Genomic DNA, 144,179 nt, shown 5'->3' with positions numbered 1-144,179 from the left:
TAGGCATAATAACAATCTCCCAGCTCGGAACAGGTAGGCATAATAACAATCTCCCAGCGCTCGGAACAGGTAGGCATAATAACAATCTCCCAGCGCTCGGAACAGGTAGGCATAATAACAATCTCCCAGCGCTCGGAACAGGTAGGCATAATAACAATCTCCCAGCGCTCGGAACAGGTAGGCATAATAACAATCTCCCAGCGCTCGGAACAGGTAGGCATAATAACAATCTCCCAGCGCTCGGAACAGGTAGGCATAATAACAATCTCCCAGCGCTCGGAACAGGTAGGCATAATAACAATCTCCCAGCGCTCGGAACAGGTAGGCATAATAACAATCTCCCAGCGCTCGGAACAGGTAGGCATAATAACAATCTCCCAGCGCTCGGAACAGGTAGGCATAATAACAATCTCCCAGCGCTCGGAACAGGTAGGCATAATAACAATCTCCCAGCGCTCGGAACAGGTAGGCATAATAACAATCTCCCAGCGCTCGGAACAGGTAGGCATAATAACAATCTCCGGAACAGGTAGGCATAATAACAATCTCCCAGCGCCTCGGAACAGGTAGGCATAATAACAATCTCCCAGCGCTCGGAACAGGTAGGCATAATAACAATCTCCCAGCGCTCGGAACAGGTAGGCATAATAACAATCTCCCAGCGCTCGGAACAGGTAGGCATAATAACAATCTCCCAGCGCTCGGAACAGGTAGGCATAATAACAATCTCCCAGCGCTCGGAACAGGTAGGCATAATAACAATCTAGTATTATTGTTGCATACCTTACAGTGATGTGTATTATTTGCTGTCCATGTACTGTATGAAGATATAACAAATAAATACACTGGACACTAAAGACACAAGTGTCTGTTCTAACAGATGTGGTATTGTTTGTGCCCTTGTACAGGTGCTGGTAACTTGGGAGCAGTGCAGGTCGGGAATGCAATGATAGCCGCAATAGCTGATTTACTGATAAGCGTCAGAACTCCGTCAGTTACAACGATTCACATTGTTATATTCCAAAACAAGATGATAAAGGACTTTGAGGAGGTTATGAAAAAGTTCAAGAAGGTGGTCCCCAAGGCTGCAGGTAGGTGACAGGGTTTTAAGACCAGAGTTGAAGCTGCAACCTTTAACTTAAAGTCCCACAGTAAAGTAAACACACTTAAGTGCACAAAAATATGTGCCTTTTGTTAAGTCAATCCGGTGGATAAATGAGGTTCTAAGGAGGTGGGAGTGGGACTTTAATCATCAATATGCCTTTAAGAATTTGGCTGTATACAGAATTAGATCATGTTTTTTTCTGCCTCATTAATACAAAACCAAAGCATACAATGTTGTTTTTGAAAGTCTTGTAAGGCTCCTCACAGCACTCTTTGTTTTTTAATTCATTCCCATAGCCAAAAAGTCATCAAAAACTGCCAAAACAACCAGACCAACCCATCCCATCCCTACCAAACCAGCCCTGTTTTTGGCCAGTGCCACAGCAGCCGTGGTCTTCCCCAGTATGGAGGCTGTGGTGTATGGGCCCTCCCCTGCCAGCCTGACCAAGGTGAAGAAACTCCTGGACGAGCTGATCTCTGAGGAGTGCATTAGCCAGGACCTTCTCTCCAGCCACCTGCCCTTGCTCCTGGAGGCCCAGAAGGAGGCCATCGTGGCCCTGAGCCAGAAGAACCAGGTCCATGTGCTGGTGGCGTCCCCAGACAAGATGATCATCTCTGGGAAGAAAGACGACGTTCTGTCCGCCGTCCTCCAGATTAAGGACTATCTGCAGGGGGCAAGGGACAGGGAGACCCGGGAGGGAGAGGAGAATAGGCTGAGGGAGACAGTGCGCTGGGAGGCGGGGGAGGGAGAGACCTGGGGAGAGCTGGACTGTAGTCTAAGCTATGATCTGGAGCTGGCCTTCCACAAGAAAGAGAAGCTTTTTAAATATAACCACCAGGGGGAGACATTCACTGTGGATCTGAAGGACATGCAGCAGACTGACAGCAAAGGGACCATCACCAGGGTCAAAAGGAGCCTTGTGGCAGACTCTGAAACAGGTAATGCCTCGGTTTTAATGTTTAGGAAAATGTTTTATATGAAAGTATAGTTTTTAGTTTATACAAATGTATAGTTTTATACAGTGTCCAATACAGAATATTAAGAGAATATTCCTGTCAAACTTCAGTGATAACGCTCATGGTCGTGTTTTTACATTGATTGATCTGTTCAATTATTCCCACTGAGCGTCTGTTTTTCAGCCGTCATTCAGTTCCCACAGAGCTGGACTAGAATGGAGGGCAAGGATCTGGAGATCGTCACACTGGCTTCCAATTCAGCAGAGTACCAGAGAATTGAGAAGGAGTTCATTGCAACCAGCAAGGACCCAAATACTAATACGCAGCCAACCATTCAAATTATTCAGGTAAATCAAATCAAATTTTATTTGCCGCATACACATGGTTAGCAGATGTTAATGCGAGTGTAGTAAAATTATTGTGCTTCTAGTTCCGACCACGCAGTAATATCTAACAAGTAATCTAACAATTTCACATCAATTACCTCATCAACTACCACAAGTGTAAAGGAATGAATAAGAATATGTACATATAAATATATGGATGAGCGATGGCCGAACGGCATAGATGCAGTAGATGGTATAGAGTACAGTGAATAGTGGGGAGAACAAGTATTTGATACAGTGCCGATTTTGCAGATTTTCCTACTTACAAAGTATGTAGAGGTCTGTCTCTCTGTGAGAGACGGAATCTAAAACAAAAATACAGAAAATCACGTTGTATGATTAAGTAATTCATTAGCATTTTATTGCATGACATAAGTATTTGATACATCAGAAAAGCAGAACTTAATATTTGGTACACAAAACTTTTGTTTGCAATTACAGAGATCATATGTTTCCTGTAGTTCTTGACCAGGTTTGCACACATTGCAGCAGGGATTTTGGCCCACTCCCCAATACAGACCTTCTCCAGATCCTTCAGGTTTCGGGGCTGTCGTTGGAAAATACGAACTTTCAGCTCCCTCAAAAAAAATTCTATTGACTTCAGGTCTGGAGACTGGCTAGGCCACTCCAGGATCTTGAGATGCTTCTTACGGAGCCACTCCTTAGTTGCCCTGGCTGTGTGTTTCGGGTCGTTGTCATGCTGGAAGACCCAGCCACGACCCATCTTCAATGCTCTTATTGAGGGAAGGAGGTTGTTGGCCAAGATCTCACGATACATGGCCCCATCCATCCTCCCCTCAATACAGTGCAGTCGTCTTGTCCCCTTTGCAGAAAAGCATCCCCAAAGAATGATGTTTCCACCTCCGTGCTTCACGGTTGGGATGGTGTTCTTGGGGTTGTACTCATCCTTCTTCTTCCTCCAAACATGGTGAGTGGAGTTTAGACCAAAAAGCTATAATTTTGTCTCATCAGACCACATGACCTTCTCCCATTCCTCCTCTGGATCATCCAGATGGTCATTGGCAAACTTCAGACGGACCTGGACATGCACTGGCTTGAGCAGGGGGACCTTGTGTGCGCTGCAGGATTTTAATCCATGACGGCATAGTGTGTTACTAATGGTTTTCTTTGAGACTGTGGTCCCAGCTCTCTTCAGGTCATTGACCAGGTCCTGCCGTGTAGTTCTGGGCTGATCCCTCACCTTCCTCATGATCATTGATGCCCCACGAGGTGAGATCTTGCATGGAGCCCCAGAACGAGGGTGATTGACCGTCATCTTGATCTTCTTCCATTTTCTAATAATTGCGCCAGTTGTTGCCTTCTCACCAAGCTGCTTGACTATTGTCCTGTAGCCCATCCCAGCCTTGTGCAGGTCTACAATTTTACCCCTGATGTCCTTGCACAGCTCTCTGGTCTTGGCCATTGTGGAGAGGTTGGAGTCTGTTTGATTGAGTGTGTGGACAGGTGTATTTTATACAGGTAATGAGTTCAAATAGGTGCAGTTAATACTGGTAATGAGTGGAGAACAGGAGGGCTTCTTAAAGAAAAACTAACAGGTCTGTGAGAGCCGGAATTCTTACTGGTTGGTAGGTGATCAAATACTTATGTCATGCAATAAAATGCAAATTATTTACTTAAAAATCATACAACGTGATTTTCGTTTTAGATTCCGTCTCTCACAGTTGAAGTGTACCTATGATAAAAATGACAGACCTCTACATGCTTTGTAAGTAGGAAAACCTGCAAAATCGGCAGTGTATCAAATACTTGTTCTCCCCACTGTACATATGAGATGAGTAGTGTAGGGTATGTAAGCATTTTATAAAGTGGCATAGTTTAAAGTGACTAGTGATACATTTATTAAATCCAATGTTTTATTATTAAAGTGGCTGGACATTTGAGTCAGTATGTTGGCAGCTGCCCCTTAATGTTAGTGATGGCTGTTTAACAGTCTGATGGCCTTGAGATAGAAGCTGTTTTTCAATCTCTCGGGCCCAGCTTTGATGCACCTGTACCGACCTCGCCTTCTGGATGATAGCAGGGTGAACAGGCAGTGGCTCGGGTGGTTGATGTCCTTGATGATCTTTTTGGCCTTCCTCTGACATCGGGTGGTGTAGTTGTCCTGGAGGGCAGGTAGTTTGCCCCCGGTGATGCGTTGTGCAGACCTCACTACCCTCTGGAGAGCCACACTCCGAGGGCCCTCGCCTCCTCCCAGCATCTCATCGTTGTTGGTAATCAAGCCTACCACTGTAGTGTCCTCTGAAAACATGATGATTGAGTTGGAGGCGTGCATGGCCGCGCAGTCATGGGTGACCAGGGACTACAGGAGAGGGCTGAGAACGCACCCTTATGGGGCCCCAGTGATGAGGACCAGCGGGGTGGGGATGTTGTTACCCACCCTCGCCACCTGGGGGCGGCCCATCAGGAAGTCCAGGGCCCAGTTGCGCAAGGCGAGGTCGAGACCCAGGGTCTCGAGCTTAATGATGAGTTTGGAGGGTACTATGGTGTTGAATGCTGAGCTGTTATCGATGAACAGCATTCTTATATAGGTATTCCTCTTGTCCAGATGGGATAGGGCAGTGTGATTGTGATTGCATCGTCTGTGGACCTATTGGGGCGTAAGCAAATTGGAGTGGGTCTAGGGTTTCAGGTAGGGTGGAGGTGATATGATCCTTGTCTAGTCTCTCAAAGCACTTCATGATGACGGAGGTGAGTGCTACTGGGCGATAGTCATTTCGCACAGTTACCTTAGCTTTCTTGGGAACTGGAACAATGGTGGCCCTCTTGAAGCATGTGGGCACAGCAGACTGGGATAAGGATAGATTGAATATGTCCGTAAACACACCAGCCAGCTGGTCTGCGCATGCTCTGAGGACGCAGCTAGGGATGCCGTCTGGGCCGGCAGCCTTGGGAGGGTTAACACATTTAAATGCTCTACTCACGTTGGCTGCGGTGAAGGAGAGCCCGCAGGTTTTGGTAGCGGGCCGTGTCGTTGGCACTGTATTGTCCTCAAAACGAGCAAAGATGTTGTTTAGTTTGTCTGGGAGCAGGACATCGTGGTCCGCAACGGGGCTGGTTTTCTTTTTGTAGTCCGTGATTGACTGTAGACCCTGCCACATACCTTTTGTGTCTGAGCCGTTGCATTGCGACTCTACTTTGTCTCTATACTGACGCTTAGCTTGTATGATTGCCTTGCGGAGGGAATAGCTACACTGTTTGTATTCGGTCATGTTTCCGGTCGCCTTGCCCTGATTAAAAGCAGTGGTTTGCGCTTTCAGTGAGGTGTTACTGCTGTGATATGTAGATTACATATATAACCAGAAGAAAAATGTTTGGTTTTCTCTTATCACTGACCACTGACAGATCCAGAGGATTCAGAGCAAAGACCAGTGGCAGAGGTACGCAGTGAAAAAACAGGCGATGGATAAGAAGTATCCCAAAAACAAGAACGAGTTGAACCTTTACCACGGAACAACCAAAGACATCTGTCAGAAAATCAACACCTGTGGTTTCAACAGGAGCTTCTGTGGGAGAAACGGTACGGAACAATCTATAGTCTCGTTACTGCTGGATGATAGATCTTCAGGTAGATACTGACAGTGCTCTTAGCCTCGTTACTGCTGGATGATAGATCTTCAGGTAGATACTGACAGTGCTCTTAGGAGGAGCTTAATCAAAGATTTAGCAAACAATTTAAAGTTCTTATCACAGCAAAAACAGTCTTGTGGTTTGACTAGATTCCTGAAGATGAAGCCCTCCATTTTCATTGTGTTTAATTAACCTTGAGTCTGTTTTCCTTTTAGCTACTGCATACGGCGACGGGACTTACTTTGCCAAAGAGATGTGGTACTCGTGCCACGATGCATACTCCAAACCAGATGCCAGTGGGCTGAAGTATATGTACCGTGCCAGGGCACTGGTGGGTTCACCCTGCCTGGGGGTGCATGGCATGAAGGAGCCGAACCCCCTGAACCCCGTTGACCTCCGCCAGGGGCTACATGACTGTGCCGTCAATGATCTGCAGAATCCATTTATCTATGTGGTGTTCTGTGATGCAGGTGCCTATCCAGACTACCTCATCAGCTTCAAGACCATCTGAGAGATGGGAATATTAATTTAAGGGCTGCACTGAAACAACAATTCAAAACTTGTCAAGTACTTAGGAGGCAAGTAGACCTAATGCCTTAAAGTGGAGTATTGATATTTTCTTAGGTATGAGGCTCTTTAACCAGGTCGAAGCTGTGACATGTTTAGTTTATTAGAATCCCTATTAGCTACTGCACATGCAGCAGCTACTCTACCTGGGATGCACATAACACGTACAAATACATGACAAAGTACAGATAAGAACATAAGATATTAAAATAAGTTATAGTTGAAGTTGCTAGTTTACATACACCTTAGCCAAATACATTTAAACTCAGTTTTTCACCATTCCTGACATTTAATCCTAGTACAATTGTGTCTTAGGACAGTTAGGATCACCCCTTTATTTTAAGAATGTGAAATGTCAGAATAATAGTAGAGATTTATTTCAGCTTTTATTTCTTTCATCATATTCCCAGTGGGTCAGAAGTTTACATACACTCAATTAGTATTCGGTAGCATAGCCTTTCAATTGCTTAACTTGGGTCAAACGTTTTGGGTAACCTTCCACAAGCTTCCCACAATAAGTTGGGTGAATTTTGGCCCATTCCTCCTGACAGAGCTGGTGTAACTGAGTCAGGTTTGTAGGCCTCCCTGCTTTCTATGGGATTGAGGTCAAGGCTTTGTGATGGCCACTCCAATACCTTGACTTTGTTGTTCTAAAGCCATTTTGCACAACTTCGGAAGTATGTTTGGGGTCATTGTCCATTTGGAAGACCCATTTGCGACCAAACTTTAACTTCCAGACTGTCTTGAGATGTTGCTTCAATATAACTACATGATTTTGGGATGGTGTTCTTCAGCTTGCAAGCCTCCCCCTTTTTCCTCCAAACATAGCGATGGTCATTATGGCCAAACAGTTCTATTTTTATTTCATTAAACCAGAGGACATTTCTCCAAAAAGTACGATCTTTTTCCCCATGTGTAGTTGCAAACCATAGTCTGGCTTTTATGGCAGTTTTGAAGCAGTGGCTTCTTCCTTGCTGAGTAGCCTTTCAGGTTATGTCGATATAGGACTCGTTTTACTGTGGATAGAGATACTTTTGTACCTGTTTCCTCCAGCATCTTCACAAGGTCCTTTGCTGTTGTTCTGGGATTGATTTGCACTTTTCGCACCAAAGTACTTTCATCTCTAGGAGACAGAACTTGAGCAGTATGACGGCTGCGTGGTCCCATGGTGTTGATACAGATGAACGTGGTACCTTCAGGTGTTTGGAAATTGTTCCCAAGGATGAACCAGACCTGTGGAGGTCTAAAAAACAAAAAACAATTTGGAGGTCTTGGTGGATTTCTGATTTTCCCGTGATGTCAAGCAAAGAGGCACTAAGTTTGAAGGTAGGCCTTGAAATACATCCACAGGTACACCTCCAATTGACTAATTATGTCAATTAGCCCATGAGAAGCTTCTTAAGCCATGACTGAATTTTCCAAGCTGTTTAAAGGCACAGTCAATTTAGTGTATGTAAACTTCTGACCCACTGGAAATTGTGAAATAATCTGTAAACAATTGTTGGGACAATTGTGTCATAAAAAGTAGATGTCCTAACCGTTTTGCCAAAACTATAGTTTAACAAGAAATGTGGAGTGGTTGAAAAATGAGTTTAAGACTCCAACTGTATATATAGAAAAGACAGACAAAAATACTTCTTATATACAGTTGTATACAGCCTCAATGGTTGTTTGTTTTTTAAATTATCATGACAATGTTAGCTGGGTCGTTCCAACAATTCAGTGCCTTTTGAGAAGTGTAACTTCACCTAATTTGAACATGATCATAAGAGCACATGCATGTTCAAGAAAAGTTGTTTTCCCCATTTCAAGGGGTTAAATAAAATACTATAGTAATCTTAAAATCAGCCATGAAAATAGAAGTTTGTTGTGTGCAAGGAGGTGCAATTGAATGCAAGCATACATTTTGTATAACATTTCTAGCCAGTCTATGGGGAACAGGGTTGACGTGCATTGCTCGACCTACTCAGTTTTCTACCACAAAACACTAGCAAATGAACAGTAGAACCAGCTCACCTGGTTTTACACTGATTTGAATGTTTGTTTCTTTTCTAAAGAAAGTTTGACCATATTAAAACGAGAGTTCACTAAACAGTGTGACATTAAAATTAGGGACAGATGTAAATTAATCAGTATCCTGTGCTATAAATATACACACACAACTGTAGGTTATAATTACCATTTTATAAAGCACTGCTGCGAAAGCAAGAATCTCAAATCAATTGTATTTTGCACATCTGTAACCAATAAAGATCTGATTGAGTCACTGTTATTCACAGCTCATTAGATGACATTGCAAACAAACCAACAAAAAGTATTATGGTAAGGCTTGATTTAACAGAATTATAGAGCAAGCCAAATGATTGTTTATTGGAAAACATTTTTATTCCCATAGTTAAATGAGAGCAGTACAGTGGTTTCCCATGTTCAACTAGTAGTAGAAGCACATTCTACTGCCGAGGGAGGTAGTCTATACCAAGGGGTCACAGCCTTGATTAAATACTGCTACACACACAGGCCTCATATCATACAGCATTAAACACCATTTTATCTGGTTATTGAATGTTAAATGTTAAATTAAACACAAAAGTTCTCATTTAGACAAGGCCATCAATCAACACCTGTCTCAGCCCTTCATCATACAGTAGACATGTCAGGATACTGACGGTCCCCCCGGCTGGTTGTATTCTGTAAGGAGGCTGAATGAATCAAGTAACAGTTTCAACACAAAGGGGGTCTTCTCTGTTCAAGCCCAACGGTCGGGAGGTAAAACTTGATTACATCTACCCATGCAGGGGAGGAGCAGAGTACAGGCTTAGACAAGATAAACATAAAACATACAGCCCTATTATTAGCAGGAGGGAAGGAAGAGGGGGGGGAGAGAGAGTACAGGCTTAGACAAGATAAACATAAAACAAACAGCCCTATTAGCAGGAGGGAAGGAAGAGGGGGGGGGAGACAGTACAGGCTTAGACTAGATAAACATAAAACAAACAGCCCTATTAGCAGGAGGGAAGGAAGGGGGGGGGGGGAACAGTGTTATTGCACTACATCTGCTGGGTAGAGTTGCCGTTCCAAGTGTTATTCTCATCCTCACTGTCCTGGTGATTCCGTAGCCTGTGGATTTTACCGTCTCGTTTGAAGTCTACTGGTTGCTTCTCCAGTGTGCGTTTGCGAAGGGTTTCTCTGAAAAAGTGAAAATGGATGTGAAACAAACCAATTAGGCTTTAGAACACCCAATCTTACACAACCACACTATTCAATCAAACCCCTAGATTCATTCTCAGAATTATTATTATTCCCTCTGGCTACAACAACAACAACAATGTTTCTGTTATGAAACCTGATAATGATTAACCTGGACGAGTCTAACCATTCAATTTCAATGTAATTGTACATTGTAACAATCGGGCAAAGTCTTGTCAACTGAACTCCTAACCATAATGTACCATCACAACAATCTCAGCTACTCCTAAACATAGGAGTGTATATCGAAGAGCCTGCTGGATGGGACCTCACCTCTTCGGTTCAGCAGATGAGGAGGAACCAGAGCCTGAGTTAGTGTTGGGCTGCTGGGCTGGGCCTCTGGGGCCTGCTGCTCTGGGGGTGGCGGGGCTGGTGAAGAGGAAGCCACTCAGGAACCTCCACACAGCCAGCAGGGGGTAGAGGATGGTACCCAACACAGCCCAGATACCCCCTCCAGACTGCACCACCGTGTTATTGGGCCGTCCTGTTTGCTGGAAGCAGTTGTGAATAATATAAAACACATTATACTCAGTGTTGTCATTTTACCAGGGAAAACAAGCAAAAAGTCCCGAAAACAAACATGGGAAACAAGACCAATGCAGTTCAGATTCAGTCCCTCTCCTCGCCCCTACCTGGGCTTGGACCAGGGACCCACTGCACACATCGACAACTGACACCCACGAAGCATCGTTACCCATCGCTCCACAAAAGCCACGGCCCTTGCAGAGCAAGGGGAACAACTACTTCAGGTCTCAGAGCAAGTGACGTCACCTGATTGAAACGCTATTAGCGCGCACCACCGCTAACTAGCTAGCCATTTCACATCGGTTACACATGCATGTACAAGGACTAAATCTAACTGTGCAGTGATATGACACTGTCTTGTTGTCAATTCACAAATGACAAAGTGGAAAATGGGAGTTGTATTTGGTTTCCAGTCACTCACAGGCAGCAGGACTATGGAGGCACCGGGAGCCAGCTCCAACTCCAGTAGAGTCTTACCCAGGTCGTCAGCCGTAAACTCCCTGCGAGGGAACATAGTCGCCAGGGAGAAGTTGCCATAGCGATTTCCCACTTCCTGAAAGGAGAAATACAAACTCTTTAGTGACAACCGGCATTATGATATTTAATATCATATTCCACCAGAGAGAATGAACATGTTCTTAATGTTCACTTGTCTAATTTGAGTTGGAAAAAGTCTTACATTGACAGCAAACTGCCGAGCCTCATTCAGTTTGGCCTCTGAGGAGAACTGCCTGGTGAAGAAAGAACCATCTGGGAGACGGAACTGTATTCTTGCTATGGCGCTGGAGGAAAATAACATTTAAAAAAAATGTTATTCTATTACTACATTAGTGGTGACATAGAACTTCTTGGGTGTAAAAATTTTTTTTTAAATAAAATAAAAACTGTTTAAAGTGAATCTACATTTTCTCCTGTGACTAAAGTAACTCCATACCTCCTCTCCCTGTGTACGATCTCCTTCTTGGCTTCCGCCTCTGCTTGTCTGGCCTGCAGTGCTGCCAGCCGCGCTACCTCCACCTCCTCCTGGTTATTGGCATAGCGGGCAGCTCTGTCAGCACGGTCCTGTGGGACAAACTTGCATCAGCCAGCCTCTATACTCATTCCACACCACCACAACAACAAACATTGTCTATTTCATCACCAAACCCTGTAGTGTTCACTCAGGCCACTAGAGGGAGTTATGAGTAAAAGTTTAATCAGAGAAGCCCAACAAGGGATTATTATTTTTAGTTCAGTCTTTTGGGTTTTGAAGCAGAGGGGTGAGAGCTTGATGCATTTGTTTACCAGGGCGATCTGTGCTTTGACACGCTCCCTGGCAGCCTTCTCTTCTGCCTTCTCTCTGCTCCTCTCATCCATAATGCGCTTGGTCTTCTCATCCTCGTTCTTCCTCTTGAAGTCCAGCATCTCCTTCCCCATCTTCCTTCTCTCCATCTCCTTTATTTCACCCTGACCATCATCACACAGAAATAGATACAGGCGCACACAAGTATCAATAGGCCATCCATTCTATGTATACACATATAGATTAGTCAAAATGTACATTATATAGTATTAAAAGAGCAGTATTGGCCACCGGTGAGGTGTCAGTATGGGAGGTGTCAGTATGGGTGGTGTCAGTAGGGGACACCGGCGAGGTGTCAGTATGGGAGGTGTCAGTATGGGCGGTGTCAGTACTGGACACCGGCGAGGTGTCAGTATGGGAGGTGTTAGTATGGGAGGTGTCAGAAGGGGCTACCGGCGAGGTGTCGTCAGTAGGGGAGGTGTCAGTAGGGGACACCAGCGGAGGGTCAGCAGGGGAGGTGTCAGTAGGGGACACCAGTGAGGTGTCAGTAGGGGAGGTGTCAGCAGGGGACACCAGCGGAGGGTCAGTAGGGGAGGTGACAGTAGGGGTGGTGTCAGTACGGGACACCAGCGGAGGTGTCAGCTGGGGAGGTGTCAGTAGGGGAGGTGTCAGTAGGGGAGGTGTCAGTAGGGGAGGTGTCAGTACGGGACACCAGCGGAGGTGTCAGTAGGGGAGGTGTCAGTACGGGACACCAGCGGAGGTGTCAGTAGGGGAGGTGTCAGTAGGGGAGATGTCAATACGGGACACCAGCGGAGGTGTCAGCTGGGGAGGTGTCAGTACGGGACACCAGCGGAGGGTCAGTAGGGGAGGTGTCAGTAGGGGACACCAGCGAGGTGTCAGTAGGGGAGGTGTCAGTAGGGGACACCAGCGAGGTGTCAGTAGGGGACACCAGCGGAGGGTCAGTAGGGGAGGGTCAGTAGGGGACACCAGTGAGGTGTCAATAGGGGACACCAGTGAGGTGTCAGTAGGGGAGGTGTCAGTAGGGGACACCAGTGAGGTGCAAGTAGGGGAGGTGTCAGTAGGGGACACCAGCGAGGTGCAAGTAGGGGAGGTGTCAGTAGGGGAGGTGTCGTCAGTAGGGGACAGTAGGGGAGGTGTCAGTAGGGGAGGTGTCAGTAGGGGACACCACCAAGGTGTCAGTAGGGGGAGGTGTCAGTAGGGGACACCAGTGAGGTGTCAGTAGGGGGAGGTGTCAGTAGGGGACACCAGTGAGGTGTCAGTAGGTGAGGTGTCAGTAGGGGACACCAGTGAGGTGTCAGTAGGGGACACCAGTGAGGTGTCAGTAGGGGAGGTGTCAGTACGGGACACCAGCGGAGGTGTCAGCTGGGGAGGTGTCAGTAGGGGAGGTGTCAGTAGGGGACACCAGCGGAGGGTCAGCAGGGGAGGTGTCAGCAGGGGAGGTGTCAGCAGGGGAGGTGTCAGCAGGGGAGGTGTCAGCAGGGGAGGTGTCAGCAGGGGAGGTGTCAGCAGGGAGGTGTCAGCAGGGGAGGGGTCAGCAGGGGAGGGGTCAGCAGGGGAGGGGTCAGCAGGGGAGGGGTCAGCAGGGGGAGGGGTCAGCAGGGGAGGGGTCAGCAGGGGAGGGGTCAGCAGGGGAGGGGTCAGCAGGGGAGGTGTCAGCAGGGGAGGGGTCAGCAGGGGAGGGGTCAGCAGGGGAGGTGTCAGTACGGGACACCAGCGGAGGGTCAGCAGGGGAGGTGTCAGCAGGGGAGGTGTCAGCAGGGGAGGTGTCAGCAGGGGAGGTGTCAGCAGGGGAGGTGTCAGCAGGGGACACCAGCGGAGGGTCAGTAGGGGAGGTGTCAGTAGGGGAGGTGTCAGTAGGGGACACCAGCGAGGTGTCAGTAGGGGACACCAGCGAGGTGTCAGTAGGGGACACCAGCGAGGTGTCAGTAGGGGACACCAGCGGAGGTGTCAGTAGGGGACACCAGGGAGGTGTCAGTAGGGGACACCAGCGAGGTGTCAGTAGGGGACACCAGCGAGGGTCAGTAGGGGTCAGTAGGGGACACCAGCGAGGTGTCAGTAGGGGACACCAGCGAGGTGTCAGTAGGGGACACCAGCGAGGTGTCAGTAGGGGACACCAGCGAGGTGTCAGTAGGGGACACCAGCGAGGTGTCAGTAGGGGACACCAGCGAGGTGTCAGTAGGGGACACCAGCGGAGGGTCAGTAGGGGAGGTGTCAGTAGGGGACACCAGTGAGGTGTCAGTAGGGGAGGTGTCGTCAGTAGGGGACAGTAGGGGAGGTGTCAGTAGGGGAGGTGTCAGTAGGGGACACCAGTGAGGTGCAAGTAGGGGAGGTGTCAGTAGGGGACACCAGTGAGGTGTCAGTAGGGGACACCAGTGAGGTGTCAGTAGGGGAGGTGTCAGTAGGGGACACCAGTGAGGTGCAAGTAGGGGAGGTGTCAGTAGGGGACACCAGCGAGAGGCAAGTAGGGGAGGTGTCAGTAGGGGAGGTGTCGTCAGTAGGGGACAGTAGGGGAGGTGTCAGTAGGGGAGGTGTCAGTAGGGGACCCCACCAAGGTGTCAGTAGGGGGAGGTGTCAGTAGGGGACACCAGTGAGGTGTCAGTAGGGGACACCAGTGAGGTGTCAGTAGGGGACACCAGTGAGGTGTCAGTAGGGGACACCAGTGAGGTGTCAGTAGGGGAGGTGTCAGTAGGGGCACCAGTGAGGTGTAAGTAGGGGACACCAGCAAGGTGTCAGTAGGGGAAGTGTCAGTATTCTTTACCTCCTCCTCTTTCTTTTTCTGATCCCGTCTCTCCTCCAGTTTCTTTGTTAACCTACAGAAGGGAAAGTTTCAGAAGACAAAGCATATTTCAACCCTCCATCCCTGTTCCTCCGTTGTGTGTCGTTCCTACCTCTCCACCTTAGCATCAAGGACCCTGTCAGGCTGAGAGCTGGTTGATGCGTCGTCTGACGATGAGCTCCCGTCTTCCCCGGGGGTGACGACCACTGAGGCTGATGCTCCGCCTTCCTCTGCTGGCCTGGACAGGGATTCTGAGCAGAACCACAAGCGGATTACAGAAATCATTATCAGTGCGTGTTTCTCAATATGCATACTGCCGTTCTCTCGAGTATGGTTCTTGTGAGGACGAGTGTGGAGAAATATATATATATATATATTTTTTTACATGGTTGTTTCATATTTCTGTGCATACTTTCAGTTGAAGCTTGCATTGATGCATACTTCAAAATATGGACAACCGGAGTATGCATTCAAGAAGTGCCCCCCGTGCTCCGTTTTGCATACTTTGATTTGGATCCATACATTTTGAGAAACACTAAGTGTATCAATTAACAGCAATCATGTCGGTGTCTATTTAAGTCTACACATTGTTGTTCATATCAACAGGACACTATATACAAAGGTATGGGGACACCCCTTCAAATGAGTGGATTCAGCTATTTCAGCCACACCCCATGCTGACAGGTGTATAGAATCGAGCACACAGCCATGCCATCTCCATAGACAAACATTGGCAGTAGAATGGTCTTACTGAAGAGCTCAGTGACTTTCAACATGGCACGGTCATAGGAGGCCACCTTCCAACAAGTCAGTTCATCAAATTTCTGTCCTGCTAGAGCTGCCCCGGTCAACTCTAAGTGGTGTTATTATGAAGTAGAAACGTCTAGGAGCAACAACGGCTCAGACGCGAAGTGGTAGGCCACACAAGCTCACAGAACGGGACCGCCGATTGCTGAAGCGCGTAGCATGTAAAAATCATCTGTCCTCAGTTGCAACACTCACTACCAAGTTCCAACTGCCTCTGGAAGCAACGTCAGCACAAGTCTTCCTCAGGAGCTTCATGAAATGGGTTTCCATGGCCAAGCAGCTGAACACAAGCCTAAGATCATCATGTGCAATGCCAAGCCTCAGCTGGAGTGGTGTAAAACTCACCGCCATTGGACTCTGGAGCAGTGAAAACGCTTTCTCTTGAGTGATGAATCACGTTTCATCATCTGGCAGTCCGACAGAAAAATCTGGGTTTGTCGGATGCCAGGAGAACGCTACCTTCCCCAATGCATAGTGCCAACTGTAAAGTTTGGTGGAGAAGGAATAATGGTCTGCGGCTGACTTTCGTGGTTCGGGCCACGCCCCTTAGTTCCAGTGAAGTGGGATCATAGGCTACAGCATACTATGATATTCTAGACAATTCTGTGCTTCCAACTTTTGGCAAGAGTTTGGGGGAAGGCCCTTTCCTGTTTCAGCATGACAATGTCCCCTACATAAAGCGAGGTGCATACAGCAATGGTTTGTCGAGATCGGTGTGGAAGAACTTGATGGCCTGCAGAGGCATGACCTCAATCCCATGAAAAACCGTCTGTATGAATTGTTACGCCGACTGCGAGGCAGTCTTAATCGCCCAACATCAGTGCCCGACCTCACGAATACTTGTGGCTGAATGGAAGCAAGTCCCTGCAGCAATGTTCCATCATATAGTGGAAGAGTGGAGGCTGTTAGAGCAGGGGGGCCCAACTCCATATTAATGCCCATGATTTTGGAATGAGATGTTCGACGAGCAGCTGTCCTCATAATTTTAGTAATGTAGCATATCTAGTAACACACACAGAATGACATTTCTGTATAGCGCAACTGCTCGTATTTTGTTGCATTGTTATGCAGCAAAACTCCTGTGGTGAGCCATCATTAATCAGCATCGTCCACGGTGGTCTGACACACAAACACACCTTTAGATGTGGCTGGCGCTGCAGGTGGTGCGTGGCTGGGCTGGAGCTCCAGTGGGGGTGAGGGGGGCTGTGCCGGGGCTGGCTCTGAGGCTACCACGGCTGGTGGGCAAGCCTCCACGGGAGTCCCTGCTTCCACACCCTCGCTTGCTATCTGCTGGGCGTGCATCTGTAAGGCACAAGAGATGCATGTTCAGTGTGACACCCTCAGTGCTCTTGAAAACAAGTTACTGTTACTATATTGTTTGTCTTTTCCATTTAATTCTTACCTGTTTGACTTTGTCGATTCTTTTCGTGAGTTCCTCTGCAGAGACACTCCCGGCAACAACTTCCAGGGGGATTCCATTCTCTCCAATAAAGAAACTGGACGGGATGCACACCACCGGGTCTTCAAGGGGAAGTTAAGGGCAAACCAAAGTGCACAACATAATAATAATAACAACAACAACAAAAGGGATTGGACTTGATTACATAGTCTAGAATATGTCTGAAAGAATATGGTTGGTGAATAATCACAGGTATTAGAAGAGATGGAACATCTTCTACGCAAAATTATGACTGAGGGATTAGAAACAATAGTCCAAATATAGGGGTAATAAAAACCCTTTGGAGGAGAAGGATACAGATTTGAGAAAACTGAGAGCATGTCTCGCTGGAAGAAAAAAAGCATTAAACACAAGACATAACATTTGTTAGTAATACTGACGTCATTTGAAAAATAAGGTAAGGAAGCAGTGTGTATCATATCCACACAAGTGTAGGATTGCATTATAGGCTACCTCTTGGCATCCACCTTGATTGCGACACAGCAGTTATGGGAGACCTCGGCCACTCCGTCGTCCTCCCAACTGGACATCATTTGTGCTGACACCTCATCGTCGCCTGGTAGAAGACAAGAAGATCAGAAGTGGTGAATTATTGGCATCACACGCACTGCCCACAAGACAAGTATGTTGGTGGTGACAGTCGCTGGTTCTACTGAAATTAGGCAAGGAACAAACGGTGAATAATGACAAACGCCATCTATGTTTCTGTTGTATGTAACGTCAAAATAAATAAAAAAGCTAGCCAGACATATTGGTTGTCATTAGCGGCTAGAACTAACCAGTTAGCTAACAATTAACTAAACTAGGTAAATCGTATTATTTAACGTGAGCTGATATTTGACAGCTGTCATTCCTCTCCGTTTCGACCCGTTCGCTAACGTTTTGTCATGTTGTTAATATTCCTTGCTAGTTTACTGACAATGACAGAGCTCGTTTGGTCTCAGTGTTTTAGCTACATTAGCGAATCATTCAACTCAACTGGTTGGCTAGCAAATCTGCGCTGGCTAGCTACCGTAATCTACCTAACAATACCTGTTATTACGACGACGAAGATGGAGCTCTGTTCTTTGGCTGAGATGATGGCTGCTGGAATAGAGCCTTCAAACCAAAGCATTTTAATAAAAATGTGTTGGCTTTTTCTGTTTTGTAATGCTGTCCAGTCGTTTCTATTCTGAAAGTATTAGAAACTGTGCTAGAACGTTCAATCTCATCGCTGAACTAAATTGGCATGATGGGTGTAGTAGTCCGTAGGCACTAACGCTTCCTTATGGGACTTGTAGTCCACACAATTATGTCAACCGATTAACAGCAGATAGCGCTGTGGTACTGATTAAATATTTGTTGCCGATAACTAGAAAGAGTTGTGAATGTGATTAACGAGGCCCTTTGAAAAATCAACGGGTGTGGTAACTAAGCATAATACATATGATGTGATGAGTTATGAGAACTAGAACATTGCATTTGATTAACGTGCTAATACATCAGCCTCCACTACATTACTTTGTAATGCAAATTGAAAATATAATCTGTAGCCTCAAGGGTTGAAATACTTTTTGTATTCTAGCCCTTGATGGAAGTAGTTTTATTTCACAAGGCAAATAACCACGTCTATTTTAGCATGTCAAACATCCCAGTGCTTTTTATATAGATCATTTCCCCTCACTCTAATAGTACTCCTAACTAGAGCCCCGATAGCGATACAATGCAGTCGGAAAGTATTTAGACCCCTCGACTTTTTCCATTTATTTACTTTACAGCCCTATTCTAAAATCCTCATCAATCTCCACACGATACCCCTTCATGACAACACGAAAACAGTTTTTGTAGAGCGGCCAGACGGAAGCCACTCCTCAGTAAAAGGCACGGCAGCCGGCTTGGAGTGACTCAGACCATGAGAAACAAGATTCTCTGGTCTGATGAAACCAAGACTGAACTTTTTGGCCTGAATGCCAAACATCACGTCTGGAAGAAACCTGGCACCATCCCTAGGGTGAAGCATGGTGCTGGCAGCATTATGCTCTGGGAATGTTTTTCAGCTGCATGAAATGGGAAACTAGTTATGATCGATGGAAAGATGAGAGGAAAAAGAGATCCTTGATGAAAACCTGTTCCAGAGTGCTCAGGACCTCAGACTGGGGGCAAAGGTTCACCTTCAAACAGGACAATGACCCTAAGCACACAGCCAAGACAACACAAGAGTGGCTTCGGGACAAGTCTCTGAATGTCCTTGAGTGGACCAGGCCAAGCCTGGACTTGAACCCGATCGAACATCTCTGTATTGACCTGAAAATAGCTCTGCAGTGAAGAATGGGAGAAAATCCCCAAATACAGGCTGTAATCGCTGCCTAAGGTGCTTCAACAAAGTATTGAGTAAAGGGTCTGAATATGTAAATGTGATATTACAGTTGAAGTCGGAAGTTTACATACACTTCGATTGGAGTCATTAAAACTTGTTTTTCAACCACTCCACAAATTCCTTGTTAACAAACTATAGTTTTGGCAAGTCAGTTAGGACACTACTTTGTGCATGACACAAGTAATTTAATTTAATTTATTATTATTATTATTATTATTATTAATTGTTCTAACAATTGTTTAGACAGATTATTTCACTTAATCACAATTCCAATGGGTCAGAAGTTTACATACTTTTAAAAATATATATATATTTCACCTTTATTTAACCAGGTAGGCCAGTTGAGACCAATCTTGCAAACTTACAGTTAACTAGTCCAACGCAATAACAACCGTTGCACTCCACAAGGATGCAGTAAGCCAAGGTAAGTTGCTAACAAGCATTAAACTTACTTTATAAAAAACAATCAATAAATAATCACTAGTTAACTACACATGGTTGATGATATTACTAGATATTATCTAGCGTGTCCTGTGTTGCGTATAATCTGACTGAGCATACAAGTATTTGACTGAGCGGTGTTAGGCCGAAGCAGGCGCATAAACATTCATTCAAACAGAACTTTCGTGCGCTGTTTATGACTTCAAGCCTATCAACTCCCGAGATGAGGCTGGTGTAACCGAAGTGAAATGGCTGGCTAGTTAGCGCACGCTAATAGCGTTTCAAATGTCACTTGCTCTGAGCCTTGGGCTGGTTGTTTCCCGTGCTCTGCATGGTTAACGCTGCTTCGAGGGTGGCTTTTGTCGTTGTGTTCCTGGTTCGAGCCCAGGGAAGAGCAAGGAGAGGGACGGAAGCTGTACTGTTACACTGGCAATACTAAAGTGCCTATAAGAACATCCAATAGTCAAAGGTTAATGAAATACAAAATGGTAGAGGGAAATATTCCTATAATTCCTATAATAACTGCAACCTAAAACTTCTTACCTGGGAATATTGAAGACTCATGTTAAAAGGAACCACCAGCTTTCATATGTTCTCATGTTCTGAGCAAGGAACTTAAACGTTAGCTTTCTTACATGGCACATATTGCACTTTTACTTTCTTCTCCAACACTTTGTTTCATTATTTATTTGAAGCTAAATTGATTTTATTGTGGTATTATATTAAGTTAAAATAAGTGTTCATTCAGTATTGTTGTAATTGTCATTATTACAAATAAATAAAATAAAAAAATAATTTTGCCGATTATTCGGTATAGGCTTTTTTGGTCCTCCAATAATCGGTATTGGTATTGAAAAAAATCATAATCGGTTGACCTCTAGTATGTTTGGGAGCGTGAGGAGAGTTTACAGTCTTGCCAGACACCTAGCTATTTGAAGTGGTCCACATATTCTATGTCAGAACCGTCCAGACTAGTATGGTCAGGCTGGGTGGGTGCGGGCAGCGAGCGTTTGAAGAGCATGCATTTCGTTTCACTAGCATTTAAGAGCAGTTGGAGGCCACGGAAGGAGTGTTGTATGGCATTGAAGCTCGTTTGGAGGTTTGTTAACACACTGTCCAAAGAAGGGCCAGATGTATACAGAATGGTGTCGTCTGCATGGAGGTGAATCAAGGAATCACCTGCAGCAAGAGGACATCATTGATATATACAGAGAAAAGAGTCAGCCCAAGAATTGAACCCTGTGGTACCCCCATAGAGACTGCCAGAGGTCCGGACAACAGGCCCTCCAATTTGACACACTGAACTCTGAGAAGTAGTTTATGAACCCGGCGAGGCAGTCATTTGAGAAACCAAGTCTGAGTCTGCCGGTAAGAATACGGTGATTGACAGAGTCGAAAGCCTTGGCCAGGTAGATGAAGACGGCTGCACAGTACTGTCTTTTATTGATGGCGGTTATGATATTGTTTAGGACCTTGAGCATGGCTGAGGTGCACCCGTGACCAGCTCAGAAACCAGATTGCACAGCGGAGAAGGTACGTGGGATTCGAAATGGTCAGTGATCTGTTTGTTAACTTGGCTTTCGAAGACTTTAGAAAGGCAGGGCAGGATGGATATAGGTCTGTAACAGTTTTGGTCGAGAGTGTCTCCCCCTTTGAGGGCGGGATGACCGCGGCAGCTTTCCAATCTTTAGGAATCTTGGACGATAAGAAAGAGAGGTTGAACAGACAAGTAATAGGGGTTGCAACAATCATGGCGAATAATTTTAGAAAGCGAGGGTCCAGATTGTCTAGCCCAGACTGTTCTGCAACTCTTTCAGAACTTCTGCTATCTGAATTTGGGTGAAGGAAAAGCTGGGAGGCTTGGGCAAGTAGCTGTGGGGGGTGTGGAGCTGTTAGCCAGGAGGAAAGCATGGCCAGCCATAGAGAAATGCTTCTTGAAATTCTCGATCATTGTGGATTTATCGGTGGTGACAGTGTTCCCTAGCCTCAGTGCAGTGGGCAGCTGGGAGGAGGTGCTCTTATTCTCCGTGGACTTTACAGTATCCCAGAACGTTTTGGATTTAGAGCTACAGGAGGCAAATTTCTGTTTTAAAAAGCTAGCCTTTGCTTTCCTAACTGACTGTGTGTGTATTGGTTCCTGACTTCCCTGAAAAGTTGCATATCGCAGCGATTATTCGATGCTAGTGCAGTCCGCCACAGGATGTTTTTGTGCTGGTCGAGGGCAGTCAGGGCTGGAGTGAACCAAGGGCTATATATGTTCTTAGTTCTACATTTTTTGAAAAGGGCATGCTTATTTAAGATGGTGAGGAAATTACTTTTTAAGAACAACCAGGCATCTTCAACTGACTGGATGAGGTCAATATCCTTCCAGGATACCCGGGCCAGGTAGATTAGAAAGGCCTGCTCGCAGAAGTGTTTTAGGGAGCTTTTGACAGTGATGAGGGGTGGTTGTTTGACCGCAGACCCATAAAGGATGCAGGCAATGAGGCAGTGATCGCTGAGATCCTGATTGAAAACAGCATAGGTGTATTTGCGGGGCAAGTTGGTCAGGATAATATCTATGAGGGTGCCCATGTTTACAGATTTAGGGTGGTACCTGGTGGGTTCCTTGATGATTTGTGTGAGATTGAGGGCATCTAGCTTAGATTGTAGGACAGCCGGGGTGTTAAGCATATCCCAGTTTAGGTCATCACATTAAGTTGAATGTGCCTTTAAACAACTTGGAAAATTCCAGAAAATGATGTCATGGCTTTAGAAGCTTCTGATAGACTAATTGACATAATTTGAGTCAATTTGAGGTGTACCTGTGACTTCAAACTCGGTGCCTCTTTGCTTGACATGGGAAAATCAAAAGAAATCAGCCAAGACCTCAAAACCAATAATTGTAGACCTCCACAAGTGTGGTTCATCCTTGGGAGCAATTTCCAAACGCCTGAAGGTACCATGTTCATCTGTACAAACAATATTACACAAGTATCAACACCATGGGACCACGCAGCCATCATACTTCTCAGGAAGGAGACTCGTTCTGTCTCTTAGAAATGAATGTACTTTGGTGTAAAAAGTGCAAATCAATCCCAGAACAAAAGCAAAGGACCTTGTGAAGATGCTGGAGGACACGGGTACAAAAGTGTCTATATTCACAGTAAAATGAGTCCTATATCGACATAACCTGAAAAGCTGCTCAGCAAGGAAGAAGCCACTGCTCCAAAACCGCCATAAAAAAGCCAGACTGTGGTTTGCAACTGCACATGGGGACAAAGAACTTACTTTTTGGAGAAATGTCCTCTGGTCTGATGAAACAAAAATATAACTGTTTGGCCATAATGACCATTGTTATGTTTGGAGGAAAAAGGGGGAGGCTTGCAAGCCGAAGAACACCATACCAACCGTGAAGCACGGGGGTAGCAGCATCATGTTGTGGGGATGCTTTGCTGCAGGAGGAACTGGTGCACTTCACAAAATAGATGGCCTCATGAGGGAGGGTAATTATGTGGATATATTGAAGCAACATCTCATGACATCCGTCAGGAAGTTAAACCTTGGTTGCAAATGGGTCTTCCAAACGGACAATGACCCCAAGCATACTTCCCAATTTCTGCCAAAATGGCTTAAGGACAGCAACGTCAAGGTATTGGAGTGGCCATCATAAAGCCCTGACCTCAAATCCCATAGAAAATGTGTGGGCAGAACTGAAAAAGTGTGTGTGAGCAAGGAGGCCTACAAACCTGACTCAGTTACACCAGCTCCGTCAGGAGAAATGGGCCAAAATTCACCCAAATTATTGTGGGAAGCTTGTGGAAGGCTACCCAAAATGTTTGACCCAAGTTAAACAATTTAAAGGCAATGCTACCAAATACTAATTGAGTTTATGTAAACTTCTGACCCACTGGGAATGTGATGAAAGAAATAAAAGCTGAAATATATAATTCTCTACTATTATTCTGACATTTCACATTCTTAAAATAAAGTGGTGATCCTAATTGACCTAAGACAGTGAATTTTTACTAGGATTAAATGTCAGGAATTGTGAAAACCTGAGTTTAAATGTATTTGGCTAAGGTGTATGTAATCTTCCGACTTCAACTGTATATATTTGCAAAAATAAAAAATAAACCGTTTTTGCTTTGTCATTATGGGGTATTGTGTGTAGATTGTTGTTATGTGTGTTTTGTTCTACATTTTTTAATCCCAGCCCCCGTCCCCACAGGAGGCCTTTTGCCTTTTGGTAGGCTGTCATTGTAAATAACAATTTGTTCTTAACTGACTTGCCTAGTTAAATAAAGGTAAACATTTTTTAAATTGATAAGAGGATTTAATTATTTTTTGATTAAGGATATAATTATTCTAAAATTAATAATTAGAATACAGGAGATCTATCACCTTATGGTGAGGATAACCAAATCTTTAGGCAAGGGCAATTTAAGTGTATGAAAAGATTATACAGCGTCTGTTCCACCAGGTGGTGAGGGTAGGCAACAACATCTCCTCCCCGCTGATCATCAACACGGGGGCCCCACAAGGGTGCGTTCTGAGCCCTCTCCTGTACTCCCTGTTCACCCACGACTGCGTGGCCACGCACGCCTCCAACTCAATCATCAAGTTTGCGGACGACACAACAGTGGTAGGCTTGATTACCAACAACGACGAGACGGCCTACAGGGAGGAGGTGAGGGCCCTTGGAGTGTGGTGTCAGGAAAATAACCTCACACTCAACGTCAACAAAACTAAGGAGATGATTGTGGACTTCAGGAAACAGCAGAGGGTACACCCCCCTATCCACATCGATGGAACAGTAGTGGAGAGGGTAGCTAGTTTTAAGTTCCTCGGCATACACATCACAGACAAACTGAATTGGTCCACTCACACTGACAGCGTCGTGAAGAAGGCGCAGCAGCGCCTATTCAACCTCAGGAGGCTGAAGAAATTCGGCTTGTCACCAAAAGCACTCACAAACTTCTACAGATGCACAATCGAGAGCATCCTGGCGGGCTGTATCACCGCCTGGTACGGCAACTGCTCCGCCCTCAACCGTAAGGCTCTCCAGAGGGTAGTGAGGACTGCACAACGCATCACCGGGGGCAAACTACCTGCCCTCCAGGACACCTACACCACCCGTTGTTACAGGAAGGCCATAAAGATCATCAAGGACATCAACCACCCGAACCACTGCCTGTTCACCCCGCTATCATCCAGAAGGCGAGGTCAGTACAGGTGCATCAAAGCTGGGACCGAGAGACTGAAAAACAGCTTCTATCTCAAGGCCATCAGACTGTTAAATAGCCACCACTAACATTGAGTGGCTGCTGCCAACACACTGTCATTGACACTGACCCAACTCCAGCCATTTTAATAATGGGAATTGATGGGAAAGATGTAAATATATCACTAGCCACTTTAAACAATGCTACCTTATATAATGTTACTTACCCTACATTATTCATCTCATATGCATATGTATATACTGTACTCTACAACATCGACTGCATCCTTATGTAACACATGTATCACTAGCCACTTTAACTATGCCACTTTGTTTACTTTGTCTACACACTCATCTCATATGTATATACTGTACTCGATACCATCTACTGTATGCTGCTCTGTACCATCACTCATTCATATATCCTTATGTACATGTTCCTTATCCCCTTACACTGTGTATAAGACAGTAGTTTTGGAATTGTTAGTTAGATTACTTGTTGGTTATCACTGCATTGTCGGAACTAGAAGCACAAGCATTTCGCTACACTCGCATTAACATCTGCTAACCATGTGTATGTGACAAATAAAATTGGATTTGATTTGATTTGATTTAGTAGTGTTAATCCCCCTGCACAGTTGCCGCAGATGTTCTCCTAGTTTCTGGGGGAAAAAATGCGTTCAGCATCCTCAACCGGTGTCTCTCATTGAGCCGATAGAAATGTTTAACCGGTTCTCCCCACTAAGAAACGAGTCACAGTCAGAGCCCAAGCATTCTCTGGTCTTCTCCTCCACCCATTACGGGGTCTAAGCCGTCAAAGCCTCCCACCATTAGCTCTGACAAATTGGAAACCCTAGTAATTCACGACTCCATTACCCGGGTTATTAGATTTAAAATGAATTATCCAGCGGTCATACATTGTTTACAAGGAGACAGAGCTACTGACATAAAGGCTAATCTGAAGATGGTGCTGGCTGAGACTAAAATTGGCGAGTGTAGATGGTATAGCACCAACGATGTGAGGATGAAACAGTCAGAGGTCACCAAGAGCAACATACCATCAGTGTGTAATTTAGCTAGAAAGATGTGTTGGCATCGAATAATTGTCTCTGGCCTACTCCCAGTTAGGGGGAGTGATAGCTCTACAGCAGTCTCACAACTCAATTGCTGGTGGAAAACTGTTTTCTGGCCCTCCCAAAAGATAGAATTTGAAGATAACTGACCCGCTTTCTGGGACTCCACACACAAAGGACCAAGCCTGGCCTGCTGAGGAGTGGCGGACTCCATCCAAACTGGAGGGGTGCTGTCATTTTATCTATCAACACAGAACCCTGTCTATCTCCTCTAGCTCCACAATGAGATAGGGTGCAGGCCAGGCAGCAGGCTGTGAAGCCAGCCTGCCATCTTAATGGAGGCTGCCACTAGCAGTCAGTGTGGTCAGCTCAGCTATCCCCATTGAGACGTGTCCGTGCCTCAATCTAGGTCAGGAAAAACTAAACATGTTAGCGTTAGCAATCTCACTGGAATAAAGACCTCCTCCATTCCTGTCATTATTGACAGAGATTGGGAAAATATCGCACATCTCAAAATAGGACAAGTTAATGTTAGATCCCTCACTTCCAGGCAGTTATGGTCAATGAACTAATCACTGATCATAAACTTGATGAGATTGGCCTGACAAACGTGTGTTAAATGAGGCCTCTCCTCGTGGTTACTCTAGTGACCTTGCCCCCCAGCGCATCCTGCAAAGGCAGAGTTGTTGCTAACATTTACGACAGAAATGTTGTATTTACCCCCTCAAAATGACTGTGTTTTCATCTTTTGAGCTTCTAGTCATGAAATTTCTAATCGGACCTTGTAGTCATGACAGATAAATGTTTTTGGTGACTTCAATACTCACATGGAAAAATCCACAGACCCACTCCAAAAGGCTTTCGGAGCCATCCAACAGGTCTCCTGACCTACGCATTGCCACAGCCAAATATTGTGGATATAAATATTTTTCCTCATAATCCTGGACTATCGGACCACCATTTTATTACGTTTCCAATCGCAACAAATAATCTGCTCAGACTCCAACCAAGGGTTATCAAAAGCCGCTCTATAAATTTTAGGACAACACAAAGATTCCTAGATGCCTTCCAGATTTCCTCCACCTATCCAAGGACGTTAGAGTACAAAATTCAGTTAGCCACCTAAATGTTTGTCTGAGTGATACTTACCTTTTATGTTGAAATTGTAATGTTTAAAATGTTGAAATGAACAGAGTGAAAACTGCTACCGATCTTGACGGAGATGACTGGGTTTGCGGCCAAGCTAGGCTAGGCCACAGAATAACACAAGACAAAATGGAGCCGACTAATATTCTGGTTTGGACTTATTTATTTATAGCTCCTCTGAGGTAATATTGTAGTTTATTTTCTACTTCGTTTACATGGCATAGGTTCTGACATCTTCCCGCTCAATTGTTATATATTACAGAGTTGTACTTTGTTTTGAAAAACTATACTCTAACTGTCCTACCACCAGCCTGTCAAACCTATAGTGTTGCTATTAGCTTAGCGGCTACCGTTAGCTGGCTCAATATTGAGATGGCTGTACTGGTTTATGGTTCATTTAGCTATTTAAAGGTTAAGACAGGTTCTGTTATATATGTGTATACATTTGTATAGAAACATAGTACATGAGGTTATGATACATACTGAGAAGGTACATTGTTTAAATCAAGTCAATGTATTTACTAGTATGACTATTTAAAATACAGAGGGTATATTATGTTACTTACAGTACTTCCTAGTCTTTTACAGCATCTGACTGAATTATTCATGTTTTGTAGATCGAAATTCACCCAGGCTCGAACGTTACAATCCCAAAGAACGTCTGGAGGGTGGCCATGCAACCAGGCAAGAAGTTCCACTGTGATGGCAAGAGCGCTGTTGGGTGCTTCAGATGTTGACATGTTGCAGAAAAGCAACCTGAGAGGTATGTACAGTATGTACAGAGGTTGTATTGACCGTAGAATTAGAATCAAAAAGAAGCCAATCACATTGGGTAATTTTTTGGGGAATCTCCCTCTCAGAATGCACATACTGTATGAGGATAGCTAGGGTTGCAAAGGGTCAGAAACTTTCCGATAAATTTACAGCATTTTTCCAGATATTTTCCATGGGAAGTTAAGCCCTGGAATTTGGGGAATTTTGCTTAAATTCATTAAAAAAAGTTAGCTTATAACAATGAATCTTTTTTTGTGGGATACACAAGGCAATTCTAGGTCTTGTGGCGTATTTTGATTAAACTATCCCCAGTTCAATGGAATTGCAACCCTCTGCATGCACAGTGCATTCTTCCATCAAATGTACAGCTGATCTCTCAAGGTCTTGCACACCAATGAGATGCTATTGATCCCACACTACTACACTGTCTGAGCCAAGGACTACATGCTTTCTGGTAAGTTTTGATTACAACACTGGGTTGGGTGAATATATTTTATGACATAATTTATTGTTAACTAGTAAATAGTAGTCTACAGCAAAGTGTGTTTAAATAGTTTTTAACTTAACAATTTCTGCTAGTTAGTTCTTGCTACCATGTGGGTTTTAGCTTGCTTGAGCGTGCTAACTGAGGAGTGTTAATTCACCTGTTTCCATACATGTTTCATTTTAAAACATTTATCTTACAAAGGAGTTGTTTAATCTAACTGCTTAACTATTTTTCTTTACATGGAATTGTATTTGTTTTTTAAACTCATTTTTTCCTAATCTTTACAGGAAAATACCACGAGCACTATCTGATGAGTAGATACATTTCACTTCAGCTAATGTAGAAGGACAAGGTGTATACATTTGTAAATACGGTGCTAAATCATATGTGAAGAATGCAACAAAGCTGCAGAATCATCTGGCCATGTGCATAAAGTTCCCTCAGCGCTCACAACAAGCAACCTCTGACACAAGTCCCTCTACTTCTATTTGAGGTGAAAATTATGAATCAGAGACCTTATCGATAGCAACAGCTCATGGTCCTCCTGGAAACAGATGTTTTTCTGACTCAATGGAGGAACGTAGTCAGAGAAATGCTGATGAATGTCTTGCTCGAGCTGTTTATGCAACTGGTTCACCTCTGATGCTCACAGGGAATGTGTATTGGAAGAGATTTCTGAATGTTCTCTGCCCAGCATACACTCCTCCAACCAGACATGCTTTATCTACTCATTTGCTGGATGCAGAGTTCAACAGGGTTCAAGTGAAGGTCAAGCAAATCATAGACAAAGCAGACTGTATTGCAATCATCTCTGATGGGTGGGATCGAATGTTCGTGGGCCAGGAATAATTAACCACATCTCCACCCCTCAACCAGTATTATACAAGAGCACAGACACAAGGGACAACAGACACACCGGTCTCTACATTGCATATTAGCTGAAGGCAGCCATCAATGACCATGGACCACAGAAAGTATTTGCACTGGTGACAGACAATTCTGTGAACATGAAGGCTGCTTGGTCTAAAGGGGAGGAGTCCTACCCTCACATCACACCCATTGTCTGTGCTGCTCGTGCATTGAATCTGCTCCTCAGGGACATAGCACTGAAAACAATGGATACACTCTACAAGAAAATGGTTAGGTGGGTGAAGCGTTATCAAGTTATAGCAGCAATCTACCTCACCGAGCAAAGTGAGAAGAATAAGAGCACCACATTGAAGCTGCCCAGCAACACCCGGGGTGGTGTTGTCATCACGTTTGACAGTCTCCTGGAGGGGAACGAGTCTCTCCAAGAAATGGCCATATCACTTGATGGCCAGCCCCATCAAGAGGAACCTCCTGGATTATGTATTTTGAGTGGTAAGCAGCCTGAAACTCCTGAAACCTATAGCAGTAGCCATTGCACGGATTGAGGGAGACAATGCCATCCTGTCTGATGTTCAAACTGCTTGCAGATGTAAGAGAAGAAATCCGTACTGCCCTGCCCACTTCACTGTTGCCCCAAGCAGAGGAAACTACAGTTCTGAAATACATCAAAAAGCATGAAGACTTCTGCCTGAAGCTCATACATGTTGGACCCCAAGTATGCTGGCAAGAACATCCTGTCTGGTGCAGAGGTGAACAAGGCCTATGGTGTCATCACTACCGTGTCTCACCACCTTGGCCTGGATGAGGGCAAGGTTCTTGGCAGTCTGGTGAAGTACACTTCCAAGCAAGGGCTTTGGGATGGAGATGCAATACGGCAGTCGTGCCAACATATCTCATCAGCCACCTGGTGGAAGGGACTTTGTGGATCTGAGGCTCTTTCCCCTGTTGCCTCCATCATCCTCCAAATCCCACCAACATCAGCTGCCTCAGAGCGCAAGTGGTCCTTGTTTGGGAACACACACACACACCAAAGCATGCAACAGGCTGACCAATACAAGAGTTGAAAAAATGGTGGCCATCTGGGCAAATTTGAGGCTTTTTGAGCCTGACAACAAGCCATCCTCAACAAGGTTGGAAAGTGACAGTGAAGATGAGGCCTCAGAGTCTGATGTTCAAGAGGTGGACATTGAGGAGATCCAGGGAGAAGACATGGAAGACAACCAAAGCTTTAGTTTCTAGACAATCATGTATGTTGAAAACATTTTTGGGAGATGCGATGGATCATTGGGGATCATTCAATATTCCCTTTCTTTTGTTGTTCCGAGAAATCATAACTACATCGTAAATATATAGTTTAAAAAAAATTATATTGGAAGGATTATGATAAATATATCCAATGCAAAAAACCTTACACTTAAATGGTATTAATATTAATTTGCATATATTCCTGTTAATTCCCACAGAAAGTTTCCACCTCTGAATATTCCCCAAAATGTGCAACTCTAAGGATAACAGATGTTGTATCAGAGGCTGCTTGCTGTCCATTCTACCCATTCTAATTCTATGGGACAATGGCTATGGTACAGTGGCGATTTTAACATGTACATTTTTATTGAACCTTTACTTAACTACGCAAGTCAGGTAAGAACAAATGTTTATTTACAATGACTGCCTACCCCAGCCAAACCCTGGGCCAATTGTGCACCGCCCTATGGGACTCCCAAACACGGCCGGTTGTGATACAGCATGGAATCGAACCAGGGTCTGTAGTGACACCTCTTGCACTGAGATGCAGTGCCTTAGACCACTACGCCACTCAGGAGCCCATAAATCTTGGTGAAAAAATGAAACATAAAAAAAAAAGTTTAAAGTGGGATGCATGCTTGCAAAGCCACTATACAACACTAAACAATACATTAATTGCACTATAACGGTGACAAACGGTGCCCACAAACTGTTAGGGCCTACATAAAGCTGTCCCAACATCTTACCACTGCTACACCTGGCTATCAACAGAGCCTTGTCTGGCAGCGAAACAGTTCATTTAGCCTCATTTACTGCCTTTAAAAGAATACATAGCTGATATGGCTGACTTGCTTAAACAAATGTGGTTTCTAATGAAAATTGAGATGTACAAAATATGGCATGGGGATACGACAAGCGGATAAGAGGCAATCCGTAATTTCAATTAAGACAATGAGCGAGCTAGGACGTACATAGTCAATATAACTATTTGATCAGCACTTTGAAAAGTACAGTGACAGAATTCAGAACATGGGCCGTTCTTAGTGTTCTCCCTGTACACCAAGTCAGAACCATATGATAAATAAAGGGGGCATATAGGCAGACAACAAAAGCTCTTACAATATTCAATGATTACATTTCTCTAAAACTGGTTATAGGCTACATGTGCACCACCAACTCAGAACAGTAGGCAAAACTAAGAGGGGTAAATAGACCACATTATTAGGTTGCTTTTGGTTAACTTACCCTAACGATGTAACTATAAAACGCTTATTGGATTCTCTCTGTCCGGGTACTACTACTTTTACTTAACTTCAGTCTGACTATTCTATCCATTTGGCGCATATGAGAATCTCGCCAGAGAAACGCTTGGTCCTTTAATTAGGGCAATTTTTTGGGGTAATTGTGTCGTTATTATGTGCCTGATTTTACGACTACAGACCAATTGTAAATTGTGTTATTTACGGGGTTTCTTCGTCATTTCAATAACATTGGGTCTATGGTATTGACTAAAATCTGTGTTTCTGGTTGTAATTCAACTATTGGTATGTTTTGCTTGGACAGATACGGCCGCGAGTGTTTGCTTAAGATATCAACTGAATGTTTATGAACTCCTTATGGTATAGGGGACGCTTGCGTCCCACTTGGCCAAAAGCCAGGAAAAATGCAGCGTGGCAAATTCAAAGAAAATGATGTAAAAATCTAACTTTCATAAAATCACACATGTAACATACTAAATTAAAGCTACACTCGTTGTGAATCTAGCCAACATGTCAGATTTCTAAAAGGCTTTTCGGCGAAAGCATAAGAAGCTATTATCTGATGATGGCACAACAGTAAACAAAGAGGGTAGCATATTTCAACCCTGCAGGCGCTACACAAAACGCAGAAATAAAATATAAAACATGCCTTACCTTTGACAAGCTTCTTTTGTTGGCACTCCAATATGTCCCATAAACATCACAATTGGTCCTTTTGTTTGATTAATTCCGTCCATATGTATCCAAAATGTCCATTTATTTGGCGTGTTTGATCCAGAAAAAAACCAGCTTCCAAATTGCGCAACGTCACTACAAAATATCTCAAAAGTTGCCTGTAAACTTTGACAAAATATTTCAAACTACTTTTGTAATACAACTTTAGGTATTTTTAAACATTAATAATTGATCAAATTTAACACGGGTCTATCTGTGTTCAATACAGGAAGACAACAAACCAAGCTACTTTTCAAGTCTTGCGCAACTCAACAGTGTTACGCAGTTCCTAGATGGCCGTACTTCTTCATTGCACAAAGGAATAACCTCAACCAAATTCCAAAGACTGGTGACATCCAGTGGATGCAGTAGGAGCTGAAAACAAATTCCTAAGAAATATCGTTTGCCAACGAGACCTCACTGAACAGACAGAGACCTAAAACAAAAAAACATTCTGAACGGTTAGTCCTCGGGGTTTTTCCTGCTACATGAGTTCTGTTATACACACAGACATGATTCAAACGGTTTTAGAAACTTCAGAGTGTTTTCTATCCAAATCTACTAATACTATGCATATCTTATATTCTTGGCATGAGTAGCAGGAAGTTGAAATTGGGCCTGCTATTTATCCAAAAGTGAAAATGCTGCCCCCTATACCTTAAGTTAACAGCTTTCTTAATTAAAATTGAAAGACTAAATTTATTCAACACAAATAGCGAGGTTTTGGATTGAAGTTTACACACCTTGAGTGATGTGTAGGAGTGTATTGTTTGTTCTGTTCTGTTCTGTTCCCGATGGGTTATAGATCTAACTTCCTGATCCTGTGGCTCTGCGATGAAGCTGACAGTGTGATGGTAAGTATAAGCCAATGTGAAAGAATAGTTTCAATAGAATGTGTTGTTATTCTCTTTGATATATGTTTAGACATTTGTATTAAGAATAATTGTTAACAGTAATAATTTATCATATAGTTAATGAACTGAACTAAACTGTTGTTCTGATCTGTCCTATCGAGGTTATCATGAAGAGTAACATCAGATGGTATCTTAATGCATGGAAGAGATAATTGGACCGAACAGTGTGTGTACCTCTAACCCCCCTCTAACTGTCTGAAGAAGAGCGTCAAAGGTGATCAATATGGCCTTGTCCTCACCACTTCTACTGGGTGAAATGAGTCGGTGCCAGCAACCAGTGTACAGCATCCGATCTAAGCTATCAACTGCTTTTCTCATGTCTTTTCTCACTCCACGCGGAGTGAGCTTGGAGAGAAATCTGTTCTAAACTTCTCTTATGTTGCTGGTATACTGATTGACGAATGGACAAGACATTGTGGTAAAGGTGATGGCGGCTCAGGTGAGACATTGAAATTGGGACATTATCATGGGCCATCCACTTTGAACTGCAAAGCTATCTGAAGAAGACGATAGGGATGCTAGAAGAATCAGTGCCTGGGGGTTGATTGTAGAGGTCTACACACTACATAGAATTATAGTAATTTAAATTAAGAATGCATTGAGATACTGATCAGTATTATAATCGTGATAACAAAAGTTAATAGTAGAATTACGGGATAATTATACTGGATGTTAAAAATAACATCTGCCAATGTTGATGTGTGTTAAATTGAGGGATTTTGACTTTGAGTAATAGGACCAATTTGAATCACTGAGCAATGTCATTCTAAATTTTGGTTGGATAATTAATTGGGTTTTTAATTATGATTTGGAAACGGAATGATTTTTAAAACTGAAGGATTGATTTTAGTTTAGTATGTTAATAACTATATGAGTGAAGCAATTCATGTATTAGGGATTGATTGTTTTGAACTAAAGATGTTGACACTATTCTCAGCATGCCATTGTGAATGGAGAGGGTGAACTCTGATCCCGGAGAGTGAAACTAATCCTAATCTATTTGATCTATAGGCATTGCCTTATGAATAGAGGAATCATGATGCTTGACTTGGGTCATGTTCATTAGGCACCAATGGAATACATTTTACTTTAGCCAGGAGTCACTACCTAGATTTGTCCAACAAGATATGCTAATGTTAGTTTCTGGGATGGAAATAGTTATTTCCACCATGCTGATCCATTGGAGTGTGACAGATAACTAAAATTATTTTTATTTAAACTCCATTGTTGCATGCACTGCATTATGCATTACATATGTGCTTTTCCCTGTCTAGGAAGATATAGCTTTGAATCTCAAACTGTATGCATCTTTTGTATTTCTTCATGGGTTCGTGCAGGTGACTGTGTATCATAACCTCCCCAGGAAAATTGCTAGAGGGCTTATAATATGTGTTGGTGGTTGAAATGGAAGACCGTGCTAAGTTCCTTGGAAGGAGGCTGAGGCAGTGCTATAGCAGCCGGTTACATGCAGGAACCCATGTAATGAATTATTGCTTTTATGCTTCTTGGTTCATGTAGAATGTATGCATTTTCTACATGTGAATGAATGTTCTTAAATGTTTTCATTTTATTTTTAAAATTGAGACGATTCTCAAAAGGGGGATTATGGTGAAACATTTTAGTTTTATTGCATCAAATGGTTGTTTTATTCAACAGAATAGAGTACTCATAACTATTGTGTGTGTGTTCTGAGGATGGGCCTCTGGGAGATAACACTGACAGGAGATTTACGAAGTCTTTTGGGTGATAAAACCTAAAGAGACCGCATTCCAGAGCATGAGTTAATGTTTCTGTTCTATATTGTACCAGAGATGACCCCCAGCACCAGGCCCCTGGTCTGTACACAAAGATGACTGTTGTTACAGCAGATACCGTCTGCTATGAATTATAGGTATCTTTCATACAAATCTTAACCTTGTGACCCATTCTATATATCGGTTGTTCATGTACTGTAGGTTGAAAGGGCTGTATCTTGGCTATAAAAGACCTTTGTACTTTTGTCTCAGGGCTCTCAACAAATCATCTGAGAGTGATTCGTCGACCAGCCATCGCTATTGCAAAGCTCTCACTAATAAAGATTTAGCTTAAGTATAACTCTGACGTGTGTGATAAGTTTGTCTCTCCTCATTTGATAGTAAAGAAATTAACCCCCACAACCTTTGCCCCCAGTCTGAGGTCTTGTGCACTCTGAAGCAGGTTTTTAAATCAAGGATCTGTCTGTACTTGTCTCCGTTCATCTTTCCCTCGATCCTGACTAGTCGCCCAGTCTCTCTGAAAAACAGCTTAATGCCACATCCATGCTTCACCGTAGGAATGCTGTCAGGTTTCCTCAAGACGTGACGCTTGACATTCAGGCCAAAATGTTCAATCTTGGTTTCATCAGACCAGAGAATCTGGTTTCTCATGGTCGGAGAGTCTTTAGGTGCCTTTTGGCAAACTCCAAAAGAGGCAACAAAGAGACCAAAGATTAACCTGAAGGAGCTGCAAAGCTTCACAGCAGATTGGAGTATCTGTCCATAGGACCATTTTAAGCCGTACACTCCACGGAAGGAAAATAAACCATTGCTTAAAGAAAAAAAATAAGCAAACATGTTTCGTGTTCGGCAAAAGGAGATTCCTCAAACATATGGAAGAAGGTACTCTGGTCAGGATTAGCATTTTTAAAATTATTTTATTTTAACCCCCATTTTCGTGGTATCCAATTGTTAGTAGTTACGATCTTGTCTCATCGCTACAACTCCCGTACAGGCTCGGGAGAGACAAAGGTCGAAAGCAATGTATCCTCCGAAACACAACCCAACCAAGCCGCACTGCTTTTCAACAGCGCGCATCCAACCCGGAAGCCAGCCGCACCAATGTGTCGGAGGAAACACTGTGCACCCGGCGACCTGGTTAGCATGCACTGCGCCCGGCCCGCCACAGGAGTCGCTAGTGCGCGATGAGACAAGGATATCCCTACCGGCCAAACCCTCCCTATCCCGGATGACGCTAGGCCAATGGACCTCCCGGTCGCAGCCGGCTGCGACAGAGCCTGGGCTCGAACCCAGAGTCTATGGTGGCACAGCTAGCTAACAGCTGCCACCCGGGAGGCCCCTAAAATGTAGCTTTTTGGCCATCAAGGATAACGCTATGTCTGGGGCAAACCCAACACCTCTCATCACCCCGAGAACACCATCCCCACAGTAAAGAATGGTAGCAGGACAATGACCCTAAGCGTACTGCTAAAGCAACACTTGAGTGGTTTAAGTCCTGTGTAGCTCAGTTGGTAGAGCATGGCGCTTGTAACGCCAGGGTAGTGGGTTCGATCCCCGGGACCACCCATACGTAGAATGTATGCACACATGACTGTAAGTCGCTTTGGATAAAAGCGTCTGCTAAATGGCATATATTATTATTATTATTATTAAGGGGAAACATTTAAATGACTTGGAATGGCCTAGTCAAAGCCCAGACCTCAATCCAATTGAGAATCTGTGGTATGATTTAAATATTGCTGAACACCAGCGGAACCCATCCAACTTGAAGGAGCTGGAGCAGTTTTGCCTTGAAGAATGGGCAACACTCCCAGTGGCTAGATGTGCCAAGCTTATAGTGACATACCCCAAGATACTAATTGCTGCAAAAGGTGCCTCTACAAAGTATTGATTTTGGGGGGGGGTGAATAGTTATGCACGCTCAAGTTCAGTTTTTTTGGTCTTATTTCTTGTCTGTTTCACAATGAAAAATATTTTGCCTCTTCAAAGTGGTAGGCATGTTGTGTAAATTAAGTGATACAAACCCCTCAACAATCCATTTTAATTCCAGGTTGTAAAGGCAACAAAATAGGAAAAAAAGCCAAGGGGGTGAATACTGTCCCAAGGAAGCCACCATACACAGAGCCTTCAGAAAGTATTCACACCCATTTACTTTTTTTTCACATTTTGTGTCACAGCCTGAATTTAAAATAGATTAATTTGAGATTGTGTCACTGATTTACACACAATACCCCATAATGTCAAAGTGGAATTTTGTTTGTAGAGAAATGTAGAAATTAATAAAATCAATGAAAGCTGAAATGTCTTGAGTCAATGAACCCCTTTGTTATGGCAAGCCTAAAGTTAAAGAGTAGAAATGTGCTTAAGAAATATTTTTGCATAATAACTTGAATGGGCTCATTCCATGTTTAATAATAGCGGTTAACATGATTTTTGAACTACCTCATCTCCGTAATCCACACATACAATTATCTGTTAGGTTGGTAGTGTAAAAATACATTAAAAAAGATGCAAAATATCCCTTTGAGCTTGATGAAGTTATTAATTAGGCTTTGGATGGTGTATCAATACACCCAATCACTACAAACATACAGGCCTCATTCCTAACTCAGTTGCTGGAGAGGAAGGAAACTGCTCAGCGATTTCACCATGAGGCCAATGGTGATTTTAAACCAGTTACAGAGTTTAATGGTTGTCATATAAGAAAATTGATGGATCAACAACTTTGTAGTTTCTCTACAATACTAACCTAAATGACAGAGTGAATAGAAGGAAGCCTGGCACTAAAGTAATACTGCAAAAATAAATTGCAAAGAAATTCATATTTTTGTCCTGAATACAAAGTGTTATGTTTGGGGTAAATGCGACTCAACACGTCAGTACCACTCTTCATATTTTCAAGCATGTTATGGGTACGCTTGTCAATGGCAAGGACTAGGGAGTTTTTTAGGATAAACATTTACAGAATAGAGCTCAGCACAGTCAAAATCCTAAAGGAAAACCTGGTTCAGTCTTATTTCCAACGGACACTAGGAGACAAATGTACCTTTCAGCAGGACAATAATTTAAAACCAGGCCAAATCTACACCAGAGTTGCTTACCAAGATGACATTGAATGTTCCCGAGTGGCCTAGTTACAGCTTTGACTTAAATTGGCTTGGAAATCTATGGCAAGACTTGAAAATGGCTGTCTAGCAATGATCAACAATCAACTTGACAGAGCTTGACACATTTTTTAATATTGTACAATCCAGGTGTGCATAGCGCTTAGAGACTTATCCAAAAAGACTCACAGCTGTAATCGCTGTTGAAGGTGATTCTAACATGTATTGACTCAGGGGTGTGAATACTTACAGTACAAGTCAAAAGTTTAGACACACCTACTCATTAAAGGGTTTTTCTTTATTTTTACTATTTTATACATTGTAGAATAATCACAACTATGGAATCATCTACTGTAGTAAGCAACAACAACAAAAAGTGTTAAATGCAAATAGATGTTATATTTGAGATTCTTCAAAGTAGCCAATTTTTGCCTTGATGACAGCTTTTCACACTCTTGGCATTCCCTCAACCAGCTTCATCTGAAAGGCTTTTCCAACAGTCTTGAAGGAGTTCCCACATATGCTGAGCACTTGTTGGCTGCTTTTCCTTCACTCTGCGGTCCAACTCATCCCAAACCATCTCAATTGGGTTGAGGTCAGGTGATTGGGAATGACACGTTATCTAATGAAGCACATCACTCCTTCCTGGTCAAATTGCCCTTACACAGCCTGGAGGTGTGTTGGGTCATTGTCCTGTTCAAAAACAAATGACAGTCCCATTAAGCGCAAACCAGATGGGATGGAGTATCGCTGCAGAATGCTGTGGTAGCCATGCTGGTTAAGTGTGCCTTGAGTTCAATATAAATCACTAACAGAGTCACCAGCAAAGCACCCCCAACACCACCTCCTCCATGCTTGATGGTGGGAACCACACATGCGGAGATCATCCGTTCACCTACTCTGCGTCTCACAGACAGCGATTGGAATGAAAAATCACACATTTGGACTCATCAGACCAAAGCACAGATTTCCACCGGTCTAATGTCAATCAATCAACCAATAAAATGTATTAATAAAGCCCTTCTTACATCAGCTGATGTCACAAAGTGATGTACAGAAACCCAACCTAAAACCACAAATAGCAAGCAATGCAGGTGTAGAAGCACGGTGGCTAGGCTAGGAAAAACTCCCTAGAAAGGCCAAAACCTAGGAAGAAACCTAGAGAGGAACCAGGCTGTGAGGGGTGGCCAAGTCCTCTTCTGACTGTGCCAGGTGGAGATTATAACAGAACATGGCCAAGATGTTCAAATTTTCATAGATGACCAGCAGGGTCAAATAATAATAATCACAGTGGTTGTAGAGGGTGCAACAGGTCAGCACCTCAGGAGTGGTGAGTTGTCAGTTGGCTTTTCATAGCTGATCATTCAGAGTACCTCGACCGCTCCTGCTGCCTCTAGAGAGTTGAAAACAGCAGGTCTGGGACAGGTCGGACGTCTGGTGAACAGGTCAGGGTTCCATAGCCACACGCAGAAGTTGAAACTGGAGCAGCAGCACGACCAGGTGGACTGGGGACAGCAAGGTAGTCATCAGGCCAAGTAGTCCTGAGGCATGGTCCTAGGGCTCAGATCCTCAGAGAATTAGAGAGAGCATACTTAAATTCACACAGGACATCGGATAAGACAGGAGAAATACTCCAGATTTAACAGACTGACCCTAGCCCGACAAACAAACTATCGCTGCATAAATACTGAAGGCTGAGACAGGAGGGGTCGGGAGACACTATGGCCCTGTCCGATGATACCCCCAGACAGGGCCAAACAGCCATTGCTTGTGTTCCTTGGCCCAAGCGTCTTCTTATCGGTGTCCTTTAGGAGTAGTTTCTTTGCAGCAATTTGACCATGAAGGCCTGATTCACGCAGTCTCCTCTGAACAGTTGATGTTGAGATATGTCTGTTACTTGGAACTCAGTGAAGCATTTATTTGGGCTGCAATTTCTGAGGCTGGTTACGCTAATGGACTTATCATCCTCTGCAGAAAAGGTAACTCTGGGTCTTCCTTCCTGTGGCGGTCCTCATGAAAGCCAGTTTCATCATAGCGCTTGGTCTTTGCAAGTGCACATGAAGAACCTTTCAAAATTCTTGAAATGTTCCGTATTGACTGACCATGTCTTATAGTAATGATGGACGGTCCTTACCATTTGCTTTTTTGAGCCGTTCTTGATATAATATGGACTTGGTCTTTTACCAAATAGGGCTATATTCTGTATACCACCCCTACCTGGTCACAACAGAACGGCTTGGCTCAAACGCATTAAGGAAGAAATTCCAAAAATTAACTTAACCAAGCACACCTGTTAATTGAAATGCATTCCAGGTGACTACCTCATGAAGCTGGTTGAGAGAATGCCAAGAATGTGCAAAACTGTCAAAGCAAAGGGTTGCTACTTTGAAGACTCAAAATATATTTTGATTTGTTTAATACTTTTTTGGTGACTACATGTTCCCATGTGTGTTATTTCATAGTGTTGATGTCTTTACTATTAAACTACAATGTAGAAAATAGTACAAAATAAAGAAAATCCATGGCGTGGTGTCCGAACTTTTGACTGGTACTGTATGTAATGAGATATTTCTGTATTTCATTTTCAATAAATTCACAAAAATGTCAGGCTGCAACACAAAATGGGGGTATAAAAACATTTAAGGCACATTGCCATAACTAACTTTTCTGTATGGGTCTCCCTTGTGTGGCAACTTTCGTTCAATGATTTATGCACGTCTAGGATTATACTGGGGGTGATAGTGAGTACAACTTTATTATTATTTTTTTCAATTGGTTTAGTACTTACCATCAACCCTCCATGGTCTTCGGTGTCTATAAATTATAGAGCAAGATGAATGAAAAATATTACATTTGCTGCTTTAAACCTGACAATGCATAAATATGCAGAATACCACCCCCGTGTGCTAGACAGGAATCATTGGGGTGGGTATACAAGAAGAGGGGAAAAAACAGTGTAAATGATAATCATAACAGGGTCATTTATTGCTGAGAAAATTTCCTCAATTATAAAAACGCCATTTCACCAACCTTGGCTGCAACACAGAGCTAAGTACTCTAGATGTTGTTTTAATTATCCGTTAATAATCTCAGAATCAGAATGGAGAACCTTAATGCCACGACGAAACAGACTTCACATGACAGATAAGACAGAACGATGAATGGTGTGTTCAAGACAACTGGAAAGTTCGAGCTCCAGAAAGAGACCCAAGTTTCTGAGTTGGATGACCGTTCAATTTTTTTTCTCCTCAGTCCAAATGTTTCTTTTTTCCCCAGTTGTCTTGAACACAGCAGAAGCCATCCATTCTAAACTGTTTCTGGCAACTATGACAGTGGAAGAGGGAACTGTGAGGCATTGGAAGAGATGAGGTTGGTGGAAGGTTAATGTAGCAGACAAATGACCCTATAAAACCTGGATTGAGATGAACAGCACCAAGCAAAGACCAAATTAGATAAGACAAGTATAAAACCCACATGCCCACCTTCCACCCATAGCAAAACAAACCACTCTCTTACACTGACATCTGAGGTAGGACTATACCTAGTGTTTTTAAATCATCAGTTTAAACATCATGAAAGATGACACCCAAAGCCTTTTGGTTATTCTGGACAGATTGAAATGGGTGGGTACTCCGGCTTTCAAAGGACTTCCTGTGATCTGAAAAATCACACATATTTTGGTGTAAACATTTATTGGTTTCAAAATGAAATAAAAATGACTTGCACCAGCATTGAACAGCCTTTCAGAATCCACACATTTGTTTTTTTTTTATCTTTGAGAGAAATTAAAGGAAAAATAGATCATTTTTATATATTCAGTTGTATAAATGTGCAAACTGTTGTTTCTTCCAGTGACCCAGTAAGTATATCATTTAAAAAGACCTAATGAAAGATTTGACACTGTAGGCCTTGTAGAAGAGGAGGGAGGACAGTGTGGTGGAGAGAGAGAGAGAGAGCGAGAGAGCGGGCGAGAGAGCGAGAGAGAGAGCGGGCGAGAGAGCGAGAGAGAGAGCGGGCGAGAGAGAGAGCGGGCGAGAGAGAGAGCGGGCGAGAGAGAGAGAGCGGGCGAGAGAGAGAGAGCGGGCGAGAGAGAGAGCGGGCGAGAGAGAGAGCGGGCGAGAGAGAGAGCGGGCGAGAGAGAGAGCGGGCGAGAGAGAGCGAGAGAGGCCATCCAAGCAGATGATTGCTAAAATATGCCGTTGCGGTGGAGGAGTGTCATTTTAAATGAAGTTAAAAACCAGGGGTTTCAAACGAGCCTTTTTTCCCGTTGCTCTCATCTGTGCCTGCCTGTGAACAACACACATACAGAACGTTCACTGTGTAATAGAGAACTGATTGAATTATTTAGCTACTATATAAATTATTTACAAGGTGCAGGTCTTTTCATTTAACAATAGACTCTGACAGGGGGTGACTTCATGTTGCGTTTCTTGGAGAATAAAGCAGTAGACTTTGGCGAGAAAGGCACAACTAGAGACCCATTGTGTAGCCGAGGCCAACTTCATCATGTACCGGCCACAATATGGGGCAAGTGGCTGGTGGCAGGCTGGCCGATAGTCAGCTACCCTGGGGATGTGGGGAAGCTTTGGTTGAGTTAAACTGAACCAGGCCAGACACGGCAACTGGGCTGGGTGAGTAATAATGAGAGAGCTGAGCTTTGGGCCTGACTCAAGATTTCAACAACTATAAAACAAATGAACAAATAAAATGAAACAAAAATACAGGCTTTTGATGTGTTCCGGCCTGTTCTCAAAACAGAGAGCAGACAGGTTATTAATATTTGGAACTTCAATAATCGTGGTTTTTGGATATTCGTTCACGTCAGTTCAGTTACATTTTGTTCTTTTTCGTCAAACCGCTAGTAAGAACATTACGAAGTACAACACATTTCCCCCCAACCAAGTCTCTACAAATCAAGTGGAAAAACAACCCTTTACATCAAGCCAACGTAGTGAGTGAAGAGGGAGGAGGGAAAGGAGGGGCGGCCGGGGGGAGTGATGGCAACAGGAAGTGACTGGCGGTGCTGGTGAGGGGTCAGGGTTTAAAAGGCGAGCCAGGGGTCCTTAACGCCCTCTACTGGGAGCTGGCCCTATCGGGGAGTGTCTGTTGCCGTAACCTCGGCCATGGCACCTGCTCGTGGTAAGTCTGATGGAGGATCAGGGGCCGTTGTGGTTCAGGAGGGCATCCTGCACAGCGTACCTGGAGGGGAACGTGACCAGGAGGGATTAGGTGGAGGCTGGGTTGACAGGGGTTTGACCGTGGGGGTTTATCGTGGTGGTGGTCACCGTTAGCCATTGACTGCCAGACAACGCGGCTGTGATGGTAGTGGTGCTCTCTGAGCCATCAGACCACGGCCCTGACTCTGGAGAGCTCACCTAGCAGAGAGTCCGCCTCGGTCCGGCTGATCCCCTCCGGCAGCTCAGTCACCTCCAGGACCCGCCCACTCACTGCCTCCGAGAGAGGAGAGAGAGAACTGTCAGACCCAACTTGGAGACAGCCTTTAGCCTATGACCTCTTTAGTTAAAGCAGTACAGACTAACCCGATGCTTCCTTTGTCATAAGACTACTAAATAACTACCCGGACTATCTGCATTTAACCTCTTTGCACAAACTCTTTTGACTCATCACATGCTGATACTGTCTATTATCTATCCTGTTGTCTAGTCACTTTACCCCTACCTACAGTATACTGCTGTTACTGTCTATTATCTATCCTGTTGCCTTGTCACTTTACCCCTATCTATATGCACATATCCACCTCAAATACCTCGTACCCCTGCACAGGCTTGGTACCAGTACCCCATAGCCAAGTTATCGTTAGTCATTGTGGATTTATATATCGTGTTATAATTGTTTCTACATTTTTTATTTCTGAATTATTAGGAAGGTTCCATAAGTAAGTGTTTCACTGTTGTTTACAAAGCATGTGGAAATGATATATATATATATATATATATTTTTTAGATCAAATATCAATATCATGGATAAATGTTGTATTTAAGATATATCTAAGAGTAAGATATTTATTGATTAGAGGTCCACATCTCTGTCCTCTTAACAGACGGAGGTGTTCTCTACCATTACCTGGTTGACCTACACTGAGATCTGTAGACAGAGCTTTCCTCGGCTGCTTCCTCCCTCTGCCTCCTCCACCGCTGTGCCGTATCCCTGTAGGTACCTGGGAGCGGAAAGGAGGACGAGAGAACATTCAGTTGACCTGCTGTTGCACTTTATGTGGACTCTATCTCAAGGTATCCCAAATGCTTGATATTGATTACATTGGAAGAGAAAATGAGGGAGAAAAGAAGAAGCGGGGACCATTGTTTGACTTTGAGCTTTTGTTTTATTTGCACAGTACTAAAGAGAAGATGTCGCTAAGCATTTCTAAAATGGTACGAAGATATCCACACAGATATTTCCTCCTCTGTCTTGTGTAGACTCACCTGATGGTTGGGGGCCATGGGGGGAAAGTGGAGGAGAGGAGGACGGCTCTGGGGGTTGTACTGGAGGGGTTGCCCTAGCAATGGGTACCGAGCATCTCCTGGGAAACACAAATGACGACACACTAAATTGGGCTACATTTCTTTAGGGTTACCATTTGCCATAAAGCTGGAGCAGCTGAGTGGCCTCAGGGACCCTCAGCATTCCACATTTGTTTGAATGTAGTATTAGCACACCTAATTCAACTAATCAGCAAGCCATTGGAATATCATATTCCCATATAATTGGAATAGATTAAGTATGTGAAATGGCTGGTTAAAGTTCCCCCAGGACTGGGTAAAGGAACACTGGGTGTCTCCCCCACCTTGCCCTGGCATGAAGGGTCTGGAGAACTGTGGCATCATGGGTATGGGGGTGAGGCCAGGACGGATGCTCTTCACATTGGTCAGGTGGGAGGGGGTTGGCGACTGGGCGGGGGAGGTAGAGGGACTGCCCAGCTGGGGACTGCTCTGTATGGATAGATAGAGGACAGGGTTAGATGGAGGACAGGGGAGGGTTATTGGGTGAACACACCCGACACCAGGAAAACCACTGGTTCAAAATCAAAATCAAAAGTATTCAAGGCTATTCTCTTACAACATTACAGACTACAACACCAAACCCAATTACTATATTTACACCAAGAGTGTGATACTGAAGAAATACTTGCAAAACATTTTTTCCTCAAATCTGCATGTTCTCTTTAGGCTCTATGGGGGAGCGGACCAAGGGACTCTCACCTGTGAGGTGTCTATGACTGAGAGCTCTGTGGACTTCTGTCCTCTGGTGTGATCCAGACTGTAGTACTTGCTGTGTTTCCACTGCGAGGGCGTGTGAGGCCTCGGCTGCTGGCCAGGGGACAACATCAGCTGCATCATCACCATTCCACCACCTGGAGGAGGGGCACAGAGGCAACAAGGACATACATTACAATATTACATCAAATTCAATGAGAGTTTATATGCATCTCTTTGGGGGCAATGAAAGATGTGTAAAGATTTAGTCTTACATTTCAGATGCTAGAACCTGTTCCACTTAAGAATCACAGTACGTTTATTTTGTGTGTGTGTGTGTGTGTGTGTGTGTGTGTGTGTGTGTGTGTGTGTGTGTGTGTGTGTGTGTGTGTGTGTGTGTGTGTGTGTGTGTGTGTGTGTGTGTGTGTGTGTGTGTGTGTGTGTGTGACATTTGCCTTTTAGAAATATATGAATCACGTTTAATAGGATAAGTATGTCAGTTTGACTGTTTTGTATTTCATTAGTGTATTATGTATGAAAACTAAATCATATTCACTGACTTGCCGTTAAAATCCTTTGTCATCTAATTACATGTGATGTTAACCTCCACTTATTTGATATGTAATATGTTATTAGAAATGTAACTATGTTTGAACAATGTTTGTTGACATGCATTTTATTCTAGTTGGGACCTTCTTTCCAAGACCGCTCAGATCATTGATACTTTTAATTGCATCATCTCAAATGTTTTGCCGTCAAACATCCAATTAAATGCGTTTGCCTAACAAAGGGTTCGAGAACTTTCTGACCTGCACTTTTCTGACCTGCACTTGACCTTATTAAAAGAAGACTTCTGACTGCCCTTAGCCTGTCTAATTATTTCTGCTGAGGAAGACTTCTGACTGCCCTTAGCCTGTCTAATTATTTCTGCTGAGGAAGACTTCTGACTGCCCTTAGCCTGTCTAATTATTTCTGCTGAGGAAGACTTCTGACTGCCCTTAGCCTGTCTAATTATTTCTGCTGAGGAAGACTTCTGACTGCCCTTAGCCTGTCTAATTATTTCTGCTGAGGAAGACTTCTGACTGCCCTTAGCCTGTCTAATTATTTCTGCTGAGGAAGACTTCTGACTGCCCTTAGCCTGTCTAATTATTTCTGCTGAGGAAGACTTCTGCCTGCCCTTAGCCTGTCTAATTATTTCTGCTGAGGAAGACTTCTGACTGCCCTTAGCCTGTCTAATTATTTCTGCTGAGGAAGACTTCTGACTGCCCTTAGCCTGTCTAATTATTTCTGCTGAGGAAGACTTCTGACTGCCCTTAGCCTGTCTAATTATTTCTGCTGAGGAAGACTTCTGACTGCCCTTAGCCTGTCTAATTATTTCTGCTGAGGAAGACTTCTGCCTGCCCTTAGCCTGTCTAATTATTTCTGCTGAGGAAGACTTCTGACTGCCCTTAGCCTGTCTAATTATTTCTGCTGAGGAAGACTTCTGACTGCCCTTAGCCTGTCTAATTATTTCTGCTGAGGAAGACTTCTGACTGCCCTTAGCCTGTCTAATTATTTCTGCTGAGGAAGACTTCTGACTGCCCTTAGCCTGTCTAATTATTTCTGCTGAGGAAGACTTCTGCCTGCCCTTAGCCTGTCTAATTATTTCTGCTGAGGAAGACTTCTGCCTGCCCTTAGCCTGTCTAATTATTTCTGCTGAGGAAGACTTCTGCCTGCCCTTAGCCTGTCTAATTATTTCTGCTGAGGAAGACTTCTGCCTGTCTAATTATTTCTGCTGAGGAAGACTTCTGACTGCCCTTAGCCTGTCTAATTATTTCTGCTGAGGAAGACTTCTGCCTGTCTAATTATTTCTGCTGAGGAAGACTTCTGCCTGTCTAATTATTTCTGCTGAGGAAGTCTTCTGACTGCCCTTAGCCTGTCTAATTATTTCTGATGAGGAAGAATTCTGACTGCCCTTAGCCTGTCTAATTATTTCTGATGAGGAAGACTTATGACTGCCCTTAGCCTGTCTAATTATTTCTGATGAGGAAGACTTATGACTGCCCTTAGCCTGTCTAATTATTTCTGATGAGGAAGACTTCTGCCTGTCTAATTATTTCTGCTGAGGAAGACTTCTGACTGCCCTTAGCCTGTCTAATTATTTCTGATGAGGAAGACTTATGACTGCCCTTAGCCTGTCTGTAATTTTTTCTGATGGGGGATAAAAGTAACGAGCATCTATAACACTCTTATCCTGACAGCCACATAATTCCCCACCCTATCTCAAGGATGAAAACCTCCATTTATATTTTGTTTTCCATCTATTTTATTGTGACAAAAAGGGAGGTCCACAAACAAGAGAACCTGGACTCTATAGTACTACCAACCTTGGATTTAATCCATCACTAGCACTGTCTTGGTGTAATACGCAGCAGTCTATTTGTATTTCTTTGTGAATAAAAAGGGGATCACACAGAAAGGACCCATAGAACTGCATAATAACCAAAACACATTTACACATTGAAAAAAAAAAAGATTTACATTTGCCACAAGAGGTTTAAAATGAAGGGAATGTATTTTTTACGTGGTAATCCTGGCATGAAATGAAAACATTTCAACGATCTCAGGTCTGAAGAGAGAGATCTAATTTCAGGATTTGAAATAAGATTACCCTTTCCTCTAATGAGTTATTTAAGGAGAAAATAAAAGATGACAGAGCGCAAGACAGAGCGACAGAGAGACAAAGAACTTCTGTGAGTGTAATGTTTACTGTTAATTTTTTGTTTCACTTTTGCTTATTATCTACTTCACTTGTTATCATATGATTCCCATGCCAATACAGCCCTTAAGTTGAAATGTAATTGTAAATTGAGAGACCGACCGAGACACGGGGAGACCGACGGTGGCTATACTGATCAAAGGAGCTTCGCCACAGAGGAAAATCACATTAAGGCCTCCTAAAACGTTTCAAATTAGAATTAGATTGCCCATTAAGGGACTTTTTTAATAAGATGACCATAACTGGGAACAAAGCAGAGGAATTACTTCTTAATTACCAGTCCATATCTGTTCAATAATTACATCGTTAAGACTTGGAGTGTAATTTCAATTAGCACCTTAAAGCCTCAAAGCTAACTGAATAGGAGGAGAAGGAGATGGGGGGGGGGGGTCAGGAGAAAGACGTTAAGGCGTCTAGATCACATTTATTCTGTTGTTGCCACGTTGTATTGTTATAGCATTACCTGGGAGATCGGGAGATGAGAATGCTGCCTGTCTGCGCCCCCTCCCCAAGAGGACCCTTTAGAATCGATTCAATCCATTTTGATTTGGTTGCAAGTCATTTCTCCTGATGACGCCTTTGTTTAGTTGGGCTCTAATTAAAATGTTCTTAGAGGGCTCTTCCACGCCATTGTTCAGAACAGAGGGGATTGGGCTGTCTACATTGTGACGGTTGGATTGGACAGCGTGTTAAAGAACTAAAAGAGGTAGGAGAAAGGTTTTTTTTAATTATTTTTTTAAAAAGGTGGTACAGCGAAGTTAACGTCTGTGGGTTTTGTTCCAGAGACAACCCATACAGCAGCTCATTTCAACAACTAACTCATTAGGAGCAACATTTTATATTTCACACTTATACAGTTGAAAAGAGAAAATATGCTCTTTCAGGGATCCAACGTAAAGTGATAAAGCAGTCTTGTAGCCAGCTACTGATAACCAGCTGGTTGCCAGACTAGTTCATTTATAAATTGTGATTTTTATTTCCTAGTTGAGACCTGGTTATAATGCGGCTCAGACTGGCTCTCTGCTGTATACCTGAACACTGCAGTGTGTCGGTCTGTGTGTGTGTTTCTGTGTGTACCTGAGCACTGATGTGTCTGATGGAGGGGCTGCTGGGAGCTGCAGGGGGAGGACGGCCGAGGGAACAGCATCTGCTCTGATCCGGAAGGAGGCAGGAACTCTGCAGAGGAGCTGCAGTGAGAGAAACACCACACACACTAAAGCCGAGTAGCAGAGAGGCCAAGCTCTGGCACAGATTAATTCATGTAATCAGAATTTGGCACATCGGTTTTAAAATGTGCTAAATTACTGAAGTGGAACACTGTGTACACAGGAGATCAATAACCCTGTATTGCATTAGAACAACCATAAATATCCTCAATCTGAAACTGGTAAAAGCTGGGAATCAGCTAGAAATCTCTACAGGCTCATTTTCTAACAAATCAAGGGAAAACAGCATAAATCACTGCGTCTCCGTTACGGAATTGCGGTTGTGGAGTGCCACTGGGGTTTCTTTTTTCCAGGCTCCTCCTTCACTCCATTTTGATTTTATAACAATATAAGCAAAAAGGCAGGTAGGGTTACGCGTCATCCCAAAGCAGAGGCAGGCAGCTGCCGCAGCAGACATTCTGCTCTCCATGCCACTCGGCACCCTGAAGAATAATGTGCGTCTGCACAGCGGACCAGAGGGCTGGCATGAAGGATGGTGTAGAGAGCAGCTCGCCACACTGGACCAGCGCTGTTATATTAAGACTCAGTAGATATCTAGCCTTATAAATCATCTTGAACATGACCTATTAAAGAAGAGGACCCAGGAGGGGGGGGGGGTTTCCACAGCTCAGTGTGAAGCATCACAGAGAAGGGCTAGTTATCTGTTCAACCTAAAAAAAACTGCTTACTGTAAAACTGGGAATGATACAGTATTAATGTTCTGTAGTAATGTTATTGGTCTATAATCGGAGTATGTCCACATTAAAAATGTGTGATGTCCTACCACATGGTGTTCTGTTCAACTGGGAATGCATTTATATGTACTCAACAATGTATTGGTATTATTAATGGGTCTACATTAAGTGGAATGGGTCTACAATAAGTATAGGTATTTTTATGTTAAAACTGTGTGGTGATGTCCTACCTCTGTTGATTGGGTGTGATAACACTGTAGTAAACCTGGACACCAGAGCCAGGCATGGGCCTCTGGTTGGACTGGTTGTGGATGACGATAGGCTGCTGATATGTTTGCTGTGGTACAACCTGGGAGCCTTGGGGCTGCATGGATACCTGCCAAGACAGACCCATAGTTCAGATGGATGACATGGGATGCCCAAAAATATTCACAGTTACACAATACTTTATGGAAAAGAGAATGCTTCTTAATGACTAAGCTACTTGGCTAAACAAAGGTTTAAATAAACATGCTTTACATTTCTTAATGTTCATCATTGTTAATTGTGTTTTTACATTATAAAGTGACATTGAGTTATTAGATGTTGAAATACTGAGTACCCACCTGATAAGATGACATAGAGGGATACTGGACCATCATGCCTTGCATCTGATGTCCCATATTGCTATGCTGGCCACTGACCGGGTTCTGCTGGCCACTGACTGGGTTCTGCTGGCCACTGACTGGGTTCTGCTGGCCACTGACCGGGTTGTGACTCTGTGGCACTACTATCATACTCTGATAGCTCTGTGGATGATTGAGCATCACAGTTTGGTAACCTGGAGAAATAGAGAGGGAGGGGGAACGAGAGAGAAATGAGTGAGCGAGGGGGAGCGAGAAACAGAGAGCAAGATAAAGTGAGATGGGAGCGAGAGATGGGGGAGAGAGAGAAGTTGATTTAATCAAAAAGTGGATTCAAATGTCTTGATTCTTAGAATTCAGCACTTGTATGGAAATTAAAACGTTCAGAATTCCCTGATAAATTGGTCCACAGGGAAAACTAAAAAAAGGTATAGAAAACGTAAATTACATTTATTTATTAATAAATGTATTTCCATGACAGAATTCAAAAGCAATTTTGGACCGATATTTTCAAATACATTCAACTTAAAAAAGTTCCATATCAAGAAATTTAAATTTATGTTATTTTGGATATCAGAGTAATCTTGAGGTAATCCTAGTTGAGTCAGAAAAGGATGTTCATTTGATGGGTAAAATATACAAACCCTTGCAGAGAGCCAATCCAACGGGCAATCTCAGTTGGATAGCTTAACTAGCGGAACTAAGACTTAAAAATAACTGATATTGGCACACGATGAAGAGAATGTTGGAACTAATGCAATTACAGTTAGTGAAAATGTACACAATCCAGCATAAACTAATGTATAGAATTTATTACACAAGAGACAAAATTCACAAATTTCGACAGCACAACGGCAGAGTCAAGTGTTAGGTGTAAAATTAACAATGACTCTATAGCCTTCTTCTGGGAAGGCTATAAAGTCCAAAAGTTATGGGCGGAGCTAGAAAATTGGCAGAAGTATTATAAAGTAAATTTACTATTAATCAATCTGTTTGCATATTTCAAGACATGACATGTGAGGGTGCAGTGAGATACCCGATGGATTGGACGATCCTTTCTCGTCAATCTTGACAAAAACATACTTAACTGGAAATCAACCAATCCTCCATCGTTAACACAATGGAAAGGTCAAATGCTTTATGTAAAATGTTGAAAGTGCATGGGCGACGAAAAGAAACAAAATGGTGCAGTTTGAGGCCATGTGGCAGAGAATGATACATCACCCCTAGAGATGGGGGGTGAACAGGTGGGTCTAGGCAGTTGGGTATGGGCAGGGGTGGTGTGAACAGGTGGGTGTGGGCCGGGGTGGTGTGAACAGGTGGGTGTGGGAAGGGGTGGTGTGAACAGGTGGGTGTGGGAAGGGGTGGTGTGAACAGGTGGGTGTGGGCCGGGGTGGTGTGAACAGGTGGGTGTGGGCCGGGGTGGTGTGAACAGGTGTGTGTGGGAAGGGGTGGTGTGAACAGGTGGGTGTGGGCCGGGGTGGTGTGAACAGGTGTGTGTGGGAAGGGGTGGTGTGAACAGGTGGGTGTGGGCCGGGGTGGTGTGAACAGGTGGGTGTGGGCCGGGGTGGTGTGAACAGGTGGGTGTGGGCCGGGGTGGTGTGAACAGGTGGGTGTGGGCCGGGGTGGTGTGAACAGGTGGGTGTGGGCCGGGGTGGTGTGAACAGGTGTGTGTGGGAAGGGGTGGTGTGAACAGGTGGGTGTGGGCCAGGGTGGTGTGAACAGGTGGGTGTGGGCCGGGGTGGTGTGAACAGGTGGGTGTGGGCCAGGGTGGTGTGAACAGGTGGGTGTGGGCCGGGGTGGTGTGAACAGGTGGGTGTGGACAGGGGTGGTGTGAACAGGTGGGTGTGGGCAGGGGTGGTGTGAACAGGTGGGTGTGGACAGGGGTGGTGTGAACAGGTGGGTGTGGACAGGGGTGGTGTGAACAGGTGGGTGTGGACAGGGGTGGTGTTGTGGATGTTTGTGTCTGCATGTTGTTTGTATGCTTTGTAAGAATATTATAACATTTTTTTTGCCACAGAACAGGCTGTGTGCTTATTCCATTGGAAGCGATCAATGATTCAGGGTAGTCAACATTAAAATGGCTCAGTAAATAAACAACCATTCAGCGCCAAAGTCGTTTCAATAGGATTTCTCCTCCACTGGTAAGATGAGAGACAAGATAAGAAAAATTGTAAAAAACTTTTCATAGAAGGTGTTAGGAAAATTAAATTTAAAAAGCTTTTTCTTTCGCTGGGTAAAATACATCAGCATCAAGGTTACCAGAGAGTGCTTATAGTGGAGAATGTTATTGAAAGCCCCTCTTAAGCAGGCGCCCTGAGTAGAAGGGGGGTGGTGGAGGGGAGAAAACAGCAGGAGGTAAACACGAGAAGGGAGGGAGTTAAGGGAGGAGAGGGCTGTCTGGGCAATTTTCAATTTCTCCTGGCTTTTGGCCAGAGCGACAGCAATCAATTTAGCCCAGATGAGAAGAGAAGTGGGACACAAGGAATGGATGCTCCCGGTGAGAGGAGAAGCAGGCAACAAGAGAGGCTGGTTGCTATTTTTAGTAACATTCTCTCACCTCCACTTACAAACCGAGCATGAAGCGAATATAATGTTAAACACTCTGTGCTTCAGCTGACTGGGCAGAGGATGGAAGAGAGAAAAAAGAGGAGAGGAAAGAGACTCTGGACCTCAGAACTCAAAAGGCTTGAATTGCTGCTGGCAGACTGTCTTGCCTGCCTGGTTAAAAGGAGCCACTGACTGTCAGGCAGCTTTAGGAGATAAGATGAAACAGGCATGCCACCCATCTCCTTATTACACCAGATATACTGGGGCTTCTGCTGCCTTTCTCGCATTCAAAAGCTTAATCTATTTTTACAAGAATAAGGGAATAGGACTAGGCTTTCTCAGCCGCCTGGGGAAAGGAGGAGTTCAGTGTGTAATGGTGTCCTTCAATTCAGATCTACCACATTTCTCATCCTCCTTTTCAAAAAAAAAAAACATTGTTTCCTTAGGCTTTATTTGACCATATCTGGAGAAGTACAGTACATTTCTACAGAAAACATAAAAGTTTGACATTTGATAGCAGAGAATTCTGCTGATATTTTATGATTACGATAATTGCACACATTATGAATCTATAATTAAATCCATCTTCAGAATGATATGAATTGCAGTTGAGACTTTTGCACAAGACATTTATAGCTAACAATAATCAGTTTAATACCTCATTCAAAATGTAGTCAGAATATGTGAATGTTTTGTATAATTGTGCAAGTGGAGCACAAAAAAGTTGACGTCCGATGTTGAAGTAAAAAGCAAAATGAAGACTCTTTTGGCAGGAACATCAAGCATAAAAACAAAAAATGCCAGGCCTTCACAAATATTAATGGAGAGATAAATGAAATGTCTCAGTCAAGTCAGATAGTTGGTTGATGGATGGATGGTTGACGGTTAATTCCTCAAGTACACCCAGTAGACAGAAGGCTTTAAAATGGCTGACTTTTACAGCAGTGTGATTGAGTGCTTAGCTGTGGAGGGTTGTTGGCTAACAGTTCTGTCTGAAGAGGTGAAAGTGAGGGGCTGGAAAAGAGACCGGTTCACTGTGAGAATTATAGGCCTCTCAGACAGCGCCCCGGCCCCGTATCCAGGACCTTTGGTTCTTCTGTGGACGGTCAACTTCCACCCGTATCCAGAATAGGCCCTTTGGTTCTTACCCACACCTGGAGGGCTGATATCCAGGTAAGAAACCCCTCTAAAACACCTGACTTAGAATGTAACAGTGTTTATACGCCTGTGGGTCCTGACATTCTGCTGCTGGAACTCTAGATCATTTCCCCATTTGAAATCCCCATCCTGTTCCACTGCCAATCTGCATGACTGATGCATGTACAAAGGCTGCCAGGTAATTAAAACAAAATTCCCCATTCCCTTTAAGAGATCCGATTGACTTTTGTATTTCAAAATGGTGCAGCGGAGCATCTGTTTCTCTAGACAGGCCAATGAATGATGCTTCAGCGATACGCAGTGGAGACGAGGGAGACAATGCTAACGGTGTATTTGATTGGAAATGGTTATTGTGTGGGTTAAAAGGCCAAGGGCAACACAATGGCCAACCCTGCAGAGAAAAAGCGTTCTAACACAGCAGTCAGCTTTTCGCACTGCTCCTCTGCCCCAGGGGCACCGTCTACTTTCCCTGCCACAGTTTATTGAGATGAGCCTATTGTGTACCTGCCATAAGAGCAGATAACCAGAGACAAAGTGCTTAGCGCAATAGAAAATAGTGTGAAGAGAGCGGTAACAACCATGCCCACCCCGCAGTAAGATAGAACATGTAAAAAACATACCACACAGGGAGAAAGACATGGATTTAACCCCCCATGTAAATAAATGTCAAGCAAACCACTCCACTGATGGTATTCCAGATATTACGCCAGAGAGAAAAAAAAAAAAAACACACCTGATGTGACACCTGTTTTTAATAGAGGAACTAGGCAGCTGAGATGAATGGTTGAGTTACTGGTTCAGCCTGTGTTAGATATTTACCTGTCTGTTGTGTGGGGGGGGGCATTGGCTGGCTCTGCAGGGCACTATACTGCACTGTGCCCGCAGGCCTGTACCCCTGGTTAGACAGGGGGTACTGGCCTGGCCCACAGTAGCACGCTGGCATCTGTAGGCAGAGATGAAGCAGTCCAAAATGAGATACCATTAACACCACTACTGATATGCAGCTCTCGGAGGTCTCTGAACCTAGACTACAGTCCCTCAGCTGCAGTGGCTTAGTTAACAAGTCCAATATAAATGTTATTTTATGTAGAGAGAAAATACCTATGAACAAATGTACTGTACATGTATCACTCAGATACTAATGATGAAACATTTCAATCATGTAGACGAAGGAATAAAGAGACCGGCCAAGCATTGATCAAGACAGTCAGAAGGAAATAATGTATGATAGTACTAATAAAACAGAGTACACTGTATAACCTAATAGGAATAAACCAGGTAAGGGTCAGATGTACAGTAACCTACCTGCTGCATGTAACCTTGTTGCTGCATGAGTGGCTGGTTGACAGGTGGAGGGGCGGGGGTGTTGTAGGCCTGGGGGGGCAGGGACAGGCTGGCCTGGGGGAGGCACCATGAAGCCCTGCTGCTGCGGGGGGGGCCTGGAGCACCACGGAGGAGAGGCCCTCCCCGGAGCCCTGCCGGGACAGACTCATGTGGCTGAACTGGGCTCCCAGGTTCTCTTGCTGTGGGATGGAACACACAGAAACGTGTTACATGCATAGATCATATATTTATTATTAACAGTTCGGTCGTGGCTCTAGTTGAACTACTACAGGACCTTGTATGTAATAAATAATACATAGTACTTTTATATGGCACTTTTCTGAAACCCCAAATACTTTTATATTGCTGGCTCCTAGTGTAGTCACTGAATTTTGAACTACTGTACTAGCCTACAGCAATACAACTGGATACAGCCAGCCATGCAAAGAATAAACCTGAAGGCCCTAAAACATTAAACTGGAGTCATTCTGACTTGCTTAAAGTTCCTAACCACTCAACCGTCTGCTGCCTCGTAAATCACACCACACTTAAGCATGGCTATTTATAGAATATCATATTCAGATTGACTACATTCATTTTACCGTCTAGTCATTAAGGGATGTTTATTCGTAGAGGGACGTCAGGAAAGAGGGCAATAGAACACATGATTTGCGTCAATGGAGGGAGTGGGGTAGCAAACGAACATGAAAGTTAAACTGATTCAATTAATCATTAATTGGCATATTAATATATATGCCATTTAGCAGACGCTTTTATCCAAAGCGACTTACAGTCATGTGTGCATACATTCTACGTATGGGTGGTCCCGGGGATCGAACCCACTACCCTGGCGTTACAAGCGCCATGCTCTACCAACTGAGCTAATGAAGTCTAATTAGCATGCTGACCAAACGCCTCCGTACGTCGGCCCACGTGAGATTTTGTCCATCACCACCAGATGCAAAAAATTATCAAACCAACTAACTATATTAATTTATGGACAGGTCGAAACACACATGAAACATTCATGGACATTTAACTAGCTTGCGGATGCTAATTTGTCCTGGAAAATAAAACATTGGATTATTATTTTTACCTGAAATGCATATGGTCCTTTTTTGTTGCTGGTACTTTGACCCTTTTTGATTCACAAAAAATTGTGTGTTCTCTACTCCAACAATTAATCCACAGATAAAAGAGGAATCTAGCTGTTTTTTTGTTTTCTTTGGTTAATCAATCGCTCATCGTTTTCTGTGGACTTTACATGGCAGTTGGCAATCAACTAAGGTGCATTACCGCTACCAACTGGACTGGAGTGTGGACCACAATCATATTTCAATAACCCACGTGGATTCAGGAACTTTTCTAAATTCCATCCCTGTGTGTATTCTTTCAGTAGCATAAGTTCACTACTCATTTACAAAAGTTTCATCCACAGCTTTTTGTTTTAACCTAGCCTGAAGAGGGAAGATGGCATAGAATGACAAAAAGACTGGGGGGGGGGAAGAGCGAAGAGAAGAAGAGTAAAGTACCACAGTGTATAGTTGGTCAGGGGAGACGGAGAGGAGCTGAGATGGGTAAGAGACAGACGAGTAGTGGACAGGCTGAGCAGAGGGCTGGAGGGGCCGGACCGGCTGAGGAAGGGACAGAACAGACAGAGGTGAGGAAAAACAGTAGAAGAGAAGAAGAGGTATATGAGAGAAGCAGAGGTAGAGAAGAGAAGTAGAGAAGAGGTAGATGAGAGAAGCAGAGGTAGAGAAGAGAAGTAGAGAAGAGGTAGATGAGAGAAGCAGAGGTAGAGAAGAGAAGTAGAGAAGAGGTAGATGAGAGAAGCAGAGGTAGAGAAGAGGTAGATGAGAGAAGCAGAGGTAGAGAAGAGAAGTAGAGAAGAGGTAGAGGGCATTGGGTTTAGTCAGACATTAGGCAGATTGCAAACGTCACAAGCGGAGAAAGTATCATCTCAAACAATAGAGGAACAGTATATATTAGTTAACGGAGTGAATCAGCGCTAGATCAGGGGGGAATCCAACTACACACGGGGGAATCCAACTACACACGGGGGAATCCAACTACATGGGGGAATCCAACTACACGGGGGAATCCAACTACACGGGGGAATCCAACTACACACGGGGGAATCCAACTACACATGGGGGAATCCAACTACACATGGGGGAATCCAACTACACACGGGGGAATCCAACAGTAATGAAGTTAATTAACCTCAGTCAATAGATGACCATGGATATCCTCCATCCTCTACCAAGGCCGACTGGTGAAAATCTATTGATATGAAAGCAATGGGACAGCGCTTTGTTCAAAAATAACTATCCTTTCATCAGCCGCCAGGGTTTGGAATGTCTTCATTAGGAAGGGGCGTTGCTTCTTCACTATGGGGGGGGGCATCCTTGCCCGACCCCTGGGTAGTGCACCCACACTATCAGAGGTCAAGTCAAATTCCTGCCCTTCCATTTTCACTAATGAATGTCAAGCCTTCCGGCTGTTAAAAAAAAAATTAAATATGATTTTTAAAGCGGCTCTACATGACAGGTTGTGTTGAGGATCTTGCTATTAGAGATCGCTATTCCTACCACACAGGGCCTGTAGAAAACGCTAATGATTACCGTTTGGGCTGTGTGCTGCACCAGTGGTCACAGGGTTTAGCTGACACTCTGAACTCAATTCATATCCTCTGACAGGGCTGACGACTAAGGAGAAAGGTTGCAAAGTTTCCTCAACGAATAACACCGTACGCATGACAACCACCCCCATGAGCTGTCATGGTAATGTTTTGAATTGGGGGCCATGTCAATCTTCAGGGTGGCTTAGGATGTCTGTGTAAGAACTGAGCATGTGCATCAGTTCACTTCCTACTTTCCCCTGCCCTCTCAGACTGTACAAGCACTGTGTTTGTAATGTGAATGTGGTGTATAGTAGATGTTATGACTAAGCCTGTGACATATAGGGGTTCTATTTAATTTAATTCAAATTCAATGGCCTGCTGAAGGGTGTTAGCGAACCTGTGCGAGGACGTGGTTATGATTGGTGGGCTGGTGCTGGCCAGGCAAGTGCGGAGGAGTGGGCATGGGCTGCTGGGTCCTGCCCTGCTGATTATGATGCTGAGGGGCCATGCCGTGGTTGGGGTTGTACACCACAGCACTTCCATCCGGGTTCACAAATGGCTGTCCTGCAGCGAGAGAGAAGGGCAGGGCTGAAAACACACTGGAAAACCACCAAAACTAGCATCACTATAAACACAATCATTATTTTAAGCATTATCGTCAACACTATCAAGCAACACTTTCCATCTCTATACATCACATCAATAATAAAAATAATGAATATTTTCAACATCATCATCATCACTATCGACACTGGCCCCATTATTAACATTAAATAGATAACTTCAACGCTTTGATATAGTTTGCCTAATTGCTAGGTATCCAGAAATGTAATGGCTATCATTATCCTTACAGTAGCTGAAGACAGCAGAGTATCCAGAGGGCTTCACTTACATAGCCTATTTATGAATTCACACAGCCAAGTGAGTAAATATTTAGAATAAATGTTGCCCTTTGCATGAGCAGGAAAAAAATACTAAGAATGTTGTGTGGAGGAGGCACTTTATGTGGAGAATATGACACATCATTTTATCCAAGTGCTTATTTCAAAATCTCTGGTGAAAAATGCCTTGTGCTCCAGTGAATTTCCCTGAGCCGTCTGTACTTGATGAAAGCATCAATGCATTTCTCTGTGGTTCACTGAAATAGGCTGGCTCTGAAAGCCGAATATCAGTTTAAGAAGGTATTTTTTTGTGCAGAAAAGAGGTTAGTGCCACAGAGCAATCCATAGACACCCGGTTCCAGTGTATGACTTCATCACATCACAACAGGCTGGTTTTTCCTTTACATTTGTATTCTACACACATCTACTGAAGCACCGGTTGGTTATAGACATTATCATAGGGACAAGGGTTCACACAGACACGTTACACATACATTTCCATTGTATTTGTCCTCTTTCTGATTTTTTCTATTTTTGATATTAGATGATATTGATGTTAGATAAAGGGAACCTGAGTTTACAAATAACATTTTTTTTAAATTTAATTAACAAAGTTATGCATCACCCAATTCCCCTGTGTGAAAAATGAATTGCACCCTTACAATCAATAACTGGTTGTGCCACTTAGCTGCAATGACTGCAACCAAATGCTTCCTGTAGTTGTTGATCAATCTCCCACGTTGCTGTGGATAAATTTCGGCCCACTCTTACATGCAGAACTGGTTTAACTAAGCGACATTTGTGGGTTTTCAAACATGAACTGCTTGTTTTAAGTCCTGCCACAACATCTCAATTGGGATTAGGTCTGGACTTTGACAAGACCATTTCAAAACTTGAAATTTGTTGACCATTTTCATGTCGACTTGATTGTGTGTTTTGGATCGTCTTGCTGCATGACTCAGCTGAGCTTCATCTCAGACAGATGGCCTGACATTCTCCTGTAGAATTCTCTGATACAGAGCAGAATTCATGGTTCCTTCTATTAAGGCAAGTTGTCCGGGTCCTGAGGCAGCAAAGCATCCCCAAACCATCACCACCACCACCATGCTTCAGCGTTGGTATGAGGTTCTTACTGTGGAATACAGTGTTCTGTTTTCGGCAGACATAAAATGGGATCCATCTCATTCCGGAAGCACCTGGATGATCATCAAGACTCTTGGAAGAACGTTCTATAGACAGATGAGTCAAAAGTATACCTTTTTGGACGACATGGGTCACCTGGTAAAAACCAAACAATGCATTCCACAGTAAGAACCTCATACCAACGGATAAGCATAGTGGTGGTAGTGTGATGGTTTGGGGATGCTTCGCTGCCTCAGGACCTGGACGACTTGTTGACGGTGGGTTCTCTCCATTTTTTCCCCCACGTTCAAATGCCCAAATGACCATCCGATGACCCTGAAAATAACTCCTCTTGAGTTAACTATCAGGTGGCAAAATTAATTCTCTGGGTTCTACACAAGAATTCCCCATTTTCCAACTCCTTAGGAAAAGGTCAATAAGCAATTGCACAGCCCTGGCTGGCTCTCGAAAAACATATTAGTGCCAGCGCCATATACCCGGGCTTATCAGCCAGTCCCATGCATATTTAAGAAGCAACATTCTCTAGGATGGCCATTGAACCAGCGGAGTGAAGAGGAATACATTATACATCAAAGCTTCGACTCGCCTACTATCCATTATCTCTATATCCAATAACACTGTACAGTGTGGCTTCATTATCCCGTGTCTCAGCAACACTTTGGGGGAATTTGTTTTGACCAAAGTCAGGGTATATTGATCTTGCGAGACAGCCATCGTTTTTCAAAGTGCTTCCGTTCCCTCCTCATTCGTGGGAGGCAGAGACACAGATTCTCATTTGCATGCAAGCCGCGTCGTTAGAGAGTGACTCCGGTGTCAATTCTGAATAATTTGAGGGAAAGCGATGCGCAATCTGTCGGTTGGGTTTACTTTGTAAAGGGCAGTTAAAGCAACTTGTAATTATCACCTCCCCCAAAAGACTCAGCAGCATCACAACTCAAATACATCAGAAATAATGAGTGAAGGAACGCCTGGTGTTCTACTGTGGTGTTCCAACACTTTGCTGCTTGCAAGAAGACAACACACGCCACCATCACAAGCTATAGTTCCCTCTCTCCCCCTCCCTTAACACCACAAGAAGAAAGCAGTGGGGGAATAAGCAGCAAGTTGTGTGAGTCGTGTTAGTTTGAAAGAGAAGTTATCAGTTTGTGAAAGAAACCCAATGACAGGATACAAAACACAAGACACATTTTGCATCCCCCATAGCAAGCCCCTGTACTGTAACTAAACCTGGTAGGTAGGGTTCGGTTACCAACCTGTGTGTGGGTTGACCAGGACACTCCCTGGCGGTATCCCTGTGGCTTCCAGAGGAAGCAAATAGTAGCTAGTGTTAGCTGTGTTTGCTGGCGGTGCCGCGCTCCTGCCTCCCGCCTCATAGACCACAGTACTACTAGCGCAGACAGCTGGGTAGGCCGCTGGGCAGGGAAGCGCAGAGTGGTTGTGGGGGTAGCCAGCCTTGGTTAGAGCCGGGACAGGGTGGGTTTGCTGGGCGCGAGAGAGCGAACCCGTGGAGGACCCTACACTACTCGAAGACTCAGAACCTAGGAAAGGAAGGAGTGAGAAGGAAAGCCTTAACCTACAGACACCATGCTCAGAGTGGTTATGTGGGGATGGATGGGGAGAGTCAGAAGATGCTCTCCAATGGTCACAGGAGCAAGGCAGTAGGGCCATATTACTGATGGCATCTACTGGAGGAGACGCGGCTTGAATTCATTGGGTATTTATAGTAGTCTGGCTCACACAATCACATATTACTGTATCATACATCATTTGTTGAGGCCATAAATACCTTGATATTTCTACTTTAGGTCAACAAATTATGTTTTATTAAAAAAGGTATGCACTACTTCGAAAGGTCATGTTTGATTCTCCAAACCTACATAGCCAATTATCTATTCTAATTACCTGTGGGAGTGATGCTGTCATAAAATAGAAAGAGGATAATTATATCAACAGCTCTAACTGGCCAGTTAATTAATTCCTTGATTAATGTCTTCATTTTGCTATTCACTTGACTGTCCAAGCACCACCACCATGTCCATGGTGAGCAGAACACTAAGAAATTAATAGATTCTAGATTATTATGACATTAAATAGAATAAAACATAATTGACTAAGACGTTCTAAAATGTTCTACTACAATTCTAAAAACACCAACCCACTGATAGAATATTACCATAACACGTGTGGTTTAAAGGAATGACAGGAAAATGTAGTACTGTGGTTTAAAGGAATGACAGGAAAATGTAGAACCGCTTAAGTCCTGCATTGTTGAAACAGTTAGCTACATCACACCTATCAAACTGAAGATGTTTAAGATGGGGGCTCTGAATGTAATAACCAATGAATTCACACTCGCGATACCAAATTATTTCTAATACAATGAGAGACGAGGAGTGGCCGATATAATTGGAAGGGAAAGCATGCTGAAAAGGCAAGCATTAGAAAGCACACTATGTAAAAAAATAGACACCGTCTTGGGAACATGTGTGAGTGGTATGTTAATAAGTGCGAGCAAGGCGTGACAATGCACTAAGAAAAACATGCAATCTCAGGTAGCCAAATAGCAAAGAAAAGTGCTCCGTCAATGTCTGATCTAATAAATAAACACCCCGTTAATGCAGGCAGACGGGAGGAGATTAAGAACGGATGGCTTGGTTCTCCTCGTCTGTCGGCATTGGTTTGAGGCACCCATTTCACCTGGCAGAGTAGTCATAGGGACTGTGTCTGTTCAAAGCCTTTGTCAAACAGCTCCTCGGATGGTTAAAAGGAAGTTTGGCTACAATATGCTGTACTAACATTCAAAAATGTTACTACGGTTGTTGTATTACCAAGGTGACATTGTTCACCGAACCCCGGGTTAGGGAGGGCATGGCCGGTAGGTGCGCGCTAACCAAGGTTGCCAGGTGCACGGTGTTTCCTCCGACACATTGGTGCGGCTGGCTTCCGGGTTGGATGCGCGCTGTGTTAACCTGTTAATCCTACCCCCTACTTTTTCGAACATTCTGTTAAAAATCGCGCAACATTTCAGCGCCCTGCTACTCATGCCAGGAATATAGTATATGCATATGATTAGTATGTGTGGATATAAAACACTCAGACGTTTATAAAACTGGTTAAATCACGGCTGTGACTATAACAGAACGTGCGTTTCATCGAAAAGCACAGGAAAATCTGATCACTGAAAATGGAAATATATATCCATGCGCGACTTGAACCCATTGATAAAGGTGAACCACATTTAATGGGGCTGAGGTTGCAATACCTACAGCTTCCACACGTTGTCTAGAGTATTGTCATTTGCCTAGGCTTTGTTTCTTGGTCAAACAGACGCAAGGCAACGCATTTCCTCCGGTCTCCGACCGGATATTTTGGTTGAGAATTACCCGGACATTTTTTCCAGACGGACAGCTAAAGAATATACTTCGCCTCGTGATCAATTTGATCGCTTATTAACGTTTAATAATACCTAAAGTTGCATTACAAAAGTATTTCGAAGTGTTTTGTAAAAGTTTATCGTCGACTTTTTTAATGTAAAAAAATGACATTACGTTATAAGACGCTATTTTTTTCCGTTTATCACACAGTCTTCATAGATCGATATCTAGGCTATATATGGACCGATTTAATCGAAAAAAAGACCCAATAGTGATTATGGGACATCTAGGAGTGCCAACAAAGAAGATGGTCAAAGGTAATGAATGTTTTATATTTTATTTGTGCGGTTTGTGTAGCGACGACTATGCTAATTTTTGTTTACGTCCCCTGCGGGTCTTTTGGGGTGTTACATGCTATCAGATAATAGCTTCTCATGCTTTCGCCGAAAAGCATTTTAAAAATCTGACTTGTTGCCTGGATTCACAACGAGTGTAGCTTTAATTCAATACCCTGCATGTGTATTTTAATGAACATTTGAGTTTTAACTAGTACTATTAGCATTTAGCGTAGCGCATTTGCATTTCCAGATGTCTAGATGGGACGCCTGCATGCCAGGTAGGACCAAGAGGTTAAGAAGCAGTGCGGCTTGGTTGGGTTGTGTTTTGGAGGACGCATGACTTTCAACCTTAGTCTCTCCCGAGCCCGTACGGGAGTTATTGCGATGAGACAAGATAGTAGCTACTAAACAATTGGATACCACAAAATTGGGGAGAAAAAAAGGGTAAAATTCAAAAAAAGAAAATGAATGAGTTTTTCTGCGCTCTGGCATACTCAAACGAGTGTGCTCTGAAATAGGAGTAGATAGCTAAATTTACACTTAGGAACGCACTAACTAAATCGCTAATTCTATGGTTGTGACCATATAAATAGACTGAATAGAACAGGCTTGGAAACTCTAACACTGGCAATTTGACTGATAAACTCATTGATACACTCCCAATGTCTGCCTGGTATTGGTAATTGCCATGATATTTTGGAATGTTCTATCAACTGATGCTGGATTGCCATGGTAATGTAGAATGTTCATTCAAATGATGCTAACTGATAGGTTAGGGTTGTCTTTTTTGTAGTGTCAGTTAAGTATACTAAACAAATCACAGATTTAAATCGTGTACTTTGATTTTACTTTCTGGCATGGGTACACTCAAAATGGCTGCCAGTCCACCCATTATGACACCCTTTGTATTCAATCTATTTTTATGGCTGTGACAGGTGCTGCACTGCTGATTGCCCAAATATATGGGTGGAGACTTGAACTGTAAATGGTGGTTGATGGTTAGCTTGGTTAAACCAGACTGAACTCTGCACTCACCATGGAATGTGGCATTCAGTCTGGTTTAACCAGGCTAGTTGATGGTGGAAGTGGGAGGTTATTTACCAGTCTTAGAGAGGCGACCCATGCTCTTGCTGCTGCCTGAGCTGTCTCCCCTGATGAGGACAGAGATGCCGCTGAAGCTGCTTGCTTTGGTCATGGCTGGCCTCAGGTTACGGTTTGAGCCTTCCGAGTCAGTGCTGCTCCACGGCCGGGGTTCAGAGTTCTTGGGCTCGTTCTCAGAGCTGCTCTGGCAACTGTTGGCCGAGCGGACATCTTTTAACCTGAGGAAGGATCCATTTGAAACCATTATGGGATTATACATATATTAGCAATTATAAGAAACAGGAACATTCTATGCTATTAAGGACCTTCATAGCAGAGAGTAGAAGATGGGGAAAGTGTCATGGCTATGTTATGTTGAGAGATAATGACCTAAAGATTTGCCGTCTTTGCTGTGTGCTGTTACAGGCATCATCCTCCTGTATTCTTTTTTCAAGAGGAAAGCCATCTGGACCCTGTAATAAAATACGTTACATGTTTAAATTGAATCAAACTCTCACAATCTACATTTAAAAGCTATTAAATTAATATTAAAGGAGGGTTCTTACTTCTTGAGCGAATATCCTATCTCTGGCCCTCTGGTACTCCTCCTCTCGTTCCTCTATAGACTTACTCCTCCTGTCTTCCTTCAGTCTCATCCGCATCTAGACACATCAGCATCCAGCTTAGCACTAACATCTAGACACATCAGCATCCATTTTAGCACTAACATCTAGACACATCAGCATCCATTTTAGCACTAACATCTAGACACATCAGCATCCATCTTAGCACTAACATCTAGACACATCAGCATCCATCTTAGCACTAACATCTAGACCCATAAACACCCTGCTTAGCACTAGACCCATAAACACCCTGCTTAGCACTAGACCCATAAACACCCTGCTTAGCACTAGACCCATAAACACCCTGCTTAGCACTAGACCCATAAACACCCTGCTTAGCACTAGACCCATAAACACCCTGCTTAGCACTAGACCCATAAACACCCTGCTTAGCACTAGACCCATAAACACCCTGCTTAGCACTAGACCCATAAACACCCTGCTTAGCACTAGACCCATAAACACCCTGCTTATCACTAGACCCATAAACACCCTGCTTAGCACTAGACCCATAAACACCCTGCTTAGCACTAGACCCATAAACACCCTGCTTAGCACTAGACCCATAAACACCCTGCTTAGCACTAGACCCATAAACACCCTGCTTAGCACTAGACCCATAAACACCCTGCTTAGCACTAGACCCATAAACACCCTGCTTAGCACTAGACCCATAAACACCCTGCTTAGCACTAGACCCATAAACACCCTGCTTAGCACTAGACCCATAAACACCCTGCTTAGCACTAGACCCATAAACACCCTGCTTAGCACTAGCCCCATAAACACCCTGCTTAGCACTAGACCCATAAACACCCTGCTTAGCACTAACATCACTCTCATTTAGCACTATGGTTTGTTAACACCAACAAAGGGCTTAGAGAATTTACTCTAGGAAACACTTAACTAAACACCAATACCATTTGGCCATTGACTACTGCTTTGTGCAGAGGAAAATACATTTTTCAGTGGGTGTGTGTCTTTTCAGAACTTTCCTGGATTTGGCTTTCACGGTGAATATCTAATTATTTATTTTCAAATTGTAACTTTTTTCTTGGAAGTTAATTGATCATAATGCGGCCTAGTATAGATCTGGAGCGGCTCACATTAAAAAACTCTTACCATATTGTCATCTTTGTCTGAGCCGGAGTTGTCCCTTTTGAGAATATACCGCTTTTGGAAGTCGTCAGTTTTGTCATCTTTGATGTGTTCTGAAAACTTCTGATCAGGTCTACACAAAGCATTCGAGAGAGAGATGTATATATATATATATGACACACACACATATATATGAGAGAGAGTAGCAGCAAAGAGCGAGATGGAGAAAAGACGAGGGAGAGCAGAGTTGTGGTAGGGCTTCTTTCTAAGAAACCTGACATGTTTACACCATCTCCCTTCCGCCTCTAACAACATTACTCTCCTCCTCCTCCCTACCTTCCTCACTGCAATATTGAAAACGCAGATAATTCAGTTTCCCCAAAAACTAATTTCAGGGGTCGCAAAGAAAAATCTGTTTTCCCTCGGCAGAGTATACGGAGACAGTCATTTCTGCAGCCTAAGCAGTTTGAATTAGAGTAAGGCTGAGAAATTGAATTATTGGCTGTGGCAGAAAGGGAGATTACTCACATTCTCGTATTGCTAGTTTTGTTGATGATTACAGATTTCCCGGTTTGGTCGACGTTGTGGTCTAGGCCGAAGTAGGCTGCAACGCGGTGCAGCAGCATTCTGTGGTAGGAGGTCATCGGAGGGAACTTTCTATTCTGGCTTCTGGGGTAGGAGAGGTTGTAGGAGGGGGAGGGAGAGAGGACCAAGGAGGTTGTAGGAGGGAGCAGAGAGTGAGAAAGAATGGGAGGAGAGGACAGTGGATCAAATCAATAATTCAAAGAGAGATTACAGGACAATTAGGAAGAGTCGTTCTGGGCAAAACGGTCCAACATAGCCCAGAGTGAAATCTCATTAGCAGAACGTGACATCACACAAAATTATGCATGAGCTTAATAAATGACCAGAAACAGATTATTCTGTTGAAATCAAACCCCCCCCCCAAGATATCAAGACATGACTCAACTCACTCAAATGCACCAAAAAAAAAAAAAAAAAGACTCATCTGAACTACTCACTCGTTATTACTGATAAAGTCAAGAATGTCCTGTTCCAACTTCAGAAGCATCATTCTGTCCCTGTGAATATAATGGATTGAACATAAGTTTGGTGTCCGTTCAGTCATTTCAGCACTCATCTCATTACCTCAGGGTATGACAGAAACTGCAATTAGTAATCGACTAATGAAGAAGCAAAATGTTCAAAATGTAACCTTTGAAGAGAAAGAGTGTTTGCTTAATCACCAGTGAAAGAACAACCGCTCAGCTTGGCTTGTGGATGCAGACAAAAGGTTTCTAAATGGCCGGCATGTCTACACACCTGGGGTTGTTTTTCAGCGTGTTTACTAAGAACTCATGGACATCGATCCCGGTAGAGTCGGTGTATTCTTGACTGGAATCTGGAGGGAGGGAGAAAAACGCATTGATTACTAACTTTTCTATTGAGTCTCCTCATTTCACAGAAACTTTGCAAAAGTGAATCAAGTACTTAATGAGGGGGGGGGGGTGTAGGCTAAGCTTGCAGGACATAGACCATCAATTGCATTTTCACTTTTACAGAAGCATTGAAGGCTTATTGAGTCCTTGAGACCTTTGAAGAAACTTCACAACCGCTAGTTACTGACCATAGTAGGTGCCTAGTGCCTACCCACACACGATGGATGTGTCCCAAATGGAAACCTATTCTGTATATAGTGCACTTGTTTTGACCAGGGGAGGCAGACGATGTCTACCTCTGGACAGCATCTTCCTGGGCATCCTTTCAGTCTTCTCCAGCAGCTTCTCCACTCCTTTATCTTGGTCCACTTCATTCTTGATGGGCGATGACGCCTCCTCCTCTTTGTCAAACGACTGGGTGAGCTGGATCTCAATTTTCTCCTTCAAAATAAAAGACAAGACTGTTGTAGTCACCTTTTATGAAGCAGAAAATGGGATCAGGTGTTCTCTTTTCTCAGTGGCTTGCTATCCCATCAGAACAATGAGAACCCCCACCTTCCCAAGTTTACAGATTCTGTAGCTGGTTGGAAAACCCATGGGTATTAGGGGTTGTCAGTTTAATGATATGGCCTTGAGCATTCATACCCTACAGAGTATCTTGAACCCGAGCAGGTGTCCCCCCCCTCCTCATTCACACCCTACAGAGAATCTAGAACCCGAGCAGGTGTTCACCCCCTCCTCATTCACACCCTACAGAGCATCTAGAACCCGAGCAGGCGTTCCCCTCCAACTCCATCTCATTGACTAAGAATCTGGAGAAAGTGACTTCCCTTTGGTGTTTCAAGGTCAATACTAAAGTAGAACAAGCCTGCAACATGAAACGCAGGGAAAGGAGTGGATTTTTTTATTTTATGGGTGAGGAAAGGGAAGCTGCAATGTTTCAAATGGAAGAAGGGTGAATTTTTTTGCTCCACCCCTGTGAAAAGTACTAGCCTGGAAGAGAGGAAGTTTGCTAACAGGGCTTTGGTGCAGCACCGACTGAGTGAAAGCGAGGGATTGTGAAGAGAGTGATAAAAGAAATCACAGGAAAGGAAATCTCTATCGCTCAACAGTTCAAGACTATAAATATGACTGAAGGGAGTCTTAAGGTGTCCACTTGCTTTCCAGCCAAAACCATTTGGAAGAGTTTGTGCATATATTATAACATTGTGACATTTTTGTTCATTTCGGACTTTGATGAGGGCACACATTTCTTCTAGAGGCACGCCTAAGTATAGGCCCCTTTGGTGATTATCGAAGGATCCTTACTGTTGACTAAAGTATTTGTCGTCATTCAACGAGAGACGACACGTTTACATGCACATTTTTTCATTGAGAAATACTGCACCAAACGTCTTAGTAAAGATATAAAATTGTGCAACTAAGATCTCGGCAAAAAAAAGTAAAAATGAATGACAGATTTCTAGGGTCCTCGCAGATAAAAATGTGACTATTCTGAGGAACCGTCTACTGGCTACGGCGTCTAAAAATGGACAACGCGGTACTACTAACGCTTTATCGTTTTTCAAGCGAAGGTCTTTTAAGGGAGTATGCGTGCACACTCGTTCGGTTAGCTTAGCCGACGGCAGCTAGCCGCCATCCGAACTGAAGCATACTGACGCCTTTAGTGTGACAAGCTACCTAGTATCTGACTGAAGGAGTCATAGTTTGACACCCTACCGTATATATTATTTCATGCGGGAGATATTCTAACTGGCGTTTGTTTAATTCACTCACACAGTTGAGTTTCCATGATGATCCAGAATGAATCTTTTTCTACAGTAAAACCATCTGAACAAAAAATACACTATTTACTTCTTTGGGATGAGTGGAATGAAAGCCGGCCTAACACTTAATAAAAGGTGTTATACAGAAGCCTGACTATCCAATTTAACCTCATTCCGTCGGATTAAAATGATTTATTTTAATAGGCTAATCGTAGTGTGACTTTTTGTGTCAATTTCAGATTTCGTGTTAAACAAAAAATACTTTTTTTGAATCTAGACCTCAGCTGAGACTAAACTAAAATATGAGTCATGAATGAGGTAGTGGCTTTAATCTAGGTAGGTACTTCAATAGTCAAACCTTTTTTTGCTTGACATAATTTATATTATTAAAATAAATGATTCTGAAGTTTGTTGGAACACTACTGTTCTGGAGGCTGAAGATGACTAAAAAGGGGGGAATGGTTTGTGGAGAGTGGCAACCAACCAGAGGAATTTCTTATGAACCTCTTGATATTTCTCTATTAGAAGATATGCACTTGAAGGGTATACATATGCAATGAAATGATGGTTAAACACCAGATGATGGTTCAGGGGGAAGAGGAGGGCTTGAGAATTGTCATGGGAGGGTGGTGGTTACCTGATGTTCTCGAGGCAGATCAGTGGCAATAGGAGGAGAAGACTCTTCGCAAACAGCCAGGCTTCGAACTAACTTTAACTTTGAGTTAGACTGGGGAGTGGAGAGTGGTGAGGGTTAAGAACAGAGTCAGGATGGGACAACAAGATTGTGCAGGTAGGAGTTTAAAAACAAACCCACACGCGTCGAGGTACCCAAAACCCCCGTGCAAGCACAGCACACACTGGCATAGCAACCCACTTACAGGTAGATTTTTCCAAGCTCGAGAAGACGACATGCACACTGTCACCTAGGTTAACCATAAACTGGTCAGATCACTCGTCCTGTTTCTGATGCATTCAAATTGAAATGTTGTACTTGAATAACTGAAAACTACACACACAAAAAAACAAGCAACAAAAATATAATTCACTCACAAAAATACGTTCCTTTCAAAATAACAAAACACTATTTTTTAAACTGATATTTCAAAAATGCAGGCAATGTGTAAATGAAAAGGGAAACAATTCACTGTCAACTACTGGATGATGGGGTTCATCAAGCAAACACTTAGACATGCCTCCTGTACCTTGGGCCTTTTTCCTGTCTGTTCCGATGATTGCTGCTGCACAGTAGGCAATGAGACAAAATGGACCATAAGACAAGGGTCTCATTGTCTGAAAGACCTGGGATGATTCCCCTTAACAACAAACTGACTGAGGAGGACTAAGTGAAATGACAGACTAAAGAATACGGGAATCTGCTACAAAGGGTTATTTAATTTTTTTTTAAATTATAATCTTTTCTTTTGCCTAAATGTCCAACAGATTCTACCTTGTTTATTAATGGTTAATGGACAATAACATTTATATTTGTTAGCCCTAATGCATCAGGCTACATTACACCCAAGGCTAAATAAGTGACTGCAGTAGAGGATTTGGAAAGAGAGCGCACGCCTTGGCCTCCATTCCACTGTGAATTCTAGATTCTGGGGGGGGTGGCCGCAGGGAACGGCATCATAACCGCTCTCTCCTGCACACGTCTAAAACAGCACCATGTGTTCAGTGAGGCGTCTCGATCTGCAAAGTGGAGGAGACAGATGGCGACAAAGACATTCGTTCCACCTCCCCTCCCCATCCTCCTAGGGGTGACACAGGAGACATTTGTGGATAAGCTGGGATTTGAGCTAAGAGATGATCAGCTTTTCCTATCTTGCCTAGCTCTCCTCTGCAGACTGACTGCAGGGCTTCTGGCCTTTCCATTTCCTTACAGCTCTTCTCTCTCAGACTGCCTTTAGACCTGGACTCTCTGACTGCCTTTAGTAATGTTCAAGGGGGGCTAGCCAGACTAAGAGATGACTGAAATGGCACCCCATTCCCTATAAAGTGCACTACTTTTGACCAGAGTCCAATGTGGTGCCATTTCAGATGCAGCTCTCCTCTGACGGAGGCACGGTGACACCGCTCTCCTCTGACTACTGTAATACTGTATAAACCACCTTTACAGATGCAGCCAGGTTGACGGTAAACTAGTGCTGCCGACAGATATGAGAAGGAAAACGAGCCGACATAAGCAGGGTCAAGGCTCTTCAGAAAGGGAGAAAGCATGAGGGAATTGTCACAGCATCAAGGGAGACTAGCCTAGCTGTTCACGAGCTACATATCAGAAGGAGGAGGGGGGGGGGGGGTAATAACCTGCCTGACATACAGAAACCTCAACAATCTTAACCTTGAAGCGTATAATAACGGAGTAGTGATTTTGAGGTATACCGCTTCTGCAGATTCTCATAACTCAATTATCTGACAATTGATTGGTTGTGCTTTGCCAGAGACTCCCCCGGGCCCCTGAGCCTGTGCTGTATTGGAAAGCAATTATTTCTCCCTGCTCTGCCCACCGATACACCAAACCCCCACCTGTCTCAGTAGCCCCCTGTTTCTAGCTGAATATACCTTCAGTGGTGTGTAGTCCCCTGGTACATAACACAACCCCTTCAACTGACACGACATACTTTCATACAGAAATTGTGTGGGTAGAAGGTTGATTAGTGGGGGGGGGGTTGAAAGCAGTGGGAAATGGCTGACTGGTGGGGATGGTGTGGGACGCAGGGGAAGAGATACAAACAACCCTGCTCTGTAATGAGAGTTTTACCTGAGTTTCCTTCTTCTCTTGACAGCAGCTCTCATCTGACCTCTGTGGTTGGAGCTGGGTCTGAGGTTGGGCCTGTGGCTGGGTCTCTGCCTGCTTCCTGCAATCTGTCTTGGTTGGGCTTGGCTCTTCTCCCCCCGCTGGTGTCGGTGTGGCACTGGCGTTGTGGCTCTCCTCAGTCTCCAGACCTCTCATAGTGGCACTAGTCTCCTTTACAGTGACAGTATCAGACGACATTCTCATTAGAGAAATGTACTGGAGCTTTGTCTACAAGAGCTCGAGACCTAGAGAGCAGAGAGATGGACAGCACACGACACGGTTCCTTTGGTCAGCCTCAGCCTGCCCTCCCCCGAGGCTACCGTTTCAGCAGCAGCTATTTGTACTAAACGGATCAACGACGTTTCATCAATAACAAAAATCTTCCAATTGTGTAATAAAGCATCATTGTAAACCCTTAATCTCTCCCCCTCCCTACATCCCACCCTTGTTCTAAACTGATGAAAACTGAGTGAGCAGCAACTGGGCCCTTCCACCAAGCTCTGCCGTTATCACGTCGGTGGGCGAGATATGCTCTGCCGTTATCACGTCGGTGGGCGAGATAGGCTCTAAACCTGTGCGTGTGTGTGAGACAGTCCTTTCCTTACACCCAGGGACTGCCTGACGATGTGTGTGTGTGTGTGTGTGTGTGTGTGTGTGTGTGTGTGTGTGTGTGTGTGTGTGTGTGTGTGTGTGTGTGTGTGTGTGTGTGTGTGTGTGTGTGTGTGTGTGTGTGTGTGTGTGTGTGTGTGTGTGTGTGTGTGTGTGTGTGGTTCCATGGCAAACGTCAGCATGGCCAGATGGTGCAGCAAGCCATAAGTGTTCTGTCTGCCAGGTTGCTTGCCTCAGAGAGGAGAGACTGTGGTGACACCCCCCATACGTGACACTGCAGCTAGCAGCACCTAGGCCTCCAGGGACTCATCTCCTCCTTATCGTGACAACGGGAGAAGTAATCTCACAGTGTCATCTCCAATCTGGCAATCTGTCAACACACTGCCATCCTATTCTTTCTGACTGGTCAGCGCTGCCTCTGCAGTCTGTCAACTCTAGTCTGGACAGAGACATTAGCTGTGACAATCTATGACAGCATAAGCTGTAATGTCGTGACGTGAGCGACGGTGTGTGTGTGTGAGATATATATGTGTACCGGCTGCGTTGCTGGGTGCTGGGCCTGCCGTGGGGTGGTGGCGCCGGAGAGAAGGGTGAAGCCCTCTGAGGCAGGGTCACTCGAGGTGCTGCTGCTGCCGTGGGTGTCTGGATGGTGCTGGACAAGCTGGTGGCTGAGGCTCTGGCTTGTGTTGAGCTGGGTCGTACTGGAAGCCCTGAGGAAGAGGCCCATGTCCCAGTCACCAGCACTGGGTCCGGCAAGCAACGGCACTGGCCTCGCACAAGGCTCTCATGCCCCTCCGTGACCTGAAGAGAGGGAAAGAGAAAATGGTTTGTTAGTACGCGTGTTCACTTAAATCCATAATGACCAATGTAAACTTCTCAACAACACTTTTATAGAACAGTCAGAGGTCAGCTAGGTCAAGAGGATTTCCAGCTCGCTACACCTCACCTCTCAGTCCTACGAAGCCCTGGGTAAACGGGCACTGTGTCACCTCAGACGATGCCATGGGTACCAAGAAACATGGTAGTTAGTTCAGAACATTAGCTGTCTGATCAGTGCTACACTGGCCAGGAGACAAGTTGCCTATGCCAAATTCCTATAATCGAAACCAATTTGTTAGCGCTTCCAGAATTGAGTTGTGTAAAAACACACCAGTCCAGACAGTCGCTAAAACAAGCCATGCCTTTGCTGGAGGCCTGAGATCATCGGGACGTGTTGAGAATGGCAGGGCACAGCTAAGCAAACACTTGCCGGGTTCCTGACTCTGACAATGTAGCTCGTTTATCAGGCTAATGGAGGTGGCGCGGGGCTGAAGCAGGAACTGCTTGCATTATTTATGGTTCCGACGACCTCGCCTGATTGGGATTCATGAGATCTGGAGCCCGGGGCTGGTGGGGGCCGTCAGTGGAGAGGACAGGTGTGTGTATGTGTGGGTGGCTCCTGTCCTTGCACTTAAAAACACAAAGTGACATCTGTCGGTTTGCCGCAACCTCCTGTCCGTCAACAGGGCGTGTGGTATCTGTTAGAGTCCCTCTGCTTGGACCCTTTCCCAAGGCCTCCGGCCATCTGGTCTGCCTGCCTTGTGCAGTGTGTGAGAGTGAGCCTGCCAAAAGCCCTCCACATCCCTCACACTATGTGGATCACAGAGACCAGCCGTCAGCAAGGGGCTGAACAAGACGCTAAGCATATTTTTCCGCCTCTTCTCTAAATGCACCCACTCAAGGACAATGATGCTTTTAATGCGACCGGAGAAGAGCCATTTTTTTTCTCCCCTCGTTTTCCCGAGGCACAGCCGGCACCAGGCGAGGTAGGACGCCTACGCATGGCCGGCTACAGATGGAGGCTCTCCAGGGGGGAAAGAAGGAGAGCAGGGCTGGGTGGTGGCGTTGGTAGAGGAGAGGGGAGCAGGGCTGGGTGGTGGCGTTGGTAGAGGAGAGGGGAGCAGGGCTGGGTGGTGGCGTTGGTAGAGGAGAGGGGAGCAGGGCTGGGTGGTGGCGTTGGTAGAGGAGAGGGGAGCAGGGCTGGGTGGTGGCGTTGGTAGAGGAGAGGGGAGCAGGGCTGGGTGGTGGCGTTGGTAGAGGAGAGGGGAGCAGGGCTGGGTGGTGGCGTTGGTAGAGGAGAGGGGAGCAGGGCTGGGTGGTGGCGTTGGTAGAGGAGAGGGGAGCAGGCCTGGGTGGTGGCGTTGGTAGAGGAGAGGGGAGCAGGCCTGGGTGGTGGCGTTGGTAGAGGAGAGAGGAGCCGGGCTGGGTGGTGGTGGTAGTGGGAGGACCAGTGCAGCCTGACTCAGGCCCCATGAGGATCAACCTCCACAGGGTTGTGGTGTGATGAGCATCTTACAGCAGCAGGAGGCCACCCCGGACACATGACTCTTCAGGGGCTTTGGTTTCAGCTAGAGCACCGATTGGACGTTCAGTCTAATATTCCATGCCTGTACATATGCTCCTTTGTGTTTTCTGATGACATCATGAGTGCATAATTTCTACGACAGACGCTCGTTCTTTTCACAACGTCACTTGGTTCACACAAATGCATTTGTGGAGGACAGAGGGAAGACTTTACAGAGGCAAAGAAAATTGCATTTTTATTTTCCTTTGAGATAGAAAAACAGAAGAAGCCTCTCTCTCTTCTTCCTCATCCTCCATCACACTTATTCAATTAAAAAAAGAGCAGAGCTGCTGTTTCTTTTTGGCTGGAGCCTGATCAGCTGCAGGCAGCGCTGAACAGAGCAGGCGAGGAGGATCTCGAGTCCACATTTACCACTAATTGGCCCGTGTGTTTTAACTGAGCGGCTAGCCAGATAAGAGATGGCAGTCTCCTCTCCTCACAGTTGACTTGGGAAATTGTTGAGGTATTTGAAACAGAATGAAACCACGGGTGGATGTGCTATGTTTGTGAGTGACCCTGGTGAATGTAACGGACTGTGTGTGTGTGTGTGTGCGCGCGTCTCTCGCGCTCATCTAAAAATCGGCAAATGGAATTAGGGAAATACACATGAAATAGATACACATGACATCTGTGTTGGTGTCAACGAGTGACAGCTTAGCGTGAAGGTCCTAATTTTGTCAGGCTGGATAAACTGTTGGCTGCTTTCTCTTCCTGCCGTGTTGTGTGCAAAACGAGAGGCAGGGCTGCTTCCCAAATGGTACCCTATGGACTCTGGTCAAAAGTAGTGCACTATATAGGGAATAGGCTGCCATTTGGGACACAGACAGGTGTCTAGTATACATAAATAGTGAGGGAGTATGGCACTAACCTGCAGAAGAGAGGAGAGCGGGGACAGTCAGCTACTGTGTCTACAACTTGACATTGTAATAAACCACAGAGTCAAATAGACTGATCTGTCCGTGACAGTTCAATCATGTTTTAACTAACCATGAACATATGTAATTTTCCTGAAAATAAACTGGGTAAACAGTATTTCCTGCAAATGCAATTACAGTATGTGAATCACAAAAAAAACACATTTATTTTCACCTGTGGGGAAAGCATTTATTCTGGAGGATGACTTATAATTGTAACAAAACAAGAAAGTTGCATTGTCCAGAATAACAAAAAAGTGCATTTAATTCGAATCCTTTGAACTGAGGGAGAAGACACTTCAATCCAAAGCGACTTACAGTATTGAGTGCATAAAATGTTGAGTGTTTATTCACTGGTCCCCCGTGGGAATTGAACTCACAACCCTGGCGTTGCAAGCGCCATTCTCTACCAACTGAGCCACACGGGACCAAACACACACAAAAAATTATAATTAAAAGACCAGGGGGAAAAAGAAATAAAAAAACGGAGGGAAACTCCGTAAGTACCCATTTCTGCCATGGCCCCTTCCATCACCATCTGAAATATTCCCTGGCTTCAGTTTGGAAGTGCTCCAATACCACTCGCGGTTCCATTCACACACTAAGTTTCTGCTGCATTCAACACACTGAAGTCCACCTCCAGCCCCGAGGGTGCTTTCTTTAATGACGATCTGAATTAGGGGTGGGAGGTTCAACTCCCAGACCCCGCTGCCCATTTCCATCTGCTTAAACAAAGCCGTGAAAATACTTCTTTTTGTTTTTGTTTTAAGTGCCGGTCACGGTTATATTAAATGCAGGAATATATTAGTCAGTCAGTAGATCGAGCTACACTAATGACTTCAATAGCAATCATCATATCCACATAACAGATCATCCCATTCAGCGGAATGACTAGTACAGCAGAGTGAGAGATTCACTAACGGAGAAGGGCCAGCTGACCTCAGGGCTGCTGCCAGGGACGAGGCTACGGCTGCTGCCAGGGACGAGGCTACGGCTGCTGCCAGGGACGAGGCTACCTCTAGCTTCCTTTCAATTACCAACGGTGGAGAAAAAGGAGAAAGAATGAATGAAACCTACAAGGGAAAGGGGGGGGGGATAAAAATCAAAAGGCATGGTGCAGTTTTTTTTCCTTTGCTGGACGGCAGCAGCCGCCAGTCAGCACACAAAGGAGCGCTAGGCTCTGCTAATGAGGACTTCCTGAGGAGGTTAGAGAACAACGCACCAGGCTCCACTCCCATCACAGCTAAATCCATATAGCAATTACACCACTTAATTGCCTTTTTGAGACATATATTCCCTTTCCGCTTAATGTTAATGCAATTACGCCGGGGTTCCTGGGTAATGTTAAATGCTATCTCTGGAGTGCATCTCTGGAGCATTGTGGCATGCAGTAGCACTGGGTCCCTTTATGTCATTCATTTTAAACCCCTCTTAAGAGCGAGGCTGGAGGAGACTGAGCTGTATCATTAACCAGATTCTGCGAAAATGGCCCTTGTCGCCTCTCCCTCTCTCTCCCCCACCCATCCCTCTCCACTTCAGCCATCTGGGATTGTGATGGGAGCCAACGCTCACCGACAGCAAGAGACATTTCAGATAGGCATCAAATTAGAATGATTAATTTGGCCCCCTTTCATTAGGTGTACAATTAATAAATAGACATCAAAGAATATGAGATCAGGATTGTGGGGGATTTGATGAGGACGGCTGATGGCCAATAGATGCAAAGTAGCCGTTAGATCTGTGGCGCCAACAGCAGTCCGACAGACTCCATTCCCCATCGTAACCTTGTACCACTTTACCAGGACTTTGGTTTGCCCCATTTAATAGAAATGAGATGCACGGTATTAAGGGCAACTAAATATAAGCGACCCGCTCTACCAATTACAATACGGTTCACGAAGACTTCAGATTTTCTTTGTGTTTTTTTTTGGGGGGGGGGGGGGGGGCTAATGGTCCCCCAATGTATCATACGGGGGAAATGGACCAGTGAAGTATTAGCAAATAACGCCAAGCTAGTAATGCAACAGTACGATCAGGGATAATAAGCAATTCATCAGCCAGAGGACGACGGAGCACAAACAAAAAAAACGTACCTGGAAACAGAAACAAGCCTGAAAACGCTGACAAAGGCACCAGAGGATAAACAGCAAATGACAACATTTCTGAAAAGCTTTTGAGCAGATTGGGCACTTACTAGGTGAATTGCAACAATTACAGTTGAATAAGAAGAAGCTTACTCCTACCTAACAGAGTAATAATATTCAGAGTTGAAAAGATCTGCAGAATCCGCACCCCATTAGACAACAACCTTTTCCAGTGAAAAAAAAAAAAAGCTACCGTGTCACAAATTGACAATGCCAGTGAACGATGGTGCACCATTTGAATAGACATTGAAGGAGAGAGATGAAACCCGTCTTACTGTTGTATGCATTTCCCTCCTGGTCCAAGCGTGGCACAGCGAGTAAGGATTCAGCACGAGGGACTGAGCAGCTTGGTCCGAGCACCGTGGTGCTATTCAGGACACGATTGAGTAGGGGGCCAAAAGATTGAGATTGAGTAGGGGGCCAAGCACACCACTTTCTTCCCCCTGCCTCCCTCCCACTCACCTAGGGAAATAAGCCCTTTGGCAAAGAAACATCGCAGCAGCACAAATAACATTTTCAACTGAAAAGTTAAAATGTTACTACGGCCAAAGACAACCTTGGTGCCGAAAATGACAAAGATCCAGGCTGCCAATCGTATCCCTCCTTTGTAAACACTAAGCTTGTGAACTTCTAGAAAAGCTGCAGCATATCTCCGGGAAACTTTGCTCTAAAACCGCGAATCGCTGAACACTACAGCAACGTTCAAACAGTCTCACGTTTATTTCTCCATGTATAAGACAAGAGAAACAGAGGGAAAACCCACTTACACAGAGAGTGCTCGTTCATTGGACATTGTTCTGGTAGGAACTTACACCCCTTGAGCGGAGTGCGCAGACAACATAACACTCACTCACCTGCCACATTGTAGCCTCCATTATTTCCATTGGTCAGGGGTTTAGTTTCCATAGTACCAGAGGCTGCATTGGCTGTGAATGTTGCCGGTCGGAGAAAGGTCCCCGAGACAGCCCCCTCTCTTTCTTCCTCTCTCACACACACTCACTCACTCAGTCTCTTTCTGCAGAGCTAGCTCACTCTGTCTGCCTGTGTCTGCCTTGCTCTCTGCTCTGCAGCGCTCTCTGTCTGCGCCAGGCTGTCTAAGTGCCAGAACCCATGGTTGGATTGTGGCTCTCGCTCCGAGGCCTCGGAGACAGCGCCAAATCAACGGCTGGGCTGTGTGACGTCAGAGCCAGGCTCAGCCACTCAGGTGGCTTGGCTGGGCTCGCGGCACGTCACTGGCTATATTGCACTCTTCATTAGCTATACAGCCGGATGCCGCAACGTCAAGTGGAGCCGTGGGAGGTTTACGTACCTCATCCATCCCTCCCATCAATAACCAACACTCTCCCCCCAAAATCACACCCTACCCCGAGTGTGTGGGAGTTTGTGTAAGGGTGAGTGTGGGAAAGGTGGGGATATGTTGGGCCACAGGAGCTGAATACTGTGGAGGTAGAGAGAGGTAAAGAAAGCCGAGATAATTCTGCCTTATAGGTGTATTTGATTGATCGACTGTAGTAGTCAAAACAATTAAGCAAGAGCAACTGAACATCTCATTTGAAAGGTTTTGGCCCGTCTCTTCCTTTCTCCAAGTCTCTTCGTGGGAGAAAAAAATAAAATAATCAATAAACACAAAAAGAGTTGATTATTCATCATTCATCAAGGACTGCTTGGCCTAATCAACTCTATAGGACAAGATACAGATGCTCAGTGATCTAAATATGCAAACAAGAAAAGGTCTGTGCACTGCTTATGCACACCATTCCTCATAGAATATTTAATGGTATGAAAACCAACAATGTCATAATCTTACTACTGTACTCCACAAACAGGCTTCTTAGAGTGAGAAAAACACAACCCAACAATAGCTTCTACTTCCTAAACAGCTCATTAAAATCTGGGTGGTACTAAAATAAACAGCATTTCTCTCAGGGATAGGGAACATGAAACAGAAAGCTAAATCCTTTCTCCCTCTGCCATTGCTCTTTGTGGGGTCCTCACAAGCCCCTCGAGCAAACGCACAGACACCTAAAAAAATAAATAATAATAACATCCGACAATTACAGCAGACGTATGCGGCACCCTGCCTCTGCTGTAAACAAATATGATTCTCACACCTTGAGAATTCTACAGTTTTAAACATGGAATTAATGAGTCCTTCCTCCATCCTCCCTCAATAATCTATAAACAGATCCCTGACAAGAAACCATCAGGAGTCAGTGTGTTCATTACATTTGTTTACATTATTTTGCAAAGACATGGGGAGTTGAGCACAAAGAGATTTTGGCAATAACACGGGCTTTGAATGCCTCAGTAATAACCAGATGATTGGAGGGAGAGATTGGAGGGAGAGAGGGAAGGAGAAAGAGACGGAAAGACGGGAAGAGATGGGAAAAAATATATAACCAGGCGTTTGTTTTTGCAAGCCTTTCCCCTGAAACCGTATTGTTGAATTAGCCCTGGCATGCTCGAGTCTTAGATTAAAACCTATCCCTGGGCTTCCCTGGTGATATTAATATTTGATGATAGCTCCTTAAACGACTTCAATTGCAAGATCACAAACCTTCCCTATGCTGCAGGAATAAAAGTATTTGGCTATGGTTTAAAACGATCATTCTGAAAGTTAAGAGGCAGCTCTTACTGTATATATATCATTACACTTTACTCCATAATGCCCAAAACCTGTATGGACAAACCTAAATTCTTAGAGAAATAATGACATAATGTCTCATTCATTTAATTGGTCGTAGAGCATCACACCGTTGAGGTGCAAAGTCACACTGTCACCTCTGCATGTGTATGTGGAGGTGTGACAGAGGTGATGGGAGGTGGGGCTGAGTGATAGGTCTGGTGGGGAGAAATACAACACACACACCATGTTGTGTTGGTGAAGTAAACTAGGCAGAAAGGTGCTGGTGCCCCCTTTCTCAGCATTCCACACCTGACTAGATCTGTCATCAAAATACCTCTGGAAGATTAAACCCACCCGGTGCACTACTACACACCCCTGGCGAATAAGGCTTTTGGTGTTGCCGTCGTAACTGGGGAATATTCACCTCATACTAATTAATTTTATGCATTGCAAAGCAAGCTGGGGAGGAAATGGATTCAGATTAGCACTGACTTAGTTCAAACTCCCAAGCGTGGTAGTGGAGATGCGGCATTTACAAGGAGCACCCAAACCACGCGTCACTAACGCTAGTAGTGCAACACATCCTGCTTTCAATTTAACAGGAGGAACATACGTGCATATAAGCCAAATACGGCCTTCACTTGAGATGTCTGACAACGTTACTAGAAGTCAAATCTTTGCTTTCAACGTTCTTGTTTTCTCAATTCCTCTAAAAACCTCTTTGTGGGAGGGAAACCAGGATTGAGAAAGCAAGGATTTGATGCCGGGCGGCTAGTAACCGTTTTCAGACAGCCCTGGAGAGAGAAATCAACAATGCATCATGCCGATGGTGACAGTAAGTGGAGGAGAAGACAAATGCCATAATCCCAACCCGCCATCTAATTGCCCTGGACTGCGTCAGTCCCCAAAGAAAATGATCCCCCTCTCGGTTATTAAATTAGAACTAACATATGTCACGGCAACTCTGTTGGAAAATTATAACCCTATAAACCGACCACGAATCATAAAAAAGTAGTGTCACTGCACTGCTAATTCCAGACATTCCTGAGGCTCGAAGAGTCGATCGCAACATTACACTGTACCTCAAAATAATGAACAATGGACACTACACCACCTCAAAACAGTGGTTCATCAACATTCTACAATCACAAGGAACTAACTGGCTGAGTCGTTTTTTGACACTGGGTCGCTGATAATGGCCAATCACGACGCTTTCTGCAACCGACCTGTCAACGCTATTCCCCAAGATCAGCTGGGTGTTTTGACCCAGTGGAAAACAAAATAATATTCTCAAGATGTCAGGCACAATTCAATGATTGGACCTCGAACAACAACTTTGACCTCGAACAACAACTTGAAGCATCAAACACGTCAAAGGGTTATTGAATCACGTTCCTTCTTTGACGGCCGTTCCAAGGCAAAATAGCTTGCATTGCTCTGCAGTGATTTACAAAGCTAAAAGAGCATGCCTTTCCCCAGTCAGACAAGAGTCAGATGCCAACGGCAGGGTTTTAAACAACTGCTGGGTCTAATCCTGAATGCTGATTGGTTAAAACTGCATTAAATCTATTAGATCTGCTAGATTACATTGCGTCCCACAGAGATGCTGGCCATTATTCTGTATACCATAACAGTGAAAATTCCAATCAAAAACAGCGGAAGGATCCCATTGCAGAGACTGGATTAAAATCTAAATCACACAGGTCTTCAACATCAAGCCATATTAAAAAGTATGAGTTCTGGAAATGGGTAGGTTCTTCTAAGCAATAAATACACTAAGTGCCTTGGCAGGGCCAAATGCGCTGGCTCAGCTTGGGAAAGAGAGAAATGGAGAGGCAGATCTAACCATGTTGTCACACCCACTATTCCCTCGGTCTCCTTTCAGAGATTTTGAGATTGAGCCATTAACAGATGGTATAATTCTCGATACAAAGCCGTGAAATGAAAACAGTTTATAATTTGACTCCATCCAAAAACATTTAATGAGGAGGACTGAGACTACCAGCAAACTATATTCCTGCATGCCTTCTGTAATTTTATAGGCAGTTCAGGTTTATTCTGCCCACGCAATCAAATTAAATTATTTTTGTCATATGCTCCGTAAACAGGTGTAGACTAAGAGTGAAATATTTACAGGCACTTCCCAACAACACAGAGGGAAAGAATTTTTTAATAATATGGAATAAATACAAATCAGTAATGATAACTTGGCTATATACACGGGGTACTAGTACAGAGTTGATGTGAAAGGGTACGAGGTAATTGAGGTAGACATGTACATATAGGTAGGGATAAAGTGACTAGTCAACAGGATAGATAATAAATAGTAGCAGCAGCATATGTGAAGAGTCAAAAGAGTTAGTGCAAAAGGGGTCAATGCAGATGGTTAATTACCCGGACTAACTATTTGGCAGTCTTATAACTTGGGGGTAGAAACTGTTCAGGGTCCTGTTTAGTTCCAGGCTTGGTGCATCGGCACAGCTTGCAGTGTAGTAACAGAGTGAACAGTCTTCAACTTTTGGCCTTCCTCCGACTCCGCCTGGTATAGAGGTCCTGGATGGCAGGGAGCTCGCTCCGCCCCTCGGCCCTACCCTCTGTAAGCAGTTGCCATACCAGCCGGTGATACACCCAGTCGAGATAATCTCAATGGTGCAGCTGTAGAACTTTGAAGATTTGAGTGCCCATGCCGAAACATTTAAGCGTACTGACTGGAAAGAAGCATTGTCGTGCTTTCTTCAAGACTGTGTTGGTGTGTATGGACCAGGGTTGGGGGGGTTCCAAATTTTCATAGTCATACAGTTCTCTCGTTCCAGGATTTATGGTATTACCGGCTTAGTACACAAGGGGGCGCAAAAAAATAAATAAAAGGACTATTGTGCATCTGTTACCAGAATGCTAACCAAATTCGCAAATGTCCATGGAGGCTGCTATCTAAATATGCTAACAAGCTCAAACGAAAATAAACAAATGAACAAAGTTGACGCATACTTGTCTGTGTCAACGGTCTGTGTACACGGTCTGTCTGGAGTCACAAAGGCAACGGGCCTGCCTGCTCTGCTCAGAATGAAAACGCAGAGGAGAAAAAGAGGCAAGGAAATCAAAAGATCGTGGCAGCTGCACAAATAACTCAACCAAAGGGCTTTGACTTCTCAAACACGGCAGAAAGTTTACACAATATGATGCCCTGTCACCTTATTCAGTAAGTTACTTGGATAACTAGCAAGTTAAACTTAGGGGTTGCATTAATGCAGAATTCTTTTTCAGGAATATATATATATATATATATCGCTGTGTTTTCTAAATCCTGAGCTAAAAAGCTTCTTATTGTAATTTCTGCATCAGACTAATTTTGTGCTTCAGATGCACTTCTCCACTATAGGATGAGAATTCACAAATTGGTATTTATCAGCAGACAAAGCTCTGACTGGTGTAGCTTTTTCTCCTGTTATTTTTTCTTGGTGTGGTAAGCCTATTTTCTCCTGTAAAATTCAAGATGAACTTTAAGCAAAACATGAGGACATGTAGCCAGCTACATTCTTTCTATAATAAACCACTATGATGGCCAGGCATCGTTTTTGCAACAAAAAAAAAATGCTGTACCTTTTCATTGTAAGCTTGTTTACTTGTGTGGCTAACAGCCAAATAGCGTTGCAATTTTCTGTGAAGGAAAACCATAGTTGCGTGTCCTTGATCACTCTATTGAGGCAAAAACACAGCTGGACTCACCTGCTCATGCTTTCGCCTGTTGTGCCATTTACAAACAAACACGACTGGTTCAGCTTCATCATGCAAAATAATGTGACAGGTTAAATGAAGAATGTGATCCATTTTATCTCCTAACATACTACACAACTTAACTGCAGGCATTTACTTAGAAAGTAGCTACAAATTGAAAGAAAAAAAATTCAGACGACCATCCAGTTGCCATTTCCAAACACCCCAGTATACGGTTTACCAACCAAACCTAGTGTGGACCATTCTAATTTCTTAGTGATGTGGACAACGAGAAACTTGATGCTCTCAACCCGCTCCACTACAGCCCCGTCGATGAGGATTGGGGCCCTCCGTTTCCTGTAGTCCACGATCAGCTCCCTTGTCTTGCGGACGTTGAGGAAAAGGTTGTTGTCCTGGCACCACACTACCAGGTCACTGACCTCCTGCCTATAGGCAGTCTCATTGTCGTCAGTGATAAGGCCAACCGCTGTCGTATCGTCAGTGAACTTAGTGTTGGGAGTTGTGGCAGCCATGCAGTCGTGGGTGAACAGAGAGTACAAGAGGGGACTAAGCACGCACCCCTGAGGGGCCCTCAAGTTGAGGGTCAGCGTGGCGGATGTGTTGTTGCTTAACCTCACCACCAGGGGACAGTCCATGTGAGAGTCCAGCATCCATTTGTAGAGGGAGCTGTTTTGTCCCAGGGTCCTTAGCTTAGTGATGAGCTTGGACAACACTATAGTGTTGACCACTGAGCTATAATAAATGAACCGCATTCTCACATAGGTGCTTCTCTTGTCCAGGTGGGAAAGGGCAGAGTGGAGTGCAATAAAGATTGCGTCATCTGTGGATCTGTTGGGGGGGGGTATGCGAATGGTGTCTGGCTTTCAAAAAAAAATAATCTAAGCATTGAAATGGCTACAGATGTGAGTGCCATGGGGCAATAGTCAATTCGACAGGTTACCTTGGCGTTCTTGGGCACAGGGTATATGGTGGTATGCTTGAAACATGAAGGTATTACAAACTGGGTAAGGGAGAGGTTGAAAATATCAGTATAGACACTTGCCATGGTCAGAGCTAGTGATGTGAAAAATGTTCTTAATGTTTAAACTTCCGTTTTTTTATCGTTTTTCTGTTAAAATGATAACAAAATGTTATAAAATTCCACATCAAATCCTTTTGCATGCTATGGCCGCTAGGGGGCAATGAAGTTCTACCTCAGTCCTACAGCAGCCGGCACCTGAAATCCGCTTGAGGCAGGTGACATGTCCAGAAGACAACCGCTAATTCACGTTGACTCATGTTTCTTTCAATTGTTATGTGCATTAGCGACTCACAACAAAAATGTACCTAGCCAAATGATCACAGTTCTCCCTACATTCTCTTTTCCCTTTGTTGTGGCTCACTCAATTTCAATGCAACCGCACCCCACACACACGCTGCGCACCCAAGCTCACAGCCCCCCCCCCCCCCCAAACACACACACACACACAACTCCCATTAGGCCTAAAGTCATGATTGCCTATAAAACATAACTAAATCAGAAAAACCTTATAACGAATTCAAAATGGACTGGTTGATTAAAGTAGGGAAATGTGTTCCTATTACAAGCTGCAGTTATGGAATAATAAAGAAGTCATCTTTTTTTCTAACTGCTACAGTGTGCCATTTAAAATGAGGTTACAAACCCCCCCCCAAACCTAGGCAAGATCTCAAATCAACTGGTCTCAACTCAAGTTGTAAAGGGAATAACACCCTGTTGAAATGGCAATAAACAGCGCTATTGACGAGAAAGACGCATCCGTTTCAGCAGTGCGAGTCATGGCTCAAAATGGCGCTTGCTAAACTTGAGGTAATTTGCTAAATTACCTCAACTCAAGTAGGCCATTGACAATTAGAAAATTACCTCAACTCAAGTAGGCCATTGACAATGTCTGCATTTCAACTGCAATAATTTCTGTAACCAAAGTTTTCCCCAACTTAACGACAATGACTTGCTGAGCGCTTTATATCCGTGGCAAATCATTTGAATGATTAATATCCCCTCTTACTAACATTAGAGCATTGTTGCGTTAGGTAGGCCTATTTGTAATAAATAAATAAAAATGTAACCCCTTTATGATGATCAGGACCTGTTAGTGGTAGTTGTGATAATTGCACAGATTTTATTTTGTGGAGACAAAAATATCAGGTTAGGGATTTCTTCTTAATGTTAATGATTCAATTTCTTTTAAATGTTAGTTAACATTCACACCCCTAGTCAGCGCACGGTCAGGGTACAAGTCCTGGTTATCCATCTGACCATGTGAATGTTAACCTATTTAAAAAGGTCTCGCTCTCCATAGCTGATGTGTGTGAGATCAGTCATCCAGAGAGCTGGTGCTCTCATGCATGGTTCAGTTTTGTTTGCCTCAAACCTCTCAGATGTAGAGGTTTAGGTGTTCATGAAAAGGAGGCCAGGAACTGCAGAAGGGGACAGACAGGGTGCCCTAATCTTCCTATAAAAAGAAGCCTTGACCACAGAATCTGAAGGGACAACTTATCGACTAAAAACACAGGCAGGCTTTTCATTTACATTTACATTTAAGTCATTTAGCAGACGCTCTTATCCAGAGCGACTTACAAGCGCCACGGTTGTCAGGCACACACTCTGGATTTCTGAGTATCAATTCACATTTGGCAAATACGGTTTCCCAGAAAAAAAAAGAGAAAAAAAAAGAGTGAGATCCTGAATAAGTGGCAGTCAGTCCCAATTCACACTCAACAGCCACCACATTCTCCAAACCCCCACCAAACCACCACATTCTGTAACCCCCCCCCCCCCACACACACAAAGCTGTAACAAAGGATATCAAAGTGGCACCGTCACTCATGTCATTCCAGCACTATAGCTGGGAAAAGAGAAAAATCTGTCAAATAATTATAGCTTGTCCTACGATTTCACTCTGCTGTTGTCTTTTTTGTTCTTTCACATGCAAAAACAAAGTCCCCGGCATTCAGCTTGGAAACACCTGGCACAGGGCTTGTGAGACAACACTTCCAAAGCGCTCGACCAATTCATTTGCATAATAAAAAAAGCGTAATGGCAGCGATTACTAATTAAGACTCGAATTGCAATTTGCTCTCAGGAAAGAGGGAGGAAAAATGAGAGAGAGAGAGGTGACAAATGCATTTATTTACATTTTTCCCCAAGGACATACTGATTCATGCACATTCTAGGAAGGCAAAAAAAAAGTCCTAATGAGGTCCCTTGGGGTGTAGGGAGAGCCTTCTCTTTCTCTCCCCCTCGTTCTCTCCTTTCCCTCTGTGTTGGGGAACGTGTTCCATCCTCATTAGAGCAGAGGCAGGAAACGGGGCTGCACAGACTCTGGGTTCGGCATATGTCACTGAGATGGAAGGACAAGTGTGTGTGTGTGGGGGGGGGGGGTTGACGTTAGCTAGCGCTAGTCGGCTGTACCTGCGCCAGAACTCAGATATTTATCCCCCTATAGCTATATATTTTTAATATTTTTTAAAAACGCTTTAAAATGGTGAGCCAACATGTTTTACCTCAAACTCATTCTCTCATGGCTTTATCATGTCCCCCTGCAGCAGACATACGGTGAACAATGCATTTGTTATATCAAATCGCAATATCGAACCACAATACATACACTGAACAATATAAAATGCAACAATTTCAAAGATTTTACAGTTCCTTATAAGGAAATCAATCAATTGAATTAAATGTCTTAGGCCCTAATCTATGGATTTCACAACTGGGAAACTGTTGGACGGAGAACTAAAAAATATATATTTTTTAAAGGATAGTGAACAAGTCAGTATCTAGTGACCACCATTTGCTTCTTGCATCTCGACACATCTCCTTCGCATAGAGTTGATAAGGCTGTTGATTGTGGCATGTGGTCCCAATCCATGGAACACCTAGGAACCTGGAACCCGTAGTCCTACACTGTCGATGCAGATCAACCCAAACATGCTCAAATGGGTGACATGGCTGGTGAATATGCAAGCCATGAAAGAACTGGGACATTTTTAGCTTCCAGGAATTGTGTACAGATCCTTGAGACATGGGGCCATTCATAATGCTGAAACACGAGATGATGGCAGCGGATGAATGGCACGACAACGGGCCTCGGGATCTCATCACAGTATCTCTGTGCATTCAAATTGCCATCAATAACATGCAATTGTGTTCGTTGTTCATAGCTTATGCTATAACCTCACTGCCACCATGGAGCACTTGGTTCGCAACAATGACATCAGCAAACCGCTTGCCGATACGATGCCATACACGCCATTTGCACGGTACAGTTGAAACAGTGAAGAGCACACTTCTCCAGCGTGCCAGTGGTCATCGAAGTTGAGCATTTGCCCACTGATGTCGGTTACGACGCCGAAATGCAATCAGGTCAAGACCCTGGTGAGGACGACGAGCACTCAGATGAGCTTCCCTGAGACGGTTTCTGACAGCAGAAATTTTTTTTTTGTGCAAACCCAGTTTAATCAGCTGTCTGGGTGGCTGGTCTCAGACGATCCCGCAGGTGAAGAAGCCAAATGTGGAGGTCCTGGGCTGGCTTGGTTACACGTAGTCAGCAGTTGTGAGGCTGGTTGGAGGTACTGCCAAATTCTTTAAAAACGACACTGGAGGCAGCTTATGATAGAGAAATTAACATTAAATTCTAGCAACAGCTCTGGTGGACATTCCTGCAGTCAGCATGTCAATTGCAATCTCCCTCAAAGCTTGAGACATCTGTGGCATTGTGTTGTATGACAAAACTGCACATTTTAGAGTGGCATTTCATTGTCCCCCGCACAAGATACACCTGTGTAATGATCATGCAGTTCAATCAGCTTCTTGATATGTCACACCTGTCAGGTGGAAGGATTATCTTGGCAGAGAAACGCTCACTAACAGGGATGTCAACAAATGTGTGCACAAAATGAGAAATAAAAAAAATTGTGTATATGGAACATTTCTGGGATCTTATATTTCAGCTAATGAAACATGGGACTTACAATTTAAATGTTGAGTTCATATTTAGTTCAGTATAGAGTCCCAACACAATATCGTATTTGCACCTATGTATCGTGATAATTTTGTATTATGAGGTCTATGGCAATTTTCAGCCCAATCAACAACTGCAAAGTTGTAGATTGTTTTAATGCAATGAAAATGTGTTTGCAGAACATACATCTGTGGTGGTTTCCGATGGCAAACCACCATGAACCTCAAATGACGACCCCCAGTACACTATATCTATTGATCTGAAGATCACTGCCCCCCCCCCCCCGGGCTTTTTATAGGACACCGTGTTTCTTAGCAACCGATAACATCACATCGTTGGTGTTTTTTCTTCCCCCAAGCCGGAGAAACAAAATGAATATGCGACTCCAGACAGTTTCCCCAGCCCAGACTTCAAAAAACAAACACGGCATAGTAATGCTGGAAGTGACAGGTCACTGCTCACATTTATTGATTCCCAGAGCGACAGGCAGGCGTACGATGCAGCACACACCCAGACTGGCATCTTCCCACACACGCCCCACCATGTGGAGCAGAGTATCATCAGCCTCCTCTTCAGTTGTTTAAGGCGAGAGTCTCCGTGCAACCCCCCTCCCAAGTGATTGACCTTTTCTATTGCACAGGTATATGCAGAGCAGCTTAGTATCCACTACAGGGAAAGGGCAACAGTGTTTGTAGAGTGATATTAAACCCCTATAGGGACCAGAGAAACAGCGTTTCCCTCGCTCTCCCTCTATCGGCAATCTGCAATTCTCTACGAGAAAAATTGCTAGGGGAGAAGAAACTAATTAGAAGCACATGGGAGAGATCGGTAGCAATTAGAGGGGAGCTCGTCAGCTGTGAACCCCTACCTGCAACAGTGGCTCTGCGCTGCACAGGAGCACAGATGACAGGGTGAGCGTTCTGCACAATTGCAGCTCTGTCTGCCCCCCCACCCCGCTCCCCCCCCTCTCTATTGGTGTGAAAAATATGCAGGAGTAGGGGCTGCCGCAGAAAATATCTGTGGGGGGCCTGGGAGAGAGCAGGGTTTCGCCAGGCTTATATTCTAATTAGGTCAACCCTCATCCTAATGGTCGACCTCTACCTTGATTTGACAGAGCCTGGTGCTGGTGGACCCCCCACCTGGATGGCAGACTGCAGGGAGGGAGGGAGGGAGGGAACATTGGAGGGAAAGGTATCATTGAAGCCCAGGCGAAGGACAGACCAGACGGCAACCCTGAACACTCAGTTCTTTTATGTTATCGGTTGTACTCGCTTTCAGGGAACTGAATGTAATAGAAATACCCAACACTGTCCAAGAGATGCACTCATTCTGTGGAGAATGATATAAACCCCCAGCCAGCCATCCTAGGTTATTCCTTAATATTGTGTAAATTTAATTGGCTCCGTGACCCTTTTCTGATGATGGATGACTCAAGGATTCAGAGCGCATTCATACAACGTAAAAGACTGATGGGGGTGAGGGTGTAATAGTTTTAAAGCCAGCACTTGGGCCACTGTATAGGCGAATAGATAAAACTGCTGTCTGCCTCAAATGGAAAAACTCCAACAAATCTTGTGTCGGGTATTTCACATTGTTGTCCCAAAGTTCTGATGGAAGCCACATGAAAAGGGTGAAGGTAAAACAGGGATATGTGGCTTTAACTTTTAAACAAGGTGTTGAGGAATCAGGATTCTGCCGTTCACAATTCCACAGCAAAAATAGAGGAAGAGAGAGGAGCAAGCGAGTGATAGAGTAGAGATAAACAACAAAAGAAATTGTCAGCAATGGGCCTCCCGAGTGGCAGTGGTCTAAGGCTCTGTCACTAGAGATCCTGGTTCGAGTCCAGGCTCTGTCGGAGCCAGCAGTGACCGGGCTACCCATGGGGCAGCGCAGTTGATGAAACCAATGTTGCATTCTCAATCATTGGCTAGGATACCTTTTCCATAAACCATATCAATAACGCGAAGGGACACAAATTAATAAACTAAACTTACTCCCTTTGGATGATTAATGAATGACCAAATATGAATCCATTAGCCAGTCAGTCACACAATGATGATAGGCTAGAGCTCAAAGGTTAGAAAGCCCCCTATTCATCAGTCCCTCCTCCCTGTCCTACAGTCTTCACAAAGGAGTGGTCATATTTCTAGAACCTGGACCCCTGTCACCATTCTCATCACGATGAATTCTAATTGACCAGCAGCACCCTTGTGACTGACAGACAGCATCAAATGGACCCAAAGGGCAGCCACCAAGCACATAACTATTGACTAGCAGCATACCGCATGTGTCTCAGAATTATATACATATATATATATATATTTTAATCCATTCATCCCCACAAAACCTGTTGGCCTCGCTGTTCCAGTAATACCACTTATTCACGCATTTCAAAAACAGGTTTAGGGTAGAGGTCAACCGATTAACCAGAATGGCAGATTAATTAGGGCCGAGTTATAACCTGTATTTCTGGACACCGATTTGTAAAAAAAAAAAAAAATGTTACACCTTTATTTAACTAGGCAAGTCAGTTAAGAACACATTCTTATTTTCAATGACGGGCTAGGAAAGGTGGGTTAACTGCCTTGTTCAGGGGCAGAACGACAGATTTTTACCTTGTCAGCGCAGGGATTCAATCTTGCAAACTTACGGTTAACTAGGTCAACGCTCTAACCACCTGCTTCTCATTGCACTCCACGAGGAGCCTGCCTGTTACGCGAATGCAGTAAGCCAAGGTAAGTTGCTAGCTAGCATTCGGACACATTGACTGTATGTACATCTTGCTTTACAGCCTTGTTCTAAAATTGAATTGTAAAAAATGCACAATACCCCAAAGCAAAAACTGGTTTAATGTCTTTCAGAAACATTTACGTGTCATTAAACAAGCATTAAACTTATCTTATAAAAAACAATCAATCACAATCACTAGTTAAAATAGTAATATCAACCATGTGTAGTTATCTAGCGTGTCCTGCGTTGCATATAATCGATGCGGTGCGTATTCGCGAAAAAGGACCGTCCTTGCTCCAATGTGTACCTAACCATAAACATCCATGACTTTCTTAAAATCAATACACAAGTATATATTTTTTAAACCTGAATATTTAGCTAAAATAAATCCAGGTTAGCAGGCAATATTAACCAGGCAAATTGTGTCACTTCTCTTGCATTCATTGCATGCAGAGTCAGGGTATATGCAACAGTTTGGGCCGCCTGGCTTGTTGTAAACTAATTTGCCAGAATTTGACATAATTATGACATAACATTGAAGGTTGTGCAATGTAACAGGAATATTTAGACTGATGGATGCCACCCGTTAGATAAAATACGGAACTGTAATAATAAACATCTTGTTTTCGAGATGATAGTTTCTGGATTCGACCATATTAATGACCTAAGGCTCGTGTTTCTGTGTGTTATGTTATAATTAAGTCTAGAATTTGATAGAGCAGTCTGACTGAGCGACGGTAGGCAGCAGCAGGCTCGTACGCATTCATTCAAACAGCACTTTCGTGCGTTTTGCCAGCAGCTCTTTGCTGTGCTTCAAGCATTGCTCTGTTTATGACTTCAAGATTAGGCTGGTGTAACCGATGCGAAACAGCTAGTTAGTGGGGTGTGCGCTAATAGTGTTTCAAACGTCACTCGCTCTGAGACTTGGAGTAGTTATTCCCCTTGCTCTGCATGGGTTAGGCTGCTTCGAGGGTGGCTGTTGATGTGTTCCTGGTTCGAGCCCAGGTAGGGGCGAGGAGAGGGATGGAAGCTATACTGTTACACTGGCAATACTAAAGTGCCTATAAGAACATCAAATAGTCCAAGGTATATGAAATACAATATGGTATAGAGAGAAATGTTCCTATAATAACTACAACCTAAAACTTCTTGCCTGGGAATATTTAAGGCTCATGTTAAAAGGAGCCACCAGCCTTCATATGTTCTCATGTTCTGAGCAAGGGACTTAAATGTTAGCTTTCTTACATGGCACATATTGCACTTTTACTTTCTTCTCCAACACTTTGTTTCATTATTTATTTGAGGCTAAATTGATTTTATTGTGGTATTAAGTTAAAATAAGTGTTCATTCAGTATTGTTGTAATTGTCATTATTACAAATAAATGTTTAAAAGAAAAAAAAGAAAAATTGTCCGATTTAGTCAGTATCAGCTTTTTTTGTCCTCCAATAATCGTTATCGGCATAGCTGGGTTTCTGTACAGCACTTTGAGATATCAGCTGATGTACGAAGGGCTATATAAATAAATTTGATTTGATTAATAGTGCCTGGTACCGGTGCTGGTATAGGCCTCGATAAGCATGTTTGTCCAACGGTATCTTATCAGAGAGGAATAGGTGAAGCATGAATATGATAGCTAGCTAGCTAGCTACATGAAATATGAAAACATGTAGCTAGATCAGTCATTCACAATGTGGTCAATAAAAATGCAGGCTGTATTAAAAATAAAAAAAATCAGGATACAGTATGGTAAACATTAGGGCCGGGGCGATAGTGTCGCAATACTCGCTAGTACCATGGCAAGGAAACAAAACGGATTTAACTTCTATACGAAAACAGCTCTAATGTCAGAAAAAAAACATGTTTTCATCCAGAGTCACATGTATTTATTTTCCAAGCTATAACAAAGTATTTTACATACAGCAGGTTTTTAAAAGGACCTAAGAGTTGTCTGCTTCTTGATTTCATTTTTGCCATGGAAACAAATATGGTATATACACTGGTATTGTCGCAGCCCTACTAAACATTGTGTGTGTGTGTGTATTTTAAAGTGGGGCAACGATACATTATTGCTGTGTTTGCAAACGCGAGCCGTGCAAAGCCAAGCAGTTACTCAGGTGAGAGCTTCCTGGGCCTAATGAAGACTGACATTTGTTTCTGTTTCTCCTTCCCCGGGAGCCCATATATATGGCCCTATTCCCTATGGCACTCTATTCCCTATGTAGTGCACTACTTTTGACCAGGCACCATAGGGGTCTTGTCAAATCTAATGCACTTAATAGGGAGCCATTTGGGAAGCGAGCAACCCATGCATCACATCAGCTCCATTAACATCTTCGAGAGATACAGACCAGGGGGGGGAAAAAAAGAGACCATTGCCAAACAATACTGAGGCTGAGATTAGCTGTAATGCGATTAGACAGTCTGACAAACCTGAACTTGAGAACATTACAGTTGGGGACGTATCCTATGTGGAGAGAGAAACGAAAGATGAGACCAAGGCATGATACTAGACGGGTGTTTCTTTATTCAGTGTTTTTCTTCTTTTTTTCTCCCCCTGACAGATAATCTGACAGATAATCGTGTCTCACTAGGAGCTAAGGCAAGGCAAAGTCTGGACCTCATGGCACACAGCAGTGGCTGCTCAGTGCTGGGAAGTCACTTCAGTTGCAACCAGAGGACCGACCGACGATAGCACTTGTTTGAACGCCTTGTCTCAGCGGAGGATCTTGCAAATTGGCTTAATGTCCTTAAGTAAATGGGTGTCCTGATGCATTAGTGTATGTCCTAACCCTCAGACACAGGCAGAACCAGTTCAGGGCAATTCAACAGTATAACAGTGACAGTCAGATTGTTCACTTTCAAATGTATGTAAAACAAAAACCAATGATTGCAAAGTTAAACAAGCCACATAACTATTCACAAGGACTACTTTTAACAATTTCCACAGACATTATTACAAAACACATTCACTTCAAGAACAGTGCAGATTAGGGTGTGAACATTTAAACATAGAAATAAATCCCTCAACATTAACGATCCCAAACCAAAAAGACAACTGCAATGTGAAGAAAAACTATCGCAAATCTACCACTAACAGACCAATGACTATTACCAAAAATATTGTGTTATGATATTGTCCATATCACCCAGCCCTATCAAACTTTACAATCAAATAAACAGCTGATTAATCTATTAGCCTTATAGAGCACATATTGCAAACAATTAATTTGAACTAAAAACACATTTTGACATTTGTGTATCCTTGAAAATAGCTAATCAATAGCCCTAACCAAAAACAGCCCATGTTTTTTTCTGCAAACCGGCACATCATATTCTCTTTATTGTGACACACAAAGTGAGAGGATTTATGGTAGGGGAAACAGTGTTGCAATAGTATGTGACACGCAAACCTGGGAGCTTTGTGTTCCCATTGCCTTAAAAAGGCAACCGGACCATGGAATTCAAGTGAACCAAACTCAGAGAGGGGGCTCTTTTGAGGGGTCTGAAATCCTTTGGCGTTCACAAACCACAAAACATTTTGCCAACCACACTGAGTTCACATACCTAATGCAACATTGCTGGAACGTTACGAAGAGATATGCATTTTTCTAATTATCTACCACAGATATAAAGCACTACGCACATCATCGTCATTAACAGATGAGAGCAGCAAAGTCCTGTATGACAATACTTTAATGAGTCAAATGAGAAGGTGATTAAATGATTACAAAAATGATTGCAGTTGATATACTGCAATTGTCAATGGTAGAGGATGTCAGCGTCAATATCTAAAACCAGAAGACTACAAGATGCCATGTCCAAAAAAAAACATGACAGCCCAGATGAAGCAATTGTACAATGATTGCTTGGCAAGTGCAAAGCCCGAGCTCTCAAACACCATACGTAGCTTGAACAGATTGTTGGACGTCTATGAACACGTTTGTCACAAATCACTGCAATGAGCCATCACATCGATGAGAAGTGGGACATGAAGTACGTACTGAAAACATGGAGGCACACAACAGAACATAAAACAGCACTAATACCATCGTTGCTGAGTGGTGGATAGCAGTAAGGTAAGTGCGGTTACCACAGTCAAAGTCAAAATTGGCTGTGTATTCATTAATATAAGGTTAGACATAAGGTTAGCATTGTGGTTAGGATTAAAGACAAGGTTTGGTTTAAAACACATAAGAGAAATTGTAGAAATAGGCAAGGTTTATGACATTGTTGCTGTGGTACCTAGTGGGACCACTATGTAGGTGCCAAGGACTGGGGCAGATTGAACTGCATTGCCCCCTAGCGGTCATATGCAGAACCACATTGAATTTATGTCTTTTTTTTTAAAGTTTAAACGATAAAAGGCTGTTTAAATGTTGATAAATGTAAATTTGTCACATCCCTAGGGCAGATGGAAAGTCTGGTAAAATAATTACGTTTTGTGCTTTCGGTGCCGTAATTCGGTTACCAAACTTTGCATAGGCACAGTTCAAGTCAATGTGTTTTTGTCATTCACTGTTACAGTGGAATTGCCCTTCAGCAGTTTGACAGTCAGTGTAGCTACCCTGACAAACCCCACATGTAGTTATTATGAACCACTCAAAGGCAGACAGGTGTCTTAACATTGAGGTGCCGCTGGGCAACCCTAAAGAAAACTAGCCAATAATGTGGTTTTGAAATGTGCAGTAGTTGCAGGGCTGGGAGGAGAGGAAGATCTTCCCCCAGGTGATTAACTATTTATTGCTTTGGAGGATGTACTGTTATCTATCTTGTGGGATATCAGTCAGTGAGGCACAATAGAGAAACCATTTTCTGGGCCATTACACCTCACCTCTTCCTTCACCATGTGAATTTCCACCACAATCTTTTAATCAAAAGATTAAAACTGGGTATAAGGTAGACCACATACAATATTGTGTGTAGACCTGTGACACAGGAAATAACCTGTCTTGCTGTCAATCTATGAGCAACTTATGTTCGTGGTAGCCTTATAAGGCATCCAAAACAAATGTAAAAAGACAAATACCATAGATTTGGCCTAAATATAGAACATGACGTGCAAACCATTGAGCAGATAGTCCAACTAATGTTAATGTGTGGACATTAGAAATATAGTGTATCCTGTTCCAAGAGGGGAAATCCTACAATTGCAAAAGTACTTAAATTACTCAGCGATACGTCATAAATTTGGTAAACAATCCTATAAAAATCACAAGTTTGCAGGCATATGTCCATGCAAATATCAAACTAGGAAGAGGTCAATGATTATCGATGCCTGTGATTATGAACTAACATCCTGCCAAGGTATGATTAGGTCATATTTATTTTCCCATTGTAGAATTACCAAGTACCCTACATTGGTGAATCACCTACAATGAAATAGTGATACAAAAAAAAAATACTATGCTTGATTGTTTTGAAACCGGTGTTTAGAGCTAGGCTGGTACAAAACTCCGAATGCCCACCAGTAGCTATTTACGGGATACGTTTCAGCATGCGAGTCAGCCAGACGTAGGCCTAAATATCTCCATTCTATTTCCAAAGTTGGAGGAACACCACAGACGATAAACGTCATTGTCACCTTTCTGTAGTGACAACGATGTAACTAACTACTGCACATGGATATTGTAGCCAGATAGGTTTAGTTCGGCTAGCACTGCAAGCTCTCCAAACATGAACGTTACCTTTCATCGCATTACAACATCCAACATCACCGGTAACTTACGTAGTTAAGGTTACTTTCAAACAGGCAATAACTTGTTCCATATGAACTGACGTCAGTTACCGGTTATCAACTCGACCAGGTCACGTAACTACCTCGACTGTCTTACTAATAGAGCGTAACGTTATATTATTACACGTAACTCGCTAACTAACTTGTAGCTCGGACTTTGTCCATTGACACTAGCTACGAACGAAGCTAATTGGTGGCTAGCAAGTAATGGCAGGCCTCACATGGTAACGTTAGCATATACTCGCTAACAAGACACTTCTGTAAAAAAATAAAAAACCTAACCAGCCGACTCAGTTATACATGTTAATAACCAGTTTTTGGTAGATTTTTTTTTAAAGGACGACTAGCTAGTTTGCTAGTTCTGTCAGCACGACACGTCAGGAAGAGTCCCTTGTTTTTATGCGACTGGTTAGCTAGCTAGCTACTTTCAGTTAGGCCAAAGCTTCGTCAACACATTGCCTTCCTCGCCATTGGACGCCGTTTAGTTAAGCAAGCTTACTTAGCTGCGCAAATTATGTTCATAACAAAACAACATGTTACAAATATAAACTATTAAAATTGTCCTTACCGGCTGCGATAACTTTTGAGTTATTGTTCAGCGGTGTCTATATTTTCAGTCAGAATCGGCAACATGAGAGCTTGGCGAGGGGGAGGCAGCGCGTCTGCAACGGTCTGACAGATCGGCGGAAGGCAGAGCGGAGCCAATGAGTGACATCGGCGGAAGGCAGAGCGGAGCCAATGAGTGACATCGGCGGAAGGCAGAGCGGAGCCAATGAGTGACATCGGCGGAAGGCAGAGCGGAGCCAATGAGTGACATCGGCGGAAGGCAGAGCGGAGCCAATGAGTGACATCGGCGGAAGGCAGAGCGGAGCCAATGAGTGACATCGGCGGAAGGCAGAGCGGAGCCAATGAGTGACATCGGCGGGTGCGTCCGTACATTCACCATCTACTTCTATTTCAGAGCACTGTCGTGTCTGCCAAAGCATTGACCTAACTGATGAATTTACGACGCGCAACACCCGTGGAATATGTTATGACCGGTGTCAGTAAACGTTGGCAAAAACAAAAAAAACGTAATTAGAATTGCTACCAGCAGTTTAGTTCATCACAAACGCTCAAGAAAACAGTCTTAACTAGCTTTGCTATAGGGCGAGTAAAATGGTCAGAGTGAGGTGTTCTCTCATTAATGTCTGTAAGTAGTTAGCCAATTTTAACCAGTTATCTTGACTGCTGATGTGAGGTCGGAAGGCTCATATCAACTCAAATCGTCGGCCAGAGCTTCCAGCGTGCGCTCCAAACGCTTTCATAGCAAAACGCTCTGAATTTAGGAACATAATCTGACAAAACTTTGACTTTACTAACGACCGAGAACTCACTCTGACATACTTGAGGCTATTCACAAACGCACCCGAGTCCTGTCCAATCACTTACCTACTAGCTGTGAGAAGTCAATTATTGTACACTTTTTTTGTTGTTGAAAAAGTTGCTCTCTGACTGAGACAGGGGCGAACCCCTCTTTAAAATTCTACAGAGTACCACAGTATGCGTCGCAATACCCATAAAACCGAGGGGTCAAACAGGGAAATGGTTCCTATCTATCGTTTTTCCACCATTCATTTTTCCCAAGGTATTTTAGAAACAACTCAAATAAGAGCAGGGTTTCGTGTAGGCGTACCCTGGCGTCACGTTTTGGTAGCCGTGTAGGCGTACCCTGGCGTCACGTTTTGGTAGCCGTGTAGGCGTACCCTGGCGTCACGTTTTGGTAGGCGTACCCTGGCGTCACGTTTTGATAGCCGTGTAGGCGTACCCTGGCGTCACGTTTTGATAGCCGTGTAGGCGTACCCTGGCGTCACGTTTTGATAGCCGTGTAGGCGTACCCTGGCGTCACGTTTTGATAGCCGTGTAGGTGTACCCTGGCGTCACGTTTTGGTAGCCGTGTAGGCGTACCCTGGCGTCACGTTTTGGTAGGCGTACCCTGGCGTCACGTTTTGATAGCCGTGTAGGCGTACCCTGGCGTCACGTTTTGATAGCCGTTAGGCGTACCCTGGCGTCACGTTTTGAGGCGTACCCTGGCGTCACGTGGCGTCACGTTTTGATAGCCGTGTAGGCGTACCCTGGCGTCACGTTTTGATAGCCGTGTAGGCGTACCCTGGTGTCACGTTTTGATAGCCGTGTAGGCGTACCCTGGCGTCACGTTTTGATAGCCGTGTAGGACAAGGTGACTTTTATCAATATATTCGCTTGTATTTACTCCCCAAAAATGAAATGCTAATGTCGCTATCATAAAGAACAACCAATGCCATGTTGATCTGGATGAGACTATGGATGAGCCAAATCGAGGCACAAGTAAGAATTTATTTATATTTATTTAACATTTATTCAACTAGGCAAGTCAGTTAAGCACAAATTCTTATTTACAATGACAGACTGGCAAAAGGCCTCCTGCGGGGACTGGCCTGGGATTTAAAAAACAATATATATAAATATAAAACAAAACACACACCACAACAAGAGAGACAATGCAACACTATATAAAGAGAGACCTAAGACAACAACATAGCAAGGCAGCAACACATGACAACACAGCATGGTAGTAACACAACAACAACATGGTAGCAGCACAACATGGTAGCAGCACAAAACATGGTACAAACATTATTGGGCACAGACAACAGCACATAGGGCAAGAAGGTAGAGACAACAATACATCACACAAAGCAGCCACAACTGTCAGTAAGAGTGTCCATGATTGAGTCTGAATGAAGAGATTGAGAAAAAACTGTCCAGTTTGAGTGTTGTAAGTCGCTCTGGATAAGAGCGTCTGCTAAATGACTTAAATGTAAATGTAAATGTTGCAGCTTGTTCCAGTCTCTAGCTGCAGCGAACTGAAAAGAGGAGCGACCCAGGGATGTGTGTGCTTTGGGGACCTTTAACAGAATATGACTGGCAGAATGGGTGTTGTATGTGGAGGATGACGGCTGCAGTAGATATCTCAGATAGAGGGGGGGTGAGGCCTAAGTGAGTTGTATAAATAAGCATCAACCAGTGGGTCTTTAGACAGGTATACTGAGATTACCAGTTTACAGAGGAGTATAGAGTGCAGTGTTGTGTCCTATAAGGAGCATTGGTGGCAAATCTGATGGCTGAATGGTAAAGAATCTCTTAGCTGCTCGAAAGCACCCTTACCTGCCGATCTATAAATTATGTCTCCGTAATCTAGCATGGGTCGGATGGTCATCTGAATCAGGGTTAGTTTGGCAGCTGGAGTGAAAGAGGGGTGATTACGATAGAGGAAACCAAGTCTAGATTTAACTTTTGCAGCTTTGATATGTGCTGACAGAACGACAGTGCATCATCTAGCCATACTCAGCAAACTGGATACAGTCTATCACAGTGCCATCCGTTTTGTTACCAAATCACCTTATACCACCCACCACTGCAACCTGTATGCTCTAGTCAGCTGGCCCTCGCTACATATTCGTCGCCAGACCCACTGCGCTCCAGGTCATCTATAAGTCTATGCTAGATAAAGCTCCGCCTTATCTCAGTTCACTGGTCACGATAACAACACCCACTCGTAGCACACGTTCCAGCAGGTATATCTCACTGATCATCCCCAAAGCCAACACCTCATTTGGCCGCCTTTCCTTCCAGTTCTCTGCTGCCAGTGACTGGAACGAATTGCAAAAATAGCTGAAGTTGGAGACTGTACATAGTCCATCTGTAAATAGCCCACCCAATCAATCTACCTCATCCCCATACTGTTTTTATTTTATTTACTTTTTTGCTCTTTTGCACACCAGTATCTCTACTTGCACATCATCGTCTGCTCATTTAATACTCCAGTGTTGATTTGCTAAATTGTAACTACTAGCTCCCATGGCCTATTTATTGCCTACCTCCTCATGCCTTTTGCACACACTGTATATAGACTTTGTTTTTTCTACTGTGTCATTGATTTGTTTATTGTGTTATTAGCTTGTTTATTGTTTACTCCATGTGTAACTCTGTGTTGTTGTCTGTGTCACACTGCTTTGCTTTATCTTGGCAGTTCCAAATGAGAACTTGTTCTCAAATAGCCTACCTGGTTAAATAAAGGTGAAATAAAAAATACTTCCAAGTACTTGTATGAGGTACTACCTCAAGCTCTAAACCCTCAGAGGTAGTAATAACACCTGTGGGAAGAGTGGCATTCTTCTTACCAAACCACATGACCTTTGTTTTGGAGAAAGCTTGTTGGACACTAAGAAAGCTTTGTTGTAGAGCATTTAACACAAAATCCGGGGAGGGACCAGCTGAGTATAAGACTGTACCATCTGCATATAAATGGATGAAAGAGCTTCCTACTGCATGAGATATGTTGTTGATGTAAATTGAGAAGAGTGTGGGGCCTAGGATCATGCCTTGGGGTACTCCCTTGGTGACAGGCAGTGGCTGAGACAGCAGATTTTCAAACTTTATACAGAGAGGTAGTTAGCAAACCAGGCAAGAGACACCAATACTCCCACAAGAATGGAAGGGTCTACCACATCAAAAGCTTTGGCCAAGTCAATAAAAATAGCAGCACAATATTGCTTAGTATCAAGGGCAATGGTGACATCATTGAGGACTTTAAGGTTGCAGTGACACATCCATAACCTGAGTGGAAACCAGATTGCATATCAAAGAGAATACTATAGACATCAAGAAAGCCAGTCAGTTGATTATTGACAAGTTTTTCCAAAATTTTTGATGAACAGGACAAAATAGAAATATGACTATAACAGTTAGGATCAGCTTGATCTCCCTGCGAGGCAGGGCTTTACCTAGTCAACAAAGTATGCAGGAGTCATGAGACAAAATAGCAAAATGCACAAGAAAAACCCCCATATATAACGACTTGGGGCTAGCCATTGTAAGTTCAGAGTCAATCGCCTTAACAGTGCATGAGTGCTCGAGGTGAGTCGAAAACTCGGTAGAGAGGCGTGAGTGTGGTGGGAGTACCTGTACCAGACCAGGGTAGACTGTGAACAGATCGCCAGGTGGAATCCAAGCAGCAGGCAACGGGAGAAGGTGTCACACCCACATGGGAGAGGCTTTTATTTCTGGAGGAAGACTCCTTCTAGAAAATTCCAGTGAATGTTCTTTGAACAGCAGCAGGGGGCTTCAGAGGATGCTTTCAAGACTCCTGCCACTTGTTTGGCCCAAAGGCCTCGACACCTTTTACTTCACACCTTAGTGCTAATTGCATTTGAATCTGGTCTGTCCTTGCATGCCTGGGAGCCTAGACTCAGCATTCAGTCCCCATAAAATAAAATACATAATTGTAATGTACTTTATTTAAATGTTTTATTCTTGGCTTTCTAAAACAGCGTCAGACCAAACACTACTCACTCAGTTCCAGGTTGGATGGTGTCCTCAGGTCTCTGCTGTTTGTTTGCTGGAGCACCCTCTGTATAGCTTGGAAAAAGTAAAACTTTGGAAGCAGTAATCTCTCTGGTTAATTTTGGTCAAAATTTGGTTGTTGGTTTGGAGTTTTGATCTGGAGCGAAGGCCATGCTGTGTACCTGCCGAAAAATCCAAGAGTATCTAACTCCAAATCTATCCTTTTGTAAAAAAACATGTTGAAATGTGAGAGCTCACATGCAGCTGTGTCTCTCTCTCTCTGAGGGGGGTGTGTCCCCACAAGGACAATAATCTCTGGATTAACTATCTAATGTTAGCTAAATGTAGTAATGAGTAAATTGGCTACATTTCATTAAATTTACAATTATGTGAACTGTCTTTAGCAGTTTCCATACAGCTATGGGTGCCTCCATCCAGCAAAACTACATTTCCACTACACTTCCTGAGTTACACTTACACACTGGTTTTCGGAGCATGCTAGATAGGTAATTAGCACAGGTGGTCGCCTCTTATCTTCCTTCTGTTTTCAGTAAACAAGCGCTGTAACATTGAGATATGGCCGTGTGGGAACACTAACCCTAACAAGGTGTGTATCAATTTAACCATTTTGTTTTTTGAAAATTATTTCTTGCTAATATGAAAGATAAGGTCCTTATGTTTCCAAAAATGTAACGCAAGTGATGCATGTAATGTTCAGATCGAGCATCGGGAATCTTAACAAAACTCCCCCTTACAGAAGACACCTTCGTCAATTGACTCTTATGTGTACTGTAATGGAACTGATCGTCACGATCAAGGGCTAATGTTTTGCATACACATAATGAAAAGTAGAAAGCAGTATTTTGACAGGATAGGCAGGTACTTTTTCCGTACTGTAATGTCACATTCTCATAAATGTTTATCACCATCATTTTCCTTCCTTTGCAAAAACCTCTGGATATGGTGCTATTTCAAATTTGACATCTTTTGACAAACTTTCTAAGATGCTCTAGCCAGGGCTGTCTTCAGGGCTACAGAAAATTCAGATTTCCCTGGGGCTGAAGGTCGTGAGGGAAGTCTGCCTAGGGACACCGTATGCTATGGGGGGTTTCTCGTTTGGGAAAAAGACTGTCCTCTCCACTGAGGTATAATAAGAATCCTAAGGATCCTCAATAATCATAAGGTCCTCTCTCTTCTGGGACCCGGACACCGATAAGTGGTTGAGTTGTTGAGGAGTGTGTAAATTCGTTAAGTAGGCAAAGGGAAGAGTGTCCTCCCTCCTCGATAGCCACCTTTTATCAAAGATACTCATGTGTGTCTTTATTTCACCTTTATTTAACCAGGTAGGCAAGTTGAGAACAAGTTCTCATTTGCAATTGCGACCTGGCCAAGATAAAGCAAAGCAGTTCGACACATAAAACAACACAGAGTTACACATGGAATAAACAAACATACAATCAATATTACAGTAGAAAAATGTATATACAGCATGTGCAAATGAGGTAGGATAAGAGAGGTAAAGGCAATAAATAGGCCATGGTGGCAAAGTAATTATAATATAGCAATTAAACACTGGGATGGTAGAATGTGCAGAAGATGAATGTACAAGTAGAGATACTGGGGTGCAAATGAGCAATATAAATACAGTATGGGGATAAGGTAGAGTGGATGGGCTATTTACAGAAGAGCTATGTACAGGTGCAGTGATCTGTGAGCTGCTCTAACAACTGGTGCTTAAAGCTAGTGAGGGAGGCAAGAGTCTCCAGCTTTAGTAATTTTTGCAGTTTGTTCCAGTCATTGGCAGCAGAGAACTGGAAGGAGAGGCGGCCAAAGGAAGAATTGGCTTTGGGGGTGACCAGTGAGATATACCTGCTGGAGTGCGTGCTACGGATGGGTGCTGCTATTGTGACGAGTGAGCTGAGATAAGGCAGAGCTTTACCTAGCAGAGACTTGTAGATGACCTGGAGCCAGTGGGTTTGGCGACGAGTATGAAGCGGAGGCCAGCCAACGAGAGCGTACAAGTCGCAGTGGTGGGTAGTATATGGCGTTTTGGTGACAACACGGATGACACTGTGATAGACTGCATCCAGTTTGTTGATTAGAGTGTTGGAGGCTATTTTGTAAATGACATCGCCGAAGTCGAGGATCGGTAGGATGGTCAGTTTTACAAGGGTATGTTTGGCAGCATGAGTGAAGGATGCTTTGTTGCGAAATAGGAAGCCGATTCTATATTTAATTTTGGATTGGAGATGTTTAATGTGAGTCTGGAAGGAGAGTTTACAGTCTAACCAGACACCTAGGTATTTGTAGTTGTCCACATATTCTAAGTCAGAACCATCCAGAGTAGTGATGCTGGACGGGCGGGCAGGTGCGGGCAGCGATCGGTTGAAGAGCATGCCACGGGAGGAGAGTTGTATGGCATTGAAGCTCGTCTGGAGGTTAGTTAACACAGTGTCATAAGTAGGGCCAGAAGTATAAAGAATGGTGTCGTCTGCGTAGAGGTGGATCAAAGAATCACCAGCAGCAAGAGGGACATCATTGATGTATGAAGAGAAAAGAGTCGGCCCGAGAATTGAACCCTGTGGCACCCCCATAGAGACTGCCAGAGGTCCAGACAACAGGCCCTCCGATTTGACACAATTAACCCTTATCAGAGAAGTAGTTGGTGAACCAGGCAAGGCAATCATTTGAGAAACCAAGGCTGGTCCTACCGCGGAAGAGTTTTGAAATCTGCCACACCCACATTGAAATGGCTTTTGTTTTGTTGGAGGTGAAAAACATGCACACGTTTAAAAACAATGTGTTACTTATCATTTTATCTAACTTTGTTTTATCTAAACATTGTATTTGTCACATGCTTCGTAAACAGGTGTCTTCCCAACAATGCAGAGAGAAATAAAATAGAAAACTAATAATAAATACATCATGAGTAACGATAACCTGGCTATATACACGGGGTACCAGTACCGAGTTAATTTGCAGGGATATGAGGTAATTGAGATATTGATATTGAGATACAGTCGTGGCCAAAAGTTTTGAGAATGACACAAATATAAATTTTCACAGAGTCTGCTGCTTCAGTGTCTTTAGATATTTTTGTCAGATGTTACTATGGAATACGGAAGTATAATTACAAGCATAAGTGTTAATAGAGCTTGAAGAATTTTTAAAAGAATGTGTAAATATTGTACAATCCAGGTGTGCAAAGCTCTTAGAGACTTACCCAGAAAGACTCACAGCTGTGATCACTGGCAAAGGGGATTCTAACATGTAATGTCTCATGGTGATTGAATACTTATCTAATCAAGATACAGTATATTACCGGTTAATTTTCATATTTCTTTTTTACAAATGTTAGAATTTGTCTTCGACTTTGACAGAGTATTTGGTGTAGGTCGTTGACCCCCAAAAATGACACTTATATCCATTTTAATCCCACGTTATAACACAACAAAATGTGGAGAAAGTCAAAGGGATGTGAATCATTTCTGAAGGCCCTGTAAATATAATTTTCTTTCAAACACCTGCATTCTCTTTTCTCTCCTCTCGCAATTGCATTCTGACACCTTTTAGAAAAAGCGCCAGATCTCCTAATTATCACCTCCTCTTCATTGCTTTGAACACACCACGAGATACATGCGTCAATTGAAATATCTGACCTGACTGCTTAGCAAAAAATCGTCTCTGATGTGCAGATGGATGAATAAATGTGATGCTTGGCCGGGTGGTATCAACAGGTTGAGGCCAGGGGGTATCAACAGGTTGAGGCCGGGGGGTATCAACAGATTGAGACCGGGTGGTATCAACAGGTTTAGGCCGGGGGATATCAACAGGTTGAGGCCGGGGGTATCAACAGGTTAAGGCCGGGGGTATCAACAGGTTAAGGCCGGGGGTATCAACAGATTGAGACCGGGTGGTATCAACAGGTACCACCCAGGTTGAGGCCGGGGATATCAACAGGTTGAGGCCGGGGTATCAACAGGTTGAGACCGGGGTATCAACAGGTTGAGGCGGGGGTGTCAACAGGTTGAGACCGGGGTATCAACAGGTTGAGGCCGGGGGTGTCAACAGGTTGAGGCCGGGGGTATCAACAGGTTGAGGCCGGGGGTATCAACAGGTTGAGAGTATGAACAGGTTGAGGCCGGGGGTATCAACAGGTTGAGGCCGGGGGTGTCAACAGGTTGAGGCCGGGGGTATCAACAGGTTGAGGAACCGGGGATATCAACAGGTTGAGGCCGGGGTATCAACAGGTTGAGGCCGGGGGTATCAAAAGGTTGAGGCCGGGGGATATCAACAGGTTCGGGGGATATCAACAGGTTGAGGCCGGGGGTATCAACAGGTTGAGGCCGGGGGGTATCAAAAGGTTGAGGCCGTGGGATATCAACAGGTTAAGGCCGGGGGTATCAACAGGTTAAGGCCGGGGGTATCAACAGGTTAAGGCCGGGGGTATCAACAGATTGAGACCGGGTGGTATCAACAGGTACCACCCAGGTTGAGGCCGGGGGATATCAACAGGTTGAGGCCGGGGGTATCAACAGGTTAAGGCCGGGGGTATCAACAGGTTGAGGCCAGGGGGTATCAACAGGTTGAGGCCGGGGGTATCAACAGGTTGAGGCCGGGGGATATCAACAGGTTGAGGCCGGGGGTGTCAACAGGTTGAGACCGGGGTATCAACAGGTTGAGGCCGGGGGTGTCAACAGGTTGAGGCCGGGGGTATCAACAGGTTGAGGCCGGGGGTATCAACAGGTTGAGACCGGGGTATGAACAGGTTGAGGCCGGGGGTATCAACAGGTTGAGACCGGGGGTATCAACAGGTTGAGGCCGGGGGGTGTCAACAGGTTGAGGCCGGGGGGTATCAACAGGTTGAGGAACCGGGGGATATCAACAGGTTGAGGCCGGGGGTATCAACAGGTTGAGGCCGGGGGATATCAACAGGTTGAGGCCAGGGGATATGAACAAGTTGAGCCTTTGCCAACATCTATGTGCAAACTGTGAATTATTATAATTTTCATAATTATTTGCCTCTAACCCAGTTTTCCCCCCCTTACAGCTCTGCAATTATGAGTCTGGCAGAGCTGTGCAAATCAACGCTGATGGTGTTGTTGGCTTCCGTTGCCTAGGTTGTAACCACGGCCTGTTTTATTCTCCTCTTACAGATATTATGCTTTCCCCTCTTCTACCAGTTGTGCCTCTAAAAGTCCCAGAAACAACCAACATTAGTGCTGATTTGGTGAATAACAAATATCTATCTATTTGGGACGCTGAGGTTTATTTTCCTGCTGGTCCCTAGTTGAATCTATTTGAGTAATGTCATTGTAGCCAGTGGTGTCTCTTTTTAATTGATGGGGCTCCATTCTCCCTGTTGGCCTGCCTCCATACACAATGGACGAGACTCAGTCAGGACCCGGTGCCTCGCCGCGCATTCATCATCCCTGTCTACGGAGGGGCGCACGGCGGCTCAAGCTCCAAACAGCATGGCATCCTGGGTCATGGTTGCCTCACAATAACATGCAGAACTCCTAAATGTTATCTTCCAAACCCACAAGGGCCTGAAGACGCCAGAGCAGAAGCAGCCCTGAAAGGACCACAGAGGGTCCCATCTGGTGATAACGACATAATTGAACTATACAAGATTATCGCGCCTCCTCTGAATAGAGAATTTATTAAAAGGGGTATAATAATTAATTTGCCAGCTTCTTTTCTGGTCCAAAATGTCATATTATATATTTTATTTTCATATTTTCTTCTGTAGTATTCTTTGGTCAAACGTTACACATCAGTTGCTGTATAGGCCCTTGGTTCTGTTGGTCATGATTCATGCCTTCTTCAAGAAGAGAAGATGATGAATTCCAGTGGAGTATTTATGGTGTTAAACTGTATCTCTTATTCATTCTAAGACAGAGCTCAGTAAGAGACAGATTGCTTTAGTAGTTGGCAGCCGAGTAATGATGCTAAATGAAAAGTGGCATTAGCATCAACTGTGGTCCACCTGCCCCTGTTGCCAGTCTCGGCTTCTTTACTAGCCTTTGACACAGGATCAGGTGCACCACGGTGACAGGCCTGACAGGGAATGAGGACAGTGGAAATAAGACAAACACACAATTCAACACTCACACATTTTCCTCTCTGATATATGATGAGGCGCCGTCGTGATGTCTTAACACAAAAAGTTACAATGCATTAGCTCTCATAACAAAGATAGCCATCAATGCCATGGTAACTCCAGCTCACGACTTGGGCTAATTATCTGCCTTAATTGTCACTGACCCTCCCTCCCTTTGCACCCCTCTACCGGGTACGTCGTGATCCACGTGCATTACCACACTAACCAGGCCAATTTGCATTCACAGTGTATTTCATCACCTTGTGGCGTGATGAGCAGCAGCTAGACTGCTCCTCCATAATTGCGGCGCTGCTGCGACTCCGTTTCCACTTGGCTTAGTCTCCACAAATGTAATTGTATCTTTACTGTGAACACAGCTGTGCTTTACCTCCCCTTCCCTGTGCCTTTCAGGTTCACTGATGCCTCATATCACGTTTATTACAGAGGTCTTATCACCAACTTTCTTTGTGCTGGTTAGTCTTTTTCGGGAGTTGAGCAAGATGTTGGAGACTACTCCGTAGCTACTGAAGAGGTTGTTGGAGGTGGTAGAAACAAGTGTGTGCCTCTTTGACTTTGGGTCCTGGGACAATAAGGTAGCCTTATACAGTTAGGGTTAAATGCCAAAAGGTCAGAAATGTGTAGCTTCTGTACTGTTTTTATGGGAGTTGTATACACAGAAACAAGAACCAACACCTTTGTACATCTGTGCCTTGGACAAGCTATAGTCTCATTCAGGTAGCCCACAGAAGGGTAAAAGGCCAAATAACACAGTATTGGGGACTGTAATGGCAATCCAATACAGACCTCCTGGGAAGCTGGTTGCTACATCTCTGGAAAATAAAAATCAATACCACAAGAAAGCCGTCCACTTGTGTTCCTGGTGTGCTGGTAGGTTGAAAGGGGAGCTGAAGAAAGGCACTAAGGCAGTATTGCTGAAAATGTCATATCCAATTCTCCGGCACAGCTTCTCCGGCACAGCTGAATCGCATCCAGTTGGGGCTGAGATTGTAATCCGTCTGTGACTGGAGGAGAATGGGAGGATAGGGTGGTTAGTCTGGTGATAGCCAGCAAGTTTTACAACACAGATTGTAAATAACCAAAGGTGGATCTCATCTGTGTGACTTTTGTGCCTTAGACTATTTGCACAAGCACTGGCAAGCGATTGGAGTAGGAGGTTTGAGGTCACTTGTAAAGCCATGATGTACTTGTATTTTGTCTTTTTCCTGTAGGTCTATGGTTTGCCTTTTGTCTTCAGGTGTATGACGATACAACAGGAGGAAAGACCTCCATTATCAGCTGAAGGTCTTTCGTGGCCAGGACACCCTTGTCTATTTCAGACATTGATGTCTATTTCAAAGACTGTGGTCCTTTCACTCTGTGTCTAATAATAAATATCTGTAGTTTAGGTCCGGCACTGTACCCACACACTTATGTTCCCTACAGCATCTAGAGGAAAACATACATAACGTTGATGACGGTTGACTATTAATAGTTTAAAAAAAATAGATGTATTTCTTATTTTCTGTCCTCCCCGTCCCTCTGTGTTGTTCAGCCTCCAGGGCAGTAGCTGTAGAGCTGAGCTGAGGGGAGTGTGGGCTGAGGGCGTGGGTGTCCTGATGTTCTCCTGGCCCTCGCCCACTGGGGTGAGTCAGAGTGGGGCTTGAAGACTTAAAGCGTATACTGTGTACGCACACCACTGCTCAACTTCCTTCCTTCCACTCACTCACCCCAAAACAAGCCACCTAACTCTTCTTCCTCAAACTCTTCTTAGCCCTGATGCAATGGCCCAAGGGGGGTCTTGAAAAAAAAAATATTCAAATTATTTATTTTTCTCTTAATGCATTGTTCAGATTTGACTTTGCCCAAAGGACCGACACAGCTTGGCGTCGTCGTCTGATGTATTTTCTAGCAAATCCTTTTAACACGGTTTACCATCAATGCCACTGTGTGTTCTAAGATACAAGCAGTCATACAACTAGTTCCAATGATGATGATTAAAATGTGCGGGAGTGATGCCGATTAGCGTGAGCAACAAAACCTCGGCAAACCCACACAAATGTACAGGCACCATTCAGACTAAATGGATCATCAACCGCAGCATAAATGCAATCTCAAGACTTCAATGAAACACCTTATTTTCCTGAATTCGGAAAAACAAATATTTACATTGAGGTCTGTCTGCCCTGAAGAAAAATAAAATAAAACCCAGATACAGGATGTATGAGGCGGGTCAACTGGCCAGTAAAGTGTAGTCTCAGGGAGCTGATACGCCATAGGTACAACAGCAATAAATACTACGGCAAGAGCCCATCTGGGGGTTGACGGTGGATATACAGAGGGGAGCAGATTGCTCCATTATACCAGGCTAAAGTTGGTTAAGTAAGAGCAAGGCTAAAGCCTATACTACCAATTTCAACCAGGGAGTCAGCATCAGACACATCCCAGGGAACCGGGGGCTTGCGATCAATTTACAGATAAATAACCAGGGCGGAGAGTGGTGTGAGGAAGGTAACACTCTGTCCGCAGTAAAAAACTGTGACCCCCCCAGGGAGAAGCCATATTAGAAGGAGATGCAGCATTTGAAATCTGCTCTGTCTGGTTTTGTTGTGGGATCTGAGGGACAATGCTTGCTGCCTCTATGTGGAATACGTTCCAAATGGCACCCTATTCCCTATGTAGTTCACTACTTTTCACCAGGACCCATAGGCATCTAGTCAAAAGTAGTGCACTATATAAGGAATAGGGTGCCATTTGGGACACATATGTGGATCTGCGCTGTCAGGAGGAAATAACCACCGCATGCACCTGGGGTGTCAGTCTATTGGTCTGCAGCTGTCAAGCCATCAGCATGGGCCAGGGAGATAAGACCAAATATGTAATGTTCTGTTGATGACTGTATTGTTCTGGCCACAAAAGGGATTTCTCACTGAATGGCTGATGTAGAATGCAATCTTTAGCTATCTTGAATTGAGGCAACAATACCTTAATTGTAATTCTGATCCTGTCATTCCATTTCAAAGGGAAAATATGAATTGTCATTCACTGATATTAATGTAAACAGTTTTATCTTTATAGGTCTAGGCTGTGTCTCACTGTTTATTTCATTCATTATCTTAATTCATAACATTTTCTCAGTCTAAATCAATTTCCTAAATGTAGGATTGTTTGCTCAGGCTATATTACAGACAGGAAAGCTCTTCAAGAACCATACAGCAGTGATTCAAAATGCATAACTACTCTTTAATATCCTTTTTGACTGCAAATCAAAACCCACTTTGTTTATTCAAAGCCGTAGTGTCCATTTCCATTTCCGGTTTGCCTTATGAATTTATTGGAGTGTTTTGCATAATTTCATTTGTTAGTTCTCCCCTCAGTGAACCAGATTCCAGTTTGAGGGCGTCTGCCTACACGTCTCTTATGCAGGGCTGTGGCACTGGCCCTCGTCTTGAATGACGCTGCCTGTCCTCCCACTCAGACGTTATGTAAAGATAACAGGGCATCAGATCACCCGTCTCTTCACAGGAGTATGCATCATGCACGTCAGTAACTTCGCTTCTCTAAAGTATCAATCAGTCTGGGGCCACAGGGAGACGGTTGTCTTTACCTGAACCTGGCTATTCTCTCTGCTGCATGGACGCCATTGAGGTTTACAAGCAATTCCCCACATAAATGAATCAGAAAGTGACAGAAAGAGAGATATTATGCAGGCAGAGAAAGACATGTCGAGAGAGAATGAGAGCAAGAGAGAGAAATGTGGAAAACTGTTAGATTGAATAATAGCATACTCAGCACATAACAAGGTGTTTTAAAGTTGTATTGCATTGTGTGGGGGGATGTTGAGGTTTGAAGCATAGAAATAAAGGTTCTGGTAAAGCAAACCCTCTTCCTCTATTTATATGGTTTTAAGAGTTTTTGCCATTGTCTGAAGAGGAACGTTTTAGGTTGAAAATGATCACGGCCAAGGGAAATGAGTAGTGCTCTAAATAAAGCTGGGTAATTTTTGCATTTGCTCTTGTTTATCATGAATATACTGTGCATTTGAAGATCACAAGTATCCAGACTGTATCCCAAAAAAACTGTGGACAATTTAAATGGCTTAGATTGTAGGGCTGGGAATTGCCAGGGGCCTCATGATACAATTTACATTCCAAAATGTAGGTACCGATACGATATGTATTGCGTTGCTCACAATTTGATACGTATTATTTGATACTGCGATTGTTTTGCAATTTGATGTTCCAAACATATTGGTCACTATATGCCTGCTGCAGAGAGAAAGGAGAGAGCATGAGAAAATGAGTTTTTATCAGTCATGGAAATAAAAGTGTTGTCTCACTCTTTATATATTTTACAGGTACAGCCGACTAGCACTAGTTAACTCTACCTAGTGTTACAAATCGATAATTGGAGTCAAAGTATTAATATAATATTATCCAAAATAATAATATAATATTATCCCACCCTTAAATAGATTGGCTGTAAAACAGGGCACTGTCTGAGTTAGCCCAGCTTCTAGACGGATATCGTAATCTCCATCTAGCTGTATAACACTGAGCCCCCCTCCAAATCAAAACCAAACATGGATTCCATGTTGTGTTGTTTGTATGTGTGCACAACTATGTTTCACACCTTGCAGTAGGCCACCGTGCTTACCCAGATGGGAAGTAGTGCAAACGTGTGCCTACGAAGCCAGAACAAAACATTGGCATCCATATTCGATTTTAAATTGGTGGATGGGTGTAGCATTTAAAATCTGTTTTTCATAGTTTCCTGTTCACTGCTCGACAACGCTAACATCGATTCCCCAATCAGAACCATCTACATTCGACTTGGGAATAGCTGTATTTACCTATATTTTTCGTAGCTGTCTTATTTACCACCACAAACTGATGCCAGCACTAAAACCACACTCAAAGAGCTGTATGGGCCCATAAGCAAACAAGAGACCGCTCATCCAGAGACGGCATTCCAAGTGGCTGGTGATTTTATTGCAAGGGAAAAGGAAATCCATATTATTTCTGCATGCATGTCACCTGTGCAACTACAGGCGAGAAAAATACATCTAGATCACCTGTCGTCCACACACACAAACGCATACAAATGCATCATTAATAAGTGCATCGATGACGTCTTCCCCACAGCAACCGTATGTACATACCCAAACCAGAAGCCATGGATTACAGGCATCATCTGCACTGAACTAACGGCTAGAGCTGCAGATTTCAAGGACCTCTCAACACTAAAGTGCCCTCCAAGCTCATCAATAAGCTAAGGACCCTGGAACTGAAAACCTCCCTCTGCAACTGGATACTGGACTTCCTGACGGGCCGCCCCCAGGTGGTGAGTGTAGGCAACAACATCCGCCACGCGGGTGCCCCTCAAGGGTGCACGCTTATTCCCCTCCTGTTCCTCCTCTTCACCCATGACTGTGTGGCCATGTGCGACTCCATCATTAAGTTGGTATTTTATTAGGATCCCCATGAGCTGTTGTGAAAGCTGCAGCTACTCTTCCCTGGGGTCCAAGGTTCCTGGCAACACAACAGTGGTAGGCCTTATCACGGATGATGACGATGAGACACCCTATAGGGAGGAGATCAGTGACCGGGTAGTGTTGCCAGGACAACAACCTCTCCCTCAATGTGAGCAAGAAGAGTAGCTGATCATGGACTACAGGAAACGGAGGGCCGAGCACGCCCCCATCCACATCAAGTGGAGCGGGTCGAGAGTTTCAAGTTCGTCGGTGTCCACATCACTAAGGATCTATCATGGTCCACACACACCAACACAGTCGTGAAGAGGCCATGACAATGCCTCTTCCCCTCAGGAGGCTGAAAAGAGTTGGCATGGGCCCTCAGATCATCAATAAGTTCTTCATCTGCACCTTTTGAGAGCATCTTGACTGGATGCATGACCGCTTGGAATGGCAATTGCTTGGCGTCCGACCTCAAGGCACTACAGATGGTAGTGCATATGTCTCAGCATATCAATGGTGCCCAGCTCCCTGCCATCCAGGACCACTATACCAGGTGGTGTCAGAGGAATGCCCTGAAAATGGTCAAAGACTCCAGCCACCCAAGTCATAGACTGTTTTCTCTGCTACCACATGACAAACAGTACCGATGCACCAACTCTGGAACCAACAGGACCCTGAACATATTTTACCCCCAAGGCATAAGACTGATAAATAGTCAGTTAAATAGTTAACCGGACTATCTGCATTGACCATTTTTGCACAAACCTTTTTTGACTCATCACATACAGTGGGGAGAACAAGTATTTGATACACTTCCGATTTTGCAGGTTTTCCTACTTACAAAGCATGTAGAGGTCTGTAATTTTTTTATCATAGGTAGGTACACTTCAACTGTAAGAGACGGAATCTAAAACAAATATCCAGAAAATCACATTGTATGATTTTTAAGTAATTAATTAGCATTTTATTGCATTACATAAGTATTTGATGCATCAGAAGAGCAGAACTTAATATTTGGTACAGAAACCTTTGTTTGCAATTACAGAGATCATACGTTTCCTGTAGTTCTTAACCAGGTTTGCACACACTGCAGCAGGGATTTTGGCCCACTCCTACATACAGACCTTCTCCAGATCCTTCAGGTTTCGGGACTGTCGCTGGGCAATACGGACTTTCAGCTCCCTCCAAAGATTTTCTATTGGGTTCAGGTCTGGAGACTGGCTAGGCCACTCCAGGACATTGAGATGCTTCTTACGGAGCCACTCCTTGGTTGCCCTGGCTGTGTGTTTCGGGTCGTTGTCATGCTGGAAGACCCAGCCACGACCCATCTTCAATGCTCTTACTGAGGGAAGGAGGTTGTTGGCCAAGATCTCGTGATACATGGGCCCATCCGTCCTCCCCTCAATACGGTGCAGTCTTCCTGTCCCCTTTACAGAAAAGCATCCCCAAAGAATGATGTTTCCACCTCCATGCTTCACGGTTGGAATGGTGTTCTTGGGGTTGTACTCATCCTTCTTCTTCCTCCAAACACGGCGAGTGGAGTTTAGACCAAAAAGCTATATTTTTGTCTCATCAGACCACATGACCTTCTCCCATTCCTCCTCTGGATCATCCAGATGGTCATTGGCAAACTTCAGAAGGGTCTGGACATGCACTGGCTTGAGCAGGGGGACCTTGCGTGCGCTGCAGGATTTTAATCCATGATGGCGTAGTGTGTTACTAATGGTTTTCTTTGAGACTGTGGTCCCAGCTCTCTTCAGGTCCCTCACCTTCCTCATGATCATTGAGGCCCCACGAGGCGAGATCTTGCATGGAGCCCCAGACCGAGGGTGATTGACCGTCATTTTGATTTTCTTCCATTTTCTAATAATTGCACCAACAGTTGTTGCCTTCTCACCAAGCTGCTTGCCTATTGTCCTGTAGCCCATCCCAGCCTTGTGCAGGTCTACAATTTTAGCCCTGATATCCTTACACAGCTCTCTGGTCTTGGCCATTGTGGAGAGGTTGGAGTCTGTTTGATTGAGTGTGTGGACAGGTGTATTTTATACAGATAATGAGTTCAAACAGGTGCAGTTAATACAGGTAATGAGTGGAGAACAGGAGGGCTTCTTAAAGAAAAACTAACAGGTCTGTGAGAGCCGGAATTCTTACTGGTTGGTAGGTGATCAAATACATGCAATAAAATGCAAATTAATTACTTAAAAATCATACAATGTGATTTTCTGGATTTTTGTTTTAGATTCCGTCTCTTACAGTTGAAATGTACCTATGATAATAATGACAGACCTCTACATGCTTTGTAAGTAGGAAAACCTGCAAAATAGGCAGTGTATCAAATGCTTGTTCTCCCCACTGTATGTTGCTGCTAATGTTTATTATCTATCCTGTTGCCAAGTCACTTTTTTTTATGTACAGCCGTGGCCAAAAGTTTTGAGAATGACACAAATATGAATTTTCACTAAGTCTGCTGTTTCAGTATGATGGCAGTATGATGGCAATTTGCATATACTCCAGAATGTTATGAAGAGTGATCAGATGAATTGCTATTAATTGTAAAGTCCCTCTTTGCCATGCAAAGGAACTGAATCCCCCAAAACAAAAGGACCAGCTGACATGTCAGTGATTCTCTCGTTAACACAGGTGTTGGCGAGGACAAGGCTGGAGATCACTCTGTCATGATGATTGAGTTCGAATAACAGACTGGAAGCTTCAAAAGGAGGGTGGTGCTTGGAATCATTGTTATTCCTCTGTCAACCATGGTTACTTGCAAGAAAACACTTGCCGTCATCATTTCTTTGCACAAAAAGGCTTCACAGGCAAGGATATTGCTGCCAGTAGGATTGAACCAAAATCAACCATTTATCGCATCATCAAGAACTTCAAGGAGAGCAGTTCAATTGTTGTGAAGAAGGCTTCAGGGTGCCCAAGAAAGTCCAGCAAGCACCAGGACCGTCAACTAAAGTTGATTCAGCTGCGGGATCGGGGCACCACCAGTACAGCGCTTGCTCAGGAATGGCAGCAGGCAGGTGTGAGTGCATCTGACACACAATAAGGCGAACACTTTTGGACGATGGTCTGGTGTCAAGAAGAGCAGCAAGAAGCCACTTCTCTCCAGGAAAAACATTGGGACAGACTGATATTCTGCAAAAGGTACAGGGATTGGACTGCTGAGGACTGGGGTAAAGTCATTTTCTCTGATCCCCTTTCCGATTGTTTGGGGATTCTGGAAAAAAGCTTGTCCGAAGAAGACAAGGTGAGCGCTACCATCAGTCCTGTGTCATGCCAACAGTAAAGCATCCTGAGACCATTCATGTGTGGGGTTGCTTCTCAGCCAAGGGAGTGGGCTCACTCACAATTTTGCCTAAGAACACAGCCATGAATAAAGAATGGTACCAACACATCCCCCAAGAGCAACTTATCCCAACCATCCAGAAACAGTTTGGTGACGAACAATGCCTTTTCCAGCATGATGATAACTAAGTGGCTCGGGGAACAAAACATCGATATTTTGGGTCCATGGCAAGGAAACTCCCCAGACCTTAATCCCATTGAGAACTTGTGGTCAATCCTCAAGAGGCGGGTGGACAAACAAAATCCCACAAATTCTGACAAACTCCAAGCATTGATTATGCAAACATGGGCTGCCATCCATCAGGATGTGGCCCAGAAGTTAATTGACAGCATGCCAGGGCGGATTGCAGAAGTCTTTAAAAAGAAGGGTCAACAATGCAAATATTTCTTTGCATCAACTTCATGTAATTGTCAATAAAAGCCTTTAAGCTCTGTCGATCATTTCTAGACAGCCATTTTCAAGTGTTACAATAGATGTTCAAGCTTATTTAAGTCAACACTGTAACTAGGTGACTCAGGAACATTGTATTGGTAAGCAACTCCAGTGTATATCTGGCCTTGTGTTTTAGGTTATTGTCCTGCTGAAATGTTAATTTGTCTCACAGTGTCTGTTGGAAAGCAGACAACCAGATTTTTCTCCAGGATGTTGCTTTTGCTTAGCTCTATTCCATTTTTTTAAAATCCTAAACAACTCCATAGTCCTTGCAGATGACAAGCATACAAATAACATGATGCAGCCACCACCATACTTAAAAATATGAAGAGTGGTACTCAGTGATGTGTTGGATTTGCCCCAAACATAACACTTATTATTCAGGACATGAAGTTTATTTTTAAATGCCACATGTTTTGCAGTATTACTTTAGTGCCTTGTTGCAAACAGGATGCATGCTTTGGATGATTTGTATTCTGTGCAGGCTTCCTTCTTTTCACTGTGTCATTTATGTTAGTATTGTGTTGTAAATACTATGTTATTGATGAATGTCCTCAGTTTTCTCAAATCACAGCCATTAAACTATTTTTGTAATTGTTTTAAAGTCACCATTGATCTCATGGTGAAAGTTAGTTAGACAAGATGCCTGTATCTTTGTAGTGACTGGGTGTATTGATACACTATCCAAATTGTAATAACACGATGCTCAAAGAGATATTCAATGTCTGCATTTGATTTTATTTTGACCCATCTACCAAACCATGGATGCAGCGAGTTCAACGAGTCTGACCGAATTCATTTCCCGCAGTATCACGAGAATGGATCAACAAGAGGAGAACATCTCCAGCACAGGTCGGGCAGTACAAGCCATTGCGACGCAGGTATCCCAGCTGACCCAACAATTACAACATCTGAGGGGTTCCGCTGCGCCACCTACACCGGCAGTTCAACCCGCCCCGCCAGAGCCGGATTCCCAGCTAGAGCCACGGCTACCGACACCAGAGGGTTATTCAGGTGATCCTGACTATTGCAGAGCTTTTCTTACGAGATGTTCCATGCATTTCTCGTTGCAGCCACGGACCTTCAACCGTGAACAGTCTAAGGTAGCATTCGTACTCACACTGCTATCAGGCAAAGCGGCTCTTTGGGGAACGGCGGTGTGGACGAACCAGGACCCATGCTGCACCTCTTTCCAGACACTCTCCGAGGAGATGAGAAGGGTCTTCGATCGGGCCGTGGCGGGTAGGGAGGCGGCCAGACTACTCGCTGACCTTCGTCAAGGAGACCGTTCCGTATCGGAATACTCCATCCAATTCCGCACTCTGGCCGCAGAGTGTCAGTGGAACGAGGAGGCGCAGTGGGACATGTTCCTGCATGGGCTGGAGGACCGGATCCAGAAGGAGATTTATGTTCTGGACCTTCCCAGGAGTTTAAATGGACTAGTGGAACTAGCCTTGAGGGTCGACACTCGTCTGAGTCGTATTGGCCGCCGAGCATGCCCTAACAGACCGTATAACAACACGGAGGGCTGGCATGCCAGCGGCGGGAATACGGCCAGTTCAGCCTCCGCTCACGAACCCATGCAGCTGGGGAGAGCTCGCCTCTCCCGGGAAGAGAGGGAGAGGCGGAGATCCCAAGGACTCTGTCTCTACTGTGGTAGAGTGGGCCACTTTATCCACTCCTGCCCAGTAAAAGATCAGGCCCGGTAGTAAGCATGAGGCTACTATCGGGTGGTGTCACCACAGAGAAGACCTCATCATCTATTCTCCTCCCGGTAAGACTAAGATGGGCACCCACACGCACGACACCCAAGCCTTACTGGACTCAGGAGCAGAGGGTAATTTCATGGACATCAAGCTCGCTCACAAACTCCAGATTCCTATCAACTCACTCACGCACAAGATATCCGTCAATGCTCTCAATGGTCAAGAACTCCCCAACATTTCTCACACCACTGAACCTATCACACTCATCACTTCTGGCAATCACACTGAGACACTATCATTTTTACTCATGGACTCACCCCTTGCACCATTAGTTCTCGGCCACCCTTGGCTCACCCAACACAACCCCAGAGTTGACTGGGTTCATAACTCTATATCCACGTGGAGTAACAAGTGTCTTGAGTCCTGTTTAGTGTCTGCTTGTTCGTCTGTCTGATTCTGTGTTTCTAGAGGAGGCAGTGGATTTGTCTAACATGCCCATTGAATACCTTGACCTGAAGGAGGTGTTCAGTAAGTCCCGTGCTGCTTCTCTTCCTCCGCATCGTCCCTATGACTGTGCAATATAATTATTTCCAGGTGAGTCTCCGCCTAAAGGCAAGTTATATTCACTCTCTGTTCCGGAGAGGGAGGCTATGGAGAGATACATCTCTGATTCTCTGGCATCTGGATTCATTCGTCCTTCCTCTTCTCCAGCGGGGGCGGGGTTCTTCTTTGTGGGGAAGAAGGACGGATCTCTGCGTCCTTGCGTTGATTACCGTGGGTTGAATAACATCACAGTAAAGAATTACCTATCCCTTACCGTTGATGTCCTCCGCCTTTGAAAGGTTACAGGGAGCATCCGTGTTCACTAAGTTGGATTTACGTAATGCATATCATTTGGTTCGCATAAGGGGGGCGAATGGAAGACCGCGTTTAACACCCCCAGAGGGCACTTCGAATATTTGGTCATGCCTTTTGGGCTATCCAACTCCCCAGAGGTTTTCCAGGCACTCGTCAATGACGTGCTGAGAGATATGATTGATCAGTTCATATATGTTTACCTGGATGACATACTGATTTTTTCTTCTTCTCTCCAGGAACACGTTCAGCACGTCAGACGAGTGCTTCAGAGGTTGTTGGAGAATGGACTTTTTGTCAAGGCGGAGAAATGCATTTTTCATGCACAATCCGTTCCATTCCTAGGTTACATCGTCTCGACTGAAGGTATTCGCATGGATCCTGACAAGGTTAAGGCTGTGGTGGATTGGCCAAGCCCAGATTCCCGTAAGGCCCTACAGAGGTTTCTGGGATTCGCCAAAATCTACCGCCGTTTCGTTCGCAACTTTAGTCAGATAGTCGCTCCTCTTACCACCTTAACCTCCCCCAGAGTGACATTCAGGTGGTCCGATACAGCCGAGGCTGCATTCGCCAAACTCAAGAGCCGCTTTGTTTCGGCTCCCATCCTCATAGCTCCCGATCCCTCGCGTCAGTTCGTGGTGGAGGTGGACGCTTCAGAGGTGGGGTTAGGTGCGGTACTTTCCCAACGTTCCTCTTCTGACGACAAGATGCACCCTTGCGCGTTCCTTTCCCATCGGTTATCACCTGCGGAACGCAACTACGACATTGGCAACAGAGAGTTGTTGGCAGTGAAGTTAGCATTGGAGGAGTGGCGCCATTGGTTAGAGGGGTCGGGGGTACCTTTTATAGTTTGGACCGATCACAAAAATTTGGAATATATCAGAACCGCCAAGCGACTCAACTCCAGGCAGGCGCGGTGGGCACTCTTTTTCGGACGTTTTGACTTCTCTCTCTCTCGTATCGCCCGGGTTCCAAGAATGTCAAACCCGATTCCCTTTCTCGCATTTTTGACCATTCTGAACGCCCATCCACTCCCGAGTGCATCCTACCCGGGACCCTAGTGGTCTCCACACTCACATGGGAGGTTGAATCGAGGGTCAAAACGGCCTTAGAAGGGGTAACGCCTCCGCCCGGTTGCCCGCCTAATCGGTTGTTTGTGCCGGAGGGGTGTCAGCCCGATATTATTCGGTGGGGGCATTGCTCCAACGTAGCGTGTCATCCAGGAGTCAGCCGCACTAGCTTTTTGGTTAAGCAACGCTTTTGGTGGCCACTGATAGCTCGTGACATTCACAGTTTCGTCTTGGCTTGCTCGGTTTGTGCCACTGGGAAGACTTCTAATCGACCCCCAGATGGGTTACTCCAACCGCTGTCGGTCCCTTCGAGACCCTGGTCCCACATCGCGCTAGATTTTGTTACCGGCCTTCCACCCTCCCAGGGCAAGACGGTTGTTTTGACCATGGTGGACCGGTTCTCGAAGGCGGCTCATTTTATTCCCTTGCCTAAATTACCATCTGCCAAGGAGACAGCGGTAACTGTCGTGGATCACGTCTTTCGCTTACATGGCCTGCCGATGGACGTAGTTTCTGACAGGGGGCCCCAATTTGTGTCCAAGTTTTGGCAAGAGTTTTGTAGGTTACTGGGAGCGAGTGTCAGCCTGTCTTCAGGGTTTCATCCCCAGAGCAACGGTCAAACGGAGAGGGCCAACCAAGATTTGGAGAGAGTGTTGCGATGTTTGGTTTCTAAGAATCCCTCTTCCTGGAGTCAACAACTCTCTATGGTTGAGTACGCTCACAATTCGTTGCCAGTGGCAGCCACGGGTCTCTCTCCGTTTGAGTGTAGTTTAGGTTACCAGCCACCTATCTTTCCCAGTACGGAGTCCGAGGTCACTGTTCCCTCCGCTCACGCTTTCATCCAGAGGTGCCGTCACGCATGGAGCAGAGCCCGTGAGACTCTTCTCCAGGTGGGGGCGCGCACCAAGGCTAAGGCCGATCGCCACTGGTCGAAGCCTCCGGTATACGTCGTTGGCCAAAGAGTGTGGCTTTCTACCAAGAACATTCCACTCCGATCCGTTTCGAACAAGCTTGCACCCAAATTTATCGGCCCGTTCAAAGTCACCAGGATCATTAGTCCGGTGGCGGTCCGGCTCAAGCTTCCTCCGGCATATAGGAGAATTCATCCTACCTTTCATGTGTCTAAAATAAAACCTTTGTTTCCGGCACACATTAACCCGCCGGTCACCGGTTCCCCCGCCGCCACGACTTGTTGATGGGGAACCCACCTTTTCTGTCAATCGTATTTTGGACTCTAGAAGGAGGGGACGCGGATTCCAGTACCTGGTGGATTGGGAGGGTTACGGCCCGGAGGAGAGAAGTTGGGTACCTGCTAGGGACATTCTGGATCACTCCCTTATCGATGATTTCAATCGACAGGTAAATTCGCCTGGGAACGCCTAGAGGCGTTCCTAGGGGGGGTATTGTCACGGTTCATGAATCCACTGCCTCTCTTTCTCTCTCTCTTCTCTTCTCTCTCTCTCTCTCTCTCTCTCTCTCTCTCTCTCTCTCTCTCTCTCTCTCTCTCTCTCTCTCGTGTTTGTGTGGGCGTGGTTCCCAATCTCGGCCTGATTGTCTGCGCCAGCTGGAACCACTTATCTTCCCTTTATTTGTTCTGTAACCAGTGTTTCTTGTTGTCAGATCGTTGTTACTTCCCTGAGGTTGTGCTGTTACTTTCCTGAGGTTGTGCTGTTACTTTCCTGAGGTTGTGCTGTTACTTTCCTGAGGTTGTGCTGTTACTTTCCTGAGGTTGTGTTCCGGACACACTCCCCTGGATTTCACAGCACGCTATCACCGGAAGATGCGCCCTAGTCCCTGGGTCGGATTCCGTCTGAGTACAGTCTGTCTGTCCTGTTGCTGCTGTAAATTGTATTCATTAAACCATCGTTGCTTGCATCTTGCATCCGCCTCTGTATTGTCACATAAGACAGTTCAGCTTTGAACTTTTTATTCATTTGTAAAACTTTCTAAAAGCGTAATTTCACTTTGTCATTACGGGTTATTGTGTGTAGGCCAGTAATACAACAATATGTGGAAAAAGTCAAGGGGTGTGAATACTTTCTGAAGGCACTGTACATCATCAATCATTTCTTTGGAGATGAGTTGAGCAGATTCTAGCAGTTCACTGTTGTGTCTGTCTCCAGTCTCCGACTGCTGTTTGGGAGTTTGTGTTTGGTGTTGGGTAGAGATATTGATCCATCCTCTGCTGTGCAGTTCCAGACAGATTGCACCACCTAATCCCGTCTAATTGTTGAAATTCGGGTTTTGCCGGAATCCTGCTGGCATTTCACTTATGGCACCATGTTGCGGGACTATTGCCTTGGGAGCAAAGGTGGAAAAATACCTTGCATTCATTAGATACACAGTGGTTTATCATGCTGGAGTTGCTGATAAACTTGTCGTTCTGTCATTAAGTTAATCTGCAGGTAGATTTACTTTTCACTATCGTCAAATTGCATTATCGTCATACAGGCCTGTCTTTCTGCAGTTAATTTAGTTGTCACTTTCCACGCTGTTTCGCTGACCTAACACGTTTATATTGTTGGAATTATCTGTTGAAAATGATGTCATAAATACTTCCCAAATTAGACTTGGTGAAGACACCTACTCAGCAGTCAACATTATTAGGCGGTCAATTTCTATTCATTTTTTCAGTCTTTAATGATGTGGCAGTGGAGTTTTTCCCCCTTCTGATGACCAGGTGGCGAATCGCATCTCTGCATGTCTGGCAGACATATCAGTGTGGATGACGGATCACCACCTCAAGCTGAACTTCGGCAAGACGGAGCTGCTCTTCCTCCCGGGGAAGGACTGCCCGTTCCATGATCTCGCCATCACGGTTGACAACTCCATTGTGTCCTCCTCCCAGAGCGCTAAGAACCTTGGCGTGATCCTGGACAACAAACTGTCGTTCTCAACTAACATCAAGGCGGTGGCCCGTTCCTGTAGGTTCATGCTCTACAACATCCGCAGAGTACGACCCTGCCTCACACAGGAAGCGGCGCAGGTCCTAATCCAGGCACTTGTCATCTCCCGTCTGGATTACTGCAACTCGCTGTTGGCTGGGCTCCCTGCCTGTGCCATTAAACCCCTACAACTCATCCAGAACGCCGCAGCCCGTCTAGTGTTCAACCTTCCCAAGTTCTCTCACGTCACCCCGCTCCTCCGCTCTCTCCACTGGCTTCCAGTTGAAGCTCGCATCCGCTACAAGACCATGGTGCTTGCCTACGGAGCTGTGAGGGGAACGGCACCTCAGTACCTCCAGGCTCTGATCAGGCCCTACACCCAAATAAGGGCACTGCGTTCATCCACCTCTGGCCTGCTCGCCTCCCTACCACTGAGGAAGTACAGTTCCCGCTCAGCTCAGTCAAAACTGTTCGCTGCTCTGGCTCCCCAATGGTGGAACAAACTCCCTCACGACGCCAGGACAGCGGAGTCAATCACCACCTTCCGGAGACACCTGAAACCCCACCTCTTTAAGGAATACCTAGGATAGGATAAAGTAATCCTTCTCACCCCCCCCCCCCCTTAGAATATTTAGATGCACTATTGTAAAGTGGTTGTTCCACTGGATGTCATAAGGTGAATGCACCAATTTGTAAGTCGCTCTGGATAAGAGCGTCTGCTAAATGACTTAAATGTAAATGTAAATGTAAATGAGTTAGCTATCATATGTTAATAATCCTTCCTTCACAGGCCCACATTCTGTTGTTGTCCTGCTGTTGTTTACGTTTTGATTCATTGTGGAGGCATTGCTGGCCTCTGAGGAAAACACAGAAGCAACGCATACAATAATACTGTTTGTCAACACAATTTAGGCCTAATCTGTTCTCAATCCAAACGGATTAATCCTTGTTTTACAGGTTGCCATATTCCCTGTAATAAAGTATACATCATGAATTAATATTCTCTCACCATCACAGAGTGAGTCTTGTGGACGTGTTTGGCTGTCAGCGCTGTCATCTTTCATTAGCTCAAAAAGATCACTGAAAAGCACAGCGCCATGGAAGTGTATCAACAATGAAGCGCCGTAGAAATATTGTGTGGGCAATATAGCTCCAGAGGCTAGCTGCTGCTCCTGCTAACATTCCCTTTCTTCTTCTTGCAATGTATTGCTTTAATTTGTACCTCAAAACGTGTAATAATTTGTTCTGGCATTTTGGCTTAAAGCACCGTGTTCTCTTTCTTGCCCCTTCATCGTGTACCGTGTCAATTTTGAAATCCCACCACATTGTAGAGGACAAACCATTTGAGATTACATTTGACTTTGTTCTCACACACTGACTGTATCAATATTGATCAATATACATCTGAACCTTGGTGGTGGGAGGACCCAGCTCTTGGAGAATTGTCCTGGGGGTTTCTGTGAGGAACGGGAAACCCAACATGCTTGAACTTCTCCTTTGCCGAAAGAACGATCTTTACAGAAAAGAAAGAGTACTGTATCGAGTTCTGCAGCTGCCGGAAAGCATAAAGAATCAGAAAGCACCAGCTTCCAGAATTAAACTTTTGATGTTTGTTTTAAATGAAGATCAAGAACAATTGATTCTCATTAATGAGTATTTGAAATGTCTGGGAATAGGCAGAGGGTACGCGTGCAAGGTGACCTTTATTCTCTCCGGTTTAAGAGCTCTAGTAACAGAACCATCCTTGATTCCCGTCTCCTTCTCTATGTAATTTAATTAACCTTTTGCGCAGATTAAAATGTTATCCGGTGTTATCTGAAAGCAGAGGGTGCAAAGAACGGCTTCTCGCTGCGTTTAAAGATTGTATGAAGTGAGGCGTTCTGTTCTCGGCTATCTATTCCCTGCACATTAGGGATACCGGTATAGGGTTTGCTTTGATATTTGGAGGAATTATCATTGACTATTGAAAGAGAAAGAGAACAGGTTACTGGTCTGTCTTTCCAGAAGCCTGCATGCTGCTTGGCATGGCAGCTCTGTGACAAATCACTGAGGATAGATTAGAAAACTCAGCTGCTGTTGGTGAGACCACAGCCTGTTGTTTCTGTCCTGCCTCCATTGCGTGGTCTATGGATGCAACACTCTGGCACATCTAAATGGGCCAGTTTGTCATCATTATAAACACAGAGAGGATGTGTGGCGTGAAGACTATTAAGGGGAGAAAGTCCCCCAGGATGAGATAGCAAATCAATACAACAACGTTTGGCTGTCATGCTGTGAACTACGCAGTCAAATCCTAAACTGATGAATTAAAAGTAATAAACTAATGTCCTCATATGCATGTAGAGGATGTTCTGATGAAAATTACTATTGCTTCTTAAAGACCTCATGCAGGCATTTTCTTATTTTGCCTTAATGAAGAAGTGTAGACAAAACAGTTAGGTGCTATCAGACCTGAACTGTATTACAGTTAATCAGTCTGGAATTCATACTGTTTTCAGAAATGCTTAATCTAGGCTACATAAAATGCCATGTTAATTACCCAAACTAACAAATCTACCAGTAAACCATTCATTACTATGTTTTTTGTTGAACCTTTATGTAATTCCTATTTACAATGATGGCCTACCCCAGCCAAACATGGACGACGCTGGGCCAATTGTGCGCCGCACTATGTGATATAACATTTTTGATACACAAGTGTAATACAATACTCTGTATTGGCTTGAGTGGTTGTAGGAGTTCGATACTGAAGGGTGAAACAAAACTTTCTCCTTGTCCCTTTTTATTACAACAATTAATTTTCCTACCATGTTTACCACCACGCAGGAGACGGTAAGAGGCGGCGGTTGAGATGATGAGGCTCCAGGATTCGCAGGGCTATAAAGTGGGTTTATTGTGATTTGTGTAGCTCCACATCTCCTGATAGGATGACGCCAGGATGTATCTGGGAATGGGCAGACCAGATGCTTCTAAAGGTGGATGTGCTTGCATTGTACTAACCGGAATTGGCTATAAGGTGAGGGCTGATACTGCACGGTCTCTTGTACCTCCTCATTGTCCTTCCCTTCCCTGCGACTGATGGCTATAAACTCAGGTTGTCAGGAAGCAAAACTAGAATCGTCTCTGAAACTGCTGACACTCGGCTTTATAAAAGATTGATGTGATGCCTCCCAGCCTTGCACACTTTCTGCGTTGTTGGTTGTCTAGGAAACACCCAGGTATAATTCCCATGTGCATGCTGAATGTTTTATGACTCCGGAGTGCATTGGGACAGAGGGGTGCTGCAACGTTTGGCTACTGCAAGAAATCGTGTTGTGTGGCCCCATGGGACAAAACGAGAAGCAATCCTGAAAGAGCTGTAGCCACGCGATAGCTAGCGACAGCACTGCTGCTGTCTTTCTTTGGGAGATTTCCTCTCCCTTCCCTCCCTCTCTCCCTCCCCTGGCTTCTTTCTTTTTCACCAACAAAGGCAAAGTAGGACACCATTTGCGCCTCCTTCGTTATTTGCGTTGCCCTTTCTAGCCCGACCGCAAAACAACCTAAAACGAAAGAAAAGAAAGGAAAGGAGAGAGAAAAGCTCCTCCATCCGCCCCCCAGCATTGAGGAATGGGGGAAATTAATGAGAAAGGTATATGCCAGGGAAAAGACGAGAGACAGCATCCTATCTTCGTCGGTCTCAGTGTCTGTGACACAAAAGCTTGCTTGCTTTAATGCACTTGAAACTACATTAGACGTATTCATTTTTATTATGGCAACAATTGGGCCCCTGCTAACAATGACTGATTTGATAAATGTAACAAATGTTTCTATACATTGACGTAACCCATTCAACATACATGATGCATATAACTGGAATAATTGTAAATATGTTTAATTCAACAGTGGAAAAGGCATTTTGGAGAGTAATTTTGTAACATTTTGTTGGACTGTCTGTTCTGAAAAGGCAAAGAACAATAAATATGTGACAATGTTCTTTGATCAAGAGAGGATGAATTGGTTAGAGACATTCATGTTGTTAAAGAAACATTCTTACAAATGAATGAGTTCTTGTTGTTCTGGCAGTAAACCCCATAGTATTAGTAATTTAATAGGATCTCTATGGAAATCCAGCACCAGGCAGGCTAGGTTGTCTGTTGCTGCCATGGTAACATTTAGAATACATCTCTGACGTTGCCTGCCAGGCAGTATGTATGCATGTTATCTATAACTTACAGTAAGTAGGTCTCCATACCTTATGTTAAACTGTTAATCTCTTCCAAGAACAGGATATGTTCAACCTTCCAATTAAGCACAATTAGGCTATAAACACCCCACTGTGCATCCCACACCTTTGTGAAAAGAAATTGTCTTAATTTGAAGTAAATTGGATATTTGCTTGACTCAATTTAGTTGATATGTGTCTGTTTGGTTACGTGATCTGAAGACATTTATTTGTTCTAAGTTTTCTTGCCATGAAAATGTGTATAATCTTTTATTATTTAAAATAGTCACATGCTCCCCTTGTTAGTCCGTCCCAGGGTGCATTGTGCATCCAATATTGTCATGATAGTGTTCCTTTTGATCAGTAACTCTAGCTCATCAATACAGTAATACACATGTTCTAGTCTATTGATGTTAGAGTTGACTCCTACTGTCACTTTTTGAAACTACAGTCACATTCAAAACTCATAACAAGCTAGAGTCTACCTGTCAGAGACACCATGCACAGTGTTTTTTTCCCCCCACATTTATTGTTTATGCTTCTTGATCTGGGACGGAAATTAAGCTAGCCACTAGCCCAAGGCTAGTATTTTTCAGACCGAGCTGGTAGAAAATGTTCCCAACTAGCCTGCCGGGTAGTAAAATTTTGTATTTTCAAATATCGCATGGCACATATTTTGGACCTGGGCTATTAAAAATTGTGGTCTACTAGCCCAACTGGCTAGTGCTTTTCTAGCCCGACTAGGCAGTGCTTTTCTAAATCATCTGGCCAGTGGTTTTCTAGATCGTCTGGCCAGTGCTTTTCTAGATCGTCTGGCCAGTGCCCAAAAACCTTAAGTTCCATCCTTGGTCTTGCTACACACTTTATTTTCAAATGAACAGCGCATATGTTATCGCTTTAATTAGAACTTCAAAATCTGCACGTACACAACAATAAATTATAAAATATAATTTGCCATTTGATTTCCATAAGCGGTGCTATGGTGTATGGGATAGTTCTCATTTGGAACGTTCACTATCAAATTATCATGTACAAATTAAAACATTCTCACCCCTTAACAAGTGTTCAGACTGTTTCAATTAACTCCTACACTGAGCTGAAGTGTGAAGAACAGCTCTGAAAATAGCTCTGGCTTTGCCAGATGGCCTTATGTTCGCCTTTCTATCCACCAAACTTTAAAGTTTGATGAGCACATATTAATTTAACCGCTCTTACTGCATGTCACAATCTACAAGGGACTCCCAGTATGGTAAAAAAATATAGATTTAAAAAATGTTATTATATGAGAATTGTACCTGCATAAGGTTTTCAAAATAATTGAAACCAGTTGCTTGGTAGGATCCTATAGGACCAAAACAAGCACTTTGGATTCTGTATTGGCCTTTGGCTCATTGGATGAAAATAACTGAACTCCATCAGATCCAATACTGAAGAGATTTCCTCCACTACTATCTCCATAGAGATATGACTATAGATATGACTCTCCAGAGAGATATGACTATAGATATGACTCTCCATAGAGATATGACTATAGATATGACTCTCCATAGAGATATGACTATAGATATGACTCTCCATAGAGATATGACTATAGATATGACTCTCCATAGAGATATGACTATAGATATGACTCTCCATAGAGATATGACTATAGATATGACTCTCCATAGAGATATGACTATAGATATGACTCTCCATAGAGATATGACTATAGATATGACTCTCCATAGAGATATGACTATAGATATGACTCTCCATAGAGATATGACTATAGATATGACTCTCCATAGAGATATGACTATAGATATGACTCTCCATAGAGATATGACTATAGATATGACTCTCCATATAGATATGACTCTCCATAGAGATATGACTATAGATATGACTCTCCATAGAGATATGACTATAGATATGACTCTCCATAGAGATATGACTATAGATATGACTCTCCAGAGAGATATGACTATAGATATGACTCTCCAGAGAGATATGACTATAGATATGACTCTCCAGAGAGATATGACTATAGATATGACTCTCCAGAGAGATATGACTATAGATATGACTCGCCATAGAGATATGACTCTATGACTATAGATCACCCTATGACTCTATGACTATAGATTGTAGAGATGTAATATTAGTGACAGGCAGTTTCTAGTAAATATGTAATATTAGTGACAGTTAGTTTCTAGTAGAGATGTAATATTAGTGACTGTTAGTTTCTAGTAGAGATGTAATATTAGTGACAGGCAGTTTCTAGTAAATATGTAATATTAGTGACTGTTAGTTTCAAGTAAATATGTAATATGAGTGACAGGCAGTGTGTATGTTTCTAGTAGAGACGTAATATTAGTGAAAGGCAGTTTCTAGTAGAGATGCAATATTAGTGACAGGTAGTTTCTAGTAGAGATGTAATATTAGTGACAGGCAGTTTCTAGTAGAGATGTAATATTAGTGACAGGCAGTTTCTAGTAGAGATGTAATATTAGTGACAGGCAGTTTCTAGTAGAGATGTAATATTAGTGACAGGCAGTGGGTATGTGTGGTGTGATGCTGTGATGAGTGCAATCAGGTCCCTCTGTTTTGCACGTGGGCAGCACAAAAGCAGCGTCTCAGTAATTGCTAGTTATTAAAGCTGATAATCAGCCCTGGTGTGCAATGAAGTATAATGAACATTGCTGATGGACCTATCTCTGAGGATATGAAAAGGCCTCGCACAGACGTACAGTATGGGGGTGAAAACATAGGGAGTGCAGTCGTGTGAGAATTCAACTTCATGCCGTTTCCCAGAACCACAACTGCTGTTGTGATCGATTGTCATTTGCTCGACAAGTGGGTCTTCAGCGGAGTCTTCAGAGACCAAGTACTGCATTAGGAAAATTACCCACGTTCCTCTGGTATTCCAAGTTATATTCCATATAGTGATTCTATTGCCATAAGACATACAAGTAAACAACCACACACAGATCAAGCTGAACATCATTTTCTGTATTCTACAAATGGTGTGTTTTATTCCTCTCAGAGAGGAGAGAGAAATAACCACCAGTCTGAAACATATATACAGTGGGGTCTGAAACTTCTACATTAATGATGCTACCATGACTATGGATAATCCCGAATGACTCGTGAATAATGATGAGTGAGAAAGTTACAAAAGGTCAAAGATCATACCCCCAAGACATGCTAACCTCCTCTGTTATTGTAACGGTGAGAGGTTAGCATGTCTTGGGGGTATAATCTTGACCCTCTAACTTTGTCACTCATCGTTATTCCCGATTCATTTAGGATTATTCGTATTCATGGTAGCATCCACATTAATGTTTAGAAAAAATATTATATTCTTATTTACAATAAAAGTGACTCCAAAATGACACAATACATTCATTTCCAAGCTGAAACACAACCAAAACAAACAGCAAATGCATCCAAATAAATTGTAGTCACATGCTTGATGTAGTCATTGAGTTCTAGGAATATGGGACCAAATACTAGAAATAATAAAGAATAAAGAACTCGAAAGAAATGTTGCTGCATGTGAAAGCTATTTTAAAGTTACTCGCTGGTTGCTGAAATAGTTGGAATGGTCTTAGGCAAGTGCAGAGTATTATGTTACACTTAAAATGGCATTTAAAGAAACAAAAACATGGCAATGCTGACAGTGTTAACATGAAAATAGTCCATATTCATTCTGTATTATTTGAAAAGTATGGACATTACATTCAGTTTGAAAGTTGTACGTTGAATGCTCTCACATAATAAGGGATTGAGAGGACAAAAAGGGTTCAACAAAAGGGTTCTTCGGCTGTCCCCATAAGAGAACACTTTTTTGCTTCCAGGTATTTTATTTTTTATTTATTTTTATTTTACCTTTATTTAACTAGGCAAGTCAGTTAAGAACAAATTCTTATTTTCAATAATGGCCTAGGAACAGTGGGTTAACTGCCTGTTCAAGGGCAGGACGACAGATTTTGTACCTTGTCAGCTCGGGGATTTGAACTTGCAACCTTTCGGTTGCAACCGTCCAATGCTCTAACCACTAGGCTACCCTGCCACTTTTATTTAACCAGGTAGGCTAGTTGAGAACACCTTTATTTAACCAGGTAGGCCAGTTGAGAACAAGTTCTCATTTACAACTGCGACCTGGCCAAGATAAAGGTAGAACCATTTTGGGTTCCATGTAGAACCCTTTGTATAAAGGGTTGCGCATGGAACCCATAACGGTTCTACTTGGAGCCAAAAAGGTTCTACGTGGAACCAACAAAGGGTTCTTCAAAGGGTTATCTTATGTGGACAGCCGAAGAAACCTTTTAGGTTCTAGATAGTACCTTTTTTTCAGAAGAAGAACCTTGAAACTTCACTCACCAAAACAGGTATTATTGTCTTGCAGTGCGTACCAATGTAGAGAACCTTGTCCATCACTGCAGAATATTAGCAACATTCCCTCTAATCCAGGTGATTGTTGTTTTATCATGCTGTCACAGTACAGCTTAATCTCTTGTGGACAGACTACGTCATCTGAACAAATTACCCAAGGTTTTTGTTCTGGTTTAACTGAGATTACAGCATAGTATTAGAATGCTTTAATTAAATTACATTTGTTATATTTTTCACAAACTGAAGTTTTTCCATTCGTTATTGATTCATAATTCATTCTAGAATAAATTACCCTAATTTCCATTTTATATACCAGCTAGGATAATTGATTTGGTCCTGGTGGCAATATGAAGTGTTTAATTGATATATCACGTTAGTTGCTGTGGTTGGGTCTCTCCTTTTTGATTAAATTACTTTCTCTTTAATCATTAATATAATCTCAGAGCCCTTTCCATGTGACTAACCACTTGTCTGCATTCTAAATGGTGCACTATGGGCTCTGGTCAAATGTAGTGCACTACATAGTGAATAGGGTCCCATTTGGAAGGAAGTCAGTGTCTAATAGCCTCCCTCCCTGTTTCAGATGACCCAATTGACATATCAAACTCGGCACCTCGCGGTATTAATGATCGTGATTCGTCATCTGTGATTCAATTGGACACTTTATGTTTCGTCAGCATTTTTTTTTTTTTTTTTGTGGTGAATTAGAGTCACTCTCTGAGGGGATGGAGCATTTTAATTGCAGGTGTGTGTGCAAGGCGCCACAGAAAAGAAAACGCGGGGGACTGCCTGCTGCCCACACAAATTCACCTGTGCATCAGCATTTTCACCGTGCCTCGGTCTGCACAGAAAACCTGCTAGCAAAGGCAATACTGCTGTAGCAAAAAAAACTATTATTTTCAACATTGCCATCACAGCACTTCAATATCAGCATAATTTTTTTTTACCAATGTACAATATGTTGGCTTTCTCCTTCAGAGCAGTTGTTGAGTGTGGATGCATGGAGAGAGACTGAGGAGAGCCAATCCATTTTGTTCTTCTAAATACTTGAATGCCACTTTAACACACACACATGCTTTCTAATGCAATCTGTATGGAAATGGAGAACCGCATGTTAATTTATGTTATACTCATCGGTCTTACTAACATGAACAACAATTTATGGAAGTCAGCCCTTTTCTATTGAGACAAAATGTTAAAAAAATCATCATCCTCAGATGCAAAGTACGTTTTTCTAATAAACCGGTATGGATCACACGTTAGTAACCTATGTTAGTGTAATTTAGAAAGCTCTTTATATTTCTCTACATATTTATTGAACTCTGCTGCTTTGTGAAGGAGCAACATGTTTAGAGTCCATACAAATTATTTTGATTTAGATTAATATGGCTCTGTAGTAAAACATAAACATGAGGCGTGGCTTCCCCTTTAGAATGAGATCTGTCTGTCTGTCTGTCTGTCTGTCTGTCTGTCTGTCTGTCTGTCTGTCTGTCTGTCTGTCTGTCTGTCTGTCTGTCTGTCTGTCTGTCTGTCTGTCTGTCTGTCTGTCTGTCTGTCTGTCTGTCTGTCTGTCTGTCTGTCTGTCTGTCTGTCTGTCTGTCTGTCTGTCTGTCTGTCTGTCTGTCTGTCTGTGTCTCTGTCTGTCTCTGTCTCTGTCTCTGTCTCTGTCTCTCTCACACTCTCTCACACTCTCTCACACTCACTCACACTCACTCACTCACTCACTCACTCACTCACTCACTCACTCACTCACTCACTCACTCACTCACTCACTCACTCACTCACTCACTCACTCACTCACTCACTCACTCGCTCTCTCACTCTCTCTCTGTCTGTCTCTCTCTCTCTGTATCTCTCTGTCTCGCTCTCTCTCACTCACACATACACACAGGAAGTTGTAATGTAGTTTACAAATGTTCAAACAGGAAGGCTGATCTGAATGTTCAATCAGGAAGGCTGATCTGACTGCTTGTTTAAGTTCATCAAGCAGCAATACCTAATTCACTCTGTTTCCTGTTCTACGGTCATTCTACCGTCCTATTCTACAGTGGGAATGAATACAAAACGTATCATCATCAGCATAGCATCCTGTTCTTCTCCTCTTCGTATTAGCCATCCAGTCATTCACCTATTTACCTTTACCTGGCGGAGGAAATCTGAGGGTGGGGAGGCAGGGGGTGGAGAGAGATTTGTGGGTGGGGGCTGAGGGTGGGGGTGGAGGAGATCTCAGGGTGGGTGGGGGCTGAGGGTGGGGATGGAGGAGATCTCAGGGTGGGGGCGAAGGGAGAGACGGCGAAGATAAAAATAGAGCCTCATTACTCCATCATTGCAGCCCATCCTCTGTTGCTAGGCAATGGTATCAGATTAACACTAATTATCACACGTTTTCCCCCTGTCATTCTTTCTTCTTCTTCTTCTTCTTCTCTCTAATATCTGTCTCTCTCTCTCATTCTGCTGTAGAGTCAGAACTGTGATTTTTATCATTTGTGTTGAGGAGTTACTGTATCCATGGGCTGTAGGAATTCAAGTTAAGATATTCACATTCAGAGGCATTTCATCGTCTGATATTATGACAAAATACTTAACGAATAAGAGGGATCCAATATTGGTAAAGGGCCAATATAATGTTAGTCCCTTTCAGAAATACCAGCCGTTTGGCACATCACATTAAAAACACTGATGTGCTGTTTGTGAAATGCAGGACACAAGCAGAATTCAGAGTGAAATGAGATGGCCTTAATCTGTTCATCTGGAAAGCCTCATTTCAAGGTAAAGGCACCAATTTTCAGATTAGCATCAATGAGTTCCCAGAACCTACAGAAATGACTGTGCCAAGCTAATAGTGTACTCAGACTGCAGGCTTTTCTCTGAACCCAATACAAAGGTGTGAACAGAACAACGTTTCTCCCTCCACACACTGTGAGTTCCTCCCAATGATTTATATATCAAAGCCTCTAATTGGCCAACACATAGCATCAGCAATCCAAGGTTTATACACATTGGTTCGTTCCTCCTCTGCCCTTTGAAAATGAGTTTTCCTGCTAACGAACTAGAATGAGAGCTGTATGTAATGTAAGCTGTATTTTTGTGTTAAATACACCAGCAGAACAACAGCAGAGAGAGAGAGAGAGAGAGAGAGAAGCCTGCTGCTCCCCCGGCCCAGTCATAGTGATTTATTCCTGTGGATCTCTGGCACCCATGTAGGCCACAGCTCGGGGGCACACAGCATTGTTTCAAACCGACCCATTGTTTCTTTCGCTGGCAGTAATGAGAGCTTCCACAGGAACAGAGCTCATCTCTCCTGTCAGGGTGAAGAATGCAGGCAGTGTGCTGCGTGGAAAAAGCACACACAGATGTGTGCAAACACACACACACACTACAGGGAGGCAATCAAGAAACACATGCGCACACAGACACACAAACATACACACACCCTCCAGCAATAGAGACCGTGTTCACACACCTCAACCGCCCATAAATCACACAGTGTCATTTTACACTAGCCCCCCGCAGTTAAGACAGTTAGAAGCAGGAACATGTACTTATTTATTCCTCAGTTTAACATGCAGTAATATAATGAATACAACATTATGCACATGTGAATTATACATTCCCTGATATACACTGAGTGTACAAAACATTATGAACACCTGCCCTTTCCGTGGCAGACTGACCAGGTGAATCCAGGTGAAAGCTATGATCCCTTATTGATGTAACTTGTAAAATCCACTTCAATCAGTGTAGATGAAGTGGAGGGTAATAATTTTTAAGCCTTGAGACAATTGAGACATGGATTGTGTATGTGTGCCATTCAGAGGCTGACTGGGCAAGACAAAAGATTGAAGTGCCTTTGAACAGGGTCTGGTAGTAGGTGCCAGGCATACCAGTTTGTGTCAAGAACTGGGTTTTTCACGCTCAACAGTTTCCCGTGTGTATAAAGAATGGTCCACCACATAAAGGACATCCAGCCAACTTGACACAACTATGGGAAGCATTGGTGTCAATATGGGCCAGCATCCCTGAGGCTGCAACTCAATATTAGGAAGGTGTTCCTAATGTTTTGAACACTCAGTGTATATTGTGACTGTCTGTACATGTCTGGCTTGACTGAGAACAAGCTGGATTTGGGACAGAGTGAGAGTATTGCTAATTAAGAAACATAATAATCATTTGTAGCACAAACTGGGGTTATAATTGGTTCAGGAAAAAATGATGGGAACTTAAACAATCAATAGCAGCATGCAATGAATTCAAGTCAACCACCTACTGTAAGTGTTTCAGTTTCACTGTAAGTGAGATGTGTAATGATCGATAAACTGTCATCCGGTCACTGAGAACTTCTCTTCTCTCCTTCTCCAATGGTCACATATTCCCTGATCTCCGTCCGTAATGTAATTGTCTGACTTTCCAAATTCCATAAATGTGGCTGGCTCTTCACCTTAAGAGGAGCTATCTGTCTATGATTTATTATGGTGGAGAGCTGAGTTTCCATCTTCGCCGCTGGCTTGTCACCGCTGTTCTATAATTGGGCAAACCGCGTGACCGACCTAGCCAGTGTTGACGCTTCAGCCACGCGATAGCTAGCGACAGCACCGCCGCTATCTTTCTTTGGGAGATTTCCTCCCCCTTCCCTCCCTTTCTCCCTCCCCTGTAATTCTTTCTTTTTCACCAACAAAGGCAAAATAGGACACCATTTGCGCCTCCTTTGTTATTGGCGTTGCCCTTTCTAGCCCGACCGCAAAACAACCTAAAACGAAAGAAAAGAAAGGAAAGGAGAGAGAAAAGCTCCTCCATCCGCCCCCCTCCACGGCGCTAAGGCAGCCACTGCTGGATCCAGCATTGAGGAATGGGTGAAATGAATGAGGCTGTTGGACCCAGGGAGTTGGAGGGAGGTAGAGGAAGCTTGGCTCGCCCTTTGAGAAAGTCATTATGATGGTGCTTTGTCTCCTTCACTTCTCCCAGTTCAAGGTGGCGATGGAGCTACAGGCCCTGGGCTTGACCTGACCACTGTGACTGGCCTCAAAGTGTAATTCTCCCCTGTGACCCTGTTACGTTTCCTGCATCTTCCATCCTCTCTTCCATCCATCCTCCCCACCTCATTGTATCATCCCTCCCATCATTACCTGGCCGAGAGGACCTATAGGAAACCATCCATCTCTCCCGCTACCTCCCCTAGCTAGCCATGTGGATTTCTCTCTCAGGGGAGTAGGTCTGCTTCCAGGCATGCAGGCAGGCCAGTTTGCTCCTCACCAACTCCATCCCTCCTTTCCACTCACTATAGGTTCGTTCCACCTCAAAAAAGCACTACAAAGAGGATTGACACCCACCAAATGTTCTGAAATCGTTTCTGTTGTTAGAAACAGATACGATTAGCATTCCTGCAACATTATCTTGTTGAAATATAATTAAGCTACTTGATTACACCCAAATTGGCACTTTTAATTTATAGGATTCATATCAAATGTAATTAAATATAGTACATAACATCCAATTTGGACCAAACTTTTTTAAAACAATTAGTAAGACATGAGGAATCCCAAAGAATTGTCAAAAGCCACCCTCGCACCCCTGAATGGCCCAATTTGGGTGCAATCAATTAGCTTAATTTCTCACGGATCAAATTATTATTAATTATGGTTCAACTAAATAATGTTTCTGTATTGCTTATCTTATCTCTTTCTAACTATAGAAACGATTTCGTAACAATCTGAGATGTTGTCATGACTTGATGAAATAACTCCATAGTGAGTCAACACACAGCCTATTTTATTTTAAAAATGTATTTCATCTTTATTTAACCAGGTAGGCCAGTTGAGAACAAGTTCTCATTTACCAGTGAAACCAGTGAAATAAACCTGCTGGAGCGTGTGCTACGGGTGGGTGTTGCTATGGTGACCAGTGAGCTGAGATAAGGTGGAGCTTTACCAAGCAAAGACGTATAGATGACTTGGAGCCAATGGGTTAGGTGACGAATATGTAGTGAGGGCCAGCCAACGAGAGCATACAGGTCACAGTGGTGGGTAGCATATGGGGCTTTGGTGACAAAACGGATGGCACTGTGATAGACAACATCCAGTTTGCTGAGTAGATTGTTGAATGCTATTTTGCAAATGACATCGCCGAAGTAAAGGATCGGTAGGATAGTAAGTTTTACGAGGGTATGTTTGGCAGTATAAATGAAGGAGGCTTTGTTTTACAAAATAGGAAGCCAATTCTAGAGTTAATTTTGGATTGGAAATGCTTAATGTGAGTCTGGAAGGAGAGTCTACAGTCTAACCAGACACCTAGGTATTTGTAGTTGTCCACATATTCTAACCGTCCAGAGTAGTGATGCTAGTCAGGCGGGATGGTGCGGGAAGCAATTGGTTGAAGAGCATGCATTTAGTTTTATTATCTTTTAAAAGCAGTTGGAGGCGACGGAAGGAGTGTTGTATGGCATTAAAGCTCGTTTGGAGGCTTGTTAGAATAGTGTCCAAAGAAGGGCCAGATGTATACAGAATGGTGTCGTCTGCGTAGAGTTGGATCAGAGATTCACCAGCAGCAAGAGCGACATCATTGATATATACAGAGAAAAGAGTCAGCCCGAGAATTGAACCCTGTGGCACCCCCATAGAGACTGCCAAAGGTCCGGACAACAGGCCCTCCGATTTGACACACTGAACTCTATCTGAGAAGTAGTTGGTAAACCAGGCGAGGCAGTCATTTGAGAAGCCAAAGCTATTGAGTCTGCCAATAAGAATGCGATGATTGACATAGTCAAAAGCCCTGGCCAGGTTGATGAAGATGGCTGCACAGTACTGTCTTTTATCGATGGCGGTTATGATATCGTTTAGGACCTTGAGCATGGCTGAGGTGCACCCATGACCAGCTCGGAAACCAGATTGCATAGCGGAGAAGGTACGGTGAGATTCAAAATGGTCGGTGATCTGTTTGTTAACTTGGCTTTCGAAGATTTTAGAAAGTTAGGGCAGGATAGATATAGGTCTATAACAGTTTGGGTCTAGAGTGTCTCCCCCCTTTTAAGAGTGGTATGACCGCGGCAGCTTTCCAATCTATGTAAGACTATGTTTACCTTTATGCCTGTGTGTTAGACATGACTTGTTAAAGCATGGATCTCAGTGGAAATGGAGAGGCATCATGGGTCATGGCTGAGTATCTCTGTCTCTCAGGGGAGGAACAGACCAATTAGCCAGGAAGAGAACAATGTCTTTCTGCTAATTACTCATGCTTCTTTTATGTCTGAACAAAGAGGATCCACATTTAAACAGGAAAGAGGTGGGGGCGGGGGGGGTGCTGAACAACACAACACTGGCACAGAAAAAGAGTTTAAACTTCCAGTATGCAGTGGGTTATAGGACTGAGAAGTTAGTGTTTTGAGAGAAGACTGTGTCCTTACAAGGATAACAACATTATTATAGTAAGTTCAACGAGGCTGCCTGTGTCAGAGAGATTTGGTGTCTCTCTGTCAATTCTCTTCTCCACCATAGAGAGGAAGATGTCTTCCTGGTCTTCAGCTGCGCCATTTTCATCAAAATCATGTTGCTACCTTGTGGTGTCTTAGCTAACTACTACTACTAATATAATGTGTCCCCTATGCCTTAAAACCAGAGCTGTTCTGGCCCTAGTTAGCTAGTTAAATGATATATGACAAACCGGAAAGTGCACCCTATTTTTGATTGTTTTGCTGTCGCTCTTTCTTTCACTCTCTTCTAGCAGAAGTGTCCATGTGGTCCATGTTCTCTGATTGTCTCAGAGTAGAAATGTCTCTAGACAACACTAGAAAATATAGGCCGTCAGGTGCTATCGGAGGGTGGTCCCCAAAACACACCATACATTCAACATATTACAAATGTCAGATAAACGCCAGATGATCGGCAGAAGAACATTTGTCGTGGTGTGCAAGCACCTTAGGACAATGAACATTTGTTGGGGGTAATCTTCCTCTTTCCCTTAGTGGCCAGTATCTCTAGTGGCCAGTATAAAGTTATGGACAGGCAATATTGATCCTGTCCTATAAGCTCCACACCTCCCTTTTCTCAGCTCCTCTCAGCTCCTCACACCTCCCTTTTCTCAGCTCCTCTCTGCTCCTCACAGCTCCTCTCAGCTCCTCACAGCTCCTCTCTGCTCCTCACAGCTCCCCTCTGCTCCTCTCAGCTCCTCTCAGCTCCTCTCAGCTCCTCACAGCTCCTCTCTGCTCCTCACAGCTCCTCTCTGCTCCTCTCTGCTCCTAACAGCTCCTCTCTGCTCCTCACAGCTCCTCTCTGCTCCTCACAGCTCCTCTCTGCTCCTCACAGCTCCTCTCTGTCATGTTTTGTCATTTATTATCATGTCTTGTCCCTGTGCTTCCCATTCTATTCGTTTCCCTCTGCTGGTCTTATTAGGTTCTTTCCCTCTTTCTATCCCTCTCTCTCCCCCTCCCTCTCTCACTCTCTCGCTCTCTCTTCTCTCTATCGTTCCGTTCCTGCTCCCAGCTGTTCCTATTCCCCTAATCATCATTTAGTCTTCCCACACCTGTTCCCGATCCTTTTCCCTGATTAGAGTCCCTATTTCTCTCCTTGTTTCCCGTACCTGCCCTGTCGGATCCTCATTTATAATTCACCGTGCTGTGTCTATGTTTTGCCCTGTCGTGTCGTGTTTCCCTCAGATGCTGCGTGGTGAGCAGGTGTCTGAGTCTGCTAGGTTCAAGTGCCTTCCCGAGGCAACCTGCAGTTCTCGATCAAGTCTCCAGTCTGTTCTCGTCTTTACGTGTAGTATTATGCTTTTTGTTTTGTAAAGTTTATTCTGGATTAAATACTCTGTTTTCGCCAAGTCGCTTTTGGGTCCTCATTCACCTGCATGACAGAAGGATCCGACCGAGGAATGGACCCAGTGACTACAGACGCTCGTAACACTGCCGTCGAGATCCAAGGAGCCATGCTCGGCAGACACGAGCAGGAATTGTCTGCTGCTCGCCATGCCGTGGAGAGCCTGGCCGCTCAGGTTTCCGACCTCTCTGGACAGTTCCAGAGTCTTCGTCTCGTGCCACCTGTTACTTCCTGGCCTGCCGAGCCTCCAGAACCTAGGGTTAATAACCCACCTTGCTACTCCGGGCAGCCCACTGAGTGCCGCTCCTTTCTCACCCAGTGTGAGATTGTGTTCTCTCTCCAACCCAACACATACTCTAGAGAGAGAGCTCGGGTTGCTTACGTCATTTCACTCCTTACTGGCCGGGCCCGAGAGTGGGGCACAGCTATCTGGGAGGCAAGGGCTGATTGTTCTAACAATTACCAGAACTTTAAAGAGGAGATGATTCGGGTTTTTGACCGTTCAGTTTTTGGTGGGGAGGCTTCTAGGGTCCTGGCTTCCCTATGCCAAGGTGATCGATCCATAACGGATTACTCTATAGAGTTTCGTACTCTTGCTGCCTCTAGTGACTGGAACGAGCCGGCGCTGCTCGCTCGTTTTCTGGAGGGACTCCACACAGTGGTCAAAGATGAGATTCTCTCTCGGGAGGTTCCTTCCAGTGTGGACTCTTTGATTGCTCTCGCCATCCGCATAGAACGACGGGTAGATCTTCGTCACCAGGCTCGTGGAAGAGAGCTCGCATCAACGGTGTTTCCCTGCTCCGCATCGCAACCATCTCCCTCCTCTGGCTCTGAGACTGAGCCCATGCAGCTGGGAGGGATTCGCATCTCGACTAAGGAGAGGGAACGGAGGATCACCAACCGCCTGTGCCTCTATTGCGGATTTGATGGACATTTTGTTAAT

General features: G+C 44.1%; 2 protein-coding genes and 1 pseudogene across 6 annotated transcripts in view; 1 reads left to right on the top strand and 2 right to left on the bottom strand.

Moving 5' to 3' along the window:
• Positions 1-6,956, top strand: part of LOC124048492 (protein mono-ADP-ribosyltransferase PARP14-like) — a 40,061-nt gene extending 33,105 nt beyond the window's left edge. For all 3 annotated transcript variants that reach the window (XM_046369350.1, XM_046369344.1, XM_046369335.1), the window contains 5 exons: positions 909-1,091; positions 1,402-2,043; positions 2,245-2,408; positions 5,811-5,985; positions 6,251-6,956. In XM_046369350.1, coding sequence (XP_046225306.1) covers positions 909-1,091; positions 1,402-2,043; positions 2,245-2,408; positions 5,811-5,985; positions 6,251-6,546 — 1,460 coding nt within the window. In that variant the 3' untranslated portion in view covers positions 6,547-6,956. The remainder of the gene's footprint in view (positions 1-908; positions 1,092-1,401; positions 2,044-2,244; positions 2,409-5,810; positions 5,986-6,250) is intronic.
• Positions 6,957-8,769: 1,813 nt separating this feature from the next.
• On the bottom strand, positions 8,770-17,960 carry LOC124048477 (UBX domain-containing protein 4-like). 2 transcript variants are annotated; one of them, XM_046369316.1, is made up of 13 exons: positions 17,751-17,960; positions 17,172-17,274; positions 17,016-17,044; positions 16,662-16,780; positions 16,396-16,561; positions 14,565-14,703; positions 14,435-14,486; positions 11,658-11,819; positions 11,308-11,435; positions 11,053-11,155; positions 10,795-10,926; positions 10,122-10,339; positions 8,770-9,788 (listed from the first exon to the last, which is right to left on the bottom strand). In XM_046369316.1, the coding sequence occupies exons 1-13, from the start codon at positions 17,830-17,832 to the stop codon at positions 9,650-9,652; spliced, it is 1,572 nt and encodes a 523-aa protein (XP_046225272.1). In that variant the 5' UTR covers positions 17,833-17,960; the 3' UTR covers positions 8,770-9,649. The 2 variants fall into 2 exon arrangements, with proteins under 2 accessions (XP_046225272.1, XP_046225280.1); XM_046369324.1 differs by having other exon boundaries at positions 11,658-11,807.
• A 24,138-nt stretch (positions 17,961-42,098) lies between these two features.
• On the bottom strand, positions 42,099-99,331 carry LOC124048468 (annotated as a pseudogene). Its single transcript, XR_006841217.1, has 26 exons — positions 99,180-99,331; positions 73,894-74,159; positions 72,714-72,920; positions 71,155-71,190; positions 70,590-70,679; positions 68,483-68,627; positions 68,071-68,149; positions 67,770-67,829; positions 67,276-67,416; positions 66,772-66,880; positions 65,590-65,685; positions 65,414-65,496; positions 65,045-65,262; positions 61,485-61,769; positions 58,605-58,771; positions 57,117-57,218; positions 55,567-55,784; positions 55,081-55,204; positions 50,536-50,750; positions 50,161-50,306; positions 49,108-49,217; positions 45,279-45,430; positions 44,864-45,008; positions 44,502-44,599; positions 44,143-44,236; positions 42,099-43,505 (listed from the first exon to the last, which is right to left on the bottom strand). The product of XR_006841217.1 is annotated as a R3H domain-containing protein 1-like (transcript).
• Positions 99,332-144,179: the final 44,848 nt, after the last annotated feature.

Source organism: Oncorhynchus gorbuscha, linkage group LG01 (genome assembly GCF_021184085.1).
Source record: "Oncorhynchus gorbuscha isolate QuinsamMale2020 ecotype Even-year linkage group LG01, OgorEven_v1.0, whole genome shotgun sequence".
NCBI classification, from domain to species: Eukaryota; Metazoa; Chordata; class Actinopteri; order Salmoniformes; family Salmonidae; genus Oncorhynchus; species Oncorhynchus gorbuscha.
The sequence above is the reverse complement of the archived record's forward strand: the minus strand, read 5'-3'. Positions and strand labels throughout refer to the sequence as shown.

What these genes read in the sequence shown, in the direction of transcription:
- LOC124048477 (XM_046369316.1), bottom strand. Translation starts at nt 17,832, where the DNA reads ATGCTTTGGTTTGAAGGCTCTATTCCAGCAGCCATCATCTCAGCCAAA. An exon ending in GAATCGACAAAGTCAAACAG is followed by an intron (nt 16,562 to 16,661) that starts GTAAGAATTAAA and finishes TGTGCCTTACAG; the next exon opens with ATGCACGCCCAGCAGATAGC. An exon ending in AGAAAAAGAAAGAGGAGGAG is followed by an intron (nt 11,820 to 14,434) that starts GTAAAGAATACT and finishes GATGATGGTCAG; the next exon opens with GGTGAAATAAAGGAGATGGA.